Raw genomic sequence first — 134589 nt, 5'->3', positions numbered from 1 at the left:
GCAGTAGCCCGTTTCTTTTTCTTTTTTTTTTTTTCTTTTGAGACAGAGTCTCACTTTCTCGCCCCAGGTAGAGTGCAGTGGCACATCATAGCTCTCTGCAACCTCAGACTCCTGGGCTCAAGGGATCCTCCTGCCTAAGCCTCCTGAGCAGCCGGCACTGCAGGTGTGCGCCACCACGCCCCTCTAAGGTTTCTATTTTTAGTAGAGAAGGGGTCTCACTCCTGCTGATCGGGAACTCCTGGCCTCAAGCTGATCCGCCTGCCTCCACCTCCCAGAGTGCTAGGATTACAGGCCTGAGCCACCGCGCCCTGCTGAGTAGCCCATCTCTTGTCTGTGCTAGATAAATAAGGAGTCACTGTAGTCCTTAAAGTGAGAACAAAAAAAGAAAAAGAGAAAACAGAAAAAGAGGAGAAAACACTTGTGGGTCGCAAGGCTGACCTAAGAAAGGAGGAAAAGGAACGGTGAGAATGGTGGGCTCAGGCCTCGTCTGTGAGGCCGGGAGAGCCTGTCCTCCGGCCTAGGACAGGCACCAGAGAGCCTTTCAGTTGGATGATGCCATCAAACCAACATGTCTGGTATCATCAAGGGCTGGGGAAAAGAAAATAACAAATGTCGTGCTGGCTGCCAGGAAAGGAACAGATGATTCTGGGAATTATAGTCCCCTTCACTACCTTTAATCCCTAAAACAAACGTTGCTGGGGAAAAAGTCAGTTACGACCTGGAGGAAGGGTAGTGCTGTCCCTCAAGGACACACGGTCCGCCTGGGAGCAAAGAGCCGCGACAAGAGCCGGCCAGGGCCAGCCTGCAGGTTACAGGCTCATGCCCCAGGGCTGCACCTGGAGGGAGGGTCCCCGAGATGCCGGGAGGGAGAGCTGTGAGCGGCCTTCTGCGGTGCGGTGCTCTTTAGCTGGTGGAGACCCCGTCGGGGTCAGGAGCTCCTGAGCGAGGCAGGCGAGCACGGAGAGAGGTTGCGACAGGGATAAGTCATACGTGAAAAGGAAAACCTCTTCGGTGGAGGTTGAGTGTGCCCAGGCGTTTCACTCAATCATTCCTCGGATACTGAGTGGGCACCGGCCAGGAGCAGGGCCCCTCCCAATGCTCTGGTCACAGTGAGGGAGGCAGACAGCACGCAGGCGAATGAGCCAGTTTGTAAGAGAAGTTCAGATCATCATAAGTAGGCGGGAAAAACAGAACACAGAGGGTGGCGAGGGAGTGCCTGGGGAGGGAGAGGGTACCACCCTGGGCCAGGGAAGGCCTCTGGGGGGAGACATTTGAGCCGAGGCTCAAGAAAGAGGCAAAAGTGTAATGATCTGGAGGAAGGGTGTCGCAGGCAGAAGGAACAGCAAGGGGCGTCAGCTCGTGCACTGAGGAGGGGGCTGCTCTGGGAGCACGGTGGGAGGGGGTGAGGCTGGGGGGAGATGGGATGACACGGGGCTCAGGGCGAGATCAGGGAGCATTTGGTAGGCTGGGCCTGGAGCTTGAGTTCGAGTCTCAGTGCAATGGGCAGTTTTTGGAGATTTTACTGATTTACCCTTTCTAAAGGTCCTGACTACCGTTGGGACAAGAGATGTGGGGGGTAAGTGTGGGAACCCACCACAGCCCTACACAGGAGGCACCACAGGTGACCCTCCTGATGGTGCGTGTTGGGGGACTGGCTCGAGCGAGTCAAGTGACATGCCTAAGCCAGGAGGCAGGTCTGTGGGCTCCTGTGCAGGCCTGGGAAGTGGGTGTCCCCGCAGGACAAGAGCCGGGGTGCAGCCGGGCCTGGGATCCCACAGCCCAACCACTTAGGTGGGTTCAGGTGCTTGGCCCTAAACCACACCCCCGTGGGCATCTTTAGCAGGGGGTTGGCAGCAAAAGGATGCTCTGAATTAATAGCTAAAACTTCCAGAACTCTCACCGGCTTCACAGGGTCCGGCGCTGTGCCTTCCAATGGTCGCCTCGTTTATGGCTCACGACAACCCTTGAGGCAGGTACTGTTATTGTCCCCATTTCACAGACTAGGGAACTGAGGCCTGGAGAGCTTGCTCAGAGTCAGTCAGGAAGAAGACGACCCCGGGTGTGAACCAGGGCCATGAGAGCAGAAAGCCTGCTCGCTGAAGCCACCCTGCTTTCTGCCTCTGTCAGAGGGCTGGACTGAACCAGATGCCGACTCCCCCAGGCACGTGGGTGGCTCGACTGTGATTCACATCTGACTCTGTCTTGCACGAGGCTTGTTCACCTGCGTTCTCACAGTGGTACCTGCTGATTTTTTCTACAACGTTCGTGCCACTGAAGCACTGAACTGCCCTCCCCCACACAAACGTGTCAGGGTGCAGCACAGGGCTGGTGACCAACCCAGGCCTAGATTCAGATCCAGCTCTGAAAGGCTCTTGAATGCCGCTGGGGAAATTCCTTAATCTCCCAGGGCCTCATCTGTGACATGGAGCAAGAGCAGCGCCCGGCGTGTCGGGCGATAGCGGCAGCGTGCTCAGCACAGCGCCGGCTGCGACACCCTCCTTCCTCCGGAGGCGGGAACGCCCTCCAGTTGGCTTTCCGACGAGGCTCTCTGACCCTTCTCCGCTGGTCTCATTTCATGGCTGAGTGTCCGCTCTCACTGCAGCTCCTCATGTGGTGCTGTTGGGTGAGTTTTCCCAGGCAGGAGGGCTGCCAGTCCCCTTGCATGGCTGTCCACACTCGGTGCAGCCTTTGGTGTGGCCTTGTACCCATTTTGCAAGCTGCCTGCTCCTTTGACCTCTTTCCCCCGAGGTCAGAGGTCAGCAAACAGTTCTCTGAGGTGGTGCTTCCGACTTGCTCACATCATGACACACCAAGTGCAGGCGGCCTCCCCGGGCAGGCTGATGAGCCTGGCCAGGCCTTGCCGGCCGCAGCCACCCTGGGCCCTGGTCCCTGCTTGGGCCGAGGGGATCTAGAACCCATTTCAGGCACGCGAGTGGGCAGTGCTCTCTAAGGGGCCCCTGGTGGCCGAGCCACGTGGGGGACAGGTGGCTGTACTGCCTCCCTCCAAAGGTCACCTCCTTGTGCTTGCTGAGTTCTGTCCTCGCTGGGTCCTGGCACAGCCGATCTTTGGGAACTTCTCGTTTTTAGAGGGAAGAAATAATTTCCAGAGAGTATTCTAGGAAGATTGTTCTCCTGGGAAGCAACAGGGCTCTGTCTCGTGTGACAGTGGGCTTCTAATCTGAGCCATGTACATTCCTTTTACAGGAAAGAGACTCTGCAGCCCCCACCCCAACGTGGGGTGAATTATTTGTGTGTTGTTAGGTGTACAGTCCTTCTTATTGCGCCCACGCAATCAATCCAAGATGAACAGGTAATACCTGAGTAAAAGGTGAAAACTACATAGAAAAATACACATAGAGCGATCTCGCATCTGCCTCTGCCCCTTCTATGCAGTCTTCCCCCATATCCAAGTACCAGTTTTTATCGGATCTGATTTATCCTTCCAGTGTTTCTTTTTGCAAATACACACACACACACACACACACGTAGACATTTTTCTCTATTTTTATACTCCCTTTATCAAAAGGTAACACATTAAATTTTTTTTCACTTAACAATACATCTAGGCCGGGCGCGGTGGCTCACGCCTGTAATCCTAGCACTCTGGGAGGCCGAGGTGGGCGGATCGTTTGAGCTCAGGAGTTCGAGACCAGCCTGAGCAAGAGCGAGACCCCATCTCTACTAAAAATAGAAAGAAATTATATGGACAGCTAAAAATATATATAGAAAAAATTAGCCGGGCATGGTGGTGCATGCCTGTAGTCCCAGCTACTCGGGAGGCTGAGACAGGAGGATCGCTTGAGCTCAGGTGTTTGAGGTTGCTGTGAGCTAGGCTGACGCCACGGCACTCACTCTAGCCTGGGCAACAGAGTGAGACTCTGTCTCAAAAAAAAACAAACAAACAAACAAAAAAAAACAAAACAAAACATCTACATCAGAAAACTGTAATCATAAATATAAACAAAACTACAAGCCCAGTAAAATTCAAAGTAACATATCAGTTTAATGGGAAGGATGATGTTGTTTGGCTGGAACCAAACTGCTGCTTTTAGCACCATGGGACTGACGAGCGGGATCGGATCTGCGTTCGAGTTCGACCTGCGTACGGTGCTGCCGTGTGCAGGGGAATGACTCAATTCTCCCCCACTTTTCTCTGTTGGAATTGCTGCAATACTTTTGTTTGCACAGTGGGCTGTTACATCATTTGGCCTTCACTTGGCTTCAATGCATCATTTACGCATTAAATCCGCCTCTGTTCTTTTCTTGTTAGCCAGCAGCAATTAAAGAGGACTGCTTGATGCCAACACAATCATAACACAAATGCAAACTTGGGCAGCGAAATCCTGTGTCAACAATAAATCGTAAGGTGGTCAAGCTGAGAGTCATGACAATGAAAATGATTGTCACTGCCAACTTGCTATGCGCTAGCACCAAGCTAAATGCTTTATGTGCAAGGCCTAATGTAATCTTCCCAACGACCCTATAAGATAAGCACTGCCCATGTTACAGGTAAGAACATTTAGTCTTAGAGGGATTCAATAACATGCTCGAGGTCACGTGTATAGAAGGAGTCAGAATTTGAACCCGTGTCTGTCTGACCTCAGGGACCACCAGGAGTTGCTGGTGGGGGGAGGGACCTTACTATGCTCTTGCCATCAGTTTGTGGCCATAACTGCTCACCTTGGCCAGGTTCTGCTGGGCTGGGCTGGGCAGGGTACATGGGGCCTGGGGCAGAGAGCGGAAGGGGAATGTGGCGGTCACAGTCCCTGTTGGGGACCGAGGGACCCTCTCCCTGGAGTTGTGGGCAAGCGTGCGCCAAGCCTGGCCAGGTGACCCTGACTGCTCTCGCCCAATATAAAGTGAATAAACACGCACATGCCAAAAATACCATTTGGAAGATAGTGATCTATGTCCGTGACTGTAACAATGACACTCTGTCAGGTCGTGGCAAACAACTAAGAGTTCTGTATGTTCCTGGCCCTGGCTGGCCACGCTGGGCTGGGGCTGGGGCCCGGCAGTGCTCAAGAAGAAGCACAAACTTGTGGCCCCTGTCCCCCTGCGGCCTTCCACCTTGCTCCCTCCTGCCCTACCTCACTTCTTGTCCCCCGCCGCGTCTCCTGGCACTGCCATTCGTTCATTCCCTGTCCTGGGCCTGTCTTTATTCCTCGTTGGAGCCTGAACCTGTAGCTCCAAGTCCAGGAGAGAGACAGGTGGTCAGGCAGGCCTGGAGCGGGAGGCCTCAGCTCGAGTTTAGTTACCAAGTCACGGAGCACATCTGAGCTTCACATACTTCCAGGCCGAAGATGAGGACCCGGTGGTGTCCTGTGGGAGCAGGCTGCCACCCTCCTTAGCAGCCGCCCCAGGGTGGGGTTTGGCCTTCAAGCATCAGGACAGTCGAGGCCAACCAGGCTCCTGGGGACCAACTCACACTGAGGTTTATGTGATAAATGCCTGGGCCCTCTCCCATGCCCGGGTACTCACAGGCCTCCTGCAGCCCCTCTCGCGGTGAGAAGCCCCAGAGGAGGCACACACGGTCCTAAGCCAGCAGCAGGGGGTGGCCCCATTCCGTCCCTGCCCCTTCCTCAGATCCAGGCCTGGGAACAGCAACACGCTTCCCACCTCCCCACCAGGCCCCAGGCAGTCCAGCCCTTGCTGTTACGCCTCTGGTCCCACACGGTAATGTGGCTTCCCTCTTCCTAGATCAGTACAGTTGGTTGTAAAAGCTAACACCCCATCCCTTTGGTTCCAGGTGCCGCGCCAGGTGCTATCTGGGCCCAGCTTTGGGTTCCATCGTGCAGTTCCCAGGACGGCCTTCACTTGGCTCACGTGATGGGACTTGGGTATTCCCAATCTTTCATCTGGGTTTGAGTGTCTGCGAGAATCCAACCGTTTCCTATTTTAAAAATGTGGTTTCTTGCAACACAAAAGACACACATATGTAAGCTCCACCGGCCCCACCCCTGGGCCGGCCTCATCTCGTCCCATAATCCGTCACCCGGCTCATCTGCTTGGCCACGCCGGCCCCCCTGTGTCGCTCCGTCCCTCACTGCGCTCCCTCCAGAGGGGCCTGGCACGGCCGTCACAGCCCGGACCTCTCTGCCATGACACCCATTTGCCTTTGGGGACTGTTCTTGAATGTCACCTTTGCTGACTACGATATGTTAAAATGCAAACCACACTCTCCACCCGCTTCCTTGCTTCATTTTTCACCGCAGCACTTTTCGCCATTGGACACACTCTGCACTCTCGCTCGTTTGCCTCCCCCCACCCCCCCACGTCAGCGCTGTGCGGGTGGGCCGGGATCTCTGTTTCACTCACTGCTGTGTCTCCAATGGCGCCCAGTAGGTGCTCCATCGATATTTGTTGAATGAATGATTTCACTATAGAAAACTTGAATATACATAAAAACATAAAAAAGAAATAAAAGATGCCTAGAACCTCTATCCCTTCAACTGAGCTCCCTGTCTCTGGAGGCATTCAAGTGGAAGCTGAGCAGCCATTTGCGGAGGGGTTGTAGGAGGGACACGTGCACCAGGTGGAGGGAGGATTATGGGGCCTCCAATTTTCCTGCTCTCAGGGAAATTCAGGATCCTGCAAAATACTTCCTTTCCTCCCCCCGAGACTTTAGGAACCCCTGACTGACTCTTTCCAGCAGTGGGTCGGGAGCCCTCCAGCCCAGGGGGCCTGGGAAACAGGGTGGGGTGGAGTCACCTACAGGCGCCACACAAGACTCTCCAGGAGAAAATACAGCCGAGACCTGCTCAGGGTTAGCAAACAGTGCCGAGGTGGGGTGAAGCCCGTCTGGACGCTCCCTGGCCCGGGCTGATCTGAGGAATGTCTGGCAGTCCCCATATCCTCAAATGTGTCCCATCCACCTGCCACAATGTCTGGAATGCCACCATTACAGGGATGTCAGTTCCTGCCTTTAAGATGCACTCTTTTTTATTTTTTTAGAGAAAAGATCTTGCTCTGTCACCCAGGATGGAGAAAATGCTCTCTTTGTTGGGTCAGGTGATTCATCATTGCAGCCACATGAACCAGATCAGAATTTGCATGTCATCCCTGACTGCGTTTCGGTAATGGGGCATTTCCAGGACTGCTGCCGGGAACGAAGGCAGACCGAGACCGCTGTGCTCCACAACCGGAGTACCCAGAATTGAAGGCCTCAGGAAGACAGTTGTGACCTCACGCACGAACCCCCGTGCAGGCACCGGGGCCAGGTATCTGGGGCAGGAAGTGGCTACGAGAAGGAAGAACCAATGCAAAATCGTCTCTTAACAGCTACACTCTTTCTCCAAGGGCTCAGTCTTCACAGAAATGGGTTATTAGGACACGTCACCTATGGGTAGCATTTGGGGAACTCCTTGAGGGTTCACTTGGGGGTTCACAGTTATGGGAAACACACCGCACACGAGCCACCACTGCTTTGCCCTCGCCCATGGCAGACATTGGTAATCCATCCCCACACAGCTGCTGAGCCCTTCTCCCCACAGCGTTCCAAACAGTCACTGCTAATCTATCAGAATTTGCACAGGAGGTGAACCTCAGGCTGTTGCTGGTGCAAGAGCCATCCCTGAGGGTGGGGCAAAAGCAATGTGTCTTCACCATCCTTGCCCTTCAGGAATCACAGGGTTAGGATTTCACGGAAGAGAAGACTGACTGGAACTCAGGGAGGGAAGGAGACCTGGCCACAGTCACACAGGGCATTAGTGGGGGAAGGTAGGTCTGGAGCTCTGGTCATCCCACTTCTGGCCCAGAAGACAGTCTGGCACTGTCACCTGTGACTGGACAGTTGGTCCAAGAGACAGAGCACACGTCTGTGTCCCCATGCCCACATGCCCAGTGGAAGAAGCCATTCGAGCCCCACATGTCAACAAGTATAGAGTGTGCGGTCCCAGGGTGCTTGGGATGACTTTATAAAATTTAGACTTTCTGGGCTCCATGAGTCAGCTGGGAAGCTGTGGGCAGATGTTGGGAAGGCCCCGTGCCTGGGACGTGGCTGCTGATCGGATTAGTCCATTTGAGCCTTTGCCCCCAGCCCGTGTCCAGGGCAAACTCTGCAGTGCCCAGAGACAGAGGCAGCTGGGCCTGGCCCAGGAGGACAAGCCTTGCCTTAGGATGGGCCCCACCCCGGACAGGTCATCTCTACTCTCTCGGCCTCAGATGCCTGAACCATCAATAAGGAAGTTGACATGTGGCTTAACTTTGCAGAGCCTCGGTTTCTTCATCCATTAAATGGGGATAATGATACCTCCCCTGCTGAGATGTCACAAGAATGGGCTGAATGAAGTCTATAAAATGCTTGGCATGGTGCCCTGCACACAGCAGGTGCTCAAGGAGGACAGCTGGGATTCTGACCTGGCTTGGGGACTTTTCCAGCTCTTAGAGCCCAGCCTGTGACCCAAACCTTCCCGTGGGAACTGTCCATCCCATGCCAACCTTCCTGTGGGAACCATCCACCCCATGCCAACTTTGTTGTTTTCAAGTCTGAGATAACTTAGGGCAGGTGCGGTGGCTCACCCAGCACTTTGGGAGGCCGAGGCAGGAGGATTGCTTGAGGCCAGGAGTTCGAGAGCAGCCTGGGCAACATAGCAAGATCCTATCTCTAAATAAAATTAAAAAATTACCCAGGCATGGTGGTGCATACTTGTAGTCCCAGCTACTCAGGAGGCTGAGGCAGGAGGATCCCTTGAGCCCAGGAGTGTGAGGCTGCTGTGAGCTGTGATGATGCCACTGCACTACACTTCAGCCTGGATGACAGAGCAAGACCCCATCTCTGAAAAGAGAAAAGAAAGAAAGGAAAAAAAAGAACTGAGATGCCTTGGGCAAGCTCAGAAGTTTAGAAATTTGGTTTCTGCTGAATTTGGAGGAGAAGGGCAAGAGAGATGAGGTGCTCTCTTTTCCTGAGAAGCAGCCCAGAAACTGCCAGACAGCTGCCCACTGGTGCCCATGTTCTGCTGCGAGCATGTTAGTGTGTGCGTGTGTGTGTGTGTGTGTGTGTGAGAGAGAGAGAGAGACAGACAGGGGACCCCTCCCCTCATGGGGGGATTCCCAGTGCGGTTGGGGACCACGGTGGGTAGATCAGGGAATCTCCTACTTGGAAACAGGAGAGACGTGTACCTGCCTGGTTCTGGCTTCCTGGGGGCAGTTCCCTGAGTCCGAGGCGCCTCGTGCCACCCCACATCACTCAGGTGACACTGGTAAGAGGAGAGAGGGGCACTGGATGGGAGGAGGAAGAGCGGGTTTGCTTGGTTACTAGTATTTTAAAACAACAAAACGGCCCATAATGTAGAATTAAAGCAGCATCTGGTTATAAAATGGTATGTTAAATGAGGTTTCTACACACACCGAAGGCAAGACTGGCTGGAAACACCCCGGACGGAGAGTGGTGGTTGCGAGGTGGGAGGCTTGGGCTGCACGTTCATTTTCTTCTTTGTGCCTTTCAGACTTTGCTAGTGAACACAATTTGCTGTCATTGTCACAATAGCAGCAACGACAAACATGCTGCTTCATTGTCAGAATAGCAGCAACGACAAACACGTTCACACAGGGCAAATGAAACCTATGGTTTGGGCTGCCAGGGGTGGTGACCCTGCAGCGGGGCTGGGCCAGGTCCACCGCTCAGGAAGGGCGAGATCTGGGTCTCTGTCCCTCAGGCTGGGGACACCTCCTCTCGCTTGCCTGGGGGTTAGGTCCAGACCTCTCCTGTCCCCCTGGACAGAGGCCCCGTGAGCCGCCTCGCTGGCCCACGGAGGAGCTGTGACCTAGTCACACGCCCACCAGGCGCTGACTCCTTGCTGGGAACTGGGCCAGGCAGCCGTGGTGACGTTTTCCCCACATCCTTTCACCTGCCCCACAGCGTGCGCTGCTGAGTCAGGATCCCCCTTGGGGAGGGACAGCGGGTTGTGGTGTGGGTCGCTGGGCAGCCCCCAGGGGCCAGGCAGGCTTTGAAGAGAGGCAGGAAGCAGAGAACAGAGCAGCAGCAGGGATGTTCTGCGTCTACACCTGTGTCCACCCTTGGAACTGTGGGTCATTGTTTGTGGTCTCCTCTCAGACCTTGCCACGGTTCTCTGGTCTCGGAGGGCCCCTGCAGGGCGCCCTTCAGGGCTCCAACTCCTGCTCCAGCCTCGCCCTGACCCGAGCCCTCCCCCATCTCTCTGGCAGCCGCCCTGGGAGGGGATGTGGCGGGAGCCGAGGGCTGGTGCCAGACCCGCGCCCCAGCCTCCGTTTATAGAGGCTGGAAGAGCTTTGGGGTTTTTCAGGGACACAGATGCCCTGGGCATTCTGGGCAGGACACTTCCTCCTGTAGCACCGTTCCATGCATTGCAGCAGCCCCTCCCACCAAATCACCTGACAGCTCACAATGACCCCACACATTTCCAAACATCTCTCTGGAGCTGCGAGTCACCCCTGGGTGAGACCCGCTGAGCTAATGCTCTGTCCCGGCTCAGGGCGGCCGGCCACGTGGCTGCTCCCGAGAGGCACTGGAGACTGAGGGGATGTCTCGGGGCAACGGACTTTCTGAGAGAAGAGACAAGGCGGATGGGTCCTCTCTGGGCCCCTGAACCAACACCAGCAGCCATTTGCATCTGGGCTTTTCAAGACGAGATTAACGGAGCTGCCATTTTGCTGACGGTTGGCGTTCGGCCGCTACTGCAGCCAAATGTATTCCCAGCCACTACAGAGAGGTCAAGTCACTTGCCTGAGGTCCCTTTCCTGGAAATAAGCGAAGCCAGGATTGACACCCAGACAGTCTACACTCTGACCCACTCCAGGTTGAAGTACTAATTTTTCCTATGTCTACTGTCTAAAAAGGGCCACAGAAATATTTCCAGTCTCACATGTTCTTCTAGAACCTTCCCACTCCCCTACAGGAGACAGAGAGTCTATTTCCCCTTTCCTTGCAGTTGGGTGGCCTTGGTGGCTGTCTTGGTGAATAAAAGGGGCCGAATTGATGCTGTTTGGCTTCCAAGTCCAGGTCATCAAAGGTGATGAGGACTCTCTGTCTCTTGGGATGGTTGACCACTGAACCATCCACCACGCTGGGAGGAAGCCCAGGCCACACAGCAGGGCCACATGTAGACATTCCGGCCGAAGCCTACGACCAGCTGTGTGAGGGAGGGAGCCTTCAGGATTCCAGCTGAGGCCTCACACTGGGTCCTGTCTAAATTCTTGACCCATAGAATCTGTAAACAGTTGTTTCACTCCCTGGAATAGGAGGCTACTAAGAGTTTGGACTTTGAGTTGGGAGCTGTGGAGAGCTGAGGGATGCCTTGGACTAGGGGATCCGCGTGCCTGGGGCCCTGGCCTCTCTGAGTGTCTTTGCAGAGCAGAGGAACAAAAGGCAGGGAGGCCAAGGAGGAGGCTACTGCCCCAGCCCAGGCCCTGTGAGGAGGGGATGGGGTGGGGGGAGAGGGCACAAGAGAAAGGGCACAGAATGGCCCAATTATCCTGTTATCATCTCACCTTGGTCCCCAGTCATTTTCCTGTTGGAGCTTAACATTTTTACCCATAAAATGAGGGAGACCAAAAAAAAAATTTTTTTCTTCCTGCATACATTCTCCCCAGTGGTTAAGGCCCAGCCTGCGCCCTACCTCCCCAGGTCAGCCCCTTTGGGGAAGGGGCTCTCTCTCCTCCCAAAGGCTCTGCTCTTGCTCCCACCCCTTAAGCAGAGACTCTTTGCACCCATGTCCTGCTTGGTGTATCTTCTTGATAATTCACTTTTATTTTACTCGCCAGGCCATTTCCGTCATACAACTGTACCATACGCATATATCTCCTTGATCATGTTGCCAGTTCCTCCCTCCTGGTGCACAGGTATGAGAGCTTCTGTCACGCCTCCACCTGGGGCAGGAAGAGCCAGGTCACCTTTGACCTGGCAAGCCGCCGCCTTGGGCCCCTTCCAAGTGGCCTTACCAATCTTCTCCAGAGGCAGTGGGTCAGGGGTCCCATTTGGGTCTACATTTGGTAATGTCAGCATAGTTTCTCTTCAGTTTTTAATAATCTGGTGGGTGAGACATACCGTGTCCTTGTTTTAGTTTACATTTCTCTGATACCAGTGAGGCAGGGCTGCTTTTTCATATGATTATTAGCCATATTGGGTTTTCTTTTTTCCTATGAGACGCTCGTTCATAACTTTTGCCAAATTTTCTGTTGGTTTGGTTGTCTTTCTTCTTGGTTCGTGAAGTCCTTTACACATCCTGCATACTAATTTCCTGCTGGTTATATGTATTGCAGATATTTCCCCCATATTGTGGCATATCTTTTAATCTCACTTACGGCATTTTCTCCCATCCAAGCACTGACCAGGCCCCACCCCGCTTAGCTCCCGAGGTCAGGCGAGAGAGGCGCAGTCGGGGTGGGAGGGCGTTGAGCTAGACGCTGGGTACACAGCTGGGTTCCCTTTGTGAAATTTTATCAACCTGCACATTGATGACTTGTATACTTTCCTTTATGCACGTTATAATTAAACAAGAAGTTTACTTAGAAAAGAAATTGTTCCTTACCCTGAGGTCATAAAAATATTCTTCTAGATTTTCTTTTAAATGTGTTAAAATTTTGTTATTTGCACAGAAGCCCTGAGTGCACCTGGAGCTGTGCGCGGTGCTCGCTGGGGATCTAATTTTACTTCCGCCATATGGATCGCCACTGTCTCCACACCGGGTAGAAAAGAGTCTCTTTCCCCCTCTGGTGGGCGATGCCTCTGTCTCACAGCAAAGTCTCCTCTACGCATGGTCTGTCTCTGGGCTCCTGTTCCGTCCATTTCTTTTCAGCCTGATGACAAAGCCATTCTGTCTTAATTTCTTTAAATAGTTTTAAGGTCCGGCAGGACCCACTGGGGGCCTTTAAGACGAGAAATGGTTGGGATGATGCTGGGATGAGGTCACTGTGACGGAGGCGAAGGGGTTGCGGAGCCACGGCCGAAGGGTCAGGGGTCCAGGCGGGAAGCGGCCCCTGGCCCGGGAGGCCGGGGCTGGGCTCCAGCACACAGGCCTGGCGGAGGGTCAGACGTGGAGCCAAGAATGACTCCTGCCAACGTCGCTGGAGGCTGGCGGGCCGTTTGCTGCGATGGGAAGGCCTGACAGGCGTGCACGCAGTGCCCGATGCGTGGTCCGAGGTCTGAGTGAGTGGGGGCGTGGGGGGCCGCCCACCTCCTGCGGCCCTTATGTCCGAGTCTTCAGGGAGGGTTAAGCACGACCCTCCTTGTTTTGCACGGTCAGTTGTTTCAGTGGGTCTGTGCCACGTCCCCCAGCAGGACTGTCATTGCTGGGGGGCATCTTCCCTGTCCACGTGGCAGTACTGTCCCACCCCCAGCCAGGTGCATCACTGGGCCCCCCAGGTCCCTGGTCCCAGGCCACAGACTCATGAAAGGCCTCCGGTCCCCCAGGATCCAGGGAAGGGGGGGCCAGGCCCCCAGGCTGCAGGTGTGGCTCTGTCACCGTCCCTGCCTCGGTTAAGGAGGTGGCCTGGGTGAGCCTCCATGTCCTTTGGCGGTGTGCTATTTGCCAGCTCGCAGCGAGGGGCCCTGGGCCTCACTGGGAGAGAGGGAGGCTCCCCTGTGGAGAAGCTCAGCCGCCCGCCCCTGGCTCACTGTCTCCAGCTCTTGTGAAAACACCTTTAGTCCATAAACCGTGGAAGCTGCATCTGCCGCGCAGGCTGAGTCATCCCTCTGAGCAAGCCCTGGCCAGGCCCAGGGCGGGGCTCTCTGCTGTCGGTGTTTACCCTGTGGGCTGCCCCAGGTGGCCTGGCAGGCCACTCAGGCCTGGGGGGGACGGGCTTCTTTCAGTCACTCATTGACTCAGGAACTATTTTTAAGCCCCTTCTGTGGGTGACAGCCAAGCCCGGTCATCAGGATGGCTGAGGAGAAGACAGAGGGAGGGACCTGTGGGGTCTCAGACCCCCACGTAACTGAAGGGGTGTGCAGAGAGCCAGGGGAGGGGACAGGAGGGAGGAAGGGGCGCAGCCTGGCGCTGCGGGGCATCCACCTGGAAGTCCCTGGCCTGAAGCCTCTCCAGCCTGCCTCACCTTGGCCAGAGGTGACCTTCAGCCTGGACCCAGCAGAACTCTTGGCTGCAGGGGAAGGAGGGGGTAGGGAGGAAAGGAGGGAGGAGGGAGGGAAGGAGGGAGGAGGAAGGGAAGGAGGGGTAGGGAGGGAAGGAGGGAGGAGGGAGAGAAGGAGGGAGGAGGGAGAGAAGGAGGGGGAGGGAGGGGTAGAAGAAACCCGTCTTTCTTAAGTCCCCACGTCATGCCAACCCTCAGCTAGTTCTCTTAGGGCCTTCAGCCTGGTCCAACTGTCCTGGCCATTTGCCAGCTATGAGGCGTTGGGTTAGCGATGTCACCTCCTAAACGTTATACCCTCGTCTGCCTCATCTTCCTCGTCTGGCCTTACGGTGGCTGTCGTGGGGGCCAAGCAAAATGATGCAGGCAAAGGCACGTACCCAACGGCTGCTTGTGTTCTCGTAAATACCGAGGTGGTTAGCATCGAGCCTGTGCTGTTCCCGGCGCTGCACTAAATGTTTTTCTCCCAGCAACTGAGTTTCCTCCCAGTAATTCATCTAATCCTCTCAGCAACTTTGCACCGATTTCTCTCTTTAGTCCCATTTCATAGACCAAGGAATTGTCTATACTTAAAGTACTTCACAGACGAAGACATTAAGCAACTTGCCCGGGGCCACGGGAACAGTACCGGTGGAACCAGAATTCTGATCCAGGCAATAATAATTTATGTATTATTAACTAAATCAGGCAGGTTGGATTAAACTGGTGTTTCTCAGTGTGAATTCCCCACACTCTCGTCTCTGGTCCATTAAAAAAATTTTTTTTCATAGTCAGATAAGCATGGAAAACACTGGAACATTGCATTCTCCTTGTGGGAGATTCCTAGGGTACTTTATTATATTAAAGACTCTCAGGAGCCTTGTGTTTAAAAGGAAAAAAAGCAAAACCCACCTGTTTGTGTTTAACGCAGCATTTCGCAGGCTGAGCCGCAGCTCTGAGGAGCCCTGGCAAGGCGGAGCCGGAACGCGCAGGCTGACCTGCCATGGCGCTTCCGGGCCTTTTACTGTCTCGTGGGGGCCGCGTGCCCTTCCTTGGTTTTAGGGCCCTGTATTATTGCTTTGTTCTTTCATTCTTTCTTTCTTTCAAACAAATGTCCCTTGATCTCTCTAAGGCACGCTGAGAGGAGGGTAAGACCCAGCTTCTATTTTAAGAATCTCATAAGTCAAGCACCACGTGTACTCACCATCAAATTGGTATTAACTGATCAATACTTAAGTGCACATATAGTAGAACATTCACTGGGTGTCGGCAGGTGGGACAGGGAGGAGGGATGGGTATACACACCTAATGGGTGCAGTGAGCACCGTCTGGGGGATGGACACGCTTGAAGCCCTGACTCGGTGGGGCAAGGGCAATATACGTAACCTAAACATTTGTACCCCCATCATATGCTGAAATAAAAAAATATATGAGATGACAGTATATAGATTTACTTGTAACCCAAATTTAATTATTTGGGGGAGGAATTGGAAAAATATGGAAAAAATCCCAAGATGAAAACAACAGGCCGGGCGAGGTGGCTCACGCCTGTAATCCTAGCACACTGGGAGGCCGAGGTGGGAGGATCGTTTGAGCTCAGGAGTTCGAGACCAGCCTGAGCAAGAGCGAGACCCCATCTCTACTAAAAATAGAAAGAAATTATATGGACAGCTAAAAATATATATAGAAAAAATTAGCCGGGCATGGTGGCGCATGCCTGTAGTCCTAGCTACTCGGGAGGCTGAGACAGGAGGATCCCTTGAGCTCAGGAGTTTGAGGTTGCTGTGAGCTAGGCTGATGCCACGGCAGTCACTCTAGCCTGGGCAACAGAGTGAGACTCTGTCTCAAAAAAAATAAAATAAAATAAAAATAATAATTAAAAAAAGAGAGAGAGAAAAATAAAAAAGGAAAAAAAAAAGAAAACAACAGCCATGTTCCATAAACATTAAGGCATATTTTTCCAGCCTTTTCTCTTATCATAAAAATGTGTCAAATGATATAGGAATGCATTCTCTTTTAATAAATTAGAATGGCAAAAAAAAAAAAAAAAAAGAATCTCACAGGTCTGAGCAGGAAGACAGAACAGTGTGATCAGGAGTTCAAGGGACGAGGGGAGCCCCGTCGATGGCACCTAACCCAATCCGGGAGTCAGGGAGGCTTCCTAGATGAGGTGTGGGCTCAGTTGCTCAGGTGAAGGGCTTTGGGTGGTCAGGATTATAGGACAATATTCGCATGTCTGCGGGAAACTGCATTAGCTAGACTCTAGGACGCCCCTTGGATTTCCCGATTCCATTCTATGAAGGCCACGTACAACTCCGTGACTATAGGTAGCTGGCAGCCATGCAACATCATTCCTGTCTGCAGACCTGGGCATCCCAAACGCCCGCGGAAGACCTGGTGCCTGCCCCTCCCCAGCTTCGCCTCCATTCATGCCACAGTCCTGACCAGTGAGTGCGTCTGTTCTTCAGATTTCATCTGAACCAGCTGTAACATTTACCTGTTTCCCTTAAATTAAGAGTAGAATAAAATCTTTAACACATTCTTTTTTTTTTTTTTGAATCCATGCATGAGAGTCATGATTTTTTTTTTTTTTTTTTTAAGAAATAAACCAAGGCCGGGCGTGGTGGCTCACGCCTGTAATCCTAGCACTCTGGGAGGCCGAGGTGGGCGGATCGTTTGAGCTCAGGAGTTCGAGACCAGCCTGAGCAAGAGCGAGACCCCATCTCTACTAAAAATAGAAAGAAATTATATGGACAGCTAAAAATATATATAGAAAAAATTAGCCGGGCATGGTGGTGCATGCCTGTAGTCCCAACTACTCGGGAGGCTGAGACAGGAGGATCCCTTGAGCTCAGGAGTTTGAGGTTGCTGTGAGCTAGGCTGACGCCATGGCACTCACTCTAGCCTGGGCAACAGAGAGAGACTCTGTCTCAAAAAAAAAAAAACAAACAAAAGAAATAAACCAAACATCCAGAAGAACCCTACTGTCTAGGAAACAAAAAAAAAAAAAAAAAAGAAATAAACCAAACAGAAGACAGTCATGATTTTGCCTGTTTCTGAAAAGTATTTTCTAAAAGGATGACAGCGAGACTCACCAGGCAGCGGGCATGCGTGTTCCCAGCGCGGCCACTGAGCACCAGTATCCCCACGCGGATCCTGGGCGGACGGGACCGCTGGGAGCTGCTGCAACGGGCTGACTCTTCAGCGCCACTCAGGGAGCGTGGAGGCAGCTGGAGAAAATTGAAAACCTGTTGGCGATCAATGGCCAGGTGTGGGCACAACCCGGGATTGCAGGACTAGGTGTCACCTGGCTGGAATGTTTGCAGTGCAGCCAAATGTATCCTCCGACATGCAATTGAAGTGGTCCCTCCCCACCCGCCAGGGAGCCGCCACTGGGGCATCGGCCACTTTTTTTAATGAGTTAACCCTGCTCACAAACATAGGCACAACTCACCAAGAACAGAAGTGAATGGGGACACTCACAGCCATGTGTCCACAAACGCTTATTAGACTTGCTAGTCCTAGGTACAAGAACACTTAAATCAATTATGTAAAGAATTCCTGAAATGCTTAAAAAAAAAAAAAAAAAAGCAAAAGAAACTGGGCTCTCCGTCTAAGAACGCTGTGTGGGCCGCACAGCACTGGAAGGAGCCTGGCTCTGGGCGCCACAGCCCAGCCTAGGCCGAGTGGCCTGGCTTAGCCTCACGCTCTGGCGGGAAGGATCTCACTGCTCTTCCTCTTCCTTCTTGTCCACTTGCTGCTGGCGGCTCCAGCAGAGGGCTAACCCGCCTTCTTGTCATCTCCAGGGACAGGCCCTGCTTGGGGGTCCCTCAGCTAGGCAGCACTTTGTCCCTTGAGGTCCCGGCTCCCCGTGGGTGTGGTGCTGCCAGGGGTGTTCGTGCACTAGCTCTGGGCACATGTGATGTGCCAGACACTGTGCTGGGCGCTGGAGACCCAGCCACACCCTGTCTCATGGAGCTCCTGGGTAATTGGAGGAGTCAGGGCTGGGACGAGGCGCCCAAGGGGAAGCCCCAGGGGACGTCCCTGCAGCTGAGGGGCCAGAAAGGGGAAGAAAAAGGCCGCCCCATCACAGCAGATGCTCCAGAGGATGCCTAAGAAGGCAGGGGGCAGGGCTGAGCTGAGGGGCAGACACAAGAACTGGACCCATTTCCCTGGGACTAGGGGGCGAGCGGGCTGTCCCTGAACACGCAGGCCTCCTGCAGGGCAGGGTGGGGGCTCCTACTGGGCTTCTACCCTCGCACGGAGCCCAGCAGGAACCCCTCTGCTCCCCAGCTCTGCTTCCTCTTTCGACCTGCACAACAATCTGCCCAGACCAGCTTTGTACCTTCTGCACGCAGGGCTGGCGCCGGCACTGCCCTCTGCCCAATTAAGAAAGCTCTCAAAACAAGAAAGCCCGCTGGTGGCTCCTGGACGATCTTTACTGAGAATCAGCTCTCGGGGACCTGCTGGCTCTGGTGTGAGCTTGGGTCAGTCCCAGGTGAGGAGCCCCCTTTGAAACAGCCCCCTCCTGGCATAAGGCCCAGAGTCCTGTCCATGGAGCCTGCTGGAGCCTGGTCCCCAGGGAATTTCTCCTGCGCACACACCCACGTGCGCGGGGAGGTAGGCAGGGTGGTCGTCACAACACTGCTTGTCTTAGCAAAGGACTAGAAATAACCTGAGTGTCCACCAGGAGGGGACTGGTAATTCCGGCGTCCATGCAGTAGCATGCTGGGAGCGCTGAAAAAGAATGAGATTCCCTGGAGTGTGCTCACATGTCGGGGGACAGCTCCTGAGCCCCCATGTGGGCACTTGGCCTATTTTGTGCCCTTAGAAGCTGCCACAGAGGCCTCAGAGAGCAGCCCCCCTGCTCTGCGCGGTCCTCGCCCGGCGGTGGGGCAGAGGAGTAAGATGGAAGATGGAAAGTTTCAGGGCCCGAAGGGTCTGCCGATCCCAGCTGTGTGGCCTTCAGTGACCCACTCTGCACTCTTTGCCTCACCTACAAAGTGGGGACAATTTACCTACCTTGCAGGGGAGATGTGAGCCTGGTATGCGGTACAGGTGACCGCGACTGCAATTTTTCCCGGTGGGAACTGCAAGGTGGGGGAGTGTGCAGACCAGCGCAGGGGCAGGGGTCCAGGAGATGCCCTGATCCCTCTGCAGGGAGGAACAGTGGCTCCAGTGCCCAGGCCCTGCCTGTCACCTGCTCTGTGTGTGTTCGGGGCGCCGAGCCGCCCTCGCAGCAGACGGTGTGCCAGCCAGCCGGGAGGGGAAGAGTTCACGCCACTGTCTCCTGAGACGGGGAGGAGGGCACGTCAGGCAACACAGCGGTGACAGCGCCCGCCCTCACCCGGCACCTGCCCTGAGATTCCCCGGTCGGCTGGGTGGGCTGTGGGGTTGTGCTGGGGGCTTGCCCCGAAGCTGTTTGCTTAGCAGCCTCACTGGGTGTGGTGTTTAGAGGGTGTGATTTACCGGAAGTTTGTGGGGGCTGGTAGGGATGGTGTGGGTGACATTTTCCAAGGATTTGCAAGGATGTGGACTGAGCTGGGAGAGATGGAGCCTGGGTGGGGAGGTCCCACTGGGCCTTGAGGCCGGGGCCCAGCACTGTCTGGAATCTTCCATGGTGTCCTGTAGTGCCCCCCGTGGTCCCCTAGACCCTCAGCTGGCTCCACAGGGGCCTCTGTCCTGGGAAAGGTGGGCTTTCTACTTCCTGTTGCACTTTGATCACTTTCTTCCCTTACGGACTTGATTTCCCCCTTTCACGTCTCTCCTCCTCCTCCAAGCCCTTCCTCGTCATTCTTTCCAACAAACTTACACTAAAAATAGCTAACAGTTCTCACGTTATCTCCGAGAGTCCCTGCCCCGTCACGGAGCTTACCGTGTCCCTGCCCTGTCACGGAGCTTACCGTGTCCCTGCTGTGGGCGAGGAGACGAGCGCGCAGGGCGAGGGGCTCTGCTGAGGCCGCCCAGTGCGCGAGCGCCCGCGGGGCTGGGTGGCTTAGGGACAAGGTGGCTTAGGGACAAGCGAAGGGACGGAGCCAGGCGCTCAGGGGCTCACAGGGCGGGAGGGGCCGCCCGTGAGGCTCCCAGAGCAGGGGGTGGGAACCTGGGGGTGGGGAAGGAGGGTAGAAGGGGATTCTGGAGGAGGAAAGGCACGTGCAGAGGCCAGGCCAGGAGGGGCGGGAAGGGCGCTTGGGCCTGCGTGGCCGGAGTGAGGCTGGGATGGACAGGGCAGGCGTCGGCCGCGCAGGAGGCGGCTGGGTGATGAGGGTGAGGAAAGCAGGTGGGCCTCAGGGAGCTCGAGTGCCGGCTAGAGTGGCACCTGCCTCGGGCTCAGGATCCCACGACTGGGACGGGCAGCTCTGGGAAGGGGGCTCAGGTGACAAGCTCCGTGGTTCTTCCTTCCCGCAGGGGCTGACCACCCCGGGGACCAGCAATCGGCTTCCCTTTTCCAGCTGCTCCCAGGGTTCGGCTGCTGGGACAGGGAATCTTATCTCTAGCTGGCTCCTCCGGAGACTCCGGGTCCTCCAACCGTCTGCCTGAAAACCTTATGTATATTCAAGTGTCAGCAACTCACGCAGCTTAAAATGCAGCTTCTCCACTCTGGCTGCTCAGAAGAATCATCTGAGGGGGGTGTGTGTGAAGGTGATGACCCTTGTTTTTATAAAAATGATACAACGCTCGTGCTTAAACAAAACAACAAGCAATATAGCAAAGCACAAAGAAGGAAGAAGCAAAAAGTAACAGATTCCTCGCATTAGGCCAGCTTCATGAAGGCAGAATTTTTTTTTCTTAGAGACATAGTCGAGCTCTGCTGCCCAGGCTGTAGAGCAGGGGTGAGATCACAGCTCACTGCAGCCTCCAACTCTTCTAATCCTCCTCCCTCAGCCTCCCAAGCATCTGGGACTACAGGTGTGCACCACCACGCCTGGCTAATTTTTAAAAATTTTTTGTAGAGATGGGGTCTTGCTATGTTGCCCAGGCTAGTCTCATCTCAACCTCCCAAAGTGCTGGGCTTACAGACGTGAGCCACCGTGCCTGGCCTAAGGCAGGATTCTATCTGCTCTGCTCTCTGCTGTATTCCCAGCACCTAGAACTTCCTGGCACAGAGTAGATGTTTAATAAAGCCCACTCTCCTGTGTTAACATTCGGCGAATGTGCTATGTACACAAAGAAGTTTGGAGAGATAAAGAGAGTTAGGTGGTGTTGGGGCTCAGGAAGCCATACCCCAAAGACTGGCACTTAGATGTGCTGAGAGGCCTTAGAAGCTGCCTCAGAATCAAGGTCCTTTACCTTTTTTTCTTTTTTTGGAGACAGAGTCTCACTCTGTTGCCTGGGCTAGCGTGCTGTGGTGCCAGCCCAGCTCACAGCAACCTCAAACTCCTGGATTCAAGTGATCCTCCTGCCTCAGCCTCCCGAGTAGCTGGGACTACAGGCGTGTGCCGCCACGCCTGGCTTTTTTTTTTCTTTCTATTTTTAGTTGCCAGCTAATTTCTTTCTATTTTTAGTAGAGACGGGGTCTCGCTCTTGCTCAGGCTGGTCTTAAACTCCTGACCTCAAGGGATCCTCCCACCTCGGCCTCCCAGAGTGCTAAGGTTACAGGCGTGAGCCACCACGCCCTGCCCCTGTAGCCTTGTCTTGTTCCTTCCCTACCCCCAAGTCAAGGGAGGGACTTTCTCTGGAATTTCCTTATCTGACTAAGAAAGCGTCTTCATGGGAAGGAAAAAAAAAAAAAAAAAAACCCACACAATGACTTCAGATCCCCTCCCTAGGAATCTCACCAAATAACCGGGAAAGATCAACCACCCAGAAAAGAGAAGAGAGTGGGTGTTGGCCCAGACAGACTTTCCACCTATTCTTCTGAAGCAGCTCCAAGATTACCTGGGGGACTTCAGCTGCTTAATGAGACCAGCTTTGTTCCCCAGCAGCTCTGCCCCTCACCTTCCCGAAACCGCCGGGCCCAGCTCCCACAGAGAACCCCGCACTAGCCACTGTCTGAGCCTTGGGCCTGTTTATTCCTCCCCGCCCCCCCCCCCCCCCAGTGAAGAGGGAAACAACCCCTCTTGGAGTTCATCTTTTGTACGACTCCGTGCACGTGTGTGCACATAATAAACCTGCTGTGCTTCTCTCTCGTCAACCTGGTTTTTGTTATAGGGGTCCCGGCCATGACCCTTTACTATGGGGGGGAAAGGGATCACCCCATTTCTGCCCCTACAGTTCAGAAAAGGGAAATGGGTCCAAATAATTTTATGTTGCCCAGGCTGGTCTCGAACTTGTGGCCTCAAGCAATCATCCCGCCTCAGCCTCCCAAAGCAGTGGGATTACTGGCGGGAGCCATCGTGCCTGGGCCCAGATAATTTTAAAAGATGGGATTGTACCATATGTGTTCTATTTCAAACTAAAAGTATTTAATTTTACTTGAGTTTAATACAAAAAGAAAAAAGAAAAATGGCTAAATCTTAGATAAATATTTACTTTCCACAAGAGATATTAGTTCATAAATGGATTTCTCTAAGCTTAAGAAAAAAGATATCGAAGCTCATTAAGAGACTGGTGTCTTGGGGTAAAAAAACCCAAGTGTTTCACTCGGAGCAGGATCAATAATTTCTTGCAATGACAGGTGACCACTTCCCCTCGCCCCCCAGCTCCTGATTTTCATGTTAATATTTTTACTTTGTCAAGGTTTATGACACCTGTACTCCGTTTTGCAACCATCCCTCTCCCAGTATTTAGTCTTAGTCCTGTTTTTAAATAGATTCCGTTCTGGGTTTTTTTTTTTTCCGTTCTGGTTTTTAACCACATTTTGTCCCTGAGTTTTCCATTTTGAGTCATCTAATGATAGTATCAGAAAAAATTGTAAAACATGTCGAAATGGACCCCCCTCCAAAACACTACTGGACCGTCCTGCAGCAGGCGGAGCCGGCTTATCTAATCCCGCGGGGTACGCGTGTCTTTCCCGCCTGGCCGCACGCCCACGCTGCAGCAACGGCGGTGCAGACGGCGCCTGCCCCCAGGAAGGCCGACGGATCGTGTCCGTGGGCGCAACTGATTTTTGCCCCCTGGTTGTTGATCAGTTTTGCGTGTCTGTGTGATTGCGTCTCAGCATTCCTTATTTCCTATATAGTATATGTACGTGTTGTTCTAATTTTCCTTTGAGCCAGTTCTAACATATTACTTATTCCCTATTTAATGAGTTGAATAAAATTTCTGATGCATGTTCATTTTATATTTCTATGAGAGTCATGATTTTGCCTTTAAAAAAAAATGTACCCTTTTAAATGGTTAGCTAGATTTCATAGCTGAACAGTTTTGGTCTTTTTCCCAAAAAGGGCTCATGGGGGCTATTTTCTCTGACCTTTTTCATGTTCTCTATGAACGTGAACAACTTCACTGGGTGTAATATTCTTGGATTTCCCTTTTCCACACAACTGTGAAGACTCAGTTCTCTTGTCTTCCGGCTCTGAATGTTGCTGTGGAAAGATCTGAGGCCAGATCGATTTTTTTCTCCCCTTGTTGGTGACATGATTTTCTCTCCTGGGTGCCTGAAGAGTTTTTATTTATCCTTAAAGTTCAGTAGCTTGGCCGGGACGTCCTGAGGTTGATCATGCTGAACCTGTTTCCCTGGTGTATTTGTGTCCCTCCCTCCGCAGAGTTGGTTCTTTGTTTTGGCTGTTGGATAATCTACTTCAGGGAGTCCAGTCCAGTAGATTTAAATTATTTGTCCTTTTTCTCTGGATTCATTATGATTATTTCAAGTTTCTGTCCCACGCTATTCACGTGCTTTTCAGGTGTGTGTCCTATGTCGGAAGTCAGTTTTCAGGCGATGGTGCTGATTTGGGCCTCAGTGTGCTTCCTGCCCTCTGCAAACTTGCTCTGAGTCTCCTGTCATCGTGTGTCATCTCTCCTTTGTGCTCTTTATGTCCAGTTCATATTCCCTTTTCTCTAGCACGAAGCTACTAGTTCAAGAAAGCGGCCCTTGGTCCTCGGCCCCTGCTCCCTCCCCTCACGTGATTTCCTTCCCTTTCCTGGCCGGTGGGTGTAGGGCTGCCTTGCGAGCTCCTTTCATCTTGCTCTGCTAGCTACCTCGAGCAGCTCCTCCAGACATTTTGCCTGTTCTAATACAGGAACCAGCCTGTCTTCCCCTCCGAAGGGCAGTTTGGAGGGCTGTGTCATTTTCAGTCTGCTTTTTGCAGCCTGAGTATACAGAGGTGGGTGGGAAGAGCCCTGACTGAGGCCACCCCTGCTGGGGAACTTTAACACCCTGTAACCCCAACGCCCGTCTGCCCGGCCAGCACTGTGTCCTATCCCTCCACCCCAGCTGCTGAACTCAGGCGGCCCTGGCGGCCATTTCCCTGGAGGTTGTCTGGCTTCTTGGTTTGTTGGCTCATTCTTTTTACTGACAGTTTGTCATTGTTGCTAGGCATGGCGGCTCACACCTGTAATTCCAGCACTTTGGGGGATCGAGATGGGAGGATCACTTGAGGCCAGGAGTTTGAGACCAGCCTGGGCAACATAGCGAGACCCGGTCTCTACAATTAAAAAACAATTAAAAAATTAGCTGGGCCTGGTGGTGTGCACCCAGCTACATGGGAGGCTGAGGTTGGAGGATGGTGTAAGTCCAGGAGTTTGAGGTTACAGTGAACTATGATCGCACCACTGGACTCCAGCCTGGGCGACAGAGCAAGACCCCATTTCTGAAAAGAAAAAAAAATTGTCATTGTTACTCATTTTGTCAGGTATTGGGGTGGGGAAAGTCTTTGTTCTCCCCTTGTTCTGCCTAAAGTCTGAACTCTACTCCTCAGGAGTCTCCGCAAAATGCAAGTCTCCAGGGCCTGGCCACCCCAGAGTGGCATTCTGTGGGTCTGGGCGGGACCACCCCCTCCGCACCCGAGGGGACTGTGCCTGTGCGGGCCTGGGGCTGAGAACTGCTGAGTCAATTTGCGTTTTAGTCAAATTAAAGGAATGCGGCTCTGCCTAATGTAAATCCATATTCACGTGGCGCCGAACATTGAACAGACTTGGAATGTCCAAGTGGTTGGGCAACTTTGATCATCAGCCTCCACTCTATTGGTGAGGCCTCTGAGGCCCAGAGAGGGGAAGTGACTTGCCCAAGGTCACACAGCAAGTCGGCGACAGGTAGGTTTGAAGAATTGGAAATGCTGGCTCCAGACCTGGCATGTGGGATCAGGATGGCCCACCTCGGCAGCAGGGTCCGCGTCCACGGTGTGAGGAGCCCCGTTCCCAATCCCAGCCTCCCAGAAGCAATGGTTGTGGCCGCCCCCTGGGCATCTCTGGTCACGAGCTTCACTGAGGGTGGGTGGCCAGACCATGAGGCCCACTGCCAGTCCCAGCCTGCCCAGGAGCAGTGACCCTTCCCCTCATCACTGGGCCAACCCACTGACCCTCTGCCGGGCAGCAGGGCCTGTGTGAGCTGGGGCCGCGCAGCTGGGTGAGGAAGCAGCTTGAGAAAAGCTGGGAAAGCTGGGACTGGGCCTGGAAAGGGGCCTGGGACAGTTCCACGTCTGCCCGGGAAGGAGCCACAGAGCAGCTGGGGCCATGAGTGGGCAGCAAAGCCTCACCCCTGACTGGGATGCTGGGCCGGGACCCTCAAGGACGGCTGGCCAAGGTGTCCTGCTCGGGCCTCCTGGGTATGGTCAGCCCTGGCTCTGGTCTCCTCCCGCCCACCCTGACGTGACCTGGCAGGGCCAGCCTGGCGACCCCGGCAGCCCGAGTGGAATCAAGAGTCCGCCCCTTCCTTACTTGTTTCCTGGCCCTGGCGGTTCAGCTGCCTCTGCTGTAAAAAGGGGAAATGACAGGACCCTCACCACACGGTTGTCGTGAGGATCGGCTCATATCAGAGCTGGGGACAGAGCCGGCACCCGCAGCACAGGAGCTCAATAACAGCGCCACTGAGCTCAAAACAGAGCCCTCCCACAAGGTAACGAATATTTCATTGGAGTTTCTGGTGAGGAGATGGGGAAAAGGAATCTCGCTGTTTACCACAAAGCTGCAACTTAATTTCTCTCTGGGACATTTCTGATCTTTCATTGCTAAATTTCCGCCCTGTCCTCTCCCACCCCCGCCCATCCCCAGAGTCCCCTGCACTGTTCAGCCCCACCCAGCCTTGTGTTGGCACAGCCCTTACCAAGACGGGGAGCTGACGGTGGCCTCCCAAGTGTGTCCTGGGGAAGCATGTGACTCATGACAAGGGCCACCGCTTGCGCAGCGCGTGCCAGGCTCCTGGGAGTGCACAAAGCAGTCAGTACGTTGCAGACTCTTGCAACCCTGCGGCAGCGAATGTCATGACCCCTTGAGACACAGGAGCACCGGGAGGAAGTGCTAACGCTGCCTGTCACTCAGGCAGCTGACAGACTTTGAACGCATCGACCATATTCTCAGGCTTGGGGCTCTTCAGTGCAGCCACGGGGCAGGAAGACAGGCCGCGGCCACGGTCCCTTGGAATCCCACTTCTCAGGTGAGGAAGGGAAGGAAGCTCAGAGAGGCTGAGGGCTCAGGCGGCTGGTGAGCGCCAGGGACTCAGACCCCTGCGGCGACTCCTTGGGCCATTTTGTCTCTGATGCACCATGGACCAAGCACATGTCCCTGTCCGGCCCCCCTGCTGGCCGGGCGGCCTGCTGAGCACTCCCGTGGCTCGGTGTGTGACCACGCAGCACAGGTCCGCTTGGCGTTGCGGGGGCTCATCTCCCCGAATACCCTCACAGGCGACTTGCTACTAATGGAGGTAATGCATTTTGCCTGGGGGTTCACACCTCCTAATTTGCTCTGGCCTTTTTATTTTGCTGGGCTGCTCCTCACTTTGACGGGCACCTGGCTCACCAGGGAAGCAGATGCAGAGCTGAGCTGCTCGTCTTGTCTCGGCGTCCTGCTCTCGGGAGGCCCCGCGTGTCCCTGAGAGTGGCCGTACTGTCCGGGCACTGCTGAGGCCTTCTTCAGCTTCTCCGACGCAGGATCTCGTAACTTTTGGGGGGTGCTGGCCGTTTGACAATGTGAGGAAAGTCATGGCTCCCTCCCAGAAGTCTGCAGAGACACACAAGAATAGTATCATATACGCAGTTGAGGGGCTCAGACACCCCCTCACGTCCATGCCTGCATCTTCCAGGGGTTCCTAGAGTCTGGCCTGAGACTCCCATGTTACGGGGTGCTGGGTGCTACTCGTCCTGCCAATCTCCAGAGCTCCAGGATCTGGGTGCTTATGATGGTTGGGCAGCAGAGTGTGGCCATGCCTGAAGGAGGCTGCTTTTTGGAGACAGTGATTTCATAAAAGGCTTATGTAGAGAATGGCTGAGCCCACTGAGTGAAACTATGTCCAGTTTATTCATCAGTCAACTTCTGTACAAATATAAACAACAAATATATACAGGGCCGGTCTCTAGACTGTGCTGTAAGAACAGCTGATGTTCAGTGCGTGCCAGGCGCCGCAGTACGTGCTAAGCCCACATTCTCTTGTTAGTGCTCATAGCAGTCCTTCCTACAGGGTTCTGCTGTTAGGATCTCTCTGAGGCACAGAGACATAAAGTAACTGACTCAAGGTCACACAGTAAGTGGTAAAGTTGGCCTTTGACCCCAGGCAATCTGACTCCACTGCCATTTGATAGTTTTTTCCTCTGAAATTGGTGGGTGAGGCTGGCCCCCATCCTGTTCTGAGACTCGAGTCTGCTCCCAGCTCAGGCAGTTGGATCCTGCTGGGGCCTCAAGCAAACGCTGCAGTCATGTTTTTCTAGAAAGCCTCTGTCACACACTGGCACCTAAGGCCCCTGTCTAGGAGTCCTCAACAGACTGTATCACTAAGTGGCATTTGCCTGGCCCGGCAGGGCGAATTTGGGTAGTAACATGACCTCATTTGACCCCGCAGGCTGCACGGCCTGGGAAAGGTCAGCTCACACTCGTTTCCACAGTGTTTGAAGAGTTTCCTTTGCCTCCAGCACCCTGCAAGATGCCTGCTGGGAATGGCGATTTGGCCTCTTGCTTCCCTGTCGCTGGGTCTCTCTAAGACAGATCTCCATGCTGGAGAGGCCTGGAACCCCGGCTTTCTCCTGAGCCGAGTCCCCTTCCTGAAAACGGCTCCTTCTGTGCCAGGCCGCTCGGCTGTTCCACGGGCACAGGGCTGAATACCCTCCCCGGGGTTCCCAGCCCACCTTGTCCCACACCGAGGATGGAGGTAACTCGGCCCCCGTGGGGCCCGACGCCCTCATTTTTGCAGATGGAAGCCAAGGATGAAGGCGGGGAGGATGCCTTACCCAGGGCTGCAAAGCTAAAGTTCCCCGAAGCTGAGGGGTGACCCCGGCTTTCCTTTCTGCTGCATGAGGCCAGTGGTTCTCAAAGTGTGTCAGCACCACCAGGAAGCTCGGTGGAAATGCAGACCCTCGAGCCTCACCCCAGACTCGCTGAAGCGGAATGTTTCCATGAGCCTCTGGGTGGCTGGCGCGAAAGCAAGTGCGAGAGCCACTGCCCTGGGCCTGCTTCTCCGCTGAGATGGGAGCTGCACAGGGAGCACCCAAAGACAGTTTATTTTTTTTATTTTTTTTTTTTTTGAGACAGAGTCTCACTCTGTTGCCCAGGCTAGAGTGAGTGCCGTGGCGTCAGCCTAGCTCACAGCAACCTCAAACTCCTGGGCTCAAGCGATCCTCCTGTCTCAGCCTCCCGAGTAGCTGGGACTACAGACATGCACCACCATGCCCGGCTAATTTTTTCTATATATATTTTTAGCTGTCCATATAATTTCTTTCTATTTTTAGTAGAGATGGGGTCTCGCTCTTGCTCAGGCTGGTCTCGAACTCCTGAGCTCAAACGATCCGCCCACCTCGGCCTCCCAGAGAGCTAGGATTACAGGCGTGAGCCACCGCGCCCGGCCCCAAAGACAGTTTAAACTCCCAGCTCCGCCCTGCACCTCGGCCCTCACAAAAGCCTTCCCCCCACACGAGAAAACTCCGGGCGGCAGACACTGGCGAATCTAAAAATCTTAACATGATGGCGTAACGACACAGCTCCAAATAAAAAAATGGGGCAATTGGCTACTTGAGAACAGAAAAGACACCAACTAACCAAAAGCATCAACAAACACCCAAAAGAAAATCCAAGTGAGTACTGAGGTCAACTGGAAGGCAAGTTTCGCCGGTCTTGGCGGAGCAGGCAGAAGTGGCGAGGGAGGAACCTGCACCGCCGGCCCCCGGGCCTGGCGCGGCCAGTTGGGCTGCAGGATTCCAGGGCTCAGCGGCCCAAGCCCCGTCCCATCCTCCAATCTTACCTTCCCACGGAGGCAGTCTGGGCAGATGCCTTCGCTGCTGCCCCCTTCACCCACCCATCCAACAATTGTTATTAGGTACCTGCTGCGTGCCCAGTCCCCAGGTCCAGGGACAAAGGTGCAGATCTAAGCTGAGGGCTGTGGAGGGAGTAGTGGGACCTGTGGGGTGGGGGTCCTTGCAAGGTGGCAGGAGTCCTCCTAATAGTGTCCCCTCCCTGGGCTGGAGTTCCTGCTGTGCTGCCCCCATGGTCACCTAGGTAGGTGACCAAGTCCAGGGTGCTTATCCTTTCAAGGTGAAGACGGTGGCCAGGCTGGCAAGGGTTGCTTTTGGCTGAGGAAGGGGGTCCCAGGCCGGTGGGCCCCATATCCCTTCTGCTCTTCCTAGAAGGTGAGGAGGGGAGGACGGAGGGCACAGGTGGCCCCAGTGGGGAAGGCCGGACACTGGGATAGGCTGCTCCCGCCTCCTGGGCGGGCACCCCCACGCCTGCAGCCTTGCTGGGGCTGGCCTGGGCGGGCCCTGGGGGCATCATCCCCCCCCCATTCTCCATGCCCGCTCTATGCCACTTCTCCCAGGGCGTTGCCCTCACTGCCTGTGACCTTGCCGAGGGCCAGAGCCATGCCTGTGCTCTGGCCAACAAATGTTTGTGGAACATCTGGCCAAAAGGATGCCACAACAGCCCTGGAGGCAGGGATCGGCTGTCATGTTTATTGTGCAGATGAGACACTGGGGCCCTTCTGGGCCACAGAGCTTGCCAATTGCTGAGGAAGGGGCAGGGTTGTGCCCACTTGGTACCGGCTTTCAGTTGGGTGCACGGGACCTGGTGGTGACGACAGATGCATGGGTCCCCGTCCTTGCGGTGCACATCCAGCTATGCAGGCGTGTCTGCAGCGGGGCTCACGTGGGCACACTTCTCTCTGGTGCTATTAGCCTCGGCCGCTCACCACGGCCGGCGCAGATGTCAAGCTCATCTCTGAGGTTAGTGGGGTTACCGCCTCCCCTAGTCACGGCAGGCTCCAGGCCCCCACGGGGGGAGGAGGCCCAAGGGCACTGGGTCTGAGTGGCACCCTGGCCAGAGGTCTTGGTGTCTTTTATGTCCTTCCCTTCAGGCCAGGATTTTGGAGTCTGTTAATGGAGGCTCTTCAGGCCATTCCTCTGGGTCAGGAGTTCCCAGGGCACCACCCTCACCTCCCACAACGGTCACTGCTCTGGGTCTACTCCACTGAGGGGGTCTTCCCTGTAGGAGGCAGAGACCCGTGCACTCTGCTCCGTCCCTGGCTGGGCAAAGGGCCAGGGCCTGACCTTTGCGGGGCATCATGGCTCCTGGCAGGGACTGAGTAGATGGGGCCAGGACAGGCAGATGCCTGTGGCCTGTGTGCGTGGCAGGCCCTGTGGGTGGGACACAAGGGGACAGAGACCCCCTGGAGAGAACTCCCACATCCTGAGCAGACCCGAGTCTAGCAGCCATCGGAGTGCTGTCCGGGCACCTTCCCAGTGGTCAACCCTCTGTGGGGTTGAGGAACCATGTAGCTGAGTTGTGATGACACAAAAACTCCATCCTTCATACCTGGCCAGCTGCAGGGACCCAGCCTCAGGCCCTGCTCTGGGGATGGCTGACCTGCCCCGGGGCTCTGTGGGCTCAAGTCCTGGCTGCTGGACAAAAGGGTGGGCAAAGCTGGAACTTGAGTCCACAGAGCGCCTGGGAGGCAGAAATGAGAGCTGGTGCGTCCCCGGCTGCTGCCGACTCCTCTGCCCGAGTACCTGCTCTGAGCTGGTGAGCCGGGGCCGGGGCCGGGGCTGGAGCTCCAGGAGCCTTCCAAGGTCAGGGCGGGCCTCTGGGGCCCTGCGTAGCTCCAGACTGCTGCAGGAGGGGGAGAAGCAGTTTCTCAAGAGCCAGGGGGCCTGGACCACAGCTTCCACTTCCTTTTCTGGAGAAAAACCCCAGCTCAGCTGTGCTGGTTGATAATTCTGCAGCCTCTGCCCCCGGAGCCTGCAGCGGGGGCTGGCAGTTTTGAGCAGGCGATAGCAGGTGGCCCCAGAGGCTTTGGGTGGAAAAATGGGGTTAGGAGAGGAGGTTGGATTGTTCAGGGGAAGAGCTCAGATTCTTGCAAGCACAGACCTGGATTCCATATAATTTACTGTCCAAATTGGAGCACTTTTGAGAATGAAATTGAGCTGTGTTAATTATGACACCAGGACAAGAGATGTAAACTGGGACTCCTCAGGGCAAACTGAGATGCGTGTTAGCCTACTTACTACCGCCTCCTAGCTGTGTGGATTTGGGCAAGTTACATAACCTCTCTGAATTCTGGTTTCTGCACAAAAAAGGCTCACATCATGTCTGCCTTCCCGGGCTGTCGGAGGGATTAAGGGAGGGAATTAAGTTCCGTGAGAGTTTCTGGAACAGCCTTGGTAAAGCGTGGGCTCTCGATGCTTGTTCTCTTCCTCTGTAAGGTGGCGAGTTCCCTGTCCCTTGAGGTGAGCACGGAGCTGCCGGTCAGCTCTCTGGATCGCAGGGGCCTCAGGAAGGTGCGTATGCAGCTGGAGAGTCAGATCCCATCCTTCCGGTGCCCTCCGGAGGGGTGATGGTGAGGGTGGGAGTCAGGCCCTCCTGCACCTAGGGGAGGGGGCCAGTGATGGGCCTAGGCTGGAACTCCCCGGCGGGCTTGTTTCCGCTCCTACCCCAGGTGGTGGTGACTTCTGTGCCATGGAGGGCCCACATCGGGGCCCAGCCAGGAGCAACTTCACTGTCACGGTTTCTGTCTTTTGCTGCCAGAGGCCCTGGCCTCGGTTCAGGGAAAGTTTGCCTGCTTCTGCGCTCCTGGGGTTGCCCCGTGCGGACGTAGCACATGCCCGGGGGCGTCTGGGGAGGCTGGAGGCTGAACTGGAGGAAGGCCGCTGCGTGCCTTTTCTGTGCCTGCTCCTGGGTCCTGAGAAACTGAGCAGAGCTTGTCCCAACCTAGAATGTTTTCAAGGGCTGGGTGCGGAGCATCAGCCGCGGCCTGGGGGATGCAGACTCCTGCAGAACGCGCTGGCGCCATGTTCCCGACCGCCCTCCTCCGCTGCAACAACGTTCCTGGCAGGTAGTGGATCAGGAAGCACCAGCCGCTGCCAGCCGTGTCGTTGCAAGGGAAGCAGAACATGATCCGGTGCCTGGAGGTCGAGGTGGAGAACCACTACCGGCTGGGCACGCCCCACCTGACTGCTGAGCACGGCCGCGGTGCGAAGGGCAGAAGCCTTCGAGGCCATCAAGGCAGCCACCACTTCCAATACCCCCCCCCCCCACATTTGTTGTGGACCAGCTCAACCATCTCAATGTCACCAAGGAACGGTCCTAACCCTGAGCCGTCACCTCTTGATTTTATAGATGAACAGGGCTGCCCTGACTACCTGGTCCTGGAACTGAAAAACTAGCTCCTATACAAATGTGAGCCTTTGGACCAGTCTTATTAAAAAAAAACTTGAGCATACTGGGCTGCATATTGAATACCTGGGCCTCGAAACTCCCTAATACTTTTTTTTTTGAGACAGAGTCTCAGTCTGTTGCCAGGGCTAGAGTGCCGTGGCATCAGCCTAGCTCACAGCAACCTCAAATTCCTGGGCTCAAGCAATCCTCCTGCCTCAGCCTCCCAAGTAGCTGGGACTACAGGCGTGTGCCACCATGCCCGGCTAATGTTTTATATATATATTTTTAGTTGTCCAGCTAATTTCTATTTTTTTTTAGTAGAGGCGGGGTCTCACTCTTGCTCAGGCTGGTCCCGAACTCCTGAGCTCAAACGATCTGCCCGCATCAGCCTCCTAGAGTGCCAGGATTACAGGCGTGAGCACCATGCCTGGCCTCCCTAATACTTAAAAGTCTAATCACTGTCCTATTTCTTGTTTCTTTAGTCTGATAGGAAGATAGCGATTTCATGAGTCATAAATGATGCTAAAATGTATTTTGAACAAAAGCTGCAATTAAGCCAGAAACTATGAAAAAGAAAAAAAATTAAAAAAAGAGCTGGGTGTGGGGCCTGGCTTTGTCACTTGAGGTCATTTGACCTTGGGCAAGTCAACGTTTTCCTGGCCCCAGGTTCCTGCTGGGAGGTGGGGATGAGCCGCCCTGTCCTCCTTCTCAGGGTACTGGAGGGCCATGGGTAGTGACAGCCACCTGTGGGGCCCCATGCGTGCTACCTTCATCTGCCTCCACCCAGCCCTGGGAGCCCCTGGAGGCAGAGCGTGCTCTCCTGAGGGGACAAGCTACACCTCCAGTGCCTGGTGCAGAGGTGCTCAGAAAACGAAAGAATGAAGTCAGAGCCAGGCAGTGACCCCTGCTCGGAGTCTGTCCCCCACGCCCCAGGGCCACAGCTGCTGCTGCAGGTGGCACAGTGATGCCCTCTGCCAGGTACCCTTGTTGGATCAGCACTGCTCCAAGATGACTGCGTGCTGGGGACATTATCCCAGGGGCCTCAACTACTGGCTACTTTGTCCTCCATTCCCTCCCCTCAGCCCCAGAGAAGGTTCTTCTGGCCAGAAAGATGTCTCTGAAAATGAAGGCATCTTGAGTAATAATGCTCAGCCCTCAGCAAACTCTTCTGGCCAGTCCCCTCCATTAGACGTGGAGCCGAAAGTTCACAGGCAGCAGCTGAGGCAGGAAGCAGGTGTGCGGCCAAAGCGGGGCTCCTCAGGGTGGGTGCAGAGCCCCTCTTGGGGCTGAGTCCCCACATGAAGGCCACACGGCTTCCAACCAACCCCCTTCCCCAACACCTTTGGCCCACGCGGGGCCTCCCCAGCTTTCCTCTCCAGAGTGACAGCAAGAGGCGAGACACCAAAGGGCGAGCCAAGCCACAAGTTATCCCCTCATCACCACTTCCTAGCGGTGTGGGCCACCAAACAAAGGTTACTCACGGCTACAAAACGGGACGTCTCCCAAAACGAGGTCACTGGCGTTCCAGCAAGAGGTGCCAAAATCCCACCTGAAGACTTTGTGGCCCATCAGCCTATTCTGGAGGATCTTGAGAAACAGTCCTGATACCGAAGGATGACACCATCGTTCAACGTAGTCTCACCAAAACCATCCGTCCCGCCATCCTCTTGTTGACGCCAGATATTGGGATATTACCCAGGGTTGACAATTTGTTAGGCAAAAAAAAATGATATCTCATGGTTTTGATTTATATTTGTAATTAGGGAGCGTGACCATTTTTCAAATAGTTGTGGGCCATTTGTATTTCTTCTTCTGAGACTGGCCTGTTCGCATCCTTTGTTCATTTGTCTACTGGGCTGACTTTTCCTTAATGATTCATAGGTGCCCTGTATATTATGGATATCAATCCTTTGTAATATACTTTCTATTTTCTCTGTCATTTGTCTTTTAATTTTGTTTATGTTGTCTTATACATGAAGTTTTACAGTTTCACAAAGTCCCACGTGTGTCTTTCCTTTGGCTCCTGGGTTTCTTGTTATGCTCAGAATTTCTTTCACCGAGATGATTCAGCTGCTGCCTGAGATGTTCTGGGAAACAACGGCTACGACACTTGCAGTGGCAGCAAAACGTGCTTATTCAAAAGAAAATGTTTATTTTAAAAATAAGAACTATTACCCCCAAGCATTTATTTAAATATTAATAGATACGAGTAAAAATTTCAAATGGCATTACAAGAATAACAGCTTTGTGTTCACAGATGGTCGGATGCTGACAAACAAGAAAGAAGATCTATGTACGTGGAGATTTGGTTGTTAGGAAAATGCATATGAAGGCTTAAGAAACGGTCTATTTATAGGCTTTGGTGGAGCCATAATCCCCAATTTTCTACTGGCTCCTGATGCTGTTTGAGAACCATGCAAGGCTGAACTGGATCCAATTACGCTGGAGGATTTAGTTTTAGAAGATACTTTTCTGTATGTGGTGGATCCCCTAAAATGTGACAAAGAAAAGAATATTAAAACGTTAAATAAAAACAAAAGTGAACGACTTTCTTTCTCTCAACTTGCATGGAGGTAAAATCCATGATTTTCCTTGGTCTCATGTGTCTTTGTGTATTTTCTACCTATAAACCCCTGGGCGAGGTAAGTTTTCTTTACTACTCAAGGAATAAAAGACTGCTGCTCTTCACCCAAATTTGTCCTGAGTTTGTCTTTCTAAAATGTCAAGGATTGTTGCTAATTCTGTGACTTGTGACCAATCCACCGCTTCTCTTTCCACCCACACCGTCCAAAGCCTACAACCAGAGCCCCTCCCTGCAGACAAGGGAACTGAGATCCACATACCCCCGTCTATCCTAACCAAATAAAGGAAGTGAAAACACTTTGCTGTAAGCCCCAAATCCCCGGCTGGCAGACACCTTGGAATTATTGGACTTGCACAGTCTAGAGCAAGGCAGCTTTGAGGGTGAGCGGAGGTGGGGCAGAGCCCGGTCTCTTCCTGGCCAGCCCCAGGACCAGGGCAGATGTGGCTCCCTGGGGAGGGCCGGCATTGCCTCATCTACTGGCCAGTGCACCTCTCCGCCATGGCCAGCTCACCCGCCCACGCCCGAGCATCTGCCAGCTCTCCCCTCCCACTCACTGCCTTTTAAAGCCAGGGAGAAGCCCCTGCCATAACCTCTTATGAAGTCCTTCCAGCATCTCACTTTCCTTGCAGACCTGAAGATAACAGCTCCCCTCCCCTCCCCAACTGAAACAAAAAGCAAACAAGAAAACCACAGGCCAGCATGTTTACAGTGATGACTTGCAGGCAGCGTCCACAGCACCAGGGCATGCAGGGAGCCTCCTGGGGTCCAGGGTATCCTGGCTATAGCCTGTGAGTAATGACATTCTGGTGGAGCTGGGTGACAAGTGGTTTTTCGACATTTTTTAAACTGTGGCTCCAGGGCAATTTTCCTGCAGAACTGGCAAAGATCTGCTAACCCAGCAGAGACTCAGCCTGAAGTTTCCCTATGCTGATTTCCTGCTGAGAAATTAAGCCCCGAGCAAAAACCTGCTGTTTATGTTGATTTACAGAATGAATCTGCCAACAGCAGCCTCCATTTCACCTGGGCCATCCATTTACTCCCACTTAGAGAGCCCAGAGCACAACTGGTTCATTGTGTGTTGTTCAGAGGATAGAGTGGAGAGGTGAGCTCTGGCAAAGAGCCACATTCATTCTTTCACTGCACGGGGACTCTCCACCAGGGCAGCAGGCTGGGTCGTGGAAGTAAGGAGCACGGCCCACAGACACAAGGGGCTGCTGCGCGGGAAAAACAAAGTTACACAACTTACTGGCTTCAGCCAGTGAGGATTAAAAAAGAATCGCATCCTAAACACACAGGCTAACTAAAAACTAGCACTGAAATTGGTACTGGCTTCCAGACAAGTGTCAGTCTTAGGTGATACAGCAAAGTGCTTTACTCTTACAAAATTAAAGTGTGAAAATCAAATAAGGGAGCCAATAGCAGTGAACATTAAAATATAGTTTACTTTCTTCTAAGAAGTAAAAATGAGAGGAGATCATGCACGTTCTTGAGCAATCTCCACAGATGAGGTGCAGAAATAAAGTGCTCTGGGCAGGTGTGGGCAGGCCAGGCCTCAGCTTCCTCCTCACAAACCGGAGAAGTTGGACCAGATGCCTTCTAAGGTCTCCTGCTCTGTGTGAATTATTGAGGAAATGAGTATTTCCCAAAGCAGAGGAATAAATGGAGAAAATAAGAAAATGTCCTCACTGAGGATAATCTACCCATCACTTACGCACTAAAAAAACCCACAAAATTAAACTAACATTTACTAATGCCTTTAATTTCTGTACTCTGGCAGAAGGATTAGCACATACAAGATGTTTGTTTATGGACCTAACAAGAAAATGACAATTTGGTAATGTTTGTCTTCCTTTCTCTTCCCCCACTCATTTTTTTTTTTTTTTATTACCCAGAAGGAAAAGAGGTAGAAAACCCGCAAAAAACACAACAGCTTGCAAAAGTTGACTGTGGACTTGTTTCCTTTTTCCATTAGCAATTCTGTTACAATATGCAATTACTTTGGGCCATATTCTCAAGATTGATGGGATGGTCTCCTTCCTGCCAGGCCTTACCTACCAGGAAGAAGGCAGAGGGCGCCATGGCAGGAGACAAAAAAAAAAAAAAAAAAGGGGGCGGGGGGGGGGGGGGTGTGTGCCGCTGTCAAAAACAATGCAATTTGGAGAAATAAGAACACTGCCAAGATCATTACACAGATAAGATGATGCTATCTTTGTTCTTCCCTTGGTGTGCAGAGTGCGCCCCAGAGCAGACATGCCCCAGCCCAGAGGGCCTAGTAAATGTGGGGAAGGGAAGACAGAAGCCATTTATGCAGCTCCTAAAGAGGCCTGGCTTGACTGATCTTTTGGTTTTTCTGTTTCCCCTGCAAAGGCTGGAAGGCTGAGTCTCCCAGGCATTACCCAAGCAGGGAGTGTGCATGTGCCTCAAGGTGGAGGCTCACAGAATTCTGCAGCTGTAAGAGCAGTGCAGCAAGTACTGACAGAATCACAAAAGCCATGAGGACACAAAACCCTCTGTTATTTATTCAGCTAGTGTATGATTTACAGTATTTTAGGTGGAAAAGTCTCTTAAGAAGAGCAATTATCCAAAACAAACAAGTTTCTAAGGTAAGGTTAAAACTGCTGTAGTTTTTGCAAACCAGAAAACTTTATTCATAATCAACTTAGTTAAAGGTAGATATTTTATTTCATTTTTTTAGAGACAGAGTCTTGATGTGCTGTCAAAGATGGAGTGGAAGTGGTGTGATCATAGCTTACTGCAGCCCTGAACTCCTGGGCTCAAGCGATCCTCCTGTCTCAGCCTCCTGAGTAGCTGGGACTACAGGCACGCACCACCATACCTGGCTGATGTCTTTAACAAAGTTTTTTGTAGAGATGGGGGTATTTCTATGTTGCCCAGCCTGGTCTTGAACTCCTGGCCTTAAGCAATCCTCCCACCTCAGCCTCCCAAAGGAGTAGATATTTTATTTTATTTATTTATTTATTTTTTTGAGACAGAGTCTCACTCTGTTGCCCAGGCTAGAGTGAGTGCCGTGGCATCAGCCTAGCTCACAGCAACCTCAAACTCCTGAGCTCAAGCGATCCTCCTGTCTCAGCCTCCCGAGTAGCTGGGACTACAGGCATGCACCACCATGCTCGGCTAATTTTTTTTTTCTATATATATTTTTAGCTGTCCATATAATTTTCTTTCTATTTTTAGTAGAGATGGGGTCTCGCTCTTGCTCAGGCTGGTCTCGAACTCCTGAGCTCAAACGATCTGCCCACCTCGGCCTCCCAGAGTGCTAGGATTACAGGCGTGAGCCACCGCGCCCGGCCAGGAGTATTTTAAAAATCTGATGCAAACGTTTTTGTTTTGGATCAAACCTTAATCATCACTCCATTAACTGGAGAGGCAATATTTTAATAATGGTTTATTTTAATAAGTGCTTCAAAGCAAACCAGAGCAGTTATATTTTTGTCCTTTTCTCCCTTGAACCCTACATTGCAAAAGACGTTACGGAACATACCCCTTCATCTTGGAACCACTGTAAGCAGTTTTTCTCCTCTTAGGTCTGTGGGAGGCTGGCATACTTCTCCTCTTTCTTTCATTTCTGGTCTTATTTGCAAAGTAGTGAGAAGATACGGGTGTTTGCTCATCGAGCTCTTCATGGGTATTTCTTCTAGTGCCTCTGTTGCTGGACAGGCCCATCTCTGGGGAACTGTCCTCAGCTACAAATGGAAAATGCAGATGTTTACTGGCGATACCAAGCTGGTCCAAGTGTTTTCAGTCTATACAAAGATGCACACCACAGGGGCCCAGTTCAGCAGATACCTGGTTGCTTTCCTGGTGTCTTCCTGCCATATGGATTAAACAATTCATCAAGTACCAAACATTTCTTTTTTATTTTACAAAGCCCCAAAGTGCTCAATGGTAATTCATTTTCAACAAAAAGGAAACAAAATTCATTTAAAAAATTTGTGATAGTCTGCTGGGAAGGGTAGCAGGGAGGGGGGCATAAAGTGGGGATGGTTAATGGGTGCAAAAATATAGTTAGATAGAATGAACAATATTTGATAGCACAACAAAGTGACTATAATCTACAGTAAGTTAGGGTAATACTTTAAAATAACTAAAAGAGTGGAATTGGAATGTTCCCAACACAAAGAAATGATAAATGCCTGAGGTGTTGGGTACCCCAATTACCCTGATTTGATGTATGAAAACATCATATGTACCATATAAAGATATACAACTACCATGTATCCATAATAATTTAAAAGATTTGTGATAGTCTTTTTTTTTTTTTTTTTTTTTTTGAAACAGAGTCTCACTCTGTTGCCAGGGCTAGAGTGCTGTGGCGTCGGCCTAGCTCATAGCAACCTCAAACTCCTGGGCTCAAGCGATCCTCCTGCCTCAGCCTCCCGAGTAGCTGGGACTATAGGCATGCACCACCATGCCCGGCTAATTTTTTCTGTATATATTTTTAGTCATCCATATAATTTCTTTCTATTTTAGTAGAGACGGGGTCTCACTCTTGCTCAGGCTGGTCTCGAACTCCTGAGCTCAAACGATCCACCCGCCTCGGCCTTCCAGAGTGCTAGGATTACAGGCGTGAGCCACTGTGCCTGGCTTTGTGATAGTCCTTTAACTTATCCAGAGACATCAGGTTTAGCTCATACCCTGTTGCACATGGCCAGTGTTCCTGCTATTGATTGGGCAGTAAATCCTGGTACGCAATTTAAAAAGTACAAAGTGCTATAATAGGTGTTAGGTAATTTTACTTACCATTTTAAACATGTTGAAAAAAATAAGTCCGACATAAGGGAAATAAACAATATTCTATACCTTATCTTTGAACAATAGTCTTTTAGTAAATGAGCATAAGAAAATTCTAGACCATATTTTACTCTTCATAGGGAAAAAAACCAAATCTTTGCATAATTGCTGTGAACATCTAAAGCACACATTTGCAAAGAAGATGGTAATCTCTGTAGGTATTTGCATCCCAAGACACCCAAAAAGCATGAAACCTCCCTGTTGGTGGTCTCCATTCCCTGGCTTGTCTGGTTCGCCCTACAGGCCACCCCACTGCCTAGCAGCAGTGGCATGGATGGCACGGGACTGCACCCTGGCTGGCCCAACCCCAGCTCACACGGGCAGGGAGTGCAGCTCAGGGGTGAAGAGCCCCATGATCCAGCTGTGTGACTTGGGGGAGATGAACAGGTCTCCCTCTCTTCATCTGCAAAATGGGTGTTATGCGCACCGCATGATATAAAACAGGTAAAGCTCCTGGCAGTGTCTGTGCACCAAACCCTCAATAGGTGGGAGTGATGGTTACCACATGGTTGGGCTGTTTCTGTAGAGTGGACTTACCTCATGTCAGCAAAAGCCCCTTCCAAACAAGTTACTATACTAAACAAAATACTAAGTTCCTACCAAGAAACTGTTAAATGTATTCATAGCAAGACTTTTAATGGAATCATTACCATATAGAAGAATTTATAAAACCCCACTTTCCGGCATTTTGTTAATGGGGAAAAAGCTGACTGTGAGAGAAAGAACTTGAAATACATGCCCACTTATTTCTTACCCTGCTCGCCACTTTCATTCGCCTTGAGAAGAAACCCCTACCCCGGCCTGTTGCAGAGATAGGAAGAACATTGAACTTGGCTTGTCTGTTGTGTTTTACTGCACAGTACTATTGTTAGCAGAGGGCAGAAGACTTCTGCACTCTTAGTGTCTCCTACAACAAAATATTTCTTTGTTCTCAATTTTCCCTCAGTCCATGACTTCCACACCTCTCATAACAATGAGGCTCATTATTAGAGGCACCACAGGACAGGCCTGATGTGGCCTCTGGCAATGTCTGATAATGATGCACCCACTTGGGCAGGTTCTTTCAATGACTAATAACAATAGCATTCCAGTTACATGTTTTTTCCAAAACATTTAAACCTCTACTCTTAAATTTTATCTTTAAACATGCTTGTCAGATAACACGTTCCTTCCTCAGCTAAGAAAACTGAAGCACAAAGAGGTTATTGGTGGCCTGCCAAGGCTCACACAGACTGAGATGGTGGCAGATCTGGGATTGGCACCCAGGGCTCTGATTCCTCAGAATTCCTCAGGAATTTGCCTTATCAGAGCCAGCAATCCCTTGGCCCAAAGGTCCCCCTTTGGATCCTACTAGTAGGCTCAATAACTGGCATCCCCCAGGGCTCCAAGCACTAGTGTGTTCTCTCAGAGGTGCCTGGCACACCACTGGAGGCTGCTCCGAGGACTTGGACTTCAGTGTGACAAGGTATCAGAAGCATCAACACAACCTGGAAACCACACCATTCTAATCCAGTGAGATGCACTGCTTAACATTAAAAAAGGCTTTTAGAGAACACACATTTGGCTGTATACTGACCTTGCAAAGTCCACTCAGAGTATTTCTGTAATACTGCAATCACTTCTGCACCATATTTTTCCAGTTTGTCTTCAGTAACACCATCAATTTGAAGCAAAACCTCAGGATCGGAAGATAAAGACTCTGTGCGTAGGCATAAAATTAGGAATTTAAATTACCACCCATAGAAAACCCACTGAATTCATACTCATTCAGCACATGTCTGTTAAGTGCCAACTAACTGCAGAGCACTGGGCACATGGGCCAATTTTCTAAAAGGCAAAGTTAGCACCTTAGAAGTGGCAGATGGGCCCAGAGGGCAGGAACCCATCACTCAATTCCAGCAGCAAAGGCACACAGGCCAGGGCAGAGAGTGGGAGACAACCACGGCCTGGGGGAAGCCACGGGCAGCCCTGTCCAAAGTGCTCAGAGTGTAAGCGGGTCCCACTCTTGCCCACTGTTCCCACTACCAAGACTGGCCTAGCTGCAAGACTGACGTGCCCGCTTTGCTGAGAACACCTGCATTTCTATTTCCAGTTCTGACTTTTTCCTGCACTCCAGACTTGTACATCCCACCTAAGAAGGCATAACCAAATTGTTACTTCCTCCAGCCTCAACTTTCTTCCTCCAGTCTTTCCCCACGCGGGATGAAGCAACAAGCAGGCAGCTCAGAGTCCTCTGCATAGAGATGGTACATTTTGTAGCTGGACACGCCTGTCATTTAAAGGTCCCTCTGGCTACTCTATGAAAAATGGACCGTACGGCAAAGAGTGGAAACCAGGAGCCTGGTGGAAGCCATTGCAGGAGCAGGAGAGGATGGAGTGAACTAGAATGTAGGAGTGGGGAAGAGAGAAGAGGGAAGAGAGATTTGGGTAAGTTTTGGATGCTGGGTCTGCAGGACTTACTGAGGCATTGGCTACAGGGAGTGAGGGAATAATCATGCCTATGCATTTGACTTGAGCAAAGGGTGGATTTCAAATCCTTTCCAATCTGTGATTTTCACAGCCTTCCCATGTTTAGAGGAAAAGCAACAGACTGTGGGACAGAACAGAAGGTTTATGAAGGGGATTAGTAGAAGATAAAGTGGGAGAGGCAAGAAGAAATGTAGACCCTTGATAGAATTTGTGGTTTGTTTCAATGCTTTGTGTGGAAACTTGAAAAAAACAAACAAACAAAAAAAACCTTGTACTTTATCTGAGAGAGCTGTTGTAGTTTCAGTAGTTTTTGAAAGACTAAAGTGTACATCAGGCTGGATGCTGTGGCTCTCGCCTGTATTCTCAGCACTTTGGGAGGCCAAGGTGGGAGGATGGCTTGAGGCCAGGAGTTTGAAACCAGCCTGGGCAACAGAGCAAGACCCTATCTCTAAAAAAGAAAGAAAGCTGGGTGTGGGCATGGCGGTGCACTCCTGTAGTCCCACCTACTCAGGAGGCTGAAGTGGGATGATTGCTTGAGCCAGGAGTTCGAGGTTACAGTGACCTATGATTATGCCACTGTACTTGAGCCTGGGCGACAGAGAGAGAGGCGACCCTGCCTCTAACAAAAAGGCCAGGCGCGGTGGCTTATGCCTATAATCCTAGCACCGTGGGAGACCACGATGGGAAGATCATTTGAGACCAGGAATTCAAGACCAGCCTGGGCAACATAGTGAGGTGACACCATCTCCACCAAAAAAAAAAAAAAAAAAAGTACATCATGTTCACAACTGGAGGTAAGAAGACCAGTTAGGAAACTATACGAATAGCCTAGAAATAAAATACTGTATTTCATTGATTCCAAGACACATTTTCACATTTTACCATTCTTGAAGTTAAGATGTATCTTACAACCACTTGTAGCCAAAGGCAGTTGCCCTGTGGTTGTTACTGCCTGTGCATGTGAGAATTTAGTCACGGCTATTAGTACTGTCAGCCTGTCAACAAAGTCGCTGCATCGTGGGTACCTCCCATATTGAGTCTACTGCATGTCCTATCTTCAAAAGGACTATACTGTGATTAGCATTAAAAAAGTGACTGTGAATGCAGAAAAGCTCTGAAACAGAGTAATGGGAAATAGATTTGGCATTAAGAAAACACGATCTGTCTTTGAGGGGATGACCACAATTCCATAGTTTCTTGCAAACAACAACCAAGTGCTTTACATGATCTAAAAAAAAGATGCCCAAAGCAGATGAAGCGTACATTTGTGTTACTGAGAGATGTGCAACCTCCTGTTGACACCTTCTGGTATCATCAAGAAAGCACCATCACCAAAACAGAACTGGTGACAGGGGTTTCAATTAATATCCTGGGGAAAATAGAGGAAACTCTAAAAAAATGCTGTATGACTAATGAGAATGTTAGTGATAACACCAGGAAATACAAAGACCACTGAGTCAAAAAATGATTCAGAAAGTCAGGTTTGAATGTGAACTTTTACAAGTATCTAAATTAATTTACTTTTATTATATGTATTTTTCATATATGCACAGAGTTGTATATGATATAAATCTGTGTTTAAATAAGTCAAAAACAATCCTTTCAATAAAAGCACTGTGTCACAGTTAATAGAATGTCTTCTTTCTTAAGAGTCCATAAAATGACAGCATCTTAAAATAGATGGCATCTTAGAGTCAATGAAATGTTGTAATGACCTATTGTGGTAGGAGTGAGAATTGGAAAGAGAGAGGGTGATGATTATGAGATTTTATGAAGGAAGAACATGGAACGTAATGTACACGTGTCAGTCAACTATGCGAGTAACTTATTTTCCAGAGACTCTACTACTGCAAATCTGGGTTGAGTTATCTGTCCATGGAAATAACTCAGATCAGCAAGTATTTATTAACTAAAGACATAGCAGTGTGCTGGATCTGGATTCAAAGAAGCATAAAAAAATCTCTTTTAATAAGAAACTTAGCTCTTCATTGCAAAGACATCTGTACATAACATAGCTAAACACTGTAAGGAAGGCAAATAATCAGCACAAACAATTAAGTGACATCTGGTTTTAGAGATTATGATTATCCATATCCTAATATCCAGCTTTAGAGAGAAGGATAAAATTAAAATTAGACCATATATCTGAATAACAAAGTACTATATATATCTTAAAGAATTATATTTTATCTCAAGAATGAGTTTAAATTGTTTCTCTGAGCTTTCAATCCAGAGATCAAATAAAAATAACAAAAACAACTGACATATTTATAGCTTAAAAGTTCCCGAGCAAGATAAACTTTTGGCCTATTAATTTGGGCCACGTCACAAGATACACAAGTACTTACCTGCAAGCTTCTTGAGAGTGACAGTATTAAAAATATTGAAGTAATGGACACCAAAAGCTTTCCCCAGAGACTTGCAGACTTCTGTAAGTTCTCCAAGACATTTCTTAACCATCTCTTCCCTCTGAGATACTTTTGCTACTGAAGCTTTTTGTTTCTTCACATTGCTGGAATTTTCTGTTTCCATAAAGTCTACCTTTGTGAGAGAGAAATAAATCACGGAGTAGGTATATGCACACTTGTACCCAAGTAGCGGCTTTATTTAATGCTTAATTTTGGTTTCTTTTTGGTATTTCTGTTCTGCTAAGTAGATAGTGAGCCCCTTGGGAACAGGGGCTGTGCACTCTCCATCTTTATATATCCAGCGTCCAGCACAGAAAAGCATCTTGATAAATATTTTTTTAATGAATATATGAAGATTTAGCAACCTGATAAACCATTAAATTCATTTTGACAGGTGTCATATTACTTGGGCTGAATTTTAAGATGTCTTTCCAAATTCAGAAGAATAAAATATGCTCATATAGGACAGTATATATAAATTCAGTATCTGTAAGCTTTGGAAAAGACACTATACTTTGCAGTAATAGATTTTGGTCCACTCATTGTAAGATAATAAAATAACCATTTAAAATACCATACCTTTAAATGCCCATTTAGTACAGTTTGGGCTTTATCTCCAGGCATTACATAAGCAATTGCTTGGTCATTGGCATTGATATATAAGTCTTCATCCAAAATCTTGTCAAGTATCAGCTTTTTAAAAAGTCTTTCCGCGTTGTGTCGTGAATAAGCAGATCCCTTTCCAAATATACCTGACTGAATTTTTGCACTCTTGCTCCCTGATAAGAAGGTACAAGAAGATGAGTAAACGTAGGTGCATCATCACCCTCAAACAGAAGAGGCTAAAGTCATTTATGGACATGTCCAGACAGATGGAATAGATCACCTATCCCACAGGAAAATGTATGCCACAAATAGATATTCATTTCTGTAACATGAGAATATCTGAGTAGAACTCTAAAATTTTTATGATTGTATGTTCTTGTCCTCATCCTTTTATAACATATGCTGACCAAAAACAGCAGCAAAATTATCTTTTTTTTTTTTTGAGACAGAGTCTCGCTCTGTTGCCCCAGCTAGAGTGCAGAGGTATCATCATAGCTCACTGTGGCCTCAAACTCCTGGAATGAAGTGATCCTCCTGCCTCAGCCTCCTGAGTAGCTGGGACTACAGATGTACCATGCCACCACGCCGGGCTAACTTTCTCTGTTTTTACTAGAGAGGAGGTGTCGCTCTTGCTCAGGCTGGTCTCGAACTCCTGACCTCAAGTGATCCTCCCGCCTCGGCCTCCCAGATGCTAGGATTACAAGCCTGAGCCACCGTGCCTGGACAGTTTACCATTTTAAAATGTTGCATTTATAGCTTATAAAATTACATTAGAGCAAGGAAATCAAAGAAAGTTTACATAAACTATAATAACTCCATATTACTGTGCAGTGTATTAGGATAATTGTATATTATATATCTAGTCACAAAAAATTTTTGACAATCAGTTTTATAAATACTGTCTCTGGTCCTGATTATCAAAACTGCTACACTAATTTATAGTCTAAGTATTTAAGTCTAGACTTCTTGTCATCCTCACTAATAAAGCTTATATAAATTCCAAAACAAAAGCACAATACCCTACAAGATGCTCAAGGAGAGGTGAAGACAGGAATATGTATGTACATTTCCTTCTTTCTCCTGCTAGCTAAGAGAGCCACAGTGGGCTGGATCCTTTGTTTCATATCCAAGCTGTTGCAATTACTAATGTCTTCATCATAAACACAATTTTATTATAACAATTTACTTAAGAAGCCTTGTGACATTTATGATAATCACAACTAATGGTTATTATGTAAAGGTTTAGCTCTATTTTAGAGTTCCAAATAAATGCATTATTATAAATTGCAAATGGCTTCTGGCCATATATGCTGAATTATTCAAATTTTTCTTTAAGTGATTTGTATCCCCGAAAGGCCACATTACAGAATCAGGGCTGGGTCGTGTGGATGAATCCTATTGCTGAGAACAACTAAGAAAGCAGGATGATACACAAACAGTCTTTGCAAAAACACGTAAGAGCTAATGAGAAACTGAAGAATGTGTCAGAAAACTGTTTGATCTAGTAATCTTTCTACGGATCTATATGAAAAGTAGAACCAAAGATGTAGTCAAAGTTTCATTTAAAAGGCCGGGTGCAGTGGCTCATGCCTGTAGGATTCTAGCACTCTGGGAGGCTGAGGCGGGTGGATCGCTCGAGGTCAGGAGTTTGAGACCAGCCTGAGCAAGAGTGAGACCCCGTCTCTACTAAAAATAGAAAGAAATTATCTGACCAACTAAAAAAATATATATAGAGGAAAAGAAAATTAGCCGGGCATGGTGGCACATGCCTATAATCCCAGCTACTCGGGAGGCTGAGGCAGGAGGATAGTGTAAGCCCAAGAGTTTGAGGTTGCTGTGAGCTAGGCTGATGCCGCGGCACTAACTCTAGCCCAGGCAACAGAGCGAGACTCTTTGTCTCAAAAAAAAAAGGCTATTATTTATCACAGCAGTATTTATAATAGAAAAATATGTCCTAAAATAAAACTATTTAAATACATTTATTTCATCAATACGATAAAGTATATATTAAAAATTGTGCTTTAGAAGAATTAAAAATTAAGAATATGCTTATATCTTGCTATATAAAAATATATATACAATATGATAAATATATGATTGTGAGGAAACACATTAAAATATTAGCAATCTTTTCTGGAGTTATTTGCTCCTTCCTTCCTCCCTCCCTTCCTTCCTCCCTTTGTCTCACTCTGTCACCCTATCTATCTACCTACCTACCTATCTGTCTGAGATAGGGCCTCACTCTGTCACCCAGGCTATAGTGCAGTGGGGTGATCATTCCTCTCTGCAGCCTCCAACTGCTGGGATCACGTGATCCTCCTGCCTCAGCCTCTCAGAGCCCTGAGATTATAGGCGTGTGCCACTATGCCTAGCCCACACTGCCATGAAGAGTGATCACGTAGAAACTGAGAAAACCATCTTCCTACTCCAATCTAGGCTATTTTTTTAAATGAATGAACTTATTAATTGCTTTATACACACACACACACACACACACACACACGTGTATATATACATATTTTGTTTTTGTTTGTTTGCTTTTTTGAGACAGAGTCTCGCTTTGTTGCCCAGGCTAGAGTGCTGTGGTGTCAGCCTAGCTCACAGCAACCTCAAACTCCTGGGCTCAAGCGATCCTCCTGTCTCAGCCTTCTGAGTGCCTGGGACTACAGGTGTGCACCACCACACCTGGCTAATTTTTTTCTATTTTTAGTTGTCCAGCTAATTTTTTTTCTATTTTTAGTAGAGATGGGGTCTCATTCTTGCTCAGGCTAGTCTTGAACTCCTGAACTCAAGTGATCCTCCCGCCTGAAATTGCTTTACGTATTTTAAATTAGAATTATATATGTACACGGAAAAAAAGAAAATATAGTATAGAAAGGCTTATAATTAAAAACAACATTCCTTTGCCCCATCCTTTCCTTCTGGAGTCTCACTCTCTTCCCCAGTGCAATCACTTTTTAAATAGTTTTTGTTTTCAGCTCTTGTGGTGGTTACCTTCACATAGAACTTGGAATGCTGCAGTCCTTCCACTAGCCTGACATTTATCTATTGCCTTCCCACTGTGAAAGATGAGGCTTTATCTCGTTTATACCACCCCTTTTACTTTACCCTTCCTCATATTTTGCTAGTTATATGATACTATTGGCTCATCTATCAATTATATTTGTCACTCTAGATAAAAATCTGACCACTATCCCTCCCTACCATACGAGGTTATTAGTACCCCAGCCTTCCCTGTACACCCCTTCTTTTATTTTTATTTATTGTACTTTTACATCATCAAGATTAACATTTACATCCTATCCTGTTTTGTAACCATGCTTAAGTCTACATGTTGATCTGAATTGTTGTTTATGTTAACCCAGAGGAGAACGTTTACTGCATGCATGTAAAACGGGATTATTTTTTTTTGTACATTTGATCAATTACTCAAAGTCATGTTATATTATAACTTCCTTTGTTTTACGTTTGATCTCGGCTCTCTTGTATAATCTTTCCCCTGGAGTTTCTAAGTGCCTCTCTCCCTTTCTGCTACAATTTGTACTGCTTGCTTACTGGCCTTGCTGCGTAGCTGTGATTATGGGATTTTTCTCACTGGACCCAGCGGTCAGTTCCACTGTTTATTGTATCATTATGCGCAACTCACTTTCTTTGCCTTCTAGTCTCCAGGACTGCTGATATTAATCTGATGTCAGTCTGGTTTTGGTTCCTGTTTTTTCTTTTCAAAGCTTTCAAGACTGTCTCTGAAGGGGTCCAGAATATGCTACTGTGGCATAAAAATTTTGAACAGAAGGCATTTGAGTTCCTTTAATCTTTTATCTGCCAAAAAGCAGAGCCTCCCAAAAGAACTCAGTTGTCATAAATTCCCTCCCCGGGAAAAACTAGGGAAGGTTGACTTTTATAAGCACAGATAAGTCTCCACAGCACACTTAAACAGACATTGTCATAAAAACTTTGTGTCTCCCGTCCAGTCTCCTAAGGGCCCATTTATCTTTCCTAAAGTCATTTGTTTTCCCATAAGTGCCCCTTTGCCCCTACCTTTCCCCTATTAAGATGGTAAATAAGGCCCAAATTCTAACTGCCCCTTTGATTCACATTTTTGTGTGAACTCTTATCTGTGACTAAATCTGCCTTTTCTCTTGCTAATCTGTCTTTTGTCAGTTTAATTTGCAGGCCCCATCACTGAACATAAGAGGGTAGAGGAAAAGTTTTTCCTTTCTGACAAGACTTGATTCTTGGTATTCTCAAATCTCAGGACCATGTCTCTCTCTCTCTCTCTCTCTTTTTTTTACACGCATCTTATTTGGCATTCAGTGGACATTTTAAATCTAAAAGCTTTTATCTCTTCCACTCTGAGAAATTTTCTTATATCATTGGTTTGATAATTCCTTTTATTTTCTATTTCCAACATTTTTGTCAGATTTTATTTTATTTTATTTTTTATTTTTTGAGACAGAGTCTTGCTCTATTGCCCAGGCTAGAGTGCCGTGGCGTCAGCCTAGCTCACAGCAATCTCAAACTCCTGGGCTCAAGCAATCCTTCTGCCTCAGTCTCCTGAGTAGCTGGGACTACAGGCATGCACCACCACCATGCCCGGCTAATTTTTTCTATATATATTTTTAGTTGTCCATATAATTTCTTTCCATTTTTAGTAGAGATGAGGTCTTGCTCTTGCTCAGGCTAGTCTCGAACTCCTAACCTCCAGCAATCCTCCCGCCTCAGCCTCCCAGAGTTCTAGGATTACAGGCATGAGCCCCTGCGCCTGGCCTCTTCCCTATATTTATTTAATATTTTGGGTTGTGGTTTTATTGTATTTTGTTCTACTTGTCAACATGCTTCCATCCATTTCCTAAAAGATTTTTAAAACTTGTAATCTGATGATGGTCTCTCTCCTGTTCTCTATGCTGTTATGGATTTAATCCCTATTTTATTTCCTTACTATCATTTTAATAAAGCCTAAAGCAAAAAAGAACACAGTACTTATGCTCAGGCTGCCATCTTGACCTGGCAGTTCTCTAAGCAAGGGACATTCTGCTCTCTCAGATGAACTTGCATAAGTTTTATTACTTTCTTTTTTGTACGTGAAACCACCTCATTTTAGTGACTTACATAAATTCTATAAAATAATTGGTATAATTCATAAAAACTGATTTTCTTTTGTTACTCAAAGGTTTTATTGAGAAACTCTTAAGTTTTGTAACAAAAAAGACAGAAATTATTTTTTTCAACAGACTTATAATGAATTGTTTAGATGTTCAATTTGAACTGATGTAACTCAAACAATAAAACAGATGACTCACCCAAGAAAATGTCGACCAGCATGTTCATAGTCAATCTTCCAGAAGGACCAAAATGTTTTATATTTCTCATTCCTTGTGATGAGCTATGTTCTTGAACAAATCTTATAATATTTTTTACATCATCAGTCACATCTTTTGTTTTATAATCCTATGAATAAAAAGATTACCTTCTACTATCAGCAGGATAAATGATACTTAGATTACTAGGGCTTAATATTAACTGTGGTAGATTCGTCATAACCCATTTCTAGACCAAAACCAAGACTAAAAACTAAGGAAGTTTCAAATGTTCATTCTTGTCTAAGTTCTAGAACAATTAGCACTCTGCTATACCTATGTTATTACTGTCTCACAGTCCTACATCTCGTTTTTCAACTACCTAATAGCACTCTGTGGATAGAGTGTATGCGCATGTATTTCTAGAACAGTGTTCTGTGCTCTGTCACTTACTGGATGGCAATGATGACCTTTGGATGAATAATACTGTCCTGTCAAGCAAATTCACGAGTTCTAATCCTCTTTGGTGCCACAGTCAATTCTTTTTTGTTATTTCCTGTCGGTTCCCTTTCTTGTGTCCCTCAGTGTCCCCAAACTGTGCCCACTTTTTTTTTTTTTTGAGACAGTCTCACTCTGTTGCCCGGGCTAGAGTGCCGTGGTGTCAGCCTAGCTCACAGCAACTTCAAACTCCTGGGCTTAAGCCACCCTCCTGCCTCAGCCTCCCAAGTAGTTAGGACTACAGGTATGTGCCACTATGCCTGGCTAATTTTTTCCATATATATTTTTAGCTGTCCATATAATTTCTTTCTATTTTTAGTAGAGACGGGGTCTCGCTCTTGCTCAGGCTGGTCGCGAACTCCTGAGCTCAAATGATCCTCCTGCCTCGGCCTCCCAGAGTGCTAGGATTACAGGCGTGAGCCACCGCACGCAGCCTGTGCCCACTTTTTAAATTCCCCATTTCTAGACGATCTTCTACCTTCATGTATCCTAGTTCTCTATAATATTGACCACTTGTAGTTCTAATTTATTTTTAATTTTTATTCATTCATTCATTTATTTTTGAGACAGAGTCTCACTCTGTCACCTGGGCTAGAGTGCCGTGGCATAAGCCTAGCTCACAGCAACCTCAAACTCTCGGGCTCAAGCGGTCCTCTTGCCTCAGCCTCCCGAGTAGCTGGGACTACAGGCGCTCATCACCATACCTGGCTAATTCCACTTGCAGTTCTAAAAAGCTATATCATGCTTCTGTGCCTCTGTGTATGCCGTTCTCCTCACCTTTCTAATCCTGTTCATTTGCCCCAATCCAACAACCTGAAAATGAACAGGTTTCTGGTCTTATTCTAACAATTGGTAGTGATTTTGAGGCCCCATCTGGAATCATCAAGAAAGAGTACCCTGTCACTCCAACTCATTCCTGACTTAATTCTTGGTGACTTGAGTATATATAGATACTCTTCCAATACTCTGCCCTTTGGTGTCTTGATCTCCTCTGCTCCAGCGATCCTCCACATACGTCACCCAGTCACACTTCCCATCTTAGGCTTACTAATAATGGCAACCCCTTCATTCTCAGATCACCTATCTAATTCATGCCATCTAGTATTCTGACTCCAACAATCCACTGGGACAGTCAATCCATTGATCTTCAACCTCAGATGAACTCTTTTTTTTTTTTATTTTTTTATTCCCCCCCCCCCCCAGATGAACTCTTAATTCAGCTTAATACATTAACTGCCACGTGGCTTGTATTTAGTGCATACTAGTTTTGAGCCCAGAGCCTTGTAACATATATGTAACTCACATGTCTCTTTACCGTGGGAGCCAAATGGTGCACAGGCAACTCACTCTGCTATGCTGTAGCATACATGTTACGTGATGGGTAGCTCACTGGGCAAAACCCTGCAGTTAGTTGGTTCATGAAAATTACTTGTTGATGTTCTTATTGTTACAATTAATATTGACAATTTAATTGCATATAACTCACACACAGGAAACAATAGAAACAACCAATTTTTCATTAAATTAGAAAGGATCATTTGTTTTTGAGCTTTTATTCTATGTTCGTAATAAAATACCGTGGCCCCAAGGCAAATTTTTTTTTCTAGTGTGGCAGTCGGTGTGTTAAATTACACAGCCAATCACTATAATCACTCTCTCCCATAAACTCTCACTTCCTTGCCTTTAGGTCACTTTACCACATTACTTGGCAAAACACATTAGATGTGATTCTCTACCCACTCCATCCCTGTACCTGTGTGGCTGAACTTGGCTGGAGAAACACATGAAACCATGTTGATTATTTTCATTTTTAATACATGGCCACAAACCTCAAGTGGACCATTAATGCTGCAGGTAATCATCATATACCCCAGTCTACGATTCCTCCATTGTCTCACAACAAGAGTCAGCAAAACCATGGCCCATAAGCTAGATGCCTGTTTTATAAATAAAGTTTTACTGGAACACAGCTATGGAACAGGATTGGACAACTGGTGTATTAATGGCTGCAAAGTCTAAAATATTTACTATCTGGCCCTTTAAGAGAAAGTTTGCTAACCCCTGTCCTAGATGACTATTTCATACTTTCTCCTTTCTCTTCAATCCTCTCTTGTATCCTGACTAGCAGCTGATGATTTTTGTTTCCACTTAACTGAGAAAACTGAAGCCGTCAGAAAGAAAAGAGCTTTCACAAACTCCCATCCCTACATCCACTCACTTGCCAGCATCTGCTCCACACTTTCTTACCCTCCTGTTACTGTAGATCAACTCTCTGAGCTCCTATTGAAAGCCAAGCTCTCCACTTTTACACAGATCCCAATTCCCTCTGCCCCTTCAAGGACAGTGCTTCAGCAGTTCTCCCCTCTTTCCTCACACATCAACTTTTTATCCTCTATAGCAGTGGTCCCCAACCTTTTTGGCACCAGAGACCAGTTTCATGGAAGACAATTTTTTCATAGACCGGGGGTGGGATGGGAGCTGGGGTGTCGTGGGTGGGTGGGTGGTGGTGCAGAGCTCAGGCAGTGATGCGCCGCCCATTTCCCAACAGGCCATGGACCAGGGTACCAGGCGATTGCCCAGGGCTTGGGGACCACAGCTCTATAGGTTCATTCCCATCAGCATACAAACATACTACTTCTCTGGTCTTTTCTTGACTCCGCTTCCCCTGCTAGCTACTGCCCAGTTTCTTTGTTCATCTTTGCAGAAAAACTGAGTAGTCAATACTCACTGCCTCTAATTTTACCCCACTCTACTGAAAATGGTCAAGGTCACCACAATTTCTGCAGAGCTAAATCCAATAGTGAATTCTCAGCTCTTAACCATAGTTCATTTAGCAGCAGCATTTGACATATCTAGCACTCCCTTCTCCTGGAAACACTTTCTGTACTTAGTTTCCTTGGTATTCCTCTTATCTTACTAGTTCTCTTTTTTATTTTTATTTTTATTTTTTTGACAGAGTCTCACTCTGTTGCCCAGGCTAGAGTGAGTGCCGTGGCGTCAGCCCAGCTCACAGCAACCTCAAACTCCTGAGCTCAAGCGATCCTCCTGTCTCAGCCTCCCGAGTAGCTGGGACTACAGGCATGCGCCACCATGCCCGGCTAATTTTTTCTATATATATTTTTAGCTGTCCATATAATTTCTTTCTATTTTTAGTAGAGATGGGGTCTCGCTCTTGCTCAGGCTGGACTAGTTCTCTTTCTTGGTCTTCTTTCCTACTTCTTTATGTCCCAGGGATAAGTCTCTGGTTTTCTTGTCTTCAGTCTAAACTTACGCCCCTGAAGATTTCATCTGATCTCGTGGCTTTAAATATTATCTATGTACCAATCACTCCCAAATTTCTATGTACCAACAGCCTCTTTTCAGAATTCTGGATCTAATAGACCTACATAACTCAATATGCCCCAAATCGAGCTTCTGATCTTCCCTGCCAAATAGCCTTCTACACCTCGGCTAAGGACAGCTCCATTCTTCCAGCTACTCAGGCCTCCAGTTACTCCAGGACTCTAGCCCTCCATTTCCTCTCTCCCTCCCTGGCTCTTAACCCTACTATTCAGCTTCCTTCCTGTTCCTTAAACACACCAGGCATTCCCCATAGTAGGACCTCTTTTTTTGGCAAATGCTTCTGCCAAGAATGCTCATATCCACAGAACTGCTCAGCCAATCCCTTCAAGTGTTTGCTCAGATCTCATCTTCTCAATAAGACTTCTATGGGCCACCTTATCTAATACCGCATCTTGCACTGCACCCATTACTCCTGTCTCCTTACTCTGTTGTATTTTTCACAACAGTCCTTATCCTTAACATATACTTATTGTGTGTACTGTTTGTAATTAGCCTTCCTCTGCTAGAATGTAAACTATACAAGGGCAGGTATTTTTATTTATTTTGTTAAACAATGCATTCCAAATTTCTAGGATAGTGCCTGTTAAAGAGCTCAACAAACGGCCAGGCATGGTGGCTCACGCCTGTAATCCTAGCACTCTGGGAGACCGAGGCGGGTGGATCGCTCAAGGTCAGGAGTTCGAGACCAGCCTGAGCAAGAGCGAGACCCCGTCTCTACTAAAAATAGAAAGAAATTATATGGACAACTAAAATATATATAGAAAAAATTAGCCGGGCATGGTGGCGCGTGCCTGTAGTCCCAGCTACTCGGGAGGCTGAGGCAGTAGGATCGCTTGAGCCCAGGAGTTTGAGGTTGCTGTGAGCTAGACTGACGCCACGGCACTCACTCTAGCCCGGGCAACAAGGTGAGCCTCTGTCTCAAAAAAAAAAAAAAAAAAAAAAAAGAGCTCAACAAATATCTGTTGAATGAGTGAACTGATTAGCAATGTTTACAGGGTGGGGTGGGTGGGATGGGAGGAGATGGCCCCACAAATCTGCAGAATTTACACCTGTGTTCTGGCTAGTGCAGCATAACTCTGCAACTATATGTATCAGACAGTTTAAACTTATAATAGATGAACGCATATATGTGTGCCCCACCTCCGGTCCATGAATTAATTGGTCCATACCTTGTTCGCTTGTCAATCTCTAGCACCTTGCAAAGATATTTTAAATAATGCACCAAATGTGAAAATGCTTAGTAGACATTAAAATGTAGAATTATCATGATAGGTACAAAAAGTACCTAATGATTAAATTCAATCACCTCCCAAGGTTATATGAGGATGACAGTGAATTCATCCAGAAGCCATTGCCATTATTCTTTATAGTTTGAAAAGCAAACAAAAAAACCAATGGAGTAATTTAATTGAATTCAAACATCGAGTACACTAGTTATTGTTACTCTTTTGAGAATGAGATATTTAAATATAGGTTACAGATGAATTTAAAATATTCTACCTGCCCATGTTAGATCTTTTTGGATGTATACATATTAATGATATTTCTAAAATATCCTATAATTATCGGTATACATAATAACCTCAATATTTTGGACATGTGGATGTCCAGTATATATATCTTTCTGCAGGCTTCTAATTATAAAGAAAAGATATTCCATAAAATTCCTTTTAAAAATGTTTCTACTCCAAATTACTATAGGGAGGAAGCCATCTTTCCCTGGTTTAGTCCCTTGGGGACAACCGCCTATTGTAATCTAACTTGTATCTACATTTCTAAATTAAAAGAAAAAAATATCTTGGCAATTCCCTTAATTATAAAGAATTTTAAAATTTCTTATTTTACCTTTGTTTTACAGCAATTATCACAAGAAACATCTGGGTATTTCTTACAAAAATTAGAATTAAATCCATTTTCACCAAAGTAAGCCAAAAGCTGTATTCTCCGGCATTCTGTTATATTTTCACAGTAATGTACCATGCTATACAAATTATTGAAGTGAGTCTCTTTTGTATGATGATTCCCATCTTTTTCCACTAAAAGATAAAGAACATAGTAAAACACACTTATGTCAGAGAAAAATAGAGAATATCAGAGTATCAGAGAAATATTTAGAATAGATTCATATAACTTTAAACATTAAATAAGAAAATTACTATCAACAGCATTATGTCAATATGGTATCATCCTATATTATAGTTAACTGGGAATTTATGTTCATCCCACAAGATTTTAGTTTTTTTTTTTTTTGAGACAGAATCTCACTCTGTTGCCCAGGCTAGAGTGAGTGCCGTGGCGTCAGCCTAGCTCACAGCAACCTCAAACTCCTGAGCTCAAGCGATCCTCCTGTCTCAGCCTCCCGAGTAGCTGGGACTACAGGCATGCGCCACCACGCCCGGCTAATTTTTTCTATATATATTTTTAGCTGTCCATATAATTTCTTTCTATTTTTAGTAGAGGTGGGGTCTCGCTCTTGCTCAGGCTGGTCTCGAACTCCTGAGCTCAAACGATCCGCCCACCTCGGCCTCCCAGAGTGCTAGGATTACAGGCGTGAGCCACCGCGCCTGGCCAAGATTTTAGTTTTATAGGAATAAATGTTAGTTTTTTTTTCAAATTGAAAAAATATTTTTAAAATCTTCATTTTCCCCAATGATGAAGGTTTGACTTATATTTATTATATTTAGCAGACAATCATGTAGTGAACTGAACATCCAAAGCAGAGCATGGGATTGTGGAACGGGCTGTACACCTCCCTGAGTATCTGAGGTCGAAGTAGTTACGCCAGTGGTTCCAACACTGCGTCAGTAAGCCCAGGGGTGCTGCAGTGAACTCACAGGGGCAGGACATTTTAAATTTAAGGGAAACACAGCAATATTTGACATCTGCTGAACACCACACAAACTACTAGTCTGGGGTAGTTCATGGTCTTAACATCAGATTGTGCTACATTCCTTTCAGGAGTATCACATCTTTGCAAAGCTGGATTTTTGGCAGCCGCTATGATAAAGACAAGTATATCAAGAAAATCAATGTGAAACAGGAAATGAGGGTGGCAGTATCCAATTTGATTCCAAGTTTTGAGAACAACAGGTGCATACTTCCCATTAGTAAGCAATTGTGGTTACTTAAGAATAACAAAATTATTAGTTTTCTTCCAGTTTACGAGTATTATTTTTTCCAAATGGTTGAAAGTTATTAGGACTTAAATACTTATTAAATTATTTGGACCTAACATAATGTAGGTTTTGTAAATGGGCAAATAAAGTGTAAAAATTTCATTTTTTTCACTGAGAACCATTTCAGTATAGTACAAGGAACATGGATTTTGGAGTCAGATGAACTTGGGTTCCATCAGGGCTCTGCCACTTACTAGTTCTGTATCTCATTTTCCTTCTCTGAGTGGAGGAAAGCAACAGTCCTATCTTTCAGGGTTGTTGTGAAGATGAAATAAGTTGATGTATGTAAAGCATTTAGAACAGCATATACTAAGTGCTAAAGAAAAACTATCTATAATAATTACTATTACAGTGTTACTACCACTATTCCTACTGCTCCTGTTGCTGTTATACCAGTGATTTTGGGGACAAGTTACAAAACCTTTATGAAGCTCACTTTCCTCATTGGAGTAGTTCTACCTCAAAAGCTAGTTGCTCTGAAGCAAATAAGGTAATAAGGTGATACATGCAGTGTTTGCCATAGTGCTTGCTAAGTGCCATTCCTCATGCTCAGTATCTCTGCCAGAGTTAATTCAAAAGTGGTCTCAAAATAAATAAATGCATTTAGTATATATATATTTAACTATCACAACCTTGTAGAAAAATGGGCAAAGGATATAATAAAATTCTAAAATATGTATTCACTTTGACTCAGCAAGTTTAAGTCTAGAAATTTACCCTACATAAATAATTGTACAAATGCCCAAAGATACCTATACAAAGATGTTCAATACAGCATTGTTAGGCCGGGCACGGTGGCTCACGCCTGTAATCCTAGCACTCTGGGAGGCCGAGTCGGGCGGATCGTTTGAGCTCAGGAGTTCAAGACCAGCCTGAGTAAGAGTGAGATCCCGTCTCTACTAAAAATAGAAAGAAATTATATGGACAACTAAAAATATATATATATAGAAAAATTAGCCAGGTGTGGTGGCGCATGCCTGTATTCCCAGCTACTCGGGAGGCTGAGGCAGGAGGATTGCTTGAGCCCAGGAGTTTGAGGTTGCTGTGAGCTAGGCTGACGCCACGGCACTCTAGTCTGGGCAACAGAGTGAGACTCTGTCTCAAAAAAAAACAAAAACAAAAAAACCCAAAACCAAAACAAAACAAAACAAAAACGCAGCATTGTTGACAACAATGAAAGACAATAAACAATCTAAAGATCTATTAAGAGGGGATTAGTTTAATAAACATGAAATGATCATACTGTGGAAATCTATATAGTCAAACTATGCATATTAAACGAAGTGACAATTACATCCTAGGGCTGACTAAAAAAATCAGGTCACTATATATAAAAGAATATGTGTAATATAATACTAGTTATGTTTTAAAACATCCATTTAGGAAAGGTAAACACCAAATACAAGCTATTGCCTGCCTCTAATCAGGGAGAACAGGGATGAGACAGGAGAGGGATATATACAGGGAGTTTCAGCTCTCTTGGTTGTTTTATTTCTTAATCTGGAAGGTGGTACATGAGAGTTCATTATTTTCTCCTTTTTATCATTTTGCACGTTTGAAGTATGTATGATATGCAAGAATACATGTAGAAATCAGATCTGAAAGGACACAGAGGAAACCAGTAAGTGGAGTTATTTCTCAGGATAAAAATACAAGGAATGGTTTGTAAATTTTCTGCCTTGTACATGTCTTTACCATTTGAGTTTTACATAACAAGTACATACCACTTTTATAACAAAAAAGAACTAAAATAAAATCTCCAATCTACAAAATATCTCTACTATTCTATGACTATTTAAGGAAAGGTGTACCACAAGTACCACAATAGCAGGAGTAGATTACTGTCATGAGACTGAAGATGATAGGCTGTCTCTACAATGGAGCTTGGCTTACTCAGGATAAGTCTTTTCAGTCTGGTCACATCATGATAGGTATAGAAAAGCAGGCAGTGAGAAGTTTCCCCATCTCTTCCAGCTCTACCGGATTCTTGGTAGTAACCCTCCATGGACTTAGGGAGAGACGCGTGAATCACAAATCGCACGTCAGGTTTGTCAATCCCCATTCCAAATGCAATTGTTGCACAGATGACCTGATGTAAAAGCAAAAGCCTATTAGACTCATGATGCAATTACAGGAACATTTTAATAAGAGATGCTTTTAAAAGCTCTATTTCTTATTTTGCTTTAAAAGGTACTTTATACAACAACCCAGTACCTTAACTTGGTCCCACTATTTAGCATAACTGAGATTTTCATGTTGATAACTTGCAGTTCTAGTAAGACCCAAGAAGGTAAAGAGGGGCTGGGTATGGTGGCTCATGCCTGTAATCCTAGCACTCTGGGAGGCCGAGGCAGGAGGATGGCTTGAGCTCAGGAGTTCGAGACCAGCCTGAGCAAAAGTGAGACCCCATCTCTACTAAAAATAGGAAAAATTAGTTGGGTGTGGTGTCAAGTGCCTGTGGTCCCAGCTACTGGGGAGGCTGAGACAAGAGGATCACTTGAGCACAGGAGTTTAAGGATACTGTGAGTTACACTGATGCCACGGCACTTTAGCCTAGGGAACAGAGTGAGACTTTGTCTGAAAAAAAAAGAGAGAGAGAGAGAAGGTGAAGGTAAAGAGAAGCTGAGGGTGGCAGACACTTTCTTGTATGATTCGGTATTATCACATAAGGGAGCCAGAATCAACTGCAGCCAGCCCATGATGTGTTGCCACTGTTTGCTGTGTTTTCTTGGAGACAGAATCTTACTCTGTCAACCCAGCTAGAGTGCAGTGACATCATCATAGCTCACTGCAACCTCAAACTCCTGGGCTCAATCAATCCTCCTGCCTCAGCCTCCCCAGTAGCTGGGACCACATGCACATGCCACCACGCCCGGCTAATTTTTCTATTTTTAGTAGAGACGGAGTCTTACTCTTGCTCAGGCTGGTCTCGAACTCCTGAGCTCAAGCGATCCTCCTGCCTCGGCCTCCCAGAGTGCTAGGATTACAGGCATGAGCCACCATATCCTGCCTCTCTGTTTTTTGATGTTGATGTGTAGGGGGATTTTGCTCATACAGCCATGATATCCAGGTCAGCAATCATAAGCAACGTGTTGCTCAGGAGCTCTGGGGTGTTCCCTAGGCTCCAGCTCTCAGAGGTAATTGCTGTTAGCTCCTGCGATGATTCAGGAACAACGGCATTCTTACCTGCCCCACTGCTTACCATCAGCTTTCCCAGTGGAACCAGCTGATCACACACCAACTCCTTTTATTTATCAGCTGATTCAAAGTCAAAGCTTGTGAAATTTTAATGGAAACACATGTGGGTAAAAGTCTGAGAGCTGCTTACACTAAAAAAAAAAAGGACCGTAGATATTGGCCCATACAAATTAGTGGGAGCAAGGTGATATAATAGTTAACTTTCAGGAGCCTGATAAATCAGTTTTCAAGAATACCCATTTCAGTTGCAAATTTAGGACCTATTTAACCCAGACCAAAATGTTATATCTCCAGGCAAAATTACATTATACAAATAAAGCTGCAAGTCTTTTTGCAGCACTTAAAAAAATGAATTCCTACTGCAAGAATGGTATTTCAAAAGCAACCAAAATATCTGGCAGCCAGATTGAGGCTAATGACATGATTTCAGTAACTGTGAGTATCAAAGAAAGGAACTGCAAGCTGTGGAGTATGTGGACAGCAAAGGAGTACATTTATCAACACTGGGAATGGCAGCGACTGCACTCTAGGTTAGTCATCCATCTAAATTTATGGCACTTTGATCAAAAGCAAGTCTCCTTGGAAGGAGGAAGTCTACTGCAGCCTCTGGTGATGGGGAGCAGAAAGGCTGTGAGGCGAGATGTGCCAGCCTCCAGGTCCCCAAGCAAGGCCTGCAGGGCTTCATGGACCCAGGTGCACCTCCCAGCAGCGGGGTGGGCATGTGCCTGCGAGGCATAGTCTGCAAGCACAGACTGAGACCACGAGGATGCCAACTCCTTCTGGAAGCTCTTATTTTGTATCACTGGGAAAACTGGCTTTGTTTAATTGTAACTTCCTTCTTTACTTCTGTGTTGTTTTTAAAACTTCAGGCTACAATCATTCTTTGTGAAGAAAAACAACCAAGTTTTATTCTGTCTCACGAATCTAAGAAGATCAAGGCTGTCCAGCTGCTGTAGGATAACGTACCGCTTGACTGCAAGGATTAGCAAATCTGAGAGCAGAAACATTAGATTAAAAAAAAACTCACTACATTTTAAACCATATTTTTGATCAAATTATTATATATATCTACATATATCTTCATTGTTGATTATGCTACATATAAAGATTTAGAGAACTTGGAAAGTAATCACTCTTAATTAAATGATTAGAAGTAATCACTCTTAAGTTCTAGACTATTTCCTTCCAGGCTTTGTTCTTTTGTTCTTATTGCTTTTTGTATCCAATTTTCTTTTTATATGGTTGAGATTATATACTTCTTTTTTTTTTAAAGACAAGGTCTTGCTCTGTTGCCTGGGCTAGAGTGCAGTGGCATCATCAAAGCTCACTGCAATCTCAAGCTCCTGGGCTCAAGCGATCCTCCTGCCTCAGCCTTCTGAGTAGCTGGGACTACAGGCGCATGCCACCATGCCCAGCTAATTTTCCTATTTTGTTGTAGAGACGGGGTCTCACTCTTGCTCAGGCTGGTCTCAAACTCCTGAGCTGAAGCCATCCTTCCACTTTGGTCTCCCAAAGTGCTGGGATTACAGGAGTGAGCCACTTCACCCGGCCGAGATTATGTACTTTTGAATACCATTTTCCCCTATCTTTCTCCAACATTAGCATTTGAACATCTTTATACATTTCTGTTGCCTAGGCTAGAGTGCAGTGCCATAACCATAGCTCACAGCAACCTCAAACTCCTGGGCTGAAGCAATCCTACTGCCTCAGCCTCCCGAGTAGCTGGGACTACAGGCATGCGCCACCATGCCCGGCTAATTTTTTCTACATATTTTTAGTTGTCCAGCTAATTTCTTTCTATTTTTTTTTTTTAGTAGAGCCAGGGTCTCGCTCTTACTTAGGCTGGTCTCGAACTCCTAAGCTCAAATGATCTGCTTGCCTCGGACTCCCAGAGTGCTAGGTTTACAGGTGTGAGCCACCGCGCCTGGCCCATAAACCAGTTTTAATACAGGAAAGTACCATAATGTACCCAATCTTTCTCTCAGGACATTTAAGCTATTTACATTAGGCTATTTAGTACTAAATATTAGGCTACTTATTATTATAAAACACACTGATGTGAATTCCATGCCCACATTTTAGATCTGGGGCTCTTGACATAGCCAGCCATATTGTTTCCCAGAAAGGCTCTCAGAGGACTGCATAAAAGTGCCTCTTAAAGCATTGTTACCAATGATTAAATAAAAATTTGCTAATTAAAGGTGAAAAATGGTCTCTAATTGTTTTAAAATTTGAATTCCTACGGTTAGGAAAGTTGAGCTTTTAAAAAACACTTGTATTTCCTCCTTTCCAATAGTCTATTATCCTAGGCCCATTTACTATTTGAGACTCATGTTTTTCTTACCAAATTTTTCAAGCTTTTATGATTTATTTGCTGAAGATATATTTCCTATTTTGTTGTCTGCCTTTTAATTTTGTTTATCAATGTAGATGTGTTTAGTTTTAAAATAATTTCTAGGAATTACTTCCTTTTGGGCTATTTTCAAGCTTAGATTCTCCTCCACTCAGAGTTCGTATGTTATAAAATATCAATACTTTTCTTTATCTGTAATTTACTTTGATGTGAGAATCTAAAATTCCTCTCATCAGGTAACTGGTTAACACTAGCTGAATAATCTTCCCTTCCTCACTAATTTTTTTTTGTTCGTTTGTTTAGAGACAGGGTCTCCACTGTTTTGCCCAGGCTAGAGTGCAGTGGCACCATCATAGCTTACTGTAACCTCGAACTCCTGGGCTCAAGCGATCTTCCTGCCTCAACCTCCCATGCAGCTAGGGCTACAGGCATGTGTCATCATGCCCAGCTCCCTCTTCATTAATTTTTAATGCCTCCCTTATCATATATTGCTTTTATATGCTTTCTAGTGTATTTCTGGAGTTCTGTTCCATAACATACTGCAAACTAGGGTTCATGTGTTATTATGATTTTGCCCAATTCTTCATTTTCACTTGACTATTCTTCCAGTAAACTTTAGAAAAAGTTTATCAAAGAAGAAAACACTACAATCTTGATTAGTTTAAATACATAAACTAACAAGGGAAGATTAAAATTTGTAATTATTTCAGTGAATATAAATCAGTGACATATTTTGTAAACTTTTTGCATATCTGAAAATGCCTTTCTCTTGTTTTCAATATAAATGACAATGAGCTGGGTATGAAATTCTTCCGTGTCAGTCTTCCCTCTTCTGATGACAGCCCTCTCCTATTTTTGTTATGTATTTATTTATAATACATTTGACTACTGTTACCTGTTTCAACTATCCTGTGTTCTTCCTTGGGTACAGGTACTATTCTTAGGCTGAATCCTTACCTCCTGTTGCCAACAAATATCATTTCCATTCCCCCCCCCACAGTCTCAGATTATTCACTACAGGACTGATTTCACTGTCTGTACTGAGTCATCCTATCTGTGTCTTCATATATAATTCTGCTATTAGTTTTGTTTTTCTTATTTGGATAAACTGCATTTTCATTTTTCCCTTTATCTCAGCCTGTCATCTTCTTATGGAAAATTATTTCCAATTCATATAAATCAAGTCTTTTTCCATCTTTGTGAGGACAATAGGCTGATGACCTCTAAATTTTCTTCTGTTTTCCCAGTAGAAAATAATTTTGAGAAACATTTTTCCTCTGAATCTTCAGGGTAAATAGGTTTTTTTTTGCTGAGCTGAAAACTTTCATAGGCTCCAAATAATTATTGGTTGTTTGCTCAAATTCATCCTTGCATTTATCTATCCAAGGCTGGCATCTGCTACAACACCAGATGCCTAGAGTGTTCTCAGTTTCCCTCCACTGTTTCTTTCTTCTTCCTCTTTTTGTTTTATATATATATATATATATATGTATTATTTATTTATTTATTTGAGACAGAGTCTCGCTCTGTTGCTCGGGCTAGAGTGTCGTGGCGTCAGCCTAGCTCACAGCAACCTCAAACTCCTGGGCTTAAGCAAGTCTCCTGCCTCAGCCTCCCGAGTAGCGGGGACTACAGGGATGTGCTACCACTGCCGGCTAATTTTCCTATATATATTTTTTTAGCTGTCCATATAATTTCTTTCTATTTTTAGTAGAGACAGGGTCTTGCTCTTGCTCAGGGTGGTCTCGAACTCCTGACCTCAAGCTATCCTCCCTCCTCGGCCTCCCAGAGTATTAGGATTACGGGCGTGAGCCACCACGCTTGGCCAAATTATATATATATTTTTTAACAAAGTCAGGCTCAAGTACAATCTCAGCTTCCCTCCTGATCCACCAGGGTACGGGCAAATTAACTATCTTGAAAAGAGACACCCAACATCATTAGTTATTAGGGAAATGCAATTAAAATCACAAAGATGTAACACTTTTCATCCACTAGGTGGGTGGTATATTTAAAAAGATGGAAAATAACAAGTATTGGTGAGGAAGTGGAAACATTGGAACCTCATAGGTTGCTGCTAGTGAAAATGTAAAACTATGTAGCCACTTTGGAAAACAGTTTGGCAGTTTCTCAAAAAGTTAAATAGAGAATTTTCATTTGACCCAGCAATTCCATTCCTAGGTATCTACCCAGAGAACTGAAAACATATGTCCACAGAAAAACTTATGGATGAATGTTCACAGAACCATTATTCATAGTAGCCAAGAAGTAGAAACAACCCAAATGCCTAACCAGTTGATGAGTGGATAAACAAACTGTAGTATATCCATATAATGTAATATTACTTGACCATAGAAAGGTACGAAATATTTTTTTTTCTTTTTTTTTTTTCTTTTATTTTATTTTATTTATTTATTTTTTTTGAGACAGAGTCTCACTCTGTTGCCCAGGCTAGAGTGAGTGCCGTGGCGTCAGCCTAGCTCACAGCAACCTCAAACTCCTGAGCTCGAGCGATCCTACTGCCTCAGCCTCCCGAGTAGCTGGGACTACAGGCATGCACCACCATGCCCGGCTAATTTTTTCTATGTATATTTTTAGCTGTCCATATAATTTCTTTCTATTTTTAGTAGAGATGGGGTCTCGCTCTTGCTCAGGCTGGTCTCGAACTCCTGAGCTCAAACAATCCGCCCACCTCGGCCTCCCAGAGTGCTAGGATTACAGGCGTGAGCCACCGCGCCCGGCAGAAAGGTACGAAATATTGATATATTTTAAAATATAGATAAACCTTGAAAAATTACGCCAAGTAAAAGAAAATAGTCACAAAGACCATATATCTATATGATTTCATTTATATGAAATATATACAATAGGAAAATCTATAGAGACAGGTTAATAGTGCTTAGTAGATTAGTGGTTGCCAGGGACTGGGATTTGAGGGAAGTGACTGGGTGTGAGGTTTCTTTTTGGAGTATTGAAATGTTCTGGAATTAGTAGTGGTAATGGTTATATAATCTTGCAAATATACTAAAAACCACTAACTTGTATACTTTGAAAGAGTAAATTTTATGGCATGTGAATTATATCTCAATAAAAAAAATTTTTTAACTTTAGTTTTATTTTGATGTTTACTACCATTAAGGTAAAAACAATTTGCATTCTACGTGTACATGTTTGCTTATATACCATAGAAGACTGTCTCTATTATTTGTTTATTTATTTATTTGTTTTTGGAGACAGAGTCTCGCTCTTTTGCCCTGGCTAGAGTGCCGTGGCATCAGCCTAACTCACAGCAACCACAAACTCCTGGGCTTAAGCAATCCTTCTGCCTCAGCCTCCCGAGTTGCTGGGACTACAGGCATGCGTCACCATGCCTGACTAATTTTTCCTATATATATTTAGTTGTCCAGATAATTTCTTTCTATTTTTTAGTAGAGACGGGGGTCTCGCTCTTGCTCAGGCTGGTCTCGACTCCTGACCTCGAGAGATCCTCCCGCTTCGGCCTCTCAGAGTGCTAGGATTACAGGTGTGAGCTACCACGCCCGGCCTATTATTTGTTTATTTTAAAAAATGTTACCTGGCAGCCGTCCTGATTAATCCACTTGTGCTGCACCTCATCACGGTCAGAGTCACTGAGGCCGGCGTGGTAAGCCAGAGCAGCGAGACCATCTTTCTGTAACGTACCAGCCATTGTGTCACATTCTCGCCTGGAGAGGCAGTAAATTATCCCTGAGTCATCTGTCAAGAAACCAAAACAATATTGAGAAATGAGGACTTTTAACATAAATAACAACACAATTTACATTATGTTCTTAGAAACGTATGACTCATAAATAGATCTCCATACTGTTCTTATGGTGTTAAAAGATCACACAGGCAGAATAATTCAAGCAAGGAATCCATATACACTGGAAATGAGATGTGGCTTTAATCCTGTTTCTTCTAATAATGACTCGTGAGATAGACCTGGACAAACCCTGGGCTCTATTTCATGCTGGCTAGAAAGCAGGCAGGCACCCCTTGTCAGCCTTACAAGAACTTAAGGGAAAAGTTTTGTTTCTAAATTTAAAAATTAGAAAGATTTTAATGGGCAACATTAGGAAAATAATTAAGAAAGGAAATTGTGAAGTAAAATATACTATAACTATCAAAAGTGTTTTCTAACTTTTTAAAAGACATGGGAAAATGCTCAAGATGTAAAGCAGGTTAAGGGTGGAAGCACTGTGTACATGGTAAGCTAATGGAAAGAAAAATGCATACAAAAATATTAGAAGTTAAAAAGCCAAAATGACAATAGTAACTTAGCTCATTGAGTGAGGTTTGTCCTTTGTTTCTTCTTTTTTTGCTTTCTAAATTTTCTTTAATGAGCATGATGATATTTATGTTTTTGCATATGTTATATTTAAAACCAGAAAATAAAAGACATGTAATATACATTAAGCTATTTATATTAGTCGCCTGGGGGAGGTGGGCCTTAGAAGGGAGATCATTGGCTTTTTCTTGGTATATCTTGGTATTGTTTGATTTGTTCACACAAACATGTACACTAATTTTTTAAAAATAAAATATTAATAGAAGAGTTTACCAAAAAAAAAAAAAAAATCTGCATGGAAAAGTAGAAAAGTGGAAAACTGCTATGAATTTCAGAATCTCATTTTAGTTAACATAACTCAAAGGTAGACACACTTGGGAGAAGGCACTAAAATAAAAAGCTATATAATTCATACACTTATAGAAGCCAGAGGAAAGACATTGAATTCAAGAATTATAAGTGTGTAGGAGGGAGTACTTAATATATTTTTTGTTAGGGTTTATTGTTATCAAACCAAATGAGATTTTATAATTTCCAGAAGTGAGAGAGTCGTAATATTCTCTATAAATAGCAAGTTAGTGCTGTCATAATGCAAAAAGACATGTTTAATATGCAATTTTACATATCCCGTTGTGGTAATAAAAAGACATTTATCTATTACTTCCAGACATAATTCATTACATGGCTGTACTCACGTGGGTGATGCTTTCTGATCCATTCTAAGCAATCAAATGCCACCTTTTTAGGCTTTTTCGGTAATACATAGTATTTCAGATTATGTCTGTTAAAGCTCATGCTAAACCTAAAAGAGGTCCCAAACATAAAATTTAGTCATCATGAGAAAATACAGCGTTAGCCATTGTTACGGACTAAATGTATCCCCCTAAAACCCTAACCCCCAATGTAATAGTATAATATCAGGAGTTGGGGGCTGTGGGTGGTCATTAGGTCATGAGGGTGGAGTCATGCATGAAACCGGTGCTCTTATAAGTAGAGATTTTGCTGGATCCCTCTTCCCCCATATGTGAGGATACCAAGTGAATGCTGCCATCTGCAAACCAGGAAGAGGGATCTCACTAGACATGAGATCTACCAGCACCCTTAATCTTGGACTTCCCAGCCTCCGGAACCATGAGAAATAAATTTTAAGCACCCCGTCTATGGGGTACTGTTACAGCAGCCCAAACTGACTGAGACAGCCATCTTGAAAATTAAGCACTGATTTTTCCAGAGTGCAAACCTAATTATCAAGTTGACTTCAGTTGAACATTGTCATTGGCAGCTTACACTGAAATGGAAGTTAGGGTTAAAGAAAAGAATGGTGATAAAGATGGAATGTCTGTGAGACTAGATGACAAAAAATTAGGACTGTAGAAGAGAAATGTAGGAAAGACAAGATAAGTCTCCAAGACAAGGCTGATTAAAAGCAGAGATGGCCAGAACGTTATTTAAAAGATTAAGAAAATCACAGAGGAAATATATGCATATTTTTAGGCCAAAAGCATCCCCAACTTTTGACTGTGTACATAAAAAGCTGATTGCAGGGCAGCAGAAGGAGTGAAAGCCCTACAGATCATGGATCACTTTATTTTTGCTCTGTTCCCTAAAGGGAATGTGGCTGACTCTGAGACAAATGTGCTCCTCCTCCTCCTCTGGTCTAGTGCTCTTGGCACCCCATTTCCTCCCTCCCATTTCCCTAGGGACACGTTCTCTGCAATATCTCCTCTCTCATGTTTTCAGCCTCTTCTGTGAATTCTTTCCTTCTGTCTCTGAATATGTTCTAGGACACTTATTCCAAAAACAACAAAAGCTTCTCTTGACCCTATCTTCTACTCCACTTCTCTCTTTCCCTCCAATGGCAAGTTTCTCAAAAGATAGAATACTTACGTCCCCAACCAACTAACCACACATCCAATTTCAATTCTTATCACTTCTGTTCTGACTTTTGTCACTACCATTTTACCACAATTATTTTTTTCAAAGCTTTTAAAACTAAAGAAATTCAGGAAATTTATAGTCTCTGCCCTCCAGGGACCCTCCACTGCTCCAAGTTTCAACTATATCCAATCCACAGGAGGAGAGATAACACTGTGGAACAAGTTAGAGTAGAGCACAAAGACATCTCTCCATGTTTGGGGTGATAGATAAAAACAAAGACCACAAACTGCTATAACCTATGGTAGGGTGGATGCCTGTATACAGGGGCACGGATCAAAGAGAGAAAAGGTGGGGAATAAAATCAGTGGCTTTCTGTTTTTGTATCTAAGTCCAAGCTAGATGGGTCCATGCGATAGGCAGCAGTAATCTTCCTCCTGCATTTGGTCTGCGCAATGGCTGGTCTCTCAGACCTCATTCTCTCTGACCTCTCCATACTCCACGTTGCTGGTTATCCTTACTCAAAACCTTTTATCAGCTCTTGCAAGTTTATATTCCTGTGGGCTCTTCTCCACTTATGTCTCTGATTTCTCCATCTCCTTCTCTTCTTCCTTTGTTTACTCCTTGAGAATTACTGCCCACCCCTCCGCATACCTGGCTCTCCTCTTCTTCTCCTATATTATTAGTATCTCCTTCAGCACTCTTACTGCTTTGAACAGCACCCATATTTCATTCCTGTAAGTCTCAAATTTTGTCCTTAGGTTAGACCTCTTTTCAGAGTTCCAAACCATATTTCAACATCTTTTTAGACCAGCAGTCTAAAATTAGGGTGTGCATACCCCTAGGGGTTCACAAAGATGTTCTAAGGGTATATGAGCAAATATAATTTTAAAGGAATCTAGATCCTCAATTTTTACGTGCACAGTTGTCCCTTGGTATCTGTAGGGGATTGGTTCCAGGACACCCTTGGATACCTAAATCCAAGAATGCTCAAGTCCCTGATGTAAAATGGTGTAGTGTCTGCATATAACCCATGTACACCTCCCATATGCTTTAAATCATCTCTAGCAGCATTATTCATAGTAGCCAAAAAATGGAAACTCCAATATCCATCAACTGACGAATGGATAAAGAAAATGGGGTACACCTAACAATGGAATATTATCCACCAATAAACCTTGAAAACATGCTGAGCAAAAGTAGCCAGTCACAGAGATGGCATATGGGGCGATTCTATTACTGTGAGATACCCAGATTAGGCAAATCTATATACAGAAATTAGACTAGTGGTTGCCTAGGGCTGGTAGGAGGGATGTGAGGGAAAATGAGATGGGACTGTTAATGGACATGGGTGTTTTTGGAGAGTGATGGAATGTTCTAAACTGTGGTGATGGTTGTACAACTCTGAATATACTAAAAACATTGAATTGTACAATGTGAATTGTATGGTATGTGGATTATATCCCAACAAAGCTGTTACTAAAAACACCTGCACATATTTAAAATTTTTGATTTGTGACATAATTGAAAAAAACTTAGAACTATTTACTGGTTAATTTAGTCAAACAAATTATTTTTACTAAAAATAACAAAATGACAAGAGATTAGAACACAAAGTTGTAGATCACAAATCCAATTAAAACCAAGACAATATCTCTACCAAAAAAGGACTGTGGGTTTGTTAACTAACTAAAAGCAATATTCATACAATTTGTTATAATGAAAAATTTAATAGACTCTTAGATTTTTATTACATGTAACAAATCTTACTCTGTAGGAAAATAGGATGTTTGGAATTAACAAATACCTAGTTAGAGACAGTTCCCATCAATTGATGAATGGATAAATAAGAGGTAGAATATTACTCAGCCATAAAAATGAATGAAGTGCATGGACCAAGGCTACAACACAGATGACCCTTGAAAACATTCCGCTCAGTGAAAGACGCCATGCACAAACAAGAGGGGGAGTATGGGGAACAATTGCTAACGGGTCAGGTTTCTTATTGGGGTGAGGAAAACTGTAAATTCTAAACTTAGATATTGGGGATGGTTGCACAATTCTGTGAAAATACAAAAAGCCCTACTGAATTATATCCTGCAAACAGGTGGATTTTATGATATGGGAATTACATCTCAATAAATATGAAAAAAACACAACATTGGATTCCACTGTTTCTTAACTAAGAGTGTACTGAATGTTAAATATTGTACTGGATGGTAAATATTATCAGGTCCTGGGTGTCAAATTCATGTCACTTGCAAGTGATGTGTGAGGAAACAGAGACAACTTGTGCTCAGCTCTTGTTGCTTTCACAACTGAGATAGTTGTCATGGGGATATGTACTAAATTGTTTATGTGAATTGAAAAATGAAGTCAGCAGGGTTCAGTGGCATGTGCCTGTAGTCTCAGCTACTTGGGAGCTAAGGTGGGATCACTAAGCCCAGGAGTTCAAGACCAGCCTGGGCAACCTGTGAGACCCCATCACTATAAAAAATTTAAAAATTAGCCAGGTGTGGTGGTGCACACCTGTAGTCCCAGCTATTCTGGAGACTGAGGTGGGAGGATCACTTAAGCCCAGGAGTTGGAGGCTGCATAGAACTATGATTGTACCACTGTAATCCAGTGTGGGTGACAGAGTGAGACCCTGCCTCTATTAAAAAAAAAAAAAAAAAAAGAAGGAAAGAAAAGAAATCTAATTTGGCTGATTGATTTGGCAATAAAGACTGGCTCTGTCAATTAGGTTATATAGTAGTCATTTCCCATTATTGGAAAGAGCTAATCTGCAGCCACAAAGTTTTGACAAAACTATATTTAAAAGCATATCCTACAATAAAAACATTTTCTCAAAAACACTGTATTAGGGCCGGGCGCGGTGGCTCACGCCTATAATCCTAGCACTCTGGGAGGCAGAGGCGGGCGGATCATTTGGGCTCAGGAGTTAAGACCAGCCTGAGCAAGAGGGAGATCTCGTCTCTACTAAAAATAGAAAGAAATTACATGGACAACTAAAAATATATATAGAAAAAATTAGCCGGGCATGGTGGCGCACGCCTGTAGTTCCAATTACTCGGGAGGCTGAGGCAGGAGGATTGCTTAAGCCCAGGAGTTTGAGGTTGCTGTGAGCTAGGCTGACGCCACGGCACTCTGGCCCGGGCAACAGAGTGAGACTGTCTCAAAAAAAAAGAAAGAAAGAAAGAAAGAAAGAAAGAAAGAAAGAAAGAAAGACAGACCGACCATATTAGGAAACTGAAACTAACGTACTGAAACTAACAATATTTTGATTTCCCTAACCTTACCAAATATATTAGATACAGCATGCTGGGTTCTTGTTGAAAGAATAATAAGAATACTCAATAGTCACTATATAAGTCTTGCAAAGCTTAGGGTATATCTTCCAGAAAAAATAAAGTGAATAACCATTGATCTTGCTTATTTTGCCAGTCAGATAGTTTCCAATTCTTTATTTACCACAAAATTTGAAAGACCTAATTGAGCTGTCAGCTAACAGATCATTAAAAGTAATTTTTGATGACAGATCATTATGTCATTTTGGCATATATGTCAGAAGAAATTCAAATAATTGAGTGTTACTGCTATATAAAATGCCTTCCATTTCCATGTACTTGTTTATGTGAGCAATGTTCTTAGTGTTTACAACTATACAAATAACAAATATGAGCTGACTCAATTTGTCTGTAGATATGTGAACTAACTTAAAAACAAAAAGTTCTATCTCATTAAAAGATATATTCTCAATCAAAATTTATGTTTAAGAATTATTTTCAAAATATTTTTAAGCTGTTCAAATCAATTATGTACTATTAATACTAATGATTGCAATAATTCAATATAGACAATGCCCCACATACAATGGTTTGACTTAATGATTTTTTGTTTTTAGAATGGTGCATTTAGTAGGAATAGTACTTTGAGTACCCATACAACCATTCTGTTTTTTTCACTTTCACAGTACGGTATTCCATAAATTACATAAGTTATTCAACAATTTTATTATAAAATAGGCTTTGTGTTAGATGATTTTTGCCCAACTACAGGCTAATGCCAGTGTTCTGAGCATGTTTAAAGTGGGCTAGGCTAAGGTATGATGCTCGGTAGGTTAGGTGTATTAAATGAATTTTGACCTGATACTTTCAACTTACAATGAGTTTATTGCGACGTAACCCCATAGTCAAGGAGCATCTATACAGGCTGGGTGTGATGGCTCACATCTGTAATCCTACCACTCTGGGAGGCCAAGGTGGGAGGATCACTCAAGGTCAGGAGTTCGAGACTAGCCTGAGCAAGAGCGAGACCCCTGTGTCTAATAAAAATAGAAAGAAATGATCTGGCCAACTAAAAATATATATAGAAAAAACTAGCTGGGCATGGTGGCGCATGCCTGTAGTCCCAGCTACTTGGGAGGCTGAGGCAGTAGGATTGCCTAAGCCCAGGAGTTTGAGGTTGCTGTGAGCTAGGCTGACGCCATGGCATTCCAGCCTGGGTAGAGCGAGACTCTGTCTAAAAAAAAAAAAGGAGCATCTATACAGAGAATTTTGGTATAGAAAATTAAAAAACAAATTTTAATTTACATACATATTTTTCTTACAGGTAAGTATGATAGAGTAAGCAACAAGATTTAATGCATAAAAAAATTACCTTAGGATAAAATTCTGTGGGAGGAAATAAAAGGAAAATATGAGTTCAAAGAAAAAACAGAAAAGGTAAACTAACTATTAAAGAGTTTTAAGTTTTTTAATGTATCTTGTAAATGGATAACAGTGGGCACAAAATTGCTATTGCATTTATTTTCCACTGGATACATTTTACCAAGGTAACAACTTTGTTTTAAAATGTTGATACTTACAAGGGACCATATCCTCTTTATTTAAACTGATATTGAAAAAGTTTAGGTGTCAAGTTAAAAATGTACAAGTGGTACGTAGTTTTCCAAGCTTCTTTTAGGAGGTACATGTGATCAAAGAAAGTATGTAGATCACTGTCTTGGTCATCTCCACTCATCCCTTAAATATCCCCAACACCACATATCTAAAATCAAATTCATTACCCATTCTTTCTCCCAACCTTCTCCCCTCCTCCATTTCCAGTTATGGTCAATAGTATTAGTCACCTGCCCCAGAAACTAGTATAAACTTCAACTGCATCCACCTTTCTCATCCCAATCAGCTGCAAGTCCTGTTGATTCAGTGATGCCCTCTCTCTTGATTCCCTCTCTCCTTCCCCTCCTGCTGTTACCACCACCATCTTCTCTCTCCTCGATGATGGCCAATAGGTTTCTAAAAGGCTGCCCTGCCTCTAATCTCTTGTTCCCTCACTTCATCTATTCCCTTGCCGGAGTTATCAATCAACCATACAGTTCAGATCAAGCCACTTCCTAGGTCAAAGTGCCTATGGAATAAAGTCCAAACACTTCACCATCATCATATGCAAGACCCTCCAGGATCTGTCCTCAAGCCATCTTGCCAGGGTCTTCCTTTCTCTATGTTTTTCCACTTACCCAGTGGATTACTGACCATTCCTTGGGCCTGACTTGTACATCCATGCCAGAAACTTCAACCCTGGATTCTTACTCTGCCTGTTAAAATGCCATTCACCCACCACTTTGCATGGCTGTAATCAAAAAGACAGCAACAAGTGTGGAAAATCTGCAACCCTCACACACTGCTGAAGGTAATACAAAATGATGCAAGCACTGTGGAAAACAGTTTAGCAGTTCTTCAAAAGGTTATCATACAGTTACCACATAACCCAGCAATTCTACCCCTAGGTATACACCCAAGAGAAATAAAAACATACATCCACTGTGACAACTTATACACAAATGCTCACAGCAGCATTATTCATAATAGTAAAAAAAAAAAAAAAAAGGAAACAGCTCAAATATCCATCAAATGATGAATGGATAAATAAAATTAGAATAGTAGCCATACAATGAAAATAAACAGGGATGAAGTACTGATACATGCTACAACATGGCTGAACCCTGAAAACATTATGCTCATTGAAAGAAGTCAGTTACAAAAGGCCACATATTGTATGATTCTATTTACATGAAATGTCCAGAATAAGCAAAAATATATGGAGACAGAAAGTAGATGAGTGGTTACCTAGGGCTGGAGGATGGGAGGAGGTGGGAATTAACTGCTAATTGGTATAGTGTCTCTTTTAAGGGAGACAAAAATGTTCTAAAATTAGATAGCGGTGATGGCTACAGAATCCTATAAACAAACTAAATAGGTGAATTTTATAGTATGTAAATTATATCTCAATACAGCTGTTTAAATTTTTAAAAACCACTCATGCTACAATGCCCAGTTCCTTTATAAAACTTCATCTGATCCCTCCTCATTACTTCTAGTGAATCTTGCCTTCCTGAGTTCCTGCTGTTATAATTTACATTTCTAATCACTACTTTCTTCTTTGTGTTATTTGATGTAGTATTTAAAGGATTCTGAAACCAGATATCTGGGGTTTAAGTCCTTACTCTAACCCTTGTTAGGTGTACGCCCTTGTTCAAGTTACTTAATCTCTTTGTGCCTCAGTTTCCTCATCTGTAGAATGGGGAAAATAGGAGTACCTACTTCATAAGACTTTTGTGTGGATAAGTAAGTTAATACATTTAAAATACCAATAGTACCTGGCACATTGTGTAGGCTAAATATGTAAGTTTAGGCTATTATTATCATTGTGTTATAGTTAACTGTATATGTCTGTCTCCTTGCTGTCTTCCAGTTCGTATTTTAGGGCCCTAAGGGAAGGAATAAAGCCATGTTTTATTATCCATCCTTGTATTTCCCAAAGAACATTTTCACAGACTGGCAGGAGGAGAGGAGAACAGGGGTCATGGCTCTAACCCTAGGGACACCTGACTTTACCAGGGCTCTGACACAGCAACAACTGGGCAAATTTAATCCAAACAGGAGCCTGTTGGTAGAAAATAGTGTACCAGAAAGCATTCTTTAAAATCTTCTACTTTACTAAGGGATTTACACCCTTCCAAATGCAGAGAAGTACCAAATATATTAAGGAGTCAATAGACTTGCCCAAATTTTCACATTTTACCCACATTTACCAAAATTCCTCCATGTGTTTCATTTATTCATTCTTACTGAATGCCAATTATGCACAAGGCACCATGTGCTAGAGTCTAGAAATCCACAGTCTTGCTTTCCCACACAGATCTCCTCCCTACAGAACTAGAAAGAGATTCAAGGTGTCGTCTCTAAATAACTACGTGCACTGTCTACTCAAACATAGATCACAAATCCTATACTTTCATAAAAAAGTCATTCAAAAGGTGAAGAAAACTTGTTTCATTTAACTATGGGCATTTGCCAAATCATATAACCGAACTAAAAGAACTGTAGATTGCATCTGGCATAAGCTAAAGGAAAAAAGCTAAAAACAGTGCCTATTAGAAAAAAAAAATTTATAGATCAATGTAGTATTTGTATAAGCAAATTTCTGCATATAGGTTATTTCTTAGAACCTAAAGTATAATATGGCATCTTAAATACAGTGTTATAATGCATCTCAATTATGGAAGCCAAGTTTCTTTTTTCCCCAAATTCTATACAAACACTCCTCCGTGAGATTAAATTAAAATATTCCATACCAAATTTTGTGATTACACACACAAAATTCTGAGGACTTTAAATATTCTTGCACTTAAGTGTGATCATTAGTGCTATATAAAAGTGCTATTAGCAACAAAATATTTTAGGCTTGAACCAAACAACTTAAAGGCTGGAAGAAACCCAAAGTACTTAAATTCCTTGTTTTAGATCAGATAATTTAGAAGCTGCCAGCTTAATCTGTAAAAGTCTTTGTAGCTATCTTAATCTCATGTCCCCTTCTTATCCTTCATATGGAAATTTCTGTTCTTCTCATAACCCTGAGAGATACTGTTACTGTTTTCACTGCTTACAATATTTATAGAGCCAGTTTGTCTTTACTTTCAAATGAACAAAAGCTGTGTTTTGAAAATTCACCCCAATATCCTGTCCAGTCATTACTGCTTCAGGCATTCCACATTAATTGTCTGTATAAATGTATGTATGTATTTATTTATTTTTGAGACAGGGTCCCACTGTATCTCCCAGGCTGGTCTGGAACTCAGGGGCTCAAGCGATCTTCCTGCCTCAGCCTCCCCAGTAGTTTGGACTACAGGAGTGTGACACTGCACCCTGCTCAAATTAATGTTTATACCTCAAACTTAAAGCACACACTGATAAATCGGAAGGAAAAAATATTTTTTTCAGCTGGTTGAGGTGGCTTATGTTTGTAATACTAGCACTCTGGAGGCTGAGGCCGGAGGATTGCTGGAGGTCAGGAGTTCAAGACTAGGCTGAGCAAGAGCGAGACCCCGTCTCTACTAAAAATAGAAAAAATTAGTCGGGTATGGTGGCATGAGCCTGTAGGCCCAGCTACTCGGGAGGCTGAGGTAGGAGGATAGCTTGAGCCCAAGAATTAGAGGTTGTTGTGAGCTAGGCTGACGCCACGGCACTCTAGCCAGGGTGACAGGCAAGACTCTGTCTCAAAAAAAAAAAAATTAACTGTGGCACACAACAGACTTTAAATAAATATTTCCTGAGTGAATGAACCTAACAAAAAATGCATCTGTGTCTACACTCAGGTAGATGTACAAAATAATCCAGTAAAACTTAGATATATCTGTGGAGATAATTTTATGGTAGTTTTTGTGACTGAATAATTATGGATTTGGTGGCAACAAGCAGCATTTTGTTGTTGAGATGAAAACAAAGTAAAAAAGCTGTTCTACATAGTTTCTGGACTGTTCCCAACATCCTGGATATAATTGGGACTTTAGGGGAAGATGACAAAGCAGGGTAATCTGTTTGTTTCATGAAATATAGTATATTTTGGGATATATGGAAGCCAAAATGAGATAAATAGAAGTTAGTTTATTACCACAACTATACCAGGGTCATTAGGAACAGCATGCAATTTATTCCCTACTTCCAAAGTAGGTGCTGAGGTAGAGTTTTAATTTCAGTAAGTAAACAAAAACCTTAGTTTCCAAACTTTGCTGTACGTTGGAACAACTCAGGCATTTTTAGAAAACATACTGGCTCTCAGCCCCAAACATTCAGATTTAGCTGGCATCGGGTACGACTTGGGCATTGGGATTTTTAGAGCTCCAGAGATGATTCTAACGTGCAGCAACCCTGGAAACCACTGTCCTAGGTTTCTTAAATACACGCCTTTCAACAACTTACACCTGAGGTCTGGGGATCTTCAGCTGAGTGAGGATGTCTTTCTGCACCCTGGGATTAGCTGTGGCAGTAAGAGCCATCATTGGGACAGAAGGAAACTTCTGACGAAGCATATTCATTCTTTTGTAGTCTTGACGAAAATCATGTCCCCACTAGTTGGAAAAAAAAATACTTCTTGTCAGACTATTTGGATCTTCCTTCTAGAAAAAGCCAACACTGGTTAATATATTAAGAACCACCTTACTCTTTAGTAAAATAGCAGACTAGTTTACTGAATGTCGATTTTTCTTCACTTCTGAAAATACATATACTGTTGGTAATACATATTTGATATTTCAAGACATAAAAAACACTATTTACCTGACTGACACAATGTGCTTCATCAATAACAAAACGTGCCAGGAGCTTCCTCTCATACAGATTCTCCAGAGTAGAAATCAGTCTGTTACTTGCACAGACCTAGACCAGAAATATGTTAGACATTTAAAATCATTTAAACACATCACCTTATTGATTTTGTTGTCTTTAAGTTCTATTACAACTTAAGCTATATTAAAACTTCTATGTAAAAAAAAAAAAATCTACGTAAAATCGATTATTTTAATTCAGAAGTAACGGAATATTGCAAATCAGATATTTTAGAATGTTCACCCACATTTAGCAAGCAGCTTATTTATTAGGTCAATGGTTCTAAAACTTCTTTCTGCCTCAGTACATCTGAGGGGCCACCACACATTTTCACTGGTAATAGGGTTGCAGATCTGTGTTATGTGCATGAATGTTGTTTGGGGGAAAATAACACATATATGTATTTCATAGCTCTGTTCGTAACAGGGCCTAGAAGTAAGGACATCCCAGTGGCATCCAGCACATCTAGCATTAACATCTTGACAGGGACATGTCAAAAGGACACAGAAGCCAGCTTTATGGAGCTCTCCCACAGGTCAAATACAGGACAATTAGAATATCAAAACACATAATGACAACTGATTGTAACCCACTGAATAAATTAAGAATCCAAGATCCATACTAATATCAATAAATATGTGGGATAAAAGAGAAAACTCTTCCTTATGGTAAAAATGCCAACTGAATTAAAAAAAAGAGCATAATTTGGCATCCATTACAGTAATAACTGATTTGGGGAAGAATCATCACTGGGTGCTAAAACTTGTGGGTAAAGGTCTGATGAATAACAGGGTATTTACACAGTTTTAAAGTATCCCACAAACAGGATATCTACTAATTACAAAGCTCCCCATCAAGAAAAACAGGAACTTTACAGTGGAGAAGTCTAGCAGACACTACCTTAACAAACTGATCAATTAACTAACATCATCAGTAATGGGAACAATTGACATCAAGTGCCTCCTGATAGGAAGCATGAGACCATATTGCCACTCTGGGATATTCCTGCCAAAATGACATGAATCTAATCAGAAGGAAACATAAGATAAATTCAAACTGAGGGACAGTTCTCAAAACAACTGGCCTTCATTCTTCAAAAACATCAAAATCATGAAAGACAAGAAACTATTTAGATTGAAAAGAGACATAACTGAATGCAATACATGATCTGGGGTTTTCTTTTGCTGTAAAGGACATTATTGGGACAATTAATGAAACTGGAGTAAGGGTTACAGATTAAGTGATAGTATTGCATCAATGTAGATTTGCTAATTTTGTTAATTGTACTGAGGTTATGAAAGAGAATTCCTTTTTTTTTTTTTTTTTTTTTTTTTTGAGACAAAGTCTAGCTCTGTTGCCCCAGGTAGAGTGCCGTGGCATCATAGCTCACTGCAACCTCCAACCCCTAGACTCAAGCGATCCTCCTTCCTTAACCTCCCATGTAGCTGAGACTACAGGTGACACCAGGATGCCCAGCTAATTTCTTCTATTTTTAGTACAGACAGGGTCTTGCTCTGTTGCTCAGGCTAGTCTTGAACTCCTGAGCTCAGGCAATCTTCCCACCATGGCCTCCCAGAGCACTAGGATTACAGGTGTGAGCCATCACGCCTGGCCAGAATTCCTTGTTTCTAGGAAATGCACAGTGGAATTATTTAGGGTTAAAGGATATCTGTCTGCAACATATTCTCATCAAATGTTTCAGGAAAAAATATATACAGAGAATGATAAAGCAATTATAGTAAAATGTTACCCTTTGGGGTTTCTGGGTGAAAGTTGTACAGGAATTCTTTGCACTATACTGTACGTTAAAAATTATGAAAAAAATTTAAATATACATATTCCAGTGGATATGTGTATCATATTTTAAGATAATGATTTAAATACAAACCTTCTCTGGAGTAACATATAGAAGTTTTATAATTGGGTCTTTCTTTGATAATTGGAGGTAAATACTTGTAGCTTCTGAGTCAGTCTTATCACCTGTCAGATATGTAGCTGGAATCTAAGCATAAAAGTAGCAAATGATTTAAATTTTATACATTAATCTGACTTAAGACTACATCTATCCTTAGGTTTCATAAATATTTTAAGTCACATATCAACCCTATCAGAGGAAATATATTTCTCAATATAATAATCACTACATATTTTTAAAAAAACACTTATTAATCGTAACTCAAAATAGTCTTCCCACCATTTACTTTTTTTAATTTGCTTTACTTTTCATATTTCTAAATATGATAAATATAAATTTAGTATCCAAGTGATTCCAGTCCTTATGTATGGCTACATTTCTTTAGGTAAATGGATCTTCAGGGTTTTAATGCATAACAACAAAGAAGGAGCCATAACATCATGAATGGTTCAACAACGGTTACCATCACTGCACTAAGACATTCTTTGGAAAAGAAAAGCAAACTAGTGGTCTTGTTGAGGGGTGGTGGCTCATAATCCTGAAAACAGTTCTGTTTTCATTTCAATGTGAAGAATTCTGTAGAATGTATTAATCTACTTCCTTAAACTCAGCCACGTGGAAAATAACATGTGTGCAGGCCCATGAAATGTGTATGCATTTTACAACATAAGGGAAAGAATTTGTATGCTGATCTGGCAGTAGTAAAAAAGAAATCCTTTTCTATTAGTAAAAAAAATTTACATCAGCAAACATAGCATAGGTTACAAGTTCTTACTAAAATACATTCTTGTAGAATAAAATCAGATTGAACTATAGGAGGTTATCTATATCAGAATTTTCAAAGACTTGCATTAACTCTATTAATTAAACCCTTATGCTTTATTTTTATAATTCATGAACTATTTAATAAAAAAATTATCTAGAGCACTGAAATATAATTATTTCTAAGGCATATTTCTATTAGTATTTTTATGTTATAACTTACATCCAAAGAAGTCAGCTTTTGGACTTGATCTACAATTAGTGATCTCAAGGGAGAAATGACAATAGTGACCCCAGGAGAAACACAGGCAGGTAGCTGGTAACACAAACTTTTACCACCTCCTGAAAGACAAATGGTGAAAATATATGTCAGGTTCTATATTGAGAGCATGAAGGTAAAAGTTACAAAAGAAATCACACATAATATTTAAAATAATTAATAATAGAACACCAAGGGATACTGCCCATGGTGCTAACAATTTGCCGTACTCAAATTACCCAAACTATTAAGTCAATTTAAATAATGTGTAAAACTGATCTTTTAGGACATCTTTTTTTTTTTTTTTCTTTTTCTTTTTGAGACAAGGTCTCTCTCTGTTGCCCAGGCTAGAGTGCAGTGGCATTATCATAGCTCACTGCAACCTCAAACTCCTGGGCTCAAACAATCCTCTTGCCTCAGCTTCCCCAGTAGCTGGGACTTAAGTCTACCTGGGAAATCCAAATACAGTAAACTTTTTTTTCCTTTTTCTTTTTGTTTAACATATTTTTTTATTTTTATTTGTTCGGGGGATGGGCCCGCCCTGCGCCACCCCCTTTCGGGAGAGGGAGGGTGGCAGAGAGGACGGGGACTCCCACAGTAAACATTTTATTTCTGGTAGTACAAAGGGTCTTAAAAAGCATACTTGGATTAAAATAATTACTTTCTATATAATATTTATTTTTTTAAAGAGTTAGAATGTAATAAAATATATAACACTAAAAACCACAGAGAAAATGGTTTGCTATTTCTTTGATGATCCAGAAGGTAATTTTAGGATCTCAGTTTTTTTAAATTAGTAGTATATATAAGTCTCTTGACATTGAATATCAGAGCTTTAACTATCAGTACTCTTCTCAGTAAGGTAGGTAATATTCCCAATTCCCAATCTTCCTTTGAAATAAAAGGGTAGAACTACATTTGTGTATACTAATAGTAGATGAAGAGAAAGAAGTGTGAAAGACCAAAAAATTCTCTCTGTGTAACTTTTTTTTTTTTGAGACAGAGTCTCACTCTGTCACTCCAGGTAGAATACAGTGGTGTCATTGTAGCTCACTGCAACCTCAAACTCCTGGGCTCAAGTGATCCTCCTGCCTCAGCCTCCCGAGTAGCTGGGACTACAGGTACACACAACGGCACCCGGCTAATTTTTCTATTTTCAGTGGAGACAGGGTCTTGTTCTTGTTCAGGCTGCACTCGAACTCCGGAGCTCAAGCGATCCTCCTGCCTCAGCCTCCCGAGTGCTAGGATTACAGGCGTGAGCCGCCATGCTCAGCCTCTCTGCGTAACTCCAATTCAAAATGGCAAGACAATCAGTACACATTTCATGATGACTAAAGCGATTACTCCCTAATTTTCAATTTCATCCATCTACTAATGGTAGAAGCTGATGGCTAGTGTTCTTAGAACTTTGTTTTTTTAAACTGTATAACACATTCCTTCTTTTTCACATGTGTAGTAAGTAAATTTCGTGTTGTATATATGTGGTAATGTTAAGGAAAGAGCAGGATACTGAGAACAAAGAGACCCGAGTTCTACTTTCTGCTCTACCACTTAATTAGCTATGTTAACTTAGAAATGTCATTTAACCTTATTATACCTCAATTTCATCACTTGCAAAATGTATTAGATCAGTGGTTTAAAAATTTCTTGTCAAACAGAAACCTTATCTGGAATCTCTCTCTCTCTCTCTCTCTATATATATAAATCAAGAGGTTGACATTGCGGTGTAAGGGACCTTAAAAATGCCCCTAGAAACCCTAAAGGACCATGGAAAGCCCTGAAAATCACTGGATTAGATCACTGCCATAGTCCTTTCCAGTGTTAGAGTTTTCAAGTATCAAATTAGGGTTCAAAGGAAGGCACAGAATGATTAACAGATTAATAAAACTTAAAATGTTGATTATTAAGCCAATATTGTTTAAATTTTAAAATCAGTTTGAAAAAATTCAGATGCCCAGACAACACTGTCTAATAATGACAGCATGAACTTGCTAAAGGTCAACTAAAATGCAGAGGGAAGACTACACATAGGTATTGAAATTGCAAATTCTCCATGCTTCCTGTTCGGTTTATTTAATATTCTTACATGATGACTATAAATCATTGAACAGCTAGCATAAGATTTAATAGCACAATGAAAAGTCCTAGAATCTTCAAAACTGGGGCTAAGAAGGAACTATGCTAAATGTTTTTCATTTAATCCTCATGCAGCTCTGTGAGGCAGGTACTTTATCATCCCCATTGCACACATGAGAACGCAGGCCCAGGGCGTGAAGCGCCTTGCCCATGGCCACACTGCTTGTGAGTAGCTGAGCTGCGCTTTAAACCCAGGACTTTGGGCTAGAGCTGATGATTTTTACCACCATGCAACACTACACTGTATCAAGCAAACTGCCAGAAATGGTCATAGTCCTTGACAATGATTTTCCTGTTTCCTTTCCAGACTTACTTAGACTAGAAAAAAGAAAAATTCTAGATGAGTTTAATACAAAGAACTTTCAGTTGAAAATCTTACAGCTATAAACTTTATCATGTCAACAACTAGAACAGAGGTTATGAAGTAATATACTTTTTTACTATATGGTACGGGAGGTTTAGGAGGTCCCAAAATGACAGAAATACTGTGTAGAGATCTTTTTATTTCTATTAGAAGGGCTTTCATTCAACATCTGCCAATGGATTCCTGCCAATTTATATCTAAAAATACATACCAGTCGGCATAAGGATAAAACAGTCTTCACCAAGCAGTGCAGCATTGATCGCCTCTAGCTGATTAGTTCTAAAATTATGCAGGCCAAATTTTTTATGAAAAATCTTCATCATTTCTTTTGTATGAGGAAAACTAAGACTTTGGAAATGTTCATGTTTCAGATTTCTGGGTGCTAAATTTTGTTCCGACTTGTCTAAGAAAATAATCAACATTAAGAATAATCAGTGCATGAATGTACTCAAAGTACAGCTTTAGCATTTCCCTTCACCCTGCAGAATCACCGGAACACGTTTCCCTAGAGCACACCTCTTTAACCGTTTACCATGTTTTCTTCCCACGTCTCAAAGCCACCGGACTTCTCAAGTGCCCAAATCAAGTGTTTCTTTGACTTTTCTACAGCACCCACCACTACTATTTATTCCCTCCTTCCTCTCCTCCCTTGACCTCCAAGACAATCACTGTAAATCCTTCCTCCAGTTTTTTTTACCTGCCCTTTAAACTTGGGAATCTTTTAGATATTTGGGACTGGGCTCTTTACACATTCTTTTTTTGAATTTTCCTGGTCCTGTCATCTTAAACATCACCTATGTGCGGAGAGTGCCTTGATTTCTTTTAAGACCTGACTGACACCCTCCTAAGTTCCAGTCCTGCACGTACCTCCATTGTCTACAAGACATTTCTACCTGAACGACTTACCAACACTTTAAGTAACAAGTCTTAAAATAGCCCTCCTCAGCTTTTCTCCAAATACGAATCTGCCTTCTGACTCGCCTATTTCTGTTAATGGTGTCACAATTTTCCCAGTCGCCACGTCTGGGAGCTTTCTCAGATTCGTCTTTCATAACGTCTCTCACATTCGCCCCCTGCTCTGCAGCCTGGCTGTCGCAACTCTGGTTCAGCACAGAGAACAAGAGGTACTCATGCCAGCTCTGGCAGTCACTCTAACCCCAACACTCAACTGTCTCAAGATAATTGCAAACATCAAGTATGACACATTCTAACATGATACAAAAATAAATCCATTAACGGTTATTTTAAAGGTCAATAGTGAACTGTAAGAACAACCTCTGTGGTATTAAGTCATCAATGGCAAAAATAGGGAGGGCTGCACCTTATAAAACCTTGCACATAGAAACTTATTTCAATTAAAAAATATTTTTGATAACTTTATAGAGTTGATGTAAGGTTTTAAAATTACTTTTGGCTTTTCTCTATAGCCTTTACAGTGGCAAATGTCACTCTTCCAAAAACTCTCTCATTAAACTGTGAGCTCCAAGAGGGCAGAAACTGTATGTTATTCATCTTTAAGTTACCAGAACGCAGCACAGTACATGGCACATGGTGAACAGTAGGCCCAAAGAACGAATTTGATTGATTTAAGAAATTTCTCATTTTATATCCTTACACTGCCCTATCATTTTAATATTTTAAGACATAAAACATGTTTTTCTTCTTTATAAATTAATTCTCATCAATCCAGAATTCTACAAACACATACGTTTTTAGTATATAAATTCATGTTTGCTTTTGCCCATCCCCAAATCCTTTAAAAACCTGGCCCTCATGAGCCTTATTGTTTTAGGGACTAAAACATGTTAATTTAAAGGCAAAGCACATTTATAATGACTTTAGAGCCTTTCCACAATAGGTTATAATTACACATTTTATAAAACTACAGCTGCTACAGAGACAAAAGAGCAACTTGCTTTTGAAATTGTGATTTGTAATTCATATCATCAGTAGAAATTTGCATAGAAACAATGTGGTTTTCAAGCAATGATGACTTGCTATGGTTCTTCTCATACAATTCCTATTTTGGACAGTTTTGTTTTCATATAATATATAAGCATTCAATTTATTTTAAACTTACCAGTGTAATTCTGAATTGACTCTGAGAAGTTTATATTTTGAGCAGTAGATGCCACTGGAAGACAGTTTGCCTTGGCTGAAGAAATTCCTTCTGATACTGATTTAATTGGCCGACCTTCCTTGATAGGTTGATAGGCAGCTGTGGAAGATTTGCTGGCTGCTAAATTTTGCATTATATTTTCCCAGTCATCATCATCATCATCAAAGTCATCTATGCCAAAATTATCAATATCATAGGAAGCCTGCATTTCTCTTTCTAAGTCATTTGTTGAAGCAGTGTGTTTATTCTGATCTTTCACAGCAGTGCTTGTGAGAACATTTCCTGGGAAATAAGAGCCTTCATTTCTTTTTTCTAGCTTTGGGGTTTCAGCCCAGTTGCTACTTACAAAGGACTTCTGTAAATGGGAATTGAATAACGGCCTTTCAAAGTGATTCTTTGTGGTGGCTGAGAATTCTGTCTTTCCTGGGGTGGTGGTCAGTAAACATTCCCCAGGGAAAACTGAATTTGAGGGAAGGTGTGGAAAATTTAACTCCTTCATAAAATTCTCCCCAGGAGAATCACCCTCCATAGGACTACCAAGAGAATCAGGCCTGCATTTCCACGTTGAGCCAAGAAGACTGGCATCACTTCTATTAAAATCTGCTTCAGCTAGGAGTTTCCTTCTGAAGAGAGAAAAGAGAACAACAGATTAAATCAGTAGTTTACTCTGGTGGGCCACGAAAGGCTATCTTCAGTTTTCATCCCAAACAGAAATCGTAGCAAAATATGTCCTTTTTCCCAATCTCAAAGATTTGAATATAAATATTAAAGGAACAGTTTGAAAAGCAAATCGACTTAAAACACAGTGACATAACAATCATCCTCCTGCAATTTCCAGGCCAAAAAGCCTGGACAATCTGCCCTGTTCATTTTTGACTCAGAAATGCAATCACATATGTCCCAGAAGAAGAAAAATCAAGATACCTTATGTTCCGCTGCTCAAGTAGTTCGTTCCCACAATCCAGAGCTTTGAGTTTTTCAGCAGGAATAGTATCAATTAATTTGCAGATGTGGTCCATCACATGAATAAGCTGCTGTTGTAAATTTATCTGTCTAGCTATAAGGTAATTATGTTGTTAATATGTTTCTTTGAAAACAAAAAAGACAAGATTTTCAAAGTCACGCATGTAAAATGTGAAGCAATATAAAAACAAGATCATAAACAACCTTACATTGTCCTGTTATCTACCTGTGAATTAACCTGGAATCAGGTTGTATGTTATGAGAGCTCATAACTGTTTTCATTTAATTTCATGATAATAATATTTCTCTTGCAGTAACCAAAGCACAAAGGTTTACTATGACATTTTACTAACTTCATGTGTAAATCTCGCCTTACCAACACAAACGGTATTGTTAAAGGTCAAACAGGCAACAACCCCACCTGTTGTTACGGCCTGCCTGGAATCCAGGCTTCCCTTTAATGGTAATAGCACAGCACCTAGTCTTTTTGGAGACCTCCCTTCCCCCAGTCCCTCAGTGGGCATCTGATATAAGGCAGCCCAGTGAGAATTTCCCAGTTTTTAGACTGACTGGGAAAGAGTACCTCTCTTCCCAAGCTTGACATGCTGCTGGTGGCCATCTCTGCCCTCTGCCACCACACAAGCAAAGACAGCTTGTGAACAAGACCAACACAGGGGGAAGCAGAAAACAGATAAAAGAAATGAGGGTTTGAGATGGAGAGATGGACGGAAGAGAGGAGAGAGAAGGCAAGTGTGAGAGAAATTCCTGATGACAATGTTGGGACATCTGAGTCCTGCTGGCCCGCTCCCATTTTTTTTCTATGAAGCCATGCAACTAATCAATAGAACCTCAAAGGAGTTTAGGTTTTAGATGAAGGAAAGAAACGAAATGGCTTAGGGTGGCAACATGAAGTAAGGAAGATGCCTGTTCCACCTCTAAGGCCTTAAGCGTGTGGGAGAAAAAGCCAGTTTAGGTGGGCTGCAGGGGAAATAGTATTCTTAGGAGACAATGAGAGAAACAAAGGGAAGAAAACGTTCAGACAAGAGAATGAGGCTACAGGGACGTTGCTGACTGACAATAGTCAGTGGAAGGGTTTAAAGGGCAGGAAGGAGAGGAAGAGAGGACAGAACGGAGGGTGTACAGAGCAGTGTGGGGATAAGCATCTGTACGGGAATGACCGGGGAAATCTGGACTTCTGTTGGTGACTGAAGGAAATAGGGACGTGAGGTATGGGATGGTAAAAGTGGAACTGCTAAATTCTATTTTACTTCTGTTTTCTCTGTAAGGAGAACAAAGCATGAGATTGTAAAGAGAACACACAATGGTCTGAAGGAAATGAAAGCCAAGACAGGCTCAGAGAGAGATACAAGAGTACCTAGCTATTGGAAACGAACTCAAGTCTCCTTGTCTAGACAGATTATACCTTAGAATACAAAGGAAACCTGGAAACAAGATCTTAGAGCCCCTGTCGCTGACACACGAGGCACCTAGTAAATAAGAGGGTGGATGACAAGTGAAGACAAATAATGTTCTAATTTTCAAAAGAATTTGAAAGTGATTGCCAAAAGCTACAGGCTGGTGATCTTGATGTCAATTCAAGGCAAAATTCTAGAACATGTTATCAAATGTCTTCTTTGTGGGCTCTAAGGAGAGGAAATAATTATAGAGTTAGCAAGAGTTCATACAAACAAACCAGTCTTCTTAATGTATTTCCTTCTTTGAAAAGATTACTAGACTGGCAGATAACAATAGCTACATTTATTAAAGGCCTACAGTGTACTAAGTACTTTATCTTAAATCCTGACAACTATCCAGCAAGGTAGACATTAGTCTCATTTTATAGAAGAAAAACTGAGGTCCAGAGAAGTTTGCTGTAGTCATGCAGCCAGGAGTAGAAGGGAACAGGTTTCTATCATAGGTCTGCATCACTCTAGAGTCAATGCCCCATCCATTCCCTCTTGCTGCAACAGACCTTGAACTTTTTAGAGTCATGTGACCGAGACTTTTGCATCCCCATGGTTAAGGGAGACAAACATGGCCTGTAGATTTGTAACAAGTTGAATAAGAAGTGATGAATGGACTGATGTCAGTTGAGAGGGAGGCCTCTAATGACATTCTGTAGGACTTGTCCCAGTTACCTATATTATCAGTGAAACTTAATGAAACAGAGACGGTCTAGTGCAGTTGGTATCAATATAAACTCAAGCACCTCAAGTCTGCTGGGTTCAAATCCTAGCTCTGCTGCTGTCTAACTCTATGATCATGTAATTATTTAATACTCCTGCACCTCACTTTCCTTATTTGTAAAATGGAGATAATAAAAACTCCCTTAAAGGTCTGCTGTGAGGATTAAGTTGGTTAATATTGTAAGGCACTTAGAAGAATACCTAGCACATCAGATATTTTTAGGAATGTCTCTAACAATAATTTCAGAGTCCAAAATAAACAAACAGAAAAAATTCAGAGGAAACAAAACAACACACAGAGAACATTACATACATGCAGGCACATGCACACATACACTGTAAAAAAGTATAGCTTCTACCAAATAAGAATAGTATGCATTACAGAAATATTCAGAAAACAAAAAAGAGTTCTTGGAAATTGCTTTGATAAAAATAAAAAACTCCACAGAAGAGTTAAAGATAAAAGTGGGGATATCCTAAAAAACACAAAGCAAGAAATAGAAAAGATAATGGAGGTCTAACATCCAAATAATGGAAGTTCCAGGAAGAATGAAAAACAAGAGAGAAAAAAAAAATAATACCAGAAAAATTTCCAGAAAGAACACAATTTCTAGACTGAAAGTGACTAAAAGTAGAAATCAAGGCTGGAAAAGGGGACTGCTGTTTTTCAAAGTCTTCCAGTGCTGTCAGATTATTTTTACTACATATTTAGTAGAAAATTAAAAAATGAATTAGAAACAAATAAAACAAATAAAGTAAAAAGTATTAAACTTTAAATGGACATTAAGACCCAGGCCCAGAGTATATACAAGGGAGAACCAGGAGGATAAAAGGCCTAGAAAGCAATTTCTACAAAGAAGAGTTCAAAGACTTAGTAATATTTAGCCTGGGAGAAAAATAAACTCCTAGGAGCTTTATGTTTACCTCACAAGTGTTAAAGTTACAGGGAGGTAAATTTTGGCTCAATATGAGAAATAATTTTGTAACAAGCAGTGTTTTCAAGATAGAGAATGAACTACCTGTGAGACCATGAGTTGTTCAAGCGAATGCTGGCTAACCCATGAACAGGGATGATTCTATGACATCAGAAGAAAAGGGACTATAAATTTGCCATTTTATAATATAGAGCCATAGGTTGAATACACAGTCTTATTTTGTTTTCAAAAGTAAGTCGTTGAAACATGTGATATGTCTAAAATACTTTAGTACCGTCGCAGTCTGTGCTGGTTTCCAGATTAGGCTCCTGTACAGTAATTTTCTCAGGTTTTGACAAAATATCTTTTGTTGTGCTAAGAACATTCTTCTCTTTGTCAGAGGTATCAAGGTCCTTTAACATACTGCAAATAAAAAAAACATTAAACCAATCATACTATAAACTAGATCAAATACATGTATAATTTCCCCCCTAATATTTTTCTACAACTGGTCAGACACAAAACATAACAGAAAGGATAAACAGGTTTTCATATCTCCTCTATTACAAAACCTCTTTAGGTGACCCTCAAAGTCTTCCATCTTCTGGTCTCAAGAGATCTTTTCAACCTTATCTCCAGTCATGCTCTTTCAGTAACACCAGGCTCCAATCACACCACATCACCCTCATTCTTCATATGAGCCCTGTATTGGCTATTTTAGGGATTTTGCCTCTGATCTTCTCTCAATTGGAAAACCTGCCAATCTCTTTTTACTCGAATCACACCTATTCTTCTAAGCCCAGCCCAAGCGTTAGTTCTCCAGCCAGTGACTATTAACATCTTTCTTCTGAGATTCCAAAGCACTTTATCTGGACTTCTCTTATTATGCCTTTATGTATATCTGTAGTTATAACTAACTCATACAGATTACACAAAAAATGTATTAACATATAAACATGATCAGTCTGACTGGATAGAAAAAATACTTAAAAAGTAACAAAATTAGTACTAAATGTGTGTTAAAGAGAGGGTACTGTGGAAATCCAAAGAAAGATAACGCTTTCTGGAACTTAAGACGGCTTCACCAAGGAGGTGGGATCTGAGCAAACCTTGAATGACAGGTATGAGGAAAGTGACAGTCTATAAAGGAAAGATTTAAGAAAAGACTATTTATTCAATTTCCTTGATATCTAAGAATCAACCATATTTTCCTAAAGTAGGATTCTGGAATGCAATTTTCTAACTAAATCAAAACAGTGATGAGTAACTATTTTGATATTGTCTTTTAAACAATAGCACGTTATAATTAAAGAAAATGGTCATATTTTTAATAATGCTTTCGAGATTGTTGGTTTGAGTCATTAGACTCATTGGAGCTTAGGGTTACTGCAAGGGCAAAATTGAAGAAAAAGCTGAAAAAAGGTAAGTTGGGGTCTGAAGTTAAACAATTTTGAGGGCCAGCTAAGGTTTTGGAAGAGAGGCAATCAAAAACATGTCTTTCTTTCCTGTTATGCAGTGTCTGACCATTTGATCTCTGAAATTCAGAAGGTACAATCAGAATTTAATAAAAAATGAAATAAAATGTAGCATGAAATTTGTGTGTACCACACATAAGGTATTTGTGAATATTCTATTTCATTTTTATAACATACAAATAAGTACATATACCAAGTTGCAATGGAAAATATACAGAGAGAGTCTACCTTGGAAGTGACATTGTAAGTAACCATTTTCCAATTTGTAAAAATCTGGGTAAAGTTATTTATGGTGTGACAATGCAATAAATTATGTAGACTTTAAAGGGAACAAAAATAGGTAGCAATTGGAAAACATTTTAGAAACAATGTTAAAAGAAGCAGAATATAAAATCATAGTTACATGTTGATTACAACAATGCAAAAATCAAACACACATGTAGAGAAGGATCAAAACCAAACACGAATAAAGAAAATGCTGGAATTGTGGGACTACTAGTATTCCTTCTCTTTTTTTATTTTTGTTTTTTTTAGAGATGGAATCTCACTATGTTGCCTAGGCAGGAGTACAGTGGCCATTCATAGGTGCAACCATAGTGTACTGCAGCCTCAAACTCCTGACCTCAAGCAATCCTCCTGTCTCAGCTTCCTGAGTAGCTGGGACTACAGGCATATGCCGCCACACCCAGCAGAAATCCTTCTCTCTTATTTAGAATCCTTGTTAAAACGACTACAATGTTATTTGTGCAATGCATATTTTTTAATAAGCAAAGAAAAAAACCCAGGTTTATTGTTGTTTTGAGACAGTCTCACCCAGTCGCCCTGGCTACAGTGCAGTGGTGTGTTTGTTCACAGCTCACATCAACCTCAAACTCAAACTCATAGCTCACAGCAACCTCAAACTCCTGGGCTCAAGTGATCCTCCTGCTTCAGTCTCCCAAGTAGCTGGGACTATAGGCGCACACCAGGAAGCCTGGCTAATTTTTCTATTTTTAGTAGAGACGGGGGTCTCGCTCTTGCTGATGTTCGTCTCAAATTCCTGAGCTCAAGCAATTCTCCCGCCTCAGCCTCCCCAGAGTGCCAGGATTACAGGCATGAGCCACTGTGCCCAGGCATTTTTTTTTTTTTTTTTGAGACAGAGTCTCACTCTGTTGCCAGGGCTAGAGTGCTGTGGTGTCAGCCTAGTTCACAGCAACCTCAAACTCCTGGGCTCAAGCAATCCTTCTACCTCAGCCTCCCGAGTAGCTGGGACTACAGGCATGCGCCACCATGCCCAGCTAATTTTTTGTATATATTTTTAGTCATCCAGTTAACTTCTTTCTATTTTTAGTCTGTTTTTAGTAAAGACAGGGTCCTGCTCTTGCTCAGGCTGGTCTCGAACTCCTGAGCTCAAATGATCCTTCCGGGCCGGGCGTGGTGGCTCACGCCTGTAATCCTAGCACTCTGGAAGGCCGAGGTGGGCGGATCGTTTGAGCTCAGGAGTTCGAGACCAGCCTGAGCAAGAGCGAGACCCTATCTCTACTAAAAATAGAAAGAAATTATATGGACAGCTAAAAATATATATAGAAAAAATTAGCCGGGCATGGTGGCGCATGCCTGTAGTCCCAGCTACTCGGGAGGCTGAGACAGGAGGATCACTTGAGCTCAGGAGTTTGAGGTTGCTGTGAGCTAGGCTGACGCCATGGCACTCACTCTAGCCTGGGCAACAGAGTGAGACTCTGTCTCAAAAAAAAAAAAAAAAAAAAATGATCCTTCCGCCTCAGCCTCCCAGAGTGCTAGGATTACAGGCATGAGCCACCGTGCCTGGCCCCAAACCCAGGTATTTAATAAGGAATTACTATGACACAAGAGAAAGTACTACACTGGATCTCAGTCCATTTGCCATTAATTACATTATCCTTGGCAATTCCCTGCTCCTTCCTAGGCCTGTTGTTTCACTTGTTAAATGAGAATGATGATTTAGGATCTAGACTCTATGGAAACTTGCTCAGTTTTTCACTTTCTACAGTCCTGGCTAAATTTCTATCAGAAAGAAAAAAAGGGAGCTCTTATGTTTCTTTAATTTCCTTAACAAATAGTAATCATACTGCAACCTTTCCCACCTTTTCAAAAACATCCCAACACACCATTAAAACACAAACCAAAAGAAACTAAACTAGTTATGCATACAAACCCTTCCCCTCCCCCTCCCCTGCCCTTCTTTCCTCCCTAATTAAGGTGATATACTGCAGGGATGTTTCTCATCAAGATACTGATTAAATAGCATAGTATATACTCTACCACTCCACTGGACTGAGATTTAGACTGGGGTGAGGACAGAGGTAACAATGACAATTAGCAATTTAAGCTATTGATGAGCCGTGTGGCATATCTATTTTTCTCATAATACTACCAATTAACAATAAGCATGTCACTAATTTGCTAAAATTGAGTGAATGACAAATACAATGGCCAATTCTATTCTGTAGGATTAAAGAAAAAAAAAAAAGGACATATTATGTACTAATTTAGTTCCCAAATAATGGGCTAGTTTTGTGTCAGTTCAGGTCTAGGAATTTAGAAATATAATATTTTTAGAGATATAGTCCTTCTGTTAAAATCAACTACATAAAATTGGAGTTTCCATGTAATTAATCATAATGGGACTTTACATCTTTAGAATACTACCAATTAAATTAAATGTATAAATAGGGATTTTTTGAGGCTTTCATTTGGATGTAAAATAAACTGTGCAGAAGTACAAAATTCATGTCTATATAAATGTATTTTGTACTTCTGCACAGTTTATTTTACATCGAAATGAAAGCCTCAAAAAATCCCAGAAAAATAATGTTTACTAATTAATTAGCTATTTTACCTAAAGCATTTTAGAGAGGAAGAAGCAGCAGAAATAATTTCTTCTTCTGGAGAAGGTGGAACAAAATCTATATCGTAATCATCATGTTCAAATTCAATACATGGAACTTTCTCAGTTGAATGTAATTCAGCTCCTTCCAAATTTTTCTTCTTTTCACTATTATCTAAAGTAAAACAGTTGATAAACGTAAGTTATTTTAACAATTAACGAGACAGAACAGGGCAAGAGCACTGAAGGGAGAGTGTTTCTGGCAAGTCATAAACAATCATAACACTTTGTATATCAGTTCTCTCCTTTTGCATGTAAATATTGGCTTATTTCTTCATAAATGATTATTAAGTCGACTGATATAAGTCCAACGAATACTGAATTGAGGCCAAAGATTTGCTTAGGGATTTTCATGCCTATCTCCAGTTAAATTATGGAACCCATACTTGACACCAACATTGTCATTTTAAAAATTTTCACTCATATTTAAATAAGGGTAAAGTGCAACAAATAATTTTGATAATAGCACAAACATTGCTGCTTATACAGAAAAACCATCTCTACCACAAAGGCTTCCTAGTTGTTTAAGTCTCTCTTTTGGACTATGTGCAAAAACACAACGCCAAATTGTTGCTCTCTAGTTTACCTTTCAACAAAATTTCTCTTCAGAAACAGCAAAACCATTGATTAAACTATAGTTTTGCTTATTAACAATCACTTTTCAGTCCTCTCTCACTCTATGGTAACCTTGACAGGATTCAGATGTCTAAAAATTTTAGTCTCATGTTCACAACGATTTCATAAGGGTTCATTAACCATATGGGTTACTTCCACAAGTGGCTAATCTCAGTTATTAAGTTTTGGATGCTTAATAACTACAAGATCTATCCAGGAAAAATTCTGAATATAATTTATAATACTTTAATAGCACAATTAGGTCACATTATACATCAATATTAGATGGCAACAAGCCCTAAAGGAATTATAGAAGAAAGGCTTAGTTCCACTTTCCAATTCTACCACTAACAGCCATTTTAACCGCTAGGGCTCTTACGGTAGTCCCCCCTTAGCCAAGGGAAAGATACTCCAACACCTCTAGTCAATATCTGAAACCACAGATAGTATTGAGTATTTTTTCCCATATATACATACCTATGATAAAGTTTAATTTATAAATAGGCATAGTAAGAGGTTAACTAATAATAAAATAGAACAAATTATAACAATACAGTGTAATGAAAGTTATGTGAATGTGATATCTCTCTTGTTCAAAATATGTTATTGTACTATATTCACCCTTCTTGTGAAGATGTGAGATGATAAAATGTCCAAATGATGAAATGAAGTGAGGTGCGTGATGTAAGCATTGTGACGTAAATGGAAAATTCCAGAAATAAATAATTCCTAAGTTTTAAATTTCACGTTGTTTTGAGTAGTATGACAAAAATCTCACACCAACTGGCTCTGTCCACCAGGTTTGCCGTTAGTCACTTAGTAATGGTCTCAGTTATCAGATCGACTGTCTCGATACTGCAGTGCTTGTGTTCAAGTAACCCTTATTTTTCTTAATAAAGGTCCCAAAAAACAAGAGTAGTAATGTGATATTTGCAGACCTCAGTTAGCTGTGGGTAACTGAAACCTCAGAACTTGAAACCGTGGATAAGGGGGGAACTACTGCATTTTCTTCATGTATAAAATCACAGAGCTATCCCTGAAATTAGGATAATTAGGAAACCTTCCATTTCATCAATATGCCCTGCCTTAAAAATGTGGCCATCAGATTAGTCAAAAAGTCCTGCTATAGATTCTGAGATCCTTAAGGACAAAAGCCGTATCATATTCACTATTATTCCCAATGCTTATTAGCTTTGCATAAAACAATACAGTCAACATACTGAAATGAAGATAACATAATTTTTACCTCTTTCATCTCCCAAATGTGTTTTCGAAGAGTGACTTTCCCGAGTATCTTCATTTATAGGTACTTCAGAAATAGGGTCATCATCGATGCAAATCACATCGCTGCTTAACCATTCTGAGTCATCCTTCTGACCCTTAGTCAAATCTACTTGCTTGCTTTCAGAGGAGGACGGAGTCAAATCAGCCTTTACTGTATTTGTTTTATAAAGCTGTTCTTTTAAAAAGTTTCTCTTAGCCTTTTTTGATTTCTGAGCAGTGCTTACTCTTATGAAGTGATTTTTGGGTGGTGTAACAAATGCTTCTGAAGTCCCAGAAGTATCAAAGTCATCCATATCATCCCAATCATTGATAGTAATAAAAGAATCTGATGAAGAACTAAAGTCTAACTTCTTGAAAGTAGCATCACGGGGTTTCTTTATAATTGGCGTGTTTGGGGTAGTGCATAAAACTTTCTTTGGAATCTGCAACAAATCTGGCAAGAATTGTTTTGATCCAACTTTCTGGGTCTGCTGTCCTGCTGGAGCGTTTTTAAAGTCATTGATCCTTGTCTGCTGATTTGTGGTGTGGGATAGAGGTTCACTGAAGGAAAAGGCCTCAGTAACATTCACATCTTTATTACTTAACACAGACGTTTTGGCTACTGACACGCTAGTTACAGATACATTGTTATCTGAAGATGTTTTCTTTTTAAAAGTGAAACCTCTGAAAAATAATAGACAAATTCAATTAGATGAATTCATTTTAATAAACCCACCAACTACAAAACAAAACCCTAATTTTTTTTATTAATTCATACATTACATTAATTGCATCACAAATGAGCAAAGAATTCATCTACCTCTCCGAATTTAAAATTTATCAGGTAACTTAAATTATATTTTATAGCCTCTGATCCTTCCCATTGAGAGACTAATTACTTGGTTTTGATAGACCATTCAGACTACTTTATTTCTCAGGCTGGTAGTCCTTAATTAATAGCACCTCCACAGGGAGGTGACAGCATAGAGACTCAAATGTGGCTACTTTTTGCTACTCTGATAAAAATTTTAAGCGAGGAAAAAGTTAAAAACTGCTAGCTATGCTAAAATCTGAAGGACAAGTAAAGGAGGCATGAGCCCTGGCTATCTGCTGAATTTAAGGACATGAAAGTCAGTGGTACACACCTAATGGGTGCAGTGTGCACAGTCTAGGGGATGGACACGCTTGAAGTTCTGACTCGGTTGGGTCAAAGGCAACATACATAACCTAAATATCTGTACTCCCGTAATATGCTGAAATAAAATGAAATAAAAAAATCATGAAAGGCCGGGCGCGGTGGCTCACGCCTGTAATCCTAGCACTCTGGGAGGCCGAGGTGGGCGGATCGTTTGAGCTCAGGAGTTCGAGACCAGCCTGAGCAAGAGCGAGACCTCATCTCTACTAAAAATAGAAAGAAATTATATGGACAGCTAAAAATATATATAGAAAAAATTAGCCGGGCATGGTGGCTCATGCCTGTAGTCCCAGCTACTCGGGAGGCTGAGACAGGAGGATCGCTTGAGCTCAGGAGTTTGAGGTTGCTGTGAGCTAGGCTGACGCCACGGCACTCACTCTAGCCTGGGCAACAGAGTGAGACTCTGTCTCAAAAAAAAAAAAAAAAAAAAAAAAAAAAAAAAAAATCATGAAAAAGAAAAAACAAAGTCAGTGATGACTTCAAAGTCAAACACCCATAACCATGTCTGCAATCTAGCAGGGGCACCACGCATAATATAAATTATTCTTAGATATCATTAGGAGTCTGAAATATAGCTTGGAGGAGAGGGCAGAACTGGAGAGCTGTAAAACTGTTTTTGGAAAGGACATAAAATTATATTAAATGCTAAAAATATTTATTTGCCCAAATTTATAAGCATATTCATCATTCAATTTATTCAACAAATCTTTATTGAACAAATATTATGTGCCAGGAATCATGCAAAGGTGCTGCTAAAACATGTTCAACCATTAATTTGCAAAGTGGGAAAAGTATTGAATCTCTCAGCCTAATTTCCTCATCTGTACAATGGAAGAGTTGAAAGAGAAGACAGCTCATTTGTACGATACAATAAGTTAGTGCCTATAGGACAGCAAACCAACCAAAATACTTACGAAGATTTTGGTTTTGAAAGACTTAATTTATTATTAAGTTTTCTGGCTGAGTGACGCTCCAGTTGCTCCTGTAGATTGTTTTGAGGAACAGCAGCCATAATCCTAAAAAGTGAGGGGAAAAAAAAATAGTGGAGTTAGATATTTTGAATTAATCTCAATATTTATTGATGGGGGAAGGACTTGATTCAAGGAGGCATTGTTCCAACTGTACCCAGAGTAATGAGACTCTTCTTTTTTTTTTTTGGGTCAATAGATTGTTTTGACATTTACAACTGGTGACATTTAAAATATAATCTTTAACTAACTAAAGGCTCACTTGAATAACAAAATGACCTGGTTTCCCCTCTCTTCTTCCACACATGCTCAAATAAGCACAATAGACATTAGGGAAGGGATTATTAGGAAAGGATTTGTAGAAAAATGGGACCTGACCTAGGCTTGAAGGATAAATGAAAGCTGGACAGGGAGTGACGTGTGAGGAAATGATCAAAGCATACTGAAAACCCAAAGAACAAATGAATAACCAAATTCTCTGTCCAAGGGCAAAACCAGGGAAAGAAGGAACAGCATCACCAATGAGAGCAAAGAAATCATGCTTCATAATCATCTAGTTTCAACCTAAAAGAATACTTTTACCAAGCACATTTTTATCCCTGTATAACAAACTGTGGTATTGCTGAGCTATTGTCCGGAATAACATATAGCTTAAGCCACCTTAAAATTACAGGGGCTAAAGGAAGACAGGATAGCTGTAATTTATGCATAGCCAAAAAAAAAAAAAAAAAAAAAAAAACCAAACCAAAAAAACTCATTTTGGCTGATAATTATAATCTTTCCTAATCTATCAGACATCTACTTTTATTTTATACCATATATTTTAGGAAGATTAATAACACTAGATGATATTTGTGGAAATACTAAGTTTTACATAAATCGTGTTCCACTCATTATTAAAATAACTTACATTTGTCAACTATTTTACTTCAGATAATACTGAAAAGAAGAAAAATCTGGAAGAAACTGAATTATATTCAATAGAGAAATTTTTATAAATTTATAAAGATGATAATATAAATTTATATAAGGATGACAATATAATTTATAAGGATGATGATATAAATTTTTATCCCATCTTCTCCAAAAAAAGAATTATTTCTGCTGCTTCTTCCTCTTTAAAATGCTTTAGGTAAGGCCAGGTGCGGTGGCTCACGCCTGTAATCCCAGCACTCTGGGAGGCCGAGGTGGGAGGATTGCTCGAGGTCAGGAGTTCGAGACTAGCCTGAGCAAGAGTGAGCCTCGTCTCTACTAAAAATAGAAAGAAATTAGCTGGACAACTAAAAATATATATAGAAAAAATTAACTGGGCATGGTGGTGCATGCCTGTAGTCCCAGCTACTTGGGAGGCTGAAGCAGGAGGATCACTTGAGCCCAGGAGTTTGAGGTTGCTGTGAGCTAGGCTGATGCCACGGCACTCTAGCCCAGGCAAGAGAGTGAGACTCTGTCTCAAAAAACAAAACAAAACAAAACAGAACAAAACAAAACAGTAATGGCCTTTTACTGAAGTGTGCTCTCTCCAAGGTCCTGTGCAAAGTGGAAGTCGTTTCCAGTAAAATTGATAAAGAGTGAAGTCAGAGTACTGCACTCTCAGAATTTCAACCTCAACCAATTAGACTATTGACAAGGAGGCAGAGGTACACAGACCTTCAGTTTTAAGACACTAACAAAATGGTCCATGGCATCTTTACTTACCCTTTTCCCATATTACCTCCATATCTCATTTATTTTTGGATCAAAACCAGCTATGGTATTCTAATAACAGAGATTTCCCATGTTATCCACAACATGATTTTATACATATATTTACCCATCCTGGCAGTGCAACTGTTTGATTATTTCATAACTGCAGTGATACATTATAGATTCATAGCTAGCGTGTAGTCAACCTTAACCCTGAGGTTGACTTTCTCATACTCTTTGGTTATGCCTCTCAGGGTAGCACCCTCCAGCCAGAGTCATATTCTGAAGCACAGTAGTTAAGTACACAATTTTCCTACTCAAAACCCTTCAGTGGGAATGCTTTTAAGAAGTTGGTGAGTACTGAGAAGCAAAAGGGTATCTCCTCTGTATATATTCCATTAAAATATCAACAAAATTATTTGACATACACAAAAAATTGTTCACCAGTGTGCCTGTAGTCCGAGAGTTCAAGGCTGTTGTGTGCTATGATCACGCCTGTGAATAATCACGGTGCAACATCATGGGCAACACCCTATATAAAAAAAAAAATTGTTCACCAAAATAGCAAAGATCAGTGATGAAATTAAAGGAGATAAATTAACTGAAAATAAATAAATTAAGACTAGTAAAGTTTCACAACACAGAAAAAAAGAAACAAGGCAATGAGAGCCTAGAAACTAAAAAAATAAACCTCTGAATTAGAATCACCACAAGAATCACAAGTTCAATTTGGAAAACAATTAAAATTTTCTCTTACATATATGAAAGAAGTTATTATGCTATTGTAAAAGAATATAAATAATCAAAAAGCTGATTCAACACAATATAATGAGTAAAAAAATAAACTAGAAAGCCGTATCTATATATAGAAAGAATACATAAATCAGTGAAAAGATGGTATGAAAGAATGACAATCTAGAGATAGAATACAAAGAATATATCCAGCAAAGTAGACTTCTGGAAATAGTAAAAGAAACCAATGGCAAAGAATGAATGATTAAAGGAGTCCTACCTGAACATTAGTGCCTTGAACTAATAAAAGGAATTGAGACCAGAAATTGAGAGTACCTATATTTAACAACCAGATTATGATACCAAAAAGTAGTCTTATGAAATTAAACTAAAAGAAAAATTAAAATCCTACAAGTAACTAAGCAAGAAAAATGTTACATTTACAGTAATAAACAAGAATTACTTCTGACTACTTTTTTTTTTTTGAGACAGAGTCTCACTCTGTTGCCCAGGTTACAGTGCCGTGGTGCAGCCTAGCTCACAGCAACCTCAAACTCCTGGGCTCGAGCAATCCTCCTGCCTCAGCCTCCCAAGTAGCTGGGACTACAGGCATGCGCCACCATGCCTGGCTAATTTTTCTATATATATTTTAGCTGTCCATATAATTTCTTTCTATTTTTAGTAGAGACAGGGTCTCGCTCTTGCTCAGGCTGGTCTCGAACTCCTGAGCTCAAACAATCCACCTGCCTTGGCCTCCCAGAGTGCTAGGATTACAGGCGTGAGCCACCACGCTCGGCTTTTTGCTATTCTTGAACTTCTTAATTCATGTATATAGAATAATACATATGTATTATCAATGCATTTTTGAAAAGGCATCTGATAAAACTCAACAAGCAAATTAAAACACAAAATTAGAAGTATTTAAAATCAAGAACCAATACAATGTATTTTACACCAAGGGTGAATCCATTAAAAACAATGACAAGACTGTTCTCTCATTTTTACTCTCATATTGGAACATTCTTGCCAATGCAAAAATATTCAAAACAGAAAATACTAGATGAGATTACCATTATGTGCAGACAACTTTATTATATACCAACACAATCCAAAGAAAATCAGTCATAATAGTAGATAATTAAAACGTCAGAAAAGTGGTTAAAAGATAAATATAGCTTACAAGTAGGGTAAAATCTCAGACCCATCATAGTTTGATTTAATATATACATACACAGAGATATAAAGAAAACAGATGGAAAATATGAGAAGTTAAGAGACATGGAAGACAGAGTATGAAAGTCTAATATAAATCTAGCCAGAATTCTAGAAAGAAGAGAAAATAGGGCAGAATTTGAAAAGATGACAGCTGGGGCTTTTCCAGAAGTAATTAAAGACACTAATCCTCAGATTCAAGAAAGCCAACAAATTCCATGCAGAGAGATGAAAAGAAATCCACACAAAAATATATTACTGTATAACACTTGGACAAAAAACTGATTTCTCTTCAGCAAAAATGGAAATCAGAAGACAGTGTAATATCTTCAATGTGCTGATGCAAATAACCTAGAATTCTTTTCCCAGCAAAAACACCCTTCAAAAACCAAGGATACTGACCTGTACACTAAATTTTAAAAGATAAGTATCACGGTATATTAATTACATCTCCATAAAGCTGCTATTTTTCTTTAAGTGGCTATCATAAAAGCAACAGATGATAAGTGCTGGCAAGGATGTGGAGAAATTAGAACACTCATACACTGCTGGTGGGACTGGAAAATGGTGCAGACACTTTGGAAAACAGTTGGGCAATACTATGTAACCTAGCAATTTCACTTTTAGTTATAAACTCAAAAGAATGGAAAATAAGTATTCAAAACAAATACTTGTACACAAATGTTCACAGGAGTATTCATAATAGCCAAAAAGTAGAAAGAACCCAAATGTCCATGAACTAAAGAATGGATAAATAAAATGTGTATATCCATTCAATTGAATATTATTCAGCCATACAATGGAATGTAGTACTGATAAATGCTACAATAATCATGAATCTTCAAAATGTTATTTTAAGTGAAAGAAGCCAGTCACAAAGAATCATATATTATACAATTCCATTTATATGAAATGTACAAGAATAGGCAAACCTATAGAGACACAGAGAGTAGATTAGTGATTGCCTAGGGCTGGGAGGGATGAGAGGATTTGAGGATGATGGCAAACAAGGGGTAAGAGGTCTCTCTTTGGGCTGATGAAAATGCTCTAACATTGGTTGTGGTGATATTTGCACAATCCTGTGAATATATTAAAAGCCATTGAATTATACTGTTTAAGTGGGTAAATTTAAAATATGTGAAATATATCTCAATAAGCTGTTATTTAAAAAGCAATGAGAAATAAAGACATTTTCAGACTGTCAGAAAACCAATAGTTTGTCATCAGCACACACTTATTAAATGAACTACCAAAGCATGTACTTTAAGGTAGAGAAGTGAGCCTGGATGGAAGATCTCAGATCGACTGAAGCAAAGAGTAAGTGGTAAACATGTGGTTAAATCTGTGCAAACCTTGACTGTATTAAAAAAAATGTCTTGTGGGGTTAAAAAATAGTTAAAATACCCAAAAACAGTAACTTAAAAGTGAAGAGGGAGGTAAAGAGAGTTCATGTGTTCCAAGGCCTTTGTATTGTTTGGGAGGAGTGTAAAGGTACTGATCAACTTTAGACTTTGGAAAAAACAAATAATTCATGTTGTACATTCTAGGACAACTACTAAAGAATAAAAACAGTATGTAACTTAAAATCTAGTTAGAAGGGGAAAACAAATGATTAAAAAAAAAAAAAGGCCAGGCGTGGTGGCTCACGCCTATAATCCTAGCACTCTGGGAGGCCGAGGCAGGAGGATCCCTCAAGGTCAGGAGTTCAAGATCAGCATGAGCAAGAGTGAGACCCCTGTCTCTACTAAAAAAAAAATAAATAAATAAATAGAAAGAAGTTAGCTGGACAACCAAAAATATATACAAAAAATTAGTCAGGCATGGTGGCACATGCCTGTAGTCCCAGCTACTCGGGAGGCTGAGGCAGAAGGATTGTTTAAGCCCAGGAGTCTGAGGTTGCTGTGAGCTAGGCTGATGCCATGGCACTCTAGCCCAGGCAACAGAGTGAGATTCTGTCTCAAAACAAAAACAAAAACAAAAACAAAACAAACCCCAAACCACCTTCACCTAAAAGAAACCTATACAAAAGAAGGAAAGAAAAGGAAAAATAGAATATAAAGCACAAAATACGGTAGTAGATTTAAATCCAAATATTTATGAGTTACAATAAATGTAAATGAACTAATTCCCTTGGTTAAAAAAGGTTATCGATGTGAGTGGAAAAAAATACCTAACTTTTACATTTGATGTTTATTAAAAACACATAAAAAAAAATAGATATATAGAAAGGTTAAAAGAAGATGGGGAAAAATATGCAAAAACTTACCAAAGAAAAGCCACAATAGCTATGTAAATATCAGAGAAAATAAATTTTAAGACAGAAATCCTAGCCTTACTGAGGAGGGTCACTGCATAATGAGATTTCAGTTACCAGGAAATTATAACAACTTTAAATTATGTGGTCCATAAAATAGCTGCAAAATACATGAAGCAAAACTGATAGAATTACAAGAGAAAAAAACTGTAATTTAGATTTTAAAATACTTCTCTTAGTAATTTATAGAGCAAGTAACTAAAAAAATAGATTTGAACAACACAAACTTGACCTAATGGATATATTAGTATACAGAACTCTGCACAAACAACTGAAAAGAATGTACATATTATTGTCAAGAACAGATACTTACCAAAGCTGGCCAGGGAAGGGGCCATAAAGTGAGTCTCAACAAATTTCAAAAGACTGAAATCTCAATAGTATGTTCTCTAACCAAATATAATTGTATCAGAAGTCAATAATAAATATAACTAGAAAAAAATAACTTTTCGTATACACTGATGATTCATGCCTGAATAAATAAAAGTATGATTGTAAAATTGTTTTTGTAACCTCACCATCCTTTCTCATTTAGTAGATGGCATTCTACTGTAAATAACTCTTCTTCTTTACTTGTTTTTGTTGTTTTTATAAGTGAGGATGTTTAATTTATTCAGTGAGTTGTAAACCATTACCACCCTTTATTTTGATGTCCAAATTGTTTCATGTTTGGCCAGTGGGAGGGAAGTTTCCTCAAGTTGGCTCCTGTGTTCTTATTTATTTTTAAGTATGGTATTACACACATAACATACAATTTGCCACCATGATCATTTTTAAGTCTTCACTTCAGTAGGGTTAAGTATACTGACATTGTTGCACAACCTCTCTCCACAATTTTTTCATTTTGCAACACTGAAACTCTATACACCCATTAAGCAACAGTTTCTCATTTCCCCTTCCCTGCAGTCCCCAGCAACCATCATTGTACTTTCTGGTTTGACTTCTCTAGATACCTCGTATAAGTGGAATCATACAGTAGTTGTCTTTTTGTGATTGGCTTATTTCACTTAGCACAATGTCCTCAAGGGTTGTTCATATAGTAGCATGTGTCAGAATTTCCTTCCTTTTTAATGCTGACTAATATTCATTGTATGTATATACCACATTTTGTTCATCTTTTCATCCATACAAGGACATTTGGGTTGCTTCCACCTTTTAGCTATTGTGAACAACGCTGTTATGAACATGGGTGTATAAATATCTGAGACTCTGCTTTCAATTCTTTCTCAATTCTAGGCATGTATCCAGAAGTAGAACTGCTGAATCATATGGTAATTTTATTTTTAATTTTTTGAGAAAATACAATACTGTTTTCCACAGTGGATGCACCATCTTACATTGCTACCAATAGTCCACAAGGCTCCTGATTTCTCCACATCCTCAGCAACATTTGTTATTTTCCAGTTATTCTTTTGTTTTGTTTTATAATAGCCATTCTAAAGGGTGTGAGGTTCTATCTCTTGGTTTTGATTTGCAATTCTATGATTAGTGATAATGAGCATCTTTTCATGTGTTTATGGTCATTTGTATGTCTTCTTTGGTAAAATGTCTGTTCAAGTCCTTTCTCCATTTTCTAATCTGGTTATTTGCTTTTTATGTGTTGAGCTGTAAGAGTTCTTTATATATTCTGGGTATTAACTCCTTATCAGATATGTGATTTGTTGGAAGAGTTTGAGGAGAACTGGGGTTAATTCTTCTTTAAATGTTTGTAAGAAATCACCAGTGAAGCCATCTGGTTCTGAGCTTTTCTTTTTTGGGAGGTTCCTAATTACTGATCCAATCTCCTTACTAGTTACAGGTCTGTTCAGATTTTCTATTTCTTCATGATTCAGTCTTGGTGGTTATGTGTTTCTAGGAACTTATTCATTTTATCTATGTTATCAAATTTGTTGGTATATAATTGCTTCTAATTTTCTCTTATAAATCTTTTTATTTCTATAAAATCAGTTCTATTGTCCCTCTTTCACTTCTGATTTTAGTTATTTGAATCTTCTCTTTTTTTGTTAGTCTATCTAGCTAAAGGTTTGTCAATTTTTTTGATCTTTTCAAAAAACCAACTCTTGGTTTCATTTATTTTCTCTATTGTTTTTCTATTCTCTATTTTGTTTATCTCTGCTTGCATCATTATTATTTCCTTCCTTCTGCTAGCTTTGGGTTTGTTTGGTTCTTCTCTTTCTAGTTCCTTTAAGTATAAAGTAAGGTTGTTGATTTCAGATCTTTCTTCTTTTCTAATATAAGCATTTATAGCTATACTTTTCCTCCTCTTTATCATAAGTTGTGTTTTCATTTTCATTTGTCTCAGATATTTTCTAATTTCCCTTGTGATTTCTTCTTTGACTCATTGGTTCCTCTGTCCTTTGACATGTTCCCATTATTTACCAGTCACTTTCTTTTTTTCTGGCACAAGATGTTCATGGTCTTTGTGTACTTTCACTGCCTCAGCCATAGAATCAAGTATTTCCCCAAAGGGCCTTGGTTTTTTTTAATGAGGAAAGGTATTTTAAGCTCTTTAAGATCTGGCCATGAGGTATGGTCATTGCTGCTTGTGACCTAAGCCCTTTCAGTGGACTTAGGCCCTTTCAGTGGAAAGATCTAGGAAATATAAACACATCTATCTATTTCTACATCTACATCTATTCATCTATTGATCCACCCATCTATCTTAAAACTCATAGAAAAACTACCATATATTTACTCATTTGCTCAATCCCAAACTACAGGCAGTTGTTTTGGAATTGCTAAGTTCTTATGACTGTAAAAAACACACCTACTAAGAAGAGTTCAAAATTCAATTGCATTTCTTTCTTTAGATTAAGAGTGTATAGTCAAAGTATTGTACTCAACAGTTACTTGATTAGTCCCTACCACCTTACCTTCGGTGTGATTAATCATTTGAAATAGATTTATTAATTTGTGTTTGCACTATTCTTGCGGAATTAATCTGATTTTTTTGATATATAAAATATTTATATAGTTCCAAAAATCAAAACTATCTAAATAGACTCCCCCCTCCAGAGAAGTGTCCTTCCCACACTATCCCTTGCCATGTACCTCCTGTGGGTTATCAATTTCATTAATTTCTCATTTATCTTTCTGCATTTTTTTTTTTTTTTGCAAAAATGAGCAGACACAGAGTCTCTTATTTCCCCTTCTTTCTTAGTAAAAGGTAGCATACTGCATATACTCTTTCTACTTATAACATATATTGGAAATCATTCTACACTCATAAAGATTTTCCTCATTCTTCTTTGCAGCTGTACAGTACTCCATTGTGTAGATGTTTAGTCAACAAATTTCCTGTTTGGACACTGAAGTATTCTCCAATATTTTACAATTACAAATAATGTTCCAACAAATAACCTTGTGCATTCATATTTTCCTACTGTTGAAAATGTATCTTTAGGGAATATTCTTGCAAGTGGGATTGTGGGTCAAAGGGCAAATGCATATGTAGTTTGTTAGATATTACCAAATTCCCCTTCTCAAAGGGGGTTTTACAAGTTTACATTCCTCACAGCCTCACCAATAGAGCTTCTCGGGAAGCTTTCTAACTATTGCTAATCTGATCGGTGAGAAATGGTATTTCAGTGCAGTTTTTCATTTACATTTCCTATTTTAAGTAAAATTGAACATTTTTTCATATATTTAAGGACAGTTTTAAAATCTTTTTAAAAATTATATCTGCTTATGTATTCTGCCCCTTTTCTATCTAATTTTGGTATGTTTTCTCTCAATTTAGATTGAGGATGGTAGGTCTTTAAGATGCATGTTGCAAATATTTTCTCCTAGTTTCTCATCTTTTTAATTTGTTAATGATATCTTTCATTTTTGTAATAAAAAATTTGTTTTCTAATGTAGTCAAAATTTTTCTTTTATTGACTTTGGCCACATCCAGGTTATAGAAAATTCATCTATGTGTTCTTCTAGTAGTCAGTTTTTTAAAAAATTTATATCTCTCATTCATTTTGAGTTTATTCCTATGTGTGTCATTAGGTATAGATATAATTGTTTTTTTCAAATGGATACTGACTTGTCCCAACATCATTTATTAAAACAGTGCCCTAGTAATTTGAGACACCACCTTTATCATATGCTAAATTTCTATATGTACTTGTGAGACTATTTCTTGACTTTCTATTCTATTCCACCCATCTGCACCACAATATTTTCACAACAGAGGCTTTGTAATATGTTTCAGTATCTGGAGGTGTAGCCTTTCCTTGTAGCTCTTCTTTCTCAGTGTTTTCCTTGCTATACTTACACGTTTATTTTTCTACATAAACTTTAGAATCAACTTGTCTAGCACCAGAAAAAAACCCTATGGATATATTTAGTGACATTGCATCAAGTTTATAAATTAATTTAGGTAGAAAGGATACTTTTATGATGTTGAATTGTCCTATTCTAGAACAGAGAATTTCTTTTCATTTGTTCAAAGCTACTTTTTGTCATTCAGAACATTTTAAAGATTTCTCCATTTGAGTTTTGCATGTTTTTAAATTCCTAAATATTTTCTCTTTTTGTTTTTAGTATAAATGGGATTTTTCCTGCCATTATATATTCAAACTGGTTATGTGTGTATATGAAGACTACTGATTTTTGCATATTACATATTGTTATCTTGCTAAATTCTTTTTGTTTAATTTCATTATTGATTTTCTGCAGTATTCCAGATACACTACCATATCTACCATATCATCTGCAAATAAGGACAGAATTACTTTTTATTTTCCAAATCTTGTGCCTCTTCATTGATTTCTCTTATCTAATTGCATTGGCTAAGCATCCAATACAATGCTAAATGTGAGTGGGGGAAAAAATGAGTGGAGTTGATGGGTATCTTTGCCTTTTTCTTGATCTTAGTGAAAATGCCCCTAGTGTTTTTCTATCAAATAAAATGCTGGCTTTAGGACTAAGTTTTCTCTGTGTGTGAGACAGAGAGAGTGAGAGACATCATGGTTAGGAAGTATTGATTATAACTTAATTTCTTTACTGTTTTTACTTGAATTGATGTTGAATCTTGCCAAAGGCTTTTTCAGCATATATAAAGGTAATTATGTGAGTATTCTTCTTAGATTTATTAATATGGTGAATGATATTAATGATACTAATACTGAACCATCCTTAAATTCCTAGATAAACATTGGTTATGAGCTAATATTTTTGTAACATTATGCAGCATTCTGTTTGGTAGTATTTTATTTAGAACTTTAGCACGGACATTTACAAATAGTATTCATTCTGTAATTTCCTTTTTTTGTGCTACCTTTATCTAATTTGTACATCAAATATTTGTTATACTTACTCCATAAAAACTGATCTAAAAATAATTATGTGGTATAAAAGAAATGAGATAAAAAAAGAATACATACTCTATTACTTCACTAATTAAAAACTCTAGAATATGCTAATTAATCTATAGTGACAGAAACCAGATAAACGGTTGACTGGGGGAAAGGCAGCAAGAAGACAAAACTACAAAGGGGCACGAAGAAACTTTCAGGAGTGATGGATATGTTCACTAACTTGATTCTGGTTTTGATGTGTGTGTATGTCAAACTGATCAAACTGTACACTTTAAATATGTGCAGTTTATTGTAGGTCAATTATATCAATAAAACTGCTTTTAAAAATAGCATTTAAAAGATAAATAGTGTTTGAAAAATTTTATTTCACCTTAGTCCTTCAACAACTAAAGACAGATGACTAAACCAGCAATTACAACACAAGTCATTAAGAAAAAAAGAATTTGAAAGTTTTCCTTCATTTCTATGTTCTGAAACAATTTATTTAGTGTTGGGATTATTTGGGCCCTAAAAGTGTGATAGAATTTCCCTGCAAAACCATTTGGATCTCATGTTTTTTATTTTTCAGTAAGACAGTTCTTTCATAACTTTTAAAATGTATTCTGTGGAAATTGAGCTATTTAAATCTTTTAATCTCTATTAGGGTCAATTCTGGTAAACTGTATTTTCCTAGATAATTATCCATTTCATTTGAGCTTTCAAAATTTGTTTACATATAGGTATGCAAATTAATCTGATGTTATAAAAACTATCCTCTGTGTTGTTTACCACTTGTCATTTGTTATTTTGTATACTATTTTGTATACCGTGATTTCTCCCTCTTAAGTTTGTTTGCTTCCTTAAATAATTCAAGACATAAGACTTTTTTTTTTTTTGAGACAGAGTCTCACTCTGTTGCCCAGGCTAGAGTGAGTGCCGTGGCATCAGCCTAGCTCACAGCAACCCCAAACTCCTGGGCTCAAGTGATCCTTCTGCCTCAGCCTCCCAAGTAGCTGGCACTACAGGCATGTGCCACCATGCCCGGCTAATTTTTTTCTATATATATTTTTAGCTGTCCATATAATTTCTTTCTGTTTTTAGTAGAGATGGGGTCTCGCTCTTGCTCAGGCTGGTCTTGAACTCCTGACCCTGAGCGATCCTCCCGCCTCGGCCTCCCAGAGTAAGACGTAAGATCTTAAATTTTTAATCAGATGTTTTCCTATTCTCTGTCTCATTAATTTCTGTTTTTATCTTTATTATTCATTCTTTTGTGCTTTCTTTTGGTTTTTCTTTTTCTAACTTTCTAAGTTTGGAATTTACATCATTTTCCTTCCTTCATTTATAATATGTATTGAAGATTATAAATTTTCCCCTAATCAGTGCTTTATATTTTTTTGTAGAATCTAATAGGTTGTATTTAATTTCATTAATTTTATTAATTTTCAGGAATCTGTTATTTCAGTTTCTATTTTTCTTACATCCAATAGTTGTTTAAAAGAAGGTTTTTAATTTTCCAGATGGAAGGGTCTTTTTGCTTTTTTTAAAAAAATTTCATTTTTAATTTCTAGCTTTGTTCCATGGTAATCATAATTATTTATAATATTCCTACTTTATGAAATTATTGTTTTTTTATGACCTAATATATGAACTATGTTTATGAATGTAAATTGTTCACTTGGGAAGATACATTATCACTGTACAAATCCTTCAACTTTTCTGTAGGTTTTAAATTTTTCAAAGTAAAGAAGATGAGATCTAGAAAATCCTCATATGTTAGGAAATAAATATACTTGTAAATAAACAATGGCCCATCAAATAAGATATCATCGTAAGTATCACAATATCTTTTGAGCTGAACAATAATGAAGTCTATACATAAAAACTTGTGATGTGCAACTAAAGAAGTAGTTACAGGGAAACATAACCGTAATTATTAGAAAAGAAGGGTTAAAATTAATAAGCTGAAAGTATCCATCTATTGAAGTTAGAAAATGAAAAAATAAGCATGATGAAAATACAAAGAAGGAAGTTATAAAGAATAAAAAAATAATAAACATATAATAGGATCAATAAACCAAAAGTTTGTTCTGTGAAAAAAACTCATGAAAAGCAAGAGAAAAGGCACAAATAACCAACTTCGGGATTGAAAGAAGAGACTTAACTACATATGCTACAGACATTAAAAGATAATAATAGGCTTTTATGAACAACTTTGTGCCAATAAATTTTAAAATTTAAATGAAACAAACTTCTTTAAAAATTAATTCACCAAAACTCACTCAAAAAGAAACTGAAAACCTAATAGCCTTATAATCATTAAAGAAGTCATATCTGAGGTAAAAAAAAAAAAAAAAAAAATCTACCCACAAAGCCAAGAATAGTGATAGCACCTATAGTCCCAGATACTTGGGAGGCTAAGGTGGGAGGATCGCTTGAAACCAACCTGGGCAACATATCAAGACTCAGTCTCAAAAACAAACAAAAAACCCCATAAAGGCATCATCAAGACCAGAAAGTATTACAGGTGAATTCTTCTGAGCATTTATGGCAATAAAATATTCCAATTTTACACAAACTATTCCAAAGTGTAGAAAGAAGCAACTTCCCAACTCACTCTAGCCTAATAGAGTGAATCCCACAGCTCAACAGTGAAAAATTCCAGGCTAATTCTTATTCATAAATGTAGATGCAAAAATCCCAAACAAACGTTAGCAAACCAAATCTAGCCATGAACAAAATATACTGTGACCAAGTTGTATTGTCTCAGGAATGTAAGATTGGCCCAACATTAGAAAATCAATTAACATAACTCACTACAATATTAAAGCTGAAAAATCATGATGTCTCAACAGCTGCAGAAAAAGCATATGGTAAAATCAAACATTCATTTACAATGAAATCCATTTATGATGAAAACTCTTATCAAACAAGGTATAGAAGATAACTTCCATAATCTGACAAAGGGCATACATATTTAAAAAAAATAAACAAACCTACAATAAGGTGGAATTTAGGTGGCCTTTCCTTTTAGATCAGGAACAGTATAAGAATGCCCACTATTACCACTTCTATATGACATGCACTAAAGTCCACACCAGAGCAGTAAAGCAAGAACAAATAAAAGGTATGGTAACTGAAAAGAAGCAAAATCATTAATACTCACAAATAATATAACTGTGTATGCAGAACATCTAAAAGAATCTTCAGATTAAATTATTAAAATTCTTAAGTGAGTGTGGTAGGTAAAGTAATGTCACCCTATACTCCTATCCTATCCCCATCCAAAGATGTCAGTCTAGGCCGGGCGCGGTGGCTCACGCCTGTAATCCTAGCACTCTGGGAGGCCGAGGTGGGTGGATCGTTTGAGCTCAGGAGTTCGAGACCAGCCTGAGCAAGAGCGAGACCCCATCTCTACTAAAAATAGAAAGAAATTATATGGACAGCTAAAAATATATATAGAAAAAAAAAAATTAGCCGGGCATGGTGGCGCATGCCTGTAGTCCCAACTACTCGGGAGGCTGAGACAGGAGGATCCCTTGAGCTCAGGAGTTTGAGGTTGCTGTGAGCTAGGCTGATGCCACGGCACTCACTCTAGCCTGGGCAACAGAGTGAGACTCTGTCTCAAAAAAAAAAAAAAAACAAAACAAAGATGTCAGTCTACATCCTAATCCTTAGAAGCTGTGAATATGTTTGGTTACATGACAAAGGTAAATTACTGTTGCAGATAGAATTAAGGCCGTTAACCTTAAAATAGGAAGATTATCCTGGGCTATCCGGGTGGGCCCAGTGTAATCACTAGTGTCCTTTTAAGTGGAAGAGAGAATAAGATGACAGAACCAGAGAGATGGCAACTTGAGGAAGACTCAAAGTTGCTGGCTTTGATGATGGAGGATGAACGCCAGGAGCCAAGGAATGTGAGAGAATAGCCTCTACAAGTGGAAAACGGGAAGGGAATGGATTCTTCCCTAGAGCTTCCATAAAGGGACTCAGCCCTGCCAACACCTTGATTTTAGCCCAGTGAGACCCATTCAGACTTCTGAACTATAGAACTATAAGACAATAAATCTGTGTTGTTTTAAGTCACTAAGTTTGTGGTAATTTGGTATAGCAGCACTGAAAATTAATATAGTAAGTTTAAGAAGATGACTGGTTATGAGGTCAATATACAAAAATTCTATTTTTATATATCACTAATATAACCAAAAATAAAATTTCAGAAAACTTAATTACAATGACATCAAAAATTTAAATACCCCAAAATAAACCTAACAAACCAGCTCCATGATATCTATTCAGAAAATTGTAAATCACTAAGAGATTAATTTCCTTAATTGGAGGAAATAAACAAATAACCATTTAAATCATATTCACACTGGAAGACAGTATTGTCAAGATGCTAATTCTATCCAAATTGATCTAACTTGATGCAATTCCAGTCAAAATTCTGATTTTTTTTTTTCCTGCAAGAACATAATAGCTGAATTCAACAATTTGCTCATGAGACTCAGCATATAGCTGTACTCATAGCAAAGATTTGTTACAGCAACACTGTAAGGATACACAGCCAGGTCAGTAAGGGAAAAAGACACATCAGGTGGAGTCTGTAGGAATCTGTGTACAGGCTTCCTGTGCTTTCTACCTCCTGAGAGAGCACACTCTCTCTCTCAATGAAAATGCAGCTACATGTGTGCATTGTTTCTGCCCAAGGAAGCCTGTCAGAGACTCAGAATTTGAGGCTTTTACTGGGGGCTGGTTACACAGGCACCTTCTGCCTACCAAAATTTCAGACGCCCAGAAGGAAAACAGGGGTTAGTGGTCAACGTGGACAAAACAACCTTATCTGCATAAGAAAGATTTCAAAAGTCAAGTTCCCAGATGCCAGACTGGGGCCAATCTCCCAAACAGGCCTTTCTAAAGGTAACAGTCTCAGGCTTACTATGTTAATTCATTCCTGTACAAGTTATATTTATGAAATATAACATACAATATTTCACAATAAAAAATAGCTGATCAAAATATGTTAAATCCATTTAAAAATCCAAAGTAGAAGATACTTGCTATATGTGTGTGTATGTGTGTATAATACAAAGACAACTTAATAGGGAAGACAGAAAAGTTGAACTAGCACTTTTCAAAAGATGAAATAGTCCATAAACACAACAAGGCACTCAACTTCATTAATAATTGGGCTAACTAAAGTCACAAGGAAATACTACTATACATACATCTGCAAGGATGTGGAACACAATGCAAAGTCTAATACATTGGTGGGAGTGCAACCACTTTCAAAAACAATTTGGCATTATATAGTAAAGTAAAACATACACACACTCTTTGACCCAACAGTTTGTATTTATTACAGTTAAATAAAAACTTCCTCTGGGGAGGGGAAAGGGGCTAGAGACTGACTTAATCACCAGTGGCCAAACATTTAATCAATCACACCTAGGTAAGGAGGCCCACATAAAAACCCAAAAGAACAGGTCCAGAACACGTGGAGACGCTGGGAGGGTGGTGTGGCTGGAGAGGGCACAGAAGCTCCATGTCCCTTCCCACATACCTTGCCCTACGTATCTCTTCTATCTAGCTGTTCTTGAGTTGTATCCTTTTATTATAAACCAATAATCTAGTAAGAAAACTTTTCCTTGAGTTCTGTGGTTCCTTCTAGCAAATTATCAAACTCAAGGAGGGGAACCTCCGATTTGCAGCCAAGTTGGACAGATGTGAGTAACATGGGGGGGACCCACCCTTGTGACTGGAGACTGAAGGTCAGGGGCAGTCTTGTAGGACTGAGCCCTTGACATACTGGATCTGCACTAACTCCAGGCAGTTAGTGTCAGAATTGAGTTAAATTGTAGGACATCCAATTGGTATCTGCTAGAGAACTGAATTTGAATTATTGTGGGGGGAAAAAAAAATCACACATAATTGGTGACCCAAGTATCGTATGGGTATAGACTAGAAAGGAAATGAGATTTCCTTTACAATAATGTATACACATACGATGGAATACTATTTAGCTTTTAAAAAGAAAGAAATCTTGCAATAACAGACAACACTGAATATATTTATTAAAAATTATTTTAAATAATAAAAAACAAAAAATTTAAAATTATAAAAATCAAAAACCCTGTGTCTTCAATATGGATGAATCTCACAAAAATAATGTTGAGCCAAACAATAAAGAATAAAGACAGTAGAATACACATAGCATCACCTATTTATAGAGTTCAAAACCAGGCAAAACTGAACTGAATATTAACTATAGAAGATGGGGTAAACTACGAAGACAAAATTATTATCGTAAAAATCAGGAGACTAGTTCTCTCTAGTGTGGGGAGAAGGTATGATGAGGAAGGTATACCTCTGGGGTACTGGTAATGTTCTATTATATTTCTTAATCTCCATGATGGTTATGTGTAATTATAATTTTATAATTAATCTTTACATTTACAATGTATAAAATATAATTTTAATGTACAATTAAACTTTATAATTTCTTTTCTTTTCTTTTTTTTTTTTTTGAGACAGAGTCTCACTTTGTTGCCCAGGCTAGAGTGAGTGCCGTGGCATCTGCCTAGCTCACAGCAACCTCAAACTCCTGAGCTCAAGGGATCCTCCTGTCTCAGCCTCCCAAGTAGTTGGGACTACAGGCATGCACCACCATGCCCGGCTAATTTTTTCTATATATATATTTTTAGCTGTCCATATAATTTCTTTCTATTTTTAGTAGAGATGGGGTCTCGCTCTTGCTCAGGCTGGTCTCGAACTCCTGAGCTCAAACGATCCGCCCACCTCGGCCTCCCAGAGTGCTAGGATTACAGGCGTGAGCCACTGCGCCCGGCCACTATAATTTCTTTATAACTATCCTTAAATTATATATATAAAATATACTTTTACATTTTAAAAATGTACCTTGTTTCTCACAATAAAAAATTTTTAAAGAAAAATTAGCAACAAATAACATATAAAGGATTAATATTTTTTTTTTTTTTTTTTTTTTTTTTTTTTTGAGACAGAGTCTCACCCTGTTGCCCAGGCTAGAGTGAGTGCCGTGGCGTCAGCCTAGCTCACAGCAACCTCAAACTCCTGAGCTCAAGCGATCCTCCTGTCTCAGCCTCCCGAGTAGCTGGGACTACAGGCATGCGCCACCATGTCCGGCTAATTTTTTCTATATATATTTTTAGCTGTCCATATAATTTCTTTCTATTTTTAGTAGAGATGGGGTCTCGCTCTTGCTCAGGCTGGACTCGAACTCCTGAGCTCAACCGATCCGCCCACCTCGGCCTCCCAGAGTGCTAGGATTACAGGCGTGAGCCACCGCGCCCGGCCTAAAGGATTAATATTTTTAATAAAAACATACAAAGAACATCCAAGTTCCCATGAACAAACATTCAGGGAGTATAAACAAACAGTTCAACAGAATGTATACTAAATAAACTTACAGAAAAATTATCCAACTTGTGACCAGCCTGAGTAAGAGTGAGATCCCCATCTCTACTAAAAATAGAAAAATTAACCGGGGCTTGTGATGTACACATGTAGTTCCAGCTACTCAAGAACTGAGGCAAGAGGATTCCTGGCACCCAGGAGTTTGAGGTTGCGGTGAACTATGATGATGACACTGCACTCTACCCAGGGTGACAGAGCGAAACTCTGTCTCAGTTTTTTAAAAAAATTGTCCAACTTTTGTAATAATTAATAGCACAGAACACCATTTCATACCTATTAAACTAAGGGGAGAGGAATATTGTAAAAACTTACAAGATAAATGCCAACCATGAAGACTGAATAGCTACGAGGAATAATTTAATATTGAATAAAGCAAAACACTAAGTTATGAATATATTATGGTTATAGCTACCTATGAAATCTGTATAGCTAAATCTGTATTGCTAATTTTGTATCTAAAATTTGGAAAGGACTCATGAAAAATAAAAATAGCTGAAGTAACTGAAAGACAGGATCATGACTGCAATATTTTCTTGACATTGAGAGTATGTGTCAATAAGATACAGGAATTTTTTTTGTTTTAAGAGCCAAGGTCCCACTATGTTGCCTGAGCTCAAGTGATCCTCCTGTCTCAGCCTCCCAAGTAGCTGGGACTACAGGTGCTCAGCAATGTAGGAATTTTTTTTTTTGAGGAGGAGTCTCACTCTGTCACCTGGGCCAGAGTGCCCTGGTGTCAGCCTAGCTCACAGCAACCTCAAATGCTTGGCCTCAGGCCATTCTCCTGCTTCAGCCTCCTGAGTAGCTGGGATTAGAGGAGGGCACCACTATGCCCAGCTAGTTTTTCTATTTTTAGTAGAGATGGGTCTTGCTCTTGCTCTGGCTGGTCTCGAACTCCTGAGCTCAAGCTATTCTCCTGCCTCAGCCTCCCAGAGTGCTAGGATTACAGGTGTGAGCCACCACGCCCGGCCCAATGTAGGAATTTTTAAACAAAGTAAACTCAATAGTTTCTTGCCATTTTAGAGAACAAAGTCCATATGTCATAACTCCAGAACTTCTGCTCTCTGACTTCAACTTGTATTTTTCATTCAGCTAATATTTATCCAGTGATTATTCTGTGCCAGGCATTACAGTAGGCAAAGAAGTGCAGAGATGAGCAAGGCATAATTACTGCCTTCAAGGAGCTTCTAGACTAGTGGGAAATAGACATGTCAACAAATAATTACAATGCAATGAGATAAGTCTGACAATAAAGTCTTTTCTTAAAAGCTTAAGGCTTTTCATATGAAGAGAAAAAAGGAAAATCATAGAGCTTTTCAAAGAACACTGAACTGGATCCTGAAGAACAAGCGGATCCTTTCAGATGGGACTGAGACTGTAAAAAAGAGTGGTATACGCACTATTTGTACAAAGGCTGAGGTAGAATAGTGTGTGGTTAGAGAAACAGACTACTCAAAAGTCTCAGGTATCATGCTAAGGAGTTTAGATTTTATCCTACAGGTAATGGAGACCCTTGGGAGTTTTCAGCACTAAATTCCCAGGATTATTTTGCAATTACCTTGTACCTCTTTGTTCTATCTTTTCTTCCTTTAAGAGAAATACATATAAACATAAATTATATATATATCTTTTAATTTAAAATATTTCAAACATATAGAAAGGTACAGAAAACAGAATGATACCCGTGTACTCACCATCCAAGTTTAAGAAGCTGAATTTGTTCCTATTTTGCTCTCTCTTTCAAATGCATAAAACATTTTAGATTTATTTATTTGACACAGGGTCTTGCTCTGTTGTCCGGACTAGAGTACAGTGATGTCATCATAGCTCACTGCAACCTCAAACTCCTGGGCTTGAGTGATCCTCCTGCCTCAGCCTCCCAAGTATCTGGGACTACAGATACGTAACACCACATCTGGCTAATTTTTCTATTTTTGTAGAGCCAGCTATGTTGCCCAGGCTGGTCTTGAACTCCTGGCATCAAGCCATCGGCCCACCTAGACCTTCCAAAGTGCTAGGATTACAGCTATGAGCCACCACACCTGGCCACATTTCAGATATATTTAAAATGCCACTCATCTCCCTTATCTCTTTCCCTTCTCTCCCACCTCATAGGTAATACCAACTATCCGAAAGTGGAAGTTTAGAATTTCCCTGCATATTATTCTTTTACTACAAAAACTGGTCTTTGTCTAATTTTTTAAATCTTGGTTTCCTCATCCGTAGAATAAAGGCAATAGCCACCTCCCCAGGTTATCCCTAGGGTTGTAAATTATATGTATAAGGTGCCTATCGTGGTAACTGGATTGAAAGTGACGTAAGACCCCGAAATTTCATTTCTTCCTAATAAACTATAAGCTACTTTCTGACAGCATAGCAGCCCAGCTAACAACATGTTGATGCAATTTAAATCTATTTACTGTTCCCCAAACAGAATACTTCTGCTTCCCCCCATTCTCCACCTTCTGATCTCTCACCCAGTCTCTCCCATTCCTGCCCCTTAATCTTGACAGTGTCACACGCAGGCTATTCATTTACATTGGTGGCACCGGGAGCTGTCAGGTGCCTGCTCCACCTCACACCGTTGAGTGTCTAAAGTTCTGTGGGACCTAAGGGCACGTGAGGGGTCCTGGAGACAGCCTGATGTGGGAGATGCTCTGGAGTCAGGAAGCTCTTAGTTCAAATCCTATCTCTAATACTTAGTCACTAAATGCCCTTTCTACCTCTTTGTGCTTCAGATTCTCCATGTCTAAAATGGGAACAATTTTACTCACTTCTCAGGGTAACGATAACAGAACCTTTACAATGTTCCAGGTAATCTTTGAAGCATTTATTGCATACATTAAACCGTTTGATCCTAACAAAAACTTCAGGAAATAGATCATTTCTCCCATAAGAACAGACGAAAACCAAAACACTTGGCGTTTAAGTAACGTGTGGATAATCACAGAGCTAATACTCGCAACAGCCAGGATTCGAACCCAGGCAATGAGGCAGTCTGTGTTCTTAACCATTCCGCCTTGCTGGAACCCTGGGAAGCTGTAATGGTAAGGTAACGGGCGCCAGTCACACGGCACACAGTGTACACAATAGCCTGTCCCAGCGTTATGGAAGGCCGTTGAAAAAGCACAGAAGTGTTTCGGTTTCCCCGCAGGAAGCAAACGGAGGTAGTGCCAGCAGTCTGGGCTGTGAATCGCCCAGTGACTACTCTGTGCCAGGCATCATGTCAGGCACCGGACTACATGGCAAGAGCATAAGGGGTCCGCGGCCCCGCTCTGCCACTGGCGCCCCAGGCGACCCCGCCCCCGGGGCTCTGTTTCCCGGGGTGGGGACGTATTTGTGTCCCTGCTCTCCTCCCAGGCTGCTCGCCAGACCGGAGGACTCAGCGGGCCTAGGCGGACCGGAGCGGGCAACAGAGGAACCGGCGAGGCTTCCGGCTCCGAGCCGGGAGCGGGACTACGCCAGGGTGGATCGGCCGTTAGTTCCACGCGCGCGGCACTCACCTCTCACGCACTCCCAGCGGGCCTAACCTGGATCCAAAGTCCCCGCGCCACAGCCACGTCTCCCGCGCCCGGCGCTGGTTCCCTTCGCGCCGGAATCCGAAAGAGTCCGATTGGCTGCGTCCTGAGGAAGCCGGCCAATGGCGTCGGCCCCTGACATCCGTCCTCGCCCCCTCAGGCTGCTGGGGCGGGGTCGCCGTACGGCGCGGGGCGGGGCACGTATGCCCCGAGCCCGGGGTCCGGAATGGAGGGTCAGGTGACGACGGTAAAACCTTGGGCTTCCGGCGCTCGCTGGTTCTTTGTTTTTGGTGTGTTTCTTAGTGTAGGTGAAGGCTTTAAATTAAACAGGCAGCTGGAATCCGGACTGCGGCGGGATTGAAAAACTCGGCAGTTTGCGAGGAGCTGAGATTTGCCAGTTTTCACAGGCCAGGCCTCTGCGGCCCTGTCTCTTGGCTCGGACCGCCTGTCTCCGTGAGGCTTTGCCGGTCTCCTTTCCGCCTTTAATAACGGCAGCCTCTGTCCCACCCGCACTTCTGTACACGAGCCACTGCAAGTTGTCATGGACGGGGCAAGGAAACAATGCGGTACCTGTGTGAGAAGCCATACTTCGGGTGCAGCCGATGTTTGCCACTCAGGAATGTGGGCCTTGTGATGCCAGATCTTTCTTCTCATTCTTTCTTTCTTCTTTTCCCTCTCTTTCCCTCCCTTTCTTCCTTCTTTCCTCTCTTTTAGGAAAAACTGAAAATATGTTTCTGTTCTGTTTGGAGATCATTTTGTATGTGAAATCTAGTGATTTCTAAATGTTGCAAAAACAAAATGCTGCAGCCAAACAAAACACATCGTTGCCTTCTTCACAGGAAAAAGCAAAAGCAGAGTAAATTAAGCAGATTTTTAATAGCAAAACGGTCAAGCAAGAGGCGGGATAGAAACGAAAAGATATGAACAATCTGCCAAAAGAATAATACCGCAAACAACTGGGCTTGAATGATACCAACCAAAGTGCTAAGTGGCATACTCACAACTCAGTAAGAGTGACATTCAGCTGAAATTGCCTGTGTCTCACTGCCTTAATTCTTCTATTGCTTTTGTTTCACTGTTTTTTAATTCGGTGCCCTTTTGTAGTGCCAGCCATTGTGCTAGGTAGGCCCTGGAGAGTTCCCTTTTGGAGGGCATATGCTGTGGAGGAGGAAGACATGTGAGCTAATAGTTTCAGTACAAGCAATGATAATGCTGACTAATGTTATGGAAGCATCTAGGAGAGATATGTATGACGATTTGGAGGATCAGGTAAGGCTTTCCAGAGAATGTATCCTAAGACCTGAGAGATGAATAGAAGGTATAATTTGGAGGCAAAGGCCACGAAACTGGAAACTCTAAGGGACCTTGGAGGAAATGTCTGGAAAATGGGGATTAGGGAGAGATGACACATGAGAGGAAAGAGGGACCAGATCAGAGTTTGGACTTCACCCTGAAGGTAAATGTTGGAAGGATTTTGTGGGTGTGAAGATGGGATGGTGAGAGGCTTGTGTACTAATCTTAATCTTAAATATATGCCTCAATGATTTTATATATAAATATATATAACACACACACACACACACACACACACACATATATATATATATTATTTCCAGCACCCCAAAAGATTCCGTTGCTGAGCTTCTCAGTCTATCTCTGCCTCCATAGGGAACCTGGTATTGTACAGTATATACTCTTGTCTGCCCTTTTTGCTTAGCACAGTATCTGTGAGCTTCATCTATATTGTGTGTACCAGTAGTTCATTCTTTATTACTGCGTAATACAGTGAAAAATTGTGAAAAACTTTGGAATAGCCTTAAAAAGATTATGTGTACTTGAGAGGCTGAGGTGGGAGGATTGCTTGACCCCAGGAGTTTGAGGTTGCAGTGAGCTTTGATTGAGCTACTGCCCTTCAGCCTGGGTGAGAGAGCGAGGCCCTGTCTCTGGGGGAAAAAAAAAAGGTTTCTAGCATACCCTCCTATATCCTTCTAGCATATCTGATTCTATGAGGGCAAGAGGGCTTTACACCTTTCTTTGTCTTTGAGCTATGGAAGAGCTCTAAGTTTTTACAAGATTGATTCTTGTATATAGAAATACAAATTGTGTTATATTGTGTTCAGTGGAGTGTAATTGGTTATTGCATTGTGAATGTGATCAGTTCTGCTGATCTGTTTGTAAAGTTATTTCATTATTCCTCATTGGACCATGTATGTGTGGTACTTTGAATTCTCCTTTGAATCAGTTGTAATCTTTCTGGATCTCATTAATTAATGAGTTAAATAAAATGTTTGACATGTGTTTATATTATATCTGTTATATCTGTATAAGAGTCATGATTATATTTGGTATTAAAAATTATTTAACGGCCGGGCGCGGTGGCTCACGCCTGTAATCCTAGCACTCTGGGAGGCCGAGGTGGGCGGATCGTTTGAGCTCAGGAGTTCGAGACCAGCCTGAGCAAGAGCGAGACCCCATCTCTACTAAAAAAAATAGAAAGAAATTATATGGACAGCTAAAAATATATATAGAAAAAATTAGCCGGGCATGGTGGCACATGCCTGTAGTCCCAGCTACTCGGGAGGCTGAGACAGGAGGATCCCTTGAGCTCAGGAGTTTGAGGTTGCTGTGAGCTAGGCTGATGCCACGGCACTCTAGCCTGGGCAACAGAGTGAGACTCTGTTTCAAAAAAAAAAAAAATTATTCTTTAACAGTAGTATACAGTTTTGTGAATAAACCACAACTTATCCATTCATCTATTGATGGACATTTGAGTTTCTCTTCGGCTACTATGAATAAAACTGCTATAATAAGTCTTTTTTGTGAACAAGTGCATTCATTTTTCTTGGGTAAATATCTAGGAATGGGATTTCTGGATCATAGGGTAAGTGTGTATTTAACAGTATAGCAACTGTTGTGTTTCCAAAGTGGTTGTATCATTTTACACTCCTACCAACACTATAGGAGAGTCACATTTCTGCATTCTTGCCGACACTTGGAATTGTCAGTCTTTTCCATTTTAGCTATTTTTAGGGTGTCTAATGGTATCTTATTTTGGTTTTAATTTACCATAAGTTTTCAGGGGGGAAGTATTAATAACTTGAACAGATTTATGTTTTAGAAAGCTCTTTTCTGGCTGTTATATGAATATTTATACACCAAAGTTTGTAGCAGCATTATTCACAATAGCCAAAAGGTAGAAACAACCAAATGTCCATTGATATGGATGAATGCATAAACAAAATGGGGTATATGTGTCCAATTGAATATTATTCAGCCTTAAAGTGAAAGAAATTTTGATACATGCTTCAACCAACATGGATGAACCTTGAAGACATGTTAAGTGAAATAAGCCAGTAACAAAAGGACAAATATTGTATGGTTCTATTTATATGAGGTACCTAGAATTCACAGAAAGTAGAATAGTGGTTACAGGGATTGGGGGTGAGGGGGTAGTGGGGAGTTATTGTTTAATAGGTAGAGTGTTTCAATTTGGGATGATGAAAAATTTCTGGAGATGGATAGTGGTGATGGTTTCACAACAGTGTGAATGCACTTAATGCCACTTAAAATGATAAATTTTATGTTAGATATACTTTGCCACTAAAAAAAAAAAAACAAAAAAAACCAAACAGGTCTGGTGTTCCAGAACTGAGAACTCAATGGTACAGCTACTGTTTCAATTGCATGTGGGGAATTTTAATTTGTGGAGGTGACTGATGACAAAGAGACAAATACCACTGAAAGAAGAATTTATTACCTGTGTTTCCGGAGAGGAGGGGGCACACCATACTAGTCAGGGCCACGTGGAGAACCACGAGGTTCGGTCAGGAGGCAGAAGGAGCAAGGGGGATGCCTAAGCCAGAGCTTTTATTGGGGTTTCAGCAGGAAAGGCAAGACAGGGCAGGGAAAGAGTTTAGGACTGGCTAGTTTGAATAATTCTGATGGGCTTTCGGGCTAAGGTCTGTCTCTAGTTGTCTGGTACCTGGCCCTGGGTTGATTTCGGGCAGGGGAAATATTGGCTTGGTGTGTAAGTTAGAAAAAGGAGGTGGTGGGGAGTATGAACTCAGGATTGGTTGGGGGATTTGTAATGTGATTTTCAGGTGTTCTCAAAAGCGGGCTTGCAGGAGAGATGTAACTTTGGCTGTTAGTTTGGCTCTGTGATAGTCAGTGCCAAATAGACAAAGAATCTAAGAAAACACAGAACAGCCCCTCTCCACCCTGGGGTATCTTCCAAGCATCCATTTCCAGGGGCCATATGTGGCTTCATCCACACGTGTTTGGCATAAAATAGCAGCTTCTAGGCATGAAAGAGCCAAAAAAATGAAGAAAACAAAACACCACCTTTTGCAGTAGATAGCTGTCATTTTTGCCTGCCTGGGATCTTCTGCTCACAGCACCTTGCTATGCCTTTGGAGAGCTACCCTCCCTACTCTCAGCCCATGAACCTCGTGCCAGTGTGGGACTGACTGCTCAAGCCTAGGAGTCCAGAGGTGGTCATGTGACTTGAGCTTGGCTACTCAGCATATCCCACCAGCTTGGCCTTGGTAATTGATTGGTTCAGGGTTGAGCCTATGACTCCAGCCAGTCCGATGAGAGCCCTCCCCAGGACTTTTGCTAGAATTTACTGAGAATGTGGTATAATAATAGATGTGCCTTTTCTGGTGGGGTTGCCAAACTGTTAGGATGTCATCCTGGAGCTGGGACTGGGAGGGGCGCCTGCCTGAGAATAAAGCTGCCGGAGAGGAGAGTGCAGGCCAGAGGGGGAAAGAAACTGGGTTCTGATATGACCGTCTGAGGCCCTGGATCCTGCATGCTGTCAGCCATGCCCTGGACTTTTGAGTTTCATGAGCTAATTAATTCTCTTTCATATTAAAAAAGAAAGCAATATGCAAAACAGTGGGCACAGTATGCTACTGTTTGTGTAGAAAAGAAGGGGAAAAATAATGCTGATATGTATCAGCTTGCCTATGCATTTAAGCTTTTCCGATAAATAAGAAACTACTAATCATGGATACCTGTTGGAGGTGGGAACTGGGTAGATGGGGAAAGAGTCATAGAAAAGCTTCTTCAGCGTATACTCTTTTTTTGACATTTGAACATGTGAGAATGTTGCCTATTCATAATATGAAATACAGACTTTTAGAAGTAGAAAAAACTAATGGTTGCAATCATATTTTACAAGCCTTGGGGAAAACATCCTATTATATCAAATATTAATATATTGAATTTTCAAAGTATTGTGCTAGTAAGATATTTACACTCCTAACCACTCAGGAGCAAAGGAAATAAAGAACACTGTTAAGGGACCAGGTAGATGGAAAAAGATCTTAATTAAAGTTACGCATAGTCTGTCTTTTGTTGTTTGCTAAGAAGATAGAGAAGTTTTCTGAGATATTCAGTGGTAACTACAAAATTCTTCCCTTAATATACAATGTTATTCAAAAGAAATTTCTTCCATGTAGGACGCAGTAGGCTATTAGTATAGTAGCTCATCATTCTTGCTGCAACAACCAGAAAAACAAAAACACAAAAAAAGGATAAATTATATAAATCATATATATATATTTTTTTTTTTGGAGACAGAGTCTCGCTCTTTTGCCCTGGCTAGAGTGCTGTGGCATCACCCTAGCTCACAGCAACCTCAAACTCCTGGGCTTAAGCGATCCTCCTGCCTCAGCCTCCCAAGTAGCTGGAACTACAGGCATGCGCCACCATGCCCAACTAGTTTTTCTATATATATTTTTAGCCGTCCATATAATTTCTTTCTATTTTTAGTAGAGACAGGGTCTTGCTCTTGCTCAGGCTGGTCTTGAACTCCTGACCTCGAGCGATCCTCCTGCCTTGGCCTCCCAGAGTGCTAGGATTACAGGTGTGAGCCACCGTGCCTGGCCTATAAAACATATTTTTAAAGACATCAGAAAGCAAAGGAAGCAGAGAAGAGCTCCTTCTAGGTGAGCTAGGATTGTTGGTCATTTTTTCCCCTGGGTATATTCGTGAAGTCTGGGCATAGACTGAAGATTGGTTTGGCTTATACTGAATTTTTTTTTTATTACAGTCAGGGTATCACTGTGTTGCCCAGGCAGGAGTACAGTGGCACAATCATAGCTCACTGTAAGCTTGAACTCCTGGGTTCAAGCGATCCTCCCACCTCAGCCTCCCAAGCAGCTAGGACTACTACAGGCATGTACCACCACAGCTGGTTAATTTGTAAATTTTTTTGTAGAGATGGGGTCTCACTATGTTGTCCAGGCTGGTGTCAAACTCCTGGCCTGAAGTAGTATCAAACTCCTCCCTCCTTGGCCTCCCAAAGTGCTGGAATTACAGGCATGAGCCACCGTATCTGGCCTACACTGAGTTTTTGATGGTCACTCAGGCTATCGTTACAGACTAGAATCTAAAGGAGCCCTAGATGTGAGGCTCTTTTCCCGTGGGATGTTTGCTGAGTGCTCGGCTAGACTGGGGGCGAGGGCTGAGCCTGGGGCCTGGGCTGGAAAGGCAGAGTAAGATCCCTGCAATCTCTTGGTATTTGGAAGGTGAAGTCCGCTGGAGGAAGGGGCCCGCAACAAACACAAGGCAGGTCTCACTCTCAAGATAATTAAAACAGGTGGACAGACTCTAACCAAGGCTGCCACTCACGCGAATTTAGCTCATTTCCTGATTGGATTGATGTATCATCCCTTTAAGATACATTGTCTAACAGAGACTAGGGTAAACTCCCTGGGGGAAAATATGATTAACTTCAATGTCTTTTATACACAATAATTGGCATATAATAAAAAAATTACGAGTCATAGAAAAAGGCAGGTATAGTAGGCTGAATAAGGCCTCCTCCCCTAAAATATGTTCCATTCTAATCCATGAGTCCCAAACCTATGGTGAGCTGTATAATTATTTCATTATATATTACAATGTAATAATAATATAAAGTACACAATAAATGTAATGCTCTTGAATCATCCTGAAACAATCGCCTACCCCACCCCCTGCCCCCAGAAAAATTGTCTTCCATGAAAATGGTCCCTGGTGCCAGAAAGATTGGGGACCACTGTCTAAACCCTGGCACATGTAAATGTGTTGCCTTCCATGGTAAAAGGGGCTTTGGAGATGTGATTGAATTAAGGGCCTTGAGATGGGGAGATCATCCTGGTTTGTCCGGGCAGCCCAGTATCATTGCAGAGTCCTTACAAAAGGAAGGCAGGTGGATGGGGATGAGCAGTAGGACATATGAGGACAGAGGCAGGAGATGTGAGGAAGGGTTCACAAGACAAAGAATGCAGGCGGCATCTAGAAGCTGACAACGACAAGAACAGCGTCTCCCCTAGAGCCTCCAAAAGGAACCAGCCTTGCCAACACCTTGACTTTAGCCAGCCCAGTGAGACTGAATTTGCACTTCTGACCTCCAGAACTGTAAGATAATGTGTGTTGTCAAAGGCCACTGAATTTGTGGTATTTTGTTACAGCAATAATAGGAAACTAATACAGCAGGGCAATGTGACAGATAAACAAGAGAAAAATGCAATAGAAGCAGACATACATTTGCTCTGATGTCAGGGACTTTAAGTTTCAATATGTCATAGAAAAGAATGGGGACGATGGAAAAAGGGCTGAAAATGTGGGGCATTTCAACAGAGAACTGGATTATTGTAACGTACATTCTAGAACTGACAGATATAATACCTGAAATAAAGAATCAGACGGGCAGAGCAGCAGACTGAACACAGCAGAGGCAAGAGGTTAACAAACTAGGACAGGCCAGTAGAAAATACCCAAACTAAACTACAGAAAGACAAAGTAGAAAGAACAATGTTAACTACAAAGTTCTTGTTCAGTGGCTCCCTAGAATATAATATTTAGCCAAGACGGTTATCCATTTACTCTTAGAATATCTGTTGTAGAAAACAAAGGGAATTTGTTTATTTAAATTATAAACAAACTCACTTTGTACACCATGTTATAGAAGCTCGTGCTGGACTCCTGGATCAAGTTTCCTCCTCACAGATTGCAAGTGACATAAAGTAAAGCTTACACCAGATTTGAATATAAATACTACACTTATTTTACAATTCTGAATTTGTTTCCACATTTGTAAAATAGAGATACTAGTACATGTCTCATAGGTTTAGTATGAAGATTAAGTGACGTAAGGCTCTTAGCATAATGCCTAGTACAGGGTAAGCATACATTTTTCATTAATTTCTCCTCAAGCATGTATATCCGCCATGTTATAGGACTCTCCACAGGGGGTGTGAGGAAACGGACACCTGTTAAATGAGATTCAATGAGAGAATGGAGGCAGAGCTCTTACTACAGTCCTTACAAATGGCGACCTTTATTATTATCATGACATCATCTCAGTCCACCAACTGAGGTGTGCAATAAACAGTATTTTCTTTATTTTATATAATAACTTCAATTGTGTTTTGAGTTCCCAATCTGTCAGGGAAACAGCAAATTTATCCCAGAAATGTCGGGTTTTCCTTCCTTTCTGCTGGCTGGTGTATAAGTCCTAGGAGCTCCCATTATGCCAAGGTGCAGGTTGGAGGGCAGTGGGTCCTTAATCATCTTTCCTTGTGGGTCACAAGGAAGTGTGCTGTTCCTGTGCATGTGCCTTCTTCAGGTCTGGGAGGCCGGGCGTGGTGGCTCACGCCTGTAATTCTAGCACTCTGGGAGGCCGAGGCGGGTGGATCGTTTGAGCTCAGGAGTTCGAGACCAGCCTGAGCAAGAGTGAGACCCCCGTCTCTACTAAAAAAATAGAAAGAAATTAGCTGGACAACTAAAAATATATATAGAAAAAAACTAGCCGGGCATGGTGGCGCATGCCTATAGTCCCAGCTACTTGGGAGTCTGGGGTAGGAGGATCCCTTGAGCCCAGGAGTTTGAGGTTGCTGTGAGCTAGGCTGATGCCACGGCACTCACTCTAGCCTGGGCAACAGAGTGAGACTCTGTCTCAAAAAAAAAAAAAAAAAAAAAAAGAAGGTCTGGGCATCTCCCCTCACCTTCTGTTCACAGCCTGGGGGCCATGGGAGCCTTTCTGTTGCATCAGTGCCAAACAAAGGCATGGACATCTTGTAGAGGCTGCCTGTGGCACTGCCAACCCCAGACACTCTAGACCATAGTGCCATCTCTGGGGTCATGCTGTTCCCTGGGATGCTGCCCAGGAATCAGGGCCCCAGGCCGTTCTTTGTGGACCCACCTCATCACTGCTCTCGCACGTCAAGTCCTTACTTCTCTCTCCCCCTGCTTACGGGGGGCTTTTTTATCCGGTCTCCTAGGGAGCCCTACCTTATTTATAGATTTAGTTTTCGGAAACTATTGTTTTCCACTTTTGTTGCTGCTTAATTTCTCATCTGTGCCAGTAGGTGCGGAAGTTGCTTAAATGGATGAGGAGGAGGGGAAGGGAGGATACTAAAAGGAAATAAAAATCTATCAGGGTTCTGGTTCCAACTACGCTGGTATCAGATTAGCCTTCCTACCATAAACACCCATAAAACTGGACAAAAGATATGAGCAACTATTTTCAGGCAATGGACAACAGGCAGCGCATGACAGTGATCCCTGAGAGAAGAACCACTCATGAGATGTTCTGTCTCTCTGCCCAGGGACAGTTTTCCAATAACAGCATAGCATGCTGGACTCCTAGCAGGGCAGAGATGCCCCGCTGTGTTAAGGAGTCAGAGATCAGAGTTCAGGGCTGCAGAAGCAGCTGCAATTCACAAGTCATGGTAGGAGAGAGGATGGAGCTGCATATGTGGGAGGCAGAAATCCATGCGAGAGGTTTCCCATGAGTTGTAGGCTGAGAGCTGGGATACACATGTGGAGGGGAAGGCTGCCTGAGGCTTAGCAGAGTAAGGCTGCTACAGAGTTGAGAGCAAAACAGATACTAGTGGTCAAGCAGATAACAGAATCCAGATCCTCTACAACTTACCATGCACAGTGTCCATTAAACAATCTAAAATTCCTAAACATACGAGGAAACAGGAAAATACGACCCATAGTCAAAATAACAACAACAAAAAATTGATAGACACTAACCCCAAGATGGTCCAGATGTTGGATTTAGCAAAGGTTTAGGGAAAGTATTATAAATATGTTCAAAAATCTAAAGGAAAATACGTTGAAAGAATTAAAGGAAAATATGATCTTGATGAGAGAACGAATAGAAAACCAAGCAGACAAATGTCAATTATACAAAAGTACCACAGCGAAATTCTAGAACTGAAAAGTTTGATAACTGAAATGAAGGATGTGCAAGATGGACTTGACTTCCCGTAAAGAAGACGGAAGAAAAAAATAGTCAATTTGAAGACACATCAACAAAAATAATCCAATCTGAAAAGCACAGAGAAAAAGAACTGAGGAAAAATACGCCAAGCCTCGGGATCTGTGGGACGATATCAGATATCTGGATCTGTTTGCTTGTCTTCTCGTCCTCTGAAGAGGGGAACTGAAAGCTGATTGGAAGGTCGGGGGTGGGTGGGGCTTAAGAACTTGGAGCATCACTGTAGTGTGCCCCGGTGGGCCATGTGTTGGGATAGCTCCAGGGTCAGTTTATTTAGGTCTTTCCCGTTGGGCTGCCCAGATTCCCCAGAGAAGACTCTTCTAGTGTCCCAGTCTCCTGGTAAAGCTGGCTGCCACCTTCAGGGAGCCCAGTGGGAGAAAAGGGCTGGGTGGTCTCAGTATCTGACACTCAGTAACGGTAGTCACTTAACCCCTTATTTTTGGTGCAGTACTCTCACCTCAACACCTGCCCGGTGTCCTCAGTCCACAGACCTCCTATTTTAGTCTCCAGGCACTAAAGCCTCATCTTGGAGGTAAGGGAGGGGCAGCTGCTCAAAGGTACGGTTGGGTGAAGGGATCTGGGGATCCCACTGCTTCTCAGACTGCTTTCCCCCAACTCTTTGTGTCTGATCCCCCTTCCCTCCGAATTCCAGAGCTACCTGATTCTGTCAGTTCCTGTGCATTTTAGGACACTGTGATGGTTAATTTTATGTGCCAACTCGACTGAGCCACGTACTCAGATATTTGGCCAAACATTATTCTGGGAGTTTCTGTGAGGGTGTTTGTGGATGAAATTAGCATTTAAACCAGCAGACTTGAGTAAAGCAGTCTGCCTCTGTCTTTGTCTGCTCAGCCTGCTGTAACAAAATACCAGCCATATCTCGGTGGCTCGAGCATGCAGTCCTAGCCACTCGGGAGGCTGAGGCAGGAGGATTCCTTGAACTCTGGAGTTCAAGGGTGCACCATTGCACTCCAGCGGGGGCAACAGAGTGATACCCTGTCTCTGAAAAAAAGAAAAAAGAAAAGAAAAAGAAAAAAAGAAACAAAATACCATAGAGTGGGTAGCTACAACAGAAATTTACTTTCCTCAGTGTTAGAGGCTGGAAGGTCTAAGATCAAGGTGCTAAATAATTAGGTTCCTGGTGAGGACCCTCTTGCTGGTTTGCAGATGGCTGTTTTCTCTGTGTGTCCTAACGTGGTGGGAGAGAGACTCTTGTGTCCCTTATAGGGCACAAACCCCCTGGTGAGGGCTGCCTCATGACAATTATTTCCATCGTACTTGGGGTTAAGGCTTCAACACACGATCTGTGGGAGGACATAAATGGTCAGTTCCTAGGTGTGAGTGGTCCTCATCCAATCAGTTGGAGGCCTGAACAGAACGAAAGGCTGACCTTTACCCCCAGCAAGAGGGATTTTACAGCGGACTGGCTGGGACTTCATCTGCAGCATTGCCTCTTCCTGCCTGATGGCCTTACAACTAGAACATTGGCTCTCCCTGGGGCTCCTGCACCACCAGCCACCCTACGGATTTTGGACTTACCAGCCTAATAATTGTGGGAACCAATTCCTTATTCTCTTTCTCTCCCCCCACCCCCACATACACACGCACACATACACGCACACACACCCCCCACACCTTATTCTATGTCGTTCTCTGGAGAACCCTGCCTGCTACTGGCCCAAGAATTGTCCCTTCTTGGATCTGCTAAGACAGTCGCCACTCTTCTGCTTTCTAGCTTCCAAAAATTTATTGCTGTTGTCTCTTCTGTTCTCCTCATCCTTGTAGATTTACTGTAGTCTTTTTAAAAAAAAATCATCACTTCATTATAGTTTAGAAGGTGTTTGGAGGGAATGAATCTAGATGTGCATGTTTAATCTGCAATTTCGCCCAGAGCTCCTGTGCTCCCTAATTCTTAAGAGGGATTTAAATAACATAACATTTCCTGGGAAATGTGTTCTTATCCAATATGTTAGCAGCCTTCTGTTGGCCTCCCCCTCATTAAAAGGCCTCAAGAGAGATTTCTTACTCTCCCTTTCTTCTTGTGTCCTAAAGGGCCACAAAACTGCTGAAATAATTTATAATGAAGCCTGTCCCGAGCCCATTACTTGGAGAGGATAAGTCGGTAAAAGAGAGACACTCGTTTTTTTCCTACTGAAGTAGCTATCCTCAAGGGACCCGGGCTCACCACAGTTTCACAAATGCGTATCTTCTTGGACGTGTCTGGCTTTTGCCGACAGTAAATGTTCAAATATGCTTCAAATACAAAACCTCTACCATGTTTAACTCAGGTCAACAATGTTACGTGATTATCTTGCTCTTAAAGCCTAAAAGGCTTCTTCTTCCCCTAAACAAGTCCTGTCAGTCCCAGGCAACATGGGCATCTCTGATTACAGTAAGCACTTCACTCTTCTCTACCATTAAAAAAAATTGACCTTGGTTCTACAAACACAGACGAATGGAGCCAACGCCCTATTACCTCTTAGATGTCTCCCTGCAATCGGTAGCACCTGATATGCCTCACCTGTGTTCTGTGGCCAGGACATCTGTCTTGCTGGAGACTTCTGTTTGCATCTTGGCTCCCGTCCAAATGGGGCTGCTCTACCTCCTCAGGTACAGCTCTCCTCCTAAAACCCAAAATGTGACTCCTATCAGCCGTCCAAGTATGTGAATGTTACATTTTATTCCTCTGTGCTGGGCGTCATACCCTCATGCATTACCCTCCGATCAACCCAGCAGCTTTATTCTAACTCCAGCATACTCAAATCCTCATAAATGTCTTGCAGTTT

At 42.8% G+C, this 134589-nt stretch overlaps 1 protein-coding gene across 2 annotated transcripts; it reads right to left on the bottom strand.

Annotated features, from left to right (window-relative positions):
- Positions 1-34994: 34994 nt before the first annotated feature.
- BLM (BLM RecQ like helicase) lies at positions 34995-99375 on the bottom strand. 2 transcript variants are annotated; one of them, XM_069465695.1, is made up of 21 exons: positions 99278-99375; positions 97152-97852; positions 95243-95405; positions 91206-91333; positions 87772-87904; positions 86809-87470; positions 84940-85131; positions 82193-82311; positions 81181-81294; positions 79245-79343; positions 78888-79036; positions 68448-68554; positions 67018-67178; positions 59786-59981; positions 56562-56752; positions 50880-51027; positions 45553-45752; positions 44914-45106; positions 41673-41795; positions 38787-38988; positions 34995-35190 (listed from the first exon to the last, which is right to left on the bottom strand). In XM_069465695.1, exons 1-21 carry the CDS (start codon positions 99373-99375, stop codon positions 35013-35015), a joined length of 4257 nt encoding a protein of 1418 aa, XP_069321796.1. In that variant the 3' UTR covers positions 34995-35012. The 2 variants fall into 2 exon arrangements, with proteins under 2 accessions (XP_069321796.1, XP_069321797.1); XM_069465696.1 differs by lacking the exons at positions 44914-45106; positions 45553-45752.
- Between the last annotated feature and the right edge of the window lie 35214 nt (positions 99376-134589).

Source organism: Eulemur rufifrons, chromosome 3, assembly GCF_041146395.1.
Source record: "Eulemur rufifrons isolate Redbay chromosome 3, OSU_ERuf_1, whole genome shotgun sequence".
Classification (NCBI taxonomy): Eukaryota; Metazoa; Chordata; class Mammalia; order Primates; family Lemuridae; genus Eulemur; species Eulemur rufifrons.
This window is presented reverse-complemented; position numbering and strand designations above follow the sequence as displayed.

Bases quoted from the DNA above. Each gene is read 5' to 3' on its own strand.
- BLM (XM_069465695.1), bottom strand. From the start codon at position 99,375: ATGGCTGCTGTTCCTCAAAACAATCTACAGGAGCAACTGGAGCGTCAC. The intron at 87,905-91,205 runs GTACTAAAGTAT...ATTACCTTATAG, and splicing joins AACCAGCACAGACTGCGACG to CTAGACAGATAAATTTACAA. The intron at 87,471-87,771 runs GTATCTTGATTT...TTCTCTCTTCAG, and splicing joins CTTGAGCAGCGGAACATAAG to AAGGAAACTCCTAGCTGAAG.